Source organism: Thamnophis elegans, chromosome 11 (assembly GCF_009769535.1).
Source record: "Thamnophis elegans isolate rThaEle1 chromosome 11, rThaEle1.pri, whole genome shotgun sequence".
Classification (NCBI taxonomy): Eukaryota; Metazoa; Chordata; class Lepidosauria; order Squamata; family Colubridae; genus Thamnophis; species Thamnophis elegans.
In genome coordinates, this window is record NC_045551.1 from 29069063 (window position 1) to 29213241 (window position 144179).

Here is a 144179-nt window from a genome sequence, read left to right on the forward strand (position 1 = left end):
CCTAGAGGTGGGGCCATCACCAAAAAACAAGATTCTTTTTCACTCTTGCCTTAGGAACACCTTGCTGGAAGTGAGACCAGCAGCTAAAGCTCTAATCACTGTATGGAGGAATGATGAGAGACATAAAGTTATCCAGAAGGTTTTTGGGCGTGTTCACAATCTGGGACAATCTCTTGACCTTTGAAGTAATGTCTTGGTGTTTCTCACTGCTACAAACTATATGTTAGGGAATGCCACACCTGGATTTCCCCCCAGCCACCCAAATCCTGGAGTAATAAATTCTATACCCGGGATGGCAAACCTATGGTACGCATGCCACAGGCAGCACACAGAGCCATTTGTCAGGGTGTGCGAGGTGTTGCCCTGTTGCACTGGCCAGCTGAGTTCAGGCTTTTTTAAAGCCATTTTTCACTCTGCCTAGGCTCCAGGGGCTTTAAAACAACCTCCCCCCCCCAGAGGCCCTGAAGGTCCCTGAAAGCTCTGGAGGACTAAAAACAGCCCTATGCGGAAACCAGAAGTGACTTCCGGTTTGCTCGTTGGGTCATTTTTCCCCTTCAGGGACGCTTCCTGAAGGTCCCTGAAGGCTCCGGAGGACTTAAACCAGCCCTCTATGAGCAAACTGGAAGTCTGTTCCTGAACTTCCTGTTTTCCCGAAGGGCTGGTTTTTTTTTATTATTATTGTAAAAGGTTTTTATTTTCCATTTTTTCATTTTCATACACTCACATATATACTGTGCATAGCCGGAGCCATACAACATTAAACAATAATCACAGCAATTCCTCTTGTCAACAATACCACAAAAAATAGAAACCCAATACCTCTTCCACCCTCCGTACACCTCTTTCTTCCACCCCCTCCAACTTTCTATCTTCCCTCCATCATCCCCCTCTACCCTACTTCCCCTCCTCCTCTACCACTCCTCTCTCCCGATCCATTCCCTCCCTTCCTTCTCACCCTCCCTCCCATCCTCTCTCCCCCCTCTCTACCCCTCTTTCTTCTATCCCACTCTTCCTCCCCTTGGTGTAGTTCCACTATATGTCAATGTACTTAACTTATCCTATTTTTACAGAGAAATTAAAGAAAAACAGTATACATGTGAGGTCACATTACATTGAAATCTAACACATCATATCTAACCTAGTATATATCCCTCCCTCCCCCCCTCCCCCCTGTTAAATATTCCTGATTGGCCGGGACGCAGCAGGAGCTGTTGCCGGCCGAAAGTTACTTTTAATTGGACCGGGACTTGACAGCAGTTGCTGACCAAGTCCCGGGTTCCTATTGGTTGTTATGTTAATATAAATACCTTGGCGCGCACCGCGCCCTTTTGAATCGCTGTCATAGTTGCCTGTGAATAAAGAAGTTAGTTGCTCACCCTGGTTGTCGCGTCCCTCCTTCCAAACTTCAATACTGGCGACGAGGATGGGATCGGCGATTCCGCGACGCTAGGGTGAAAGAGAGAGAGAGGGGTAGTTAGCGGCCGCCGCGCTAGGCCGGCAACGAACCCTGCTTGGAAGAAGAAAAGAATTTTTTTTTCTCTCCCTCCCCTTCATCCATCTCTCTCGCCACCGAGATCTGTGCCAAGATGACTTCTGCGCTCCCTCCGTTCGCCCCCTTTGGTTCTGCCGGAGAATCCTGGGAGGGGTTTATGGAGAGGTTTGAATGCTATTTAATAGCTTCAAAAAACCAGGCACAGACTGAGGAAGAGAAATGCAGCTTCTTCCTCTCCTGCTGCGAACCTACAATGTTCGCCTCGGCAAGAGCCCTGGCCACCCCGAGGCCAGCGTATAAGCTGGGGTGGGACGAACTGATGTCAAGACTAAAAAACCACTACGCTCCCACCCCATCCGTGATAGCCCGCCGTTTTGCATTTCGCCGCCGGGTCCAGAAGAAGAATGAATCTATCAGCCAATTCCTCGAGTCGCTGCGCACGGTGGCCGCTCAATGTGACTTTTCTAATCTAGAGGAAAATCTGGTGGAACAGTTTGTGTGCGGGGTCCGCGACGTCAACCTGCGAAGCCGCATGTTCCGCAACCACCATATCACCTTGATCCAGGCCGTGGAGACTGCCAGAGCTGCTGAGCTCTCTGAGCAGTCCACGGCCGATATCGAGTGGTTACAACTTGCTTCTCCTGACCAGCCACCGGCGGAGCCACCAACGCAAACTCATATGATAGATGACCAGCTGCCCTTTGAAGACCCAGAGGAAGACTTTGTGGGACAAATGAGGGCACAACCTAAGCGCAAGCCCCAGCCGCAGTCAGCAGCGCAAACCGGTGCGAATGTGCCCTGCCGGGGGTGTGGCAGCCGTCACACCCGCACGGCCTGCCCTTTCCGCACTGCCATCTGTCGCAGATGCAAGGGGGAAGGCCACCTGGCTAAAGTCTGCAGGGCCCTCCTGCCGGCACCATCGTTCCTGCAACCTACGGTCCGGTCCCAGGCGCAGCCGCGCCGCCAGCAGCCGCGGCCCGCTCGGCGGGCTGAAGACTGCTACTCCACCTGTCAGCCGAATGCTTCTGACTGTTTAGCTAACCAAGCCGCTGCGGGAGCCCGGAAGGTAGCAGCCTCCGTCCAGCTGGAAGGTCAGCCTTGCCGGATGGAGGTGGACTCCGGCTCTTCCCGGTCTCTCTTGCCCTGGTCCCTTTTCTCCCGCCTCTGTCCAAAAGTTTCCCAGAGCCAATTGCTGCCCTCTGAGGTTTCCCTGCGGGACTACCAAGGGAAATTAATTCCCACTCTGTAATTAATTACAGCCAGATCGACAAGGAGGCTCTGGCTGCAGTGTCCGGGATTAAGAGGTTCCACGATTACCTCTATGGTCGGCCCTTCACTCTTGTCACTGACCATAAGCCGCTCCTTGGGCTTCTGGCGGGTGACAAGCCGACCCCCCCCCATTCTCTCCCCCCGCATGACACGATGGACGGAGTTCCTCGCGGCGTACTCGTATACGCTGCAGTACCGTCCGGGCAAGCAGCTAGGGCACGCTGATGCCCTCAGCCGCTGCCCCTTGCCGGAGACCGATACCGCCCCTGTGCCCAGCCTCTCTATCCTCACCATCGCGTCTTCCGGCCTCCCCATCTCTGCTGCGGATGTCGCAGCCTACACTAAGGCCGATCCAATCCTCTCCCAGGTCGCTTCCTGGGTCTTGAGGGGATGGCCCACAGACAAGGTGGCAGAGGGCTTCCGGCCCTTTAAATCTAGACAAGCGGAGCTCTCCCTCCACAGGGGGTGTCTTGTTTGGGGGGATCGAGTAGTGATCCCTGGAGCACTTTGGCCACAAGTTCTGTCTCTGCTCCATAAGGATCACCCAGGCATAGCGCGGATGAAGGCATTGGCCCGTAGCTATGTCTGGTGGCCCTTGCTGGACACAGAGATAGCGGCCTATGTAGGCCGCTGCACCCCATGTCAACAGTCCAGGCCCAATCCCCCCGCCGGGCCTGCTCGTGAGTGGGAGGCTCCAAGAGGCCCATGGTCGCGCCTCCACATTGATTTCGCTGGTCCCTTCCACGGCCAGAATTTCTTGATCGTGGTGGACGCCTACTCCCGCTGGGTGGAGCTGGTCCTGATGGGCTCCACCACGGCCGAGAGGACGGTCCAGGCCTTGAGAAGGCTATTCGCAACGCATGGGTTGCCGGACCTAGTAGTTTCGGACAATGGGCCCCAATTTATGTCCACCACATTTCAAGAGTTCCTGGCCGAGCAAGGGATCCGGCATGCGCCCATAGCCCCGTACCACCCGGCCAGCAATGGCCGGGCGGAGCGGGCGGTCCGCTCAGCGAAGGAGGCCCTGGGCTGCATGGACCGGGGCGACTGGCAGGCGACAGTGGCGGCTTACCTGCTAAGCCAGCATTCCACTCCCTGCCCTACAACCAACCAAAGCCCCGCGGAGCTCTTGATGGGCCGGCGTCTGTGGACTTCCCTGGATAGGCTTCACCCGCTCTATTCAGGGGATCAGCCGAGCAACCTGGGGGTTCTCCCTCCCCGTTCGTCTAAACTGGGGGACGCAGTCTGGGCCCGTGCCTTCTCAGGGGCTACTCAATGGGTTCCGGCCACCGTAACCGCCCTGACAGGCCCCTGTTCTTTTAGGGTCGGACTGGCTGACGGATCCCAATGGAGGCGCCACCTGGATCAATTAAGGAGGCGCCTCCCGCCACCGGCCGGCAACCCGGACTCTGCTGAAGACAACACCGCCCTTCTGGGGTTGCCGATTGAGGCCTTCGCCGAACCAGGCCTCGCCTCTCAATTGCCAGGAGCTCAAACCGAAGAATTGCATCCTCGGGCCTTCACCACACCAGGCCCCGCCTACCCGAGCGCCCCCTGCAGGGAACACCAACAGAACACTCAAGCCGCCGCAGAAAAGGCCCCACCTATTGCTCCAACCTTCCCCAGTGACTCTCCTCCCATGCCTAACACTGTTGTTATGGACGCGCCACCTCGTCCCAGCTTACCATTGTTGTTGAGCCCGCCTTCTGGGCCTTCTCGAGAGGGCGTGCCTTGGAGCTACACCCCCTTCAGGGAGGAGCTACTACAAGCAGGTCCACCTCCGCCGACGACTCCTGTAGAACTGCGAAGGTCTGGGCGGGTCCGGCGCCGCCCCGCCTACTTACAGGACTACGCATGCTCCACCCGGGGAGCATGCGCGGAGCTGGGGGGAAGGGGTGTTAAATATTCATGAGCCATGTTAATGAGGCTCAGCTAGTCATTGTTCGTTCAGCACCTTCTCGGAGGCCAGCAACAGCCTGCTGCTTCCTGATTGGCCAGGACGCAGCAGGAGCTGTTGCCGGCCGAAAGTTACTTTTAATTGGACCGGGACTTGACAGCAGTTGCTGCCCAAGTCCCGGGTTCCTATTGGTTGTTATGTTAATATAAATACCTTGGCGCGCACCGCGCCCTTTTGAATCGCTGTCATAATTGCCTGTGAATAAAGAAGTTAGTTGCTCACCCTGGTTGTCGCGTCCCTCCTTCCAGACTTCAATACCCCCCAACACCCCACCTCCCTCCCCCCACTCTGCCCCCCAACACCCCATGTCCCTCCCCCCCTGACTTCCCAGAGCCCGTACATGGTATAGATTTTTAGCAAACACAGTCTAAAATATATTGAGAAAAAAGAAATAAAGAAAAAAAAGGGTTAATAACATCTCTACATTGATCTTAGCTTCTTCTTGCTACGCTAACTTTGAACAATTTAAATCATTCCTGATCTTAAGCATAGGCTATCTGGAATTTCTTAGTCCCATATTTATTTTGTATATAGTCAATCCATTTTTTCCAGTCTCGTTTATATCTCTCATTTGAATGGTCTTTAAGATATGCCGATATTTTAGCCATCTCGGCTAAGTTTGTAACTTTCAATGTCCATTCTTGAATTGTAGGCAAGTCTTCCTTCTTCCAGTATTGCGCCACCAACAGTCTTGCTGCCATTATTAGGTGCAGAATCAAGTTAGTCTCTACCACTGTAAAATCAGTACTCATACCTAGTAGAAATAACTGAGGAGTAAACTTTATCCTTCTTTTAAAGATATTTTGCATAATCCACCATATTTTTATCCAAAATGCCTTAACCTTTTGGCAGGTCCACCATATATGAAAATATGTAGCATTGAGAGAACCACATCTCCAACATTTAGGCTGTAAATTCGGATACATAGAAGCCAGCTTTTTAGGATCTCAATGCCATCTATAGAACATCTTATAAAAATTTTCTCTCAGGTTTTGAGCTTGTGTAAATTTCACATTTCTTACCCAGATTCTTTCCCATGTATCCAACATTATTGGTTCTTCAATATTTTGAGCCCACTTTATCATACAATCTTTAACTAATTCTGTTTCTAAATCTATCTGTATTAATACATTATATATCCTCTTTATATGCATTAAGCTTTGATCTCTTATTTGTTTAAACAGATTATCCTCAACTTGGATAAAACCAATTTTTTAATCTATTTTCCACCTGGCCTGTAATTGCCCATACTGGAGCCATGTTTGAACTACCTTCTCCTCTTTTAATACCTCTAAAGAGGTACCCCCCTTTCCAAAGGTACCCCCCTTTCCAAAATGAGAAGCTGTCTGTAGGTAATTCTATCCTGTTTTTCTGCTATATTCATATTTTCAATTGCGTGTCTAGGAATTGTCCACATGGGTATCTTGTCATTTAATTTATATTGGTATTTTTTCCAGACCCGCAGTAAAGCATTTCTTAAAATATGACTTTTAAAATTCTTGTCCAATTTTTTGTTGAATAACAGGTAGGCATGCCAACCATATACCAGATCGTGTCCCTCAATATTCAATATTCTATCATTAGTTAAATGAGTCCAATCACTAATTACAGATAGCGCCACTGCATCATAATATAGTTTTAGGTTAGGTAATTTCAAGCCTCCTCTCTCGCGTACATCTTGCATTATTTTCATTTTTACCCTCGGCTTCTTTCCTGCCCATACAAATTTGTTGATACCCTTCTGCCATTCTAAAAGATTCGCATCTTTTTTAAATATAGGTAACATTTGGAAGAGAAATAAAATTTTTGGTAAAATGTTCATTTTCACTGCCGCTATCCTACCCAGCAAAGATAAGTGCAATTTCTCCCATTTTTTCATCTCTATCTGTATACTATGCCAAAGTGGTTCATAATTATACTTATATAGTTTCCCATTTGAAGTTAAAATATTAACTCCAAGATATTTGACTTTTTTTGACTACCTCACATCCTAGCATCCCTCCTAGTTTTTCCTTTTGTTTAGTATTCATATTTATAGCTAATATTTTTGTTTTTCCTAAATTTATTTTAAAACCAGACACTTGACCATATTGATTAATCGTATTCATTAAAACCATACTGGATTCCTGCGGTTGTTCCAATATTATGACCAAATCATCCGCAAAAGCGCGCACTCTGTATTCTTGCTGCCTAATCTTGATCCCTTTTAGACCATTTAAGCCCCGTATTTTATTCAACAATACTTCCAAAGTTATAATAAACAATAGTGGGGACAAAGGACAGCCCTGTCTTGTACCTTTTCCAATTTGAAAAGAGTCTGTTAAACTTCCATTGACTATGATTTGTGTTGTTTGCTCTTGGTATATTGCTTTAATTGACTGTAAAAAGCTATTTCCTATCTGCATTTTTTGCAATATCTTCAACAGAAATTGCCAGTTAACTCGATCAAAGGCCTTCTCAGCATCCAAAAATATGAACGCAGCAGGAATTTGGTTGTTCTTTCCCAAATATTCTAATGCATTAATGATTAATCTAACATTACTTTTCATCTGTCTCCCCTGTATAAAACCTGTTTGGTCGGTGTGTATCAATTGTTGAATAACCAGCATTAACCTATTTGCTAGTATTTTAGTAAAAATTTTATAATCTACATTAAGTAATGAGCTAGGTCTACAATTTTTTGGTTGGGTAGTATCTTGATCTTCTTTGGGTATCAAAGATATAAACGCTGTCTTCCAAGATGGAGGCACCTTACCTTCCATTTGAATCTTATTAAATAATTCTCTAAGAGATTCTACCATTTCTAACTGTAAATTTTTATAGTAAACCGCTGTCAAACCATCTGTACCTGGTGCTTTCCTAACTTTAATTGCTTAAAGCCCAGCCGCCCTGTTTAGGATAACCCACTCCCTCCTACATAGGAGGGATATGGGGGACCATTGCAGGGTAGGGCTGAGGATTATGTCCAGTTCTCAGCGGACAAAGTTGCTCGGTTTCGGTCAGATTTGGACTCCACCTCTGCAGATCCAGCCCAAGAGGATAAATTGGCAGACCATCCCTGGATGTTTCAGGATGTTGCCCCTGGGGATGTGGACAAGGCCATGAGAGCTGTGAGTGCCTCCACCTGTGTACTGGACCCGTGTCCCTCCTGGTGGGTCGCCAACAGCAGTGAGGTGACATGAGGCTGGATCCAGGCGGTTGTTACCGCCTCCCTTCGGGAGGGGCACTTCCCCTCCGCACTTAAAGCGGAAGTGGTGAGACCCCTCCTGAAGAAACCATCTTTGGATCCAGCTGTTCTCAACAACTATCGTCCAGTCTCCAACCTCCCCTTTGTAGGGAAGGTTGTTGAGAAGGTGGTGGCCTTCCAGCTTCAACAGTCCTTGGAGGAAGCCAGTTACCTAGACCCCTTCCAGTCCGGCTTCAGACCTGGTTACAGCACAGAAACCGCTTTGGTCGCATTGACCGATGATCTCTGGAGAGCCAGGGATGGAGGCCATGCCTCCATCCTGGTTCTCCTTGACCTCTCAGCGGCTTTCGATACCATCGACCATGGTATCCTTCTGCGAAGACTGCGGGAGGTGGGGGTGGGAGGCACTGTTTTGCAGTGGTTCTCCTCTTACCTCTCGGACAGGTCGCAGTCGGTGTTAGTTGGGGGGCAGAGATCGACCCCTAGGCCCCTAACATATGGGGTGCCGCAGGGTTCGGTCTTATCCCCCCTACTATTTAACATCTACATGAAACCGCTGGGCGAGATCATTCGGAGGCACGGGATAAGATACCACCAATACGCGGACAATACCCAGTTGTATCTGTCCGCCCCGTGCCAACTCAATGAAGCGGTGGACGTGATGAACCGGGGTCTTGAAACCGTTAGGGACTGGATGAGGGCTAACAAGCTTGTACTCAACCCGGAGAAGACCGAGTGGCTGTTGTGTTTCCCTCCCAATAATTTGGCTAGTGTTCCATCACTCAGGCTGGGGGGCCAAACTTTATACCCCTCAGACAGGGTTCGCAACTTGGGAGTCCTCCTGGACCCACAGCTGACCTTCGATCACCATCTGACGGCTGTGACCAGGGGAGCATTTGCCCAGGTTCGCCTGGTGCGCCAGTTGCGACCCTACCTGAACCGGGAGGCCCTCACAACAGTCACTCGGGCCCTTGTGGCCTCTAGGCTGGAATACTGCAACGTGCTCTACATGGGGCTGCCCTTGAAGAGCACCCGGCGACTTCAGCTAGTCCAGAATGCGGCCGCGCGAGTGATTGTGGGTGCACCTCGGTTCGCCCACATAACACCTATCCTCTGCGAGCTGCGCTGGCTACCTGTTGATCTCCGGGTACGCTTCAAGGTGCTACTTACCACCCATAAAGCCCTTCATGGTAGTGGATCTGCGTACTTGAGAGACCGCCTCCTGCCAATTACCTCCTTGCGACCTATTAGATCGCACAGATTAGGCCTCCTCCGAGTTCCATCCGCCAGTCAGTGTCAACTGGCAACTACACGGAGGAGAGCCTTTTCAGTAGTAGCTCCGACCCTTTGGAACGATCTCCCCATGGAGATTCGTACCCTCACCACCGTCCAGACCTTCCGCACAGCCCTCAAGACCTGGCTATCCCGTCAGGCCTGGGGATAAAGATCGTAATCCGTCCCCACCCAAATGATGAATGTTGTGTACTATTTTTACTTATGTATTGTTTTATGTCTTACTGTCTTGTACTCCCCTCCCTATATATTGTAAGCCGCCCTGAGTCCCCTCAGGGAAAAGGGCGGCCTATAAATAATAAAACCTAAACCTAAACCTAAACCTAATTACCTGTAAAATTTCCCCCAGGTTATTGGTTGGTTCAATTTTTGCCTGTGCTCTTCTCTAACTGAGGGTATTTTCTCTTTATCTAAATATTTGTCTATATCTAAACCATTAATTTTATCCCCTTTATACAATTCTGTAAAAAATTCCCAAAATGCCTTTTGGATCTCCTCCTGTTGAAACACCTCCTTCCCTCTGTAACTGGGAAATGGTCATCCCTCCATCCTAGTGCTTCTTGACCTCTCAGTGGCCTTCGATACCATCGACCATGGTATCCTTCTGCGACGGTTACAAGAGGCGGGGGTGGGAGGCACCGTCTTTTGGTGGTTCTCCTCCTACCTCTCGGACAGGTCGCAGTCGGTGTTGGTCGGGGGGCAGAGGTCGACCCCTAGGCCCCTGAAATATGGGGTCCCACAGGGTTCGGTCCTATCCCCCCCTCCTGTTTAACATCTACATGAAGCCGCTGGGTGAGATCATTCGATGGCACGGGATAAAATACCATCAATACGCGGACGATACCCAGTTGTATCTGTCCGCCCCGTGCCAACTCAGTGAAGCGGTTGACGTGATGTGCCAGTGCCTGGAGGCTGTCAGGGTCTGGATGGGGGTTAACAAGCTTGCACTCAATCCAGACAAGACCAAGTGGCTGTTGTGTTTCCCTCCCAAAAATTTGGTTAGTATTCCATCACTCAGGCTGGGGGGTGAAATTTTATGCCCCTCAGACAGGGTTCGCAATTTGGGAGTCCTCCTGGACCCACAGCTGACCTTAGAACATCATTTGTCGGCTGTGACCAGGGGGGCATTTGCCCAGGTTCGCCTGGTGCGCCAATTGCATCCCTACCTGAACCGGGAGGCACTCGCAACAGTCACTCATGCCCTCGTGACCTCAAGACTGGACTACTGCAATGCGCTCTACATGGGGCAGCCCTTGAAGAGCATTCGGAGACTTCAGCTCGTCTAGAATGCAGCCATGCGAGCGATTGTGGGTGCACCTCGGTACACCCATGTTACACCTATCCTCCGCGAGCTGCACTGGTTACCGATTGGTCTTCGGATACGCTTCAAGGTGCTAGTCGTCACTTATAAAGCCCTTCATGGTATTGGACCTGGGTACTCGAGAGACCACCTGCTGCCAATTACCTCCCAAAGACCCATTAGATCACACAGGGCTGACCTCCTCCGGGTTCCGTCTACCAGCCAATGCCATCTGGCTACTACCCGGGGGAGGCCTTCTCTGTGGCAGCTCCGGCCCTTTGGAACGAACTCCCTGCAGAGATTCGGACCCTCACCTCTTTCCAGGCCTTCCAAAAAGCCGTTAAAACCTGGCTGTGTCGGCAGGCCTGGGGTTGATGAGTTCCCTTCCCCTCTCGATTTGTGTGTCTGTTGGTTATTTTTAAATGCTTGTATTTGTAGTTTTTGTGTTTCCCTTCCCCTCTTGGGTTTGTGCGCCGCCCTGAGTCCTGCTGGGAATAGGGCGGCATATAAATAAAATGAAACCTAAACCTAAACCTAAGTCAGTTTAGATATATTTCAAGTTTTCCTTTTTTTCCTAATCTGATAAGCTAACCATCTGCCAGATTTGTTTGCGTTACAAAAAGTATTGTGTTTTGCATATAATAAACTAGTGGCTACCTGGTCAGAGATCAGCATGTCAAATTGAGATTTTAATATGGTGATTGCTTCCTTAACCTTGTATCACCTGGATTCATTGTTAACTCCAACTCTTTCCTCTTAATTTCCTCTTCCAATTCTGTTCGTTTTAGCCCTTGTTTATATCTATGTGTTTTATTTATATTCATCAGCACTCCTCTCATATACGCTTTGCTTGCATCCCATATGAATTCCATAGGTGTACCCTTATTCATATTCAAAACAAAGTATTCAGATAACAATTTTTTACAATCATTAATATATTTTTCATATCTAAATAAGTTTTCATTCAATCTCCAAGACCTTCTTGCCTGCACTGCCCTTCCCAATACCATCCAAACTGGGTTATGATCCGAAAGGACCCTAGCCGCAATCTTTGTCTTCTTCACCCTAGAAAGCAAATCATTAGTGATTAGTATAAAATCAATCCTTGAAAGGGATTGATGTCTATCAGAAAAGAAAGTGAAATCATACTCCTCAGCATTTCTTTCTCGCCAAATATCTCTCAGTTCAAAGTCATCCATTAAGTCAAAAAAAGGTTTGGGTAGCTTTGCTCGCATCTTAGTATTTGGGCGAGAAGTCTTCTTATCTCTTTTAGTGTCTATCACACCATTCCAATCACCCAATAGTATGCAAGACCTATAGTCCCACTGTACTAATTTAGCATGAAGATTTCTATAGAATCCGTCTTGCTGTTGATTAGGAGCATAAATCCCCAAAAGTAATGTCTTTTTCCCTTCTAAGATTAGATCTAACGCGATATATCTTCCAAAGGGATCTGCTTCAATTAATTCAGCTTTGATGTCTTTCCTTAAGTATACAACTATACCATTTTTCTTTTCCATAGCAGAAGCTACAAAATGTTGACCAACTTTTGGGTTAATCAAATATTTTTGATCAGTTGATTTGATATGAGTTTCTTGCAAACAAATTATATCATTCTTAAACTGTTTAAGATAGTGAAATATTTTCTTTCTTTTCTGTGGAGAATTCAATCCATTGACATTCCATGTTAGAATATTAGTTGTCATCTTTGGTTACCTGAAGCTTTTTTAGAGCCTCCTGCATGGCCTGCTTAACCTTTGGCCTAGCTCCTCCCACGACTTCTGAGCTTGTTGCTGTAACTCCTTGATCGATGGCCGGTGATTGTTGAGGTTGTTGCCTTTTAGCTTGTTTTTCCATTCGTCTGGTAGTCATACGGCTAAGTCTTTGTTCCATAACACCTTGCCCTTCTAGGGAGGGGAGATGGTACATCTTGTCTGGTAGTTGTGTGGTTTGCTGTCTGTCTTGTCCTTCTTGTGGTCTTTCTCCGGATCCAGATGGTGCAGGGTGTCCCGCCTTCAAAATATTGTGATAAAAATCTCGAGCTTTCCATATGGAGTTTAGACGATATCTTTGCCTGTCAAATGTAAATATAATACCAAATGGTGCATCCCATCTGTACTGTATCTGATGGTTTCTGAGTTCTTCCACTAAAAAAAGCATAGTCTCTCCTGGCTCTTAGCATTTGAGGTGGTATTTCTTTCAGAACAGTCAAATCCTGGCCCCCAATTTGGAGCCTAGTGTTATAGGACTCTTGTAGTATCATATTTCTAAGCTCTCTTGTAGTGAAATATATAACTACGTCTCGGGGAAGTTGCTTCTGTTTTGCCACCCAAGAGTTAACGCGATAAGCTTTATCGATCTGCCAGTGAAAGTTAGACCCCGGTCTTCCAGACAATCAAAAGCTTCTGAAATAATCTGTTTCAAGTTCTCCTGTTTATCCTCACGCAACCCCCTTACTCTTAATGCCAGCTCCATCTGCCTGTACTGTATCATAATAATTTGTTTTTCAGCGTTTTCAACTTTTTGTTGCACCACCTCAGTTCTGGATGTCAAATTGGTATTAGCTTCGTTAAGATCCTCTAGATTCAGTGATGGCGAACCTATGACACGCGTAGTCATTTGGGGTGACACGCACAGGATTTCATGCGATTCATCCTCGGCTCCTGCACGGCCGCCGAGGATGAAAGAATCTGTGCTGGAGGAACGGGGGGGCGGGACGTGTGATCTCCCCCGCCCACACTCACTTACTGTATCGCCGCCGCCCCTTTCTGAGCGCAGGGGCTGCTGGTAAGGTGTGCGTGCCGTGCGCACACACGTCATCAGCGCGGCGAGGGAGGACCCGCAGGAGAGGAGCGCGGGAACAGTGCGCGCCTCTCTCCAGTCAGGCCGGCACAGAGAGTCTACTCCTGGTTAGTTAAAGAATTCGCCCTCCCCCTCACTTATCTCAGTTCACGGCAGGGCTGTGGAGTCTGCTGCTTCCAGCTCCACATCCTCATCAACATGCCGCTCCGGCCCGCCCCCGCTATGAATATTCATATTCTTCGCCCTCGCGTCACTAGGAATATTCATAGCAGGGGTGGGCTGGAGCGGCATGTTGATGAGGACGTGGAGCTGGAAGCAGCCGACTCCACAGCCCTGGTTCACGGCACCCCAAACAAGTTCAATAATATCAAGGGCAACATACGAAATCGACTGATGAACAAAGAAGTTACTAAGCAGGTATGTTAAATAATTTGTTTTTGGTTTATTAAATACAATTATATATTGCAATTATACATTTTTGTAGTTTAAACTATAAATTGCGCAAAATTATGTTTTTGTCGAAGTGACACACAACGCGAGTTATGCTCGATTTTTTGCCAATTTTTGACACACCACGCCAAAAAGGTTGCCCATCACTGCTCTAGATTATCTTCAATTCCAGAAACATGTTCTGTCAGTACAGTTACAAGTCCCAGCATATAATCTTTCATTTTAGCAATCCTAGTATCAATTTTATCATACAAGTCCACCTTAAGTTCTTTTATCTCCTCTTTTATCTCCTCTTTCAAATCTCTAAAAGTTTCCAAAAAAAGTTCTTTCGTTAGCAAGTCTCCAGTAGGGGGCATAGAGGGTGGGGGCTGCGACTTTGTGCCAGGTATTGGGGATGTACTTCTAGGTGGGGGTTTCAAACCAGGAATTAGTTTTGAGGCCATTCCAAGTCTTATCTTCAAGCAATTAATCAAACTCTTCTGGCCCGCTATGCAGCTACGAAAAGAGGTATTAAATCACCCCTTTATTAGCTCCGTAGGACTTTTTAGAAGATTTCAGAAAAAAAGCATTGTAACGAAACAGCTCAGCAAATTCAGCACTATTTTAGACTTCTCTATATTAGAAATATATATTAGCAAAGTTGATTAAAAAAAAGTCTTGTAAAATCTTGTAGAAGTGAAACTAATTAGTAAAAATCTGCTGGCCGGCTATAAGGCAGAGTGATGAATCACTCCCTTCCTTTGAAGTTTTATAGCTGTTCTTTGCAATAAGATTAAGAAGGTGAGCGTTGTTACGAAGAATTCACAGTCGCCATTTTAAAAGCTTTTTTAAATAGTCAAATTAACGAAGGAAGATCCTGTAAAAAAATGAAGCTAGGATTTAAATAAGCAGATGAAGTTCTCAGATACAGGCTCTGCTTGTATTAAAATCAAATAGTTCAAATATTGTTCTAACCGTAGGGCCGTTTTTTGTCCTCCAGAGGCTTCAGGGAAGCTATAAAGTCTCTGGAGCCTGGGGAGGGCAAAAAAAGCATGCAAAAAATGGGGGGAGCGCCTGTCATGCGTACATGTGTGCTGGGTTGCGCATTGCATTATGGATGCAACACACCCGCGCATGACCCCCTGCACTCCTCCCCCTGCTTATGGCACCATGTGTTGCTCTATGGCAATTGCTAGGTAGAAGTAAAAATATGTAATTGTTAAAGTACAATCCCTTGGACATAGGGTGTCAAAGTATGTGCCTGGAATCGTTGGAAGAACTGTGCTTCTGGATTCAGTTCCAAGTGGGGAAAAAGACACTGGAAACATGGAGGTTGCTTGGAAAGATGGTTTAATGGTGGACAGGATCACATGGCTTGAGTCCTGAACAGAAAAGGGGGAAATCACATGCTTCCAGATGTTGAAGAAGAAAAAGAGAAAGAAGGGGCTTGCTGAGAGTTCCTGGGTTTTATATACTCTGTTCGGCCCCCACCTCTCTGTTTCCTGTTCCTGTGTAAGAAATGTATTCTGATTGGTTGTCAGACTCCCAAGGGCAAGCCTTAGCTAACTCTGTAGGTTGTGTGCCTTTTGAGTCCCAAGATTGGTTGAGTTTTCTGATGCCTTGTGATGAGTTTCTGTAGAAGGCTAATCCTACCTTTGTTATGCACAGGCTTTTTTAAATGGCCCATTGATAAAGGTGTGGGCTATTAAGAGAGAGTCTTTTTCCTGCCTAAAAACATGTTTCTCTATTTTTTATCTAAGGAAATATAATATTCTGCCTTTTCAATATTTCCCAGGATATTTTATTTTTTCTAGGAGAAGGGTGGGTGCTAACTTCCTACAGAATATAAAACTTTCTTCCTTGGAAATAAACCAGTTTCAAGATATAGAGAGTTTTGTGGAGAGGTTGGGAGAGATACAAGAAAAGAATAAATTGACAAGGTACCATAGGTAGCACATAAATCAAGAAAATAAAAGAAATGAAAAGAAAAGAGAAAAGAAAGAAAAACAATACATTTAATGATAAATGTTAGAATGCAGGTTTTCAGTGCTGAAAAAGATTGTGTTCTACCACAAAGTCCGCAGAGTAAGATTGTGGCAAGGGATAAATATGATCTGCAAATGCCAAACAATGTAAAAAGAAACAAGATCCAACCAATTAAAGTAAATATAAGAATTCCAGCAGACCACAAGATGGCGCAGATTTGCTACCAAAACGGAAAATGTTTTTTAAGAGATCAGAGTCAAATACCTCTTACAGGACAGAGGAAATAGGAAGAACATTCAGCCTCAGAGTAAATAAGCAAGTAACTACTCACACGTGGTGATTCTCAAATCTTTCTATGTATAGGCACCACTAACTTAAAGCACACACACACACACAAGAGAGAAAACCAAGACTATAGTAGTTTTAATCAAATACCTTTCCGTGAACAGAAAGTATACTGAAAATTATAGAAGTCATCACATACCTACATCTATACAATTTAAGATTACATCGCTAATCTCCCAATCTAGTGTGGTTCTTCAGCCTACTCTGAGTATAGCAGTCTCTACTGCCAACAGACAATCTGAAATTTGTGTCAATCCTTTTAATGCAGATATTACAAAGAAAATAAGGGGACCCTCATTCAGGCAAAATGTATGGCACATGGCTTTTAATTTATGGCATAAATTAATACTATTATAAGAAATCGGATGGTATTTTAGAGAGAGCGAGACCTCAGGGAGAAATCTGATAAATTTGATGGTCTAAAATGTTGACCTTGGAGGAAAAGAATGGATGTGTGAGGGGGGGGGGGGCTGTTCTTTCCCTCCAAAGTCAATCTTAGACTATCAGATTTCTTCCCGAGATTTGCTCTTGCTAAAATGCTACATTTTACTGGATACTGTTATGGGTTGTTTAGTGAAAAGAGCCGTGTCTACACTTTTGCTTAAGAGTGAAGTTTTCTCTCGGTCTCTTAATTAACTCTAAACTTCCTACCTGGAGTTGAAGTCCTCGGCACATTTGCTCAGATTCTGAAGCGAGTGCTGGTTTTCTTCCGGGAAGGAGCAGGCTTTGAACATGGGGATTGCTGAGCCTCTCGTGGGGTCCTTATTTCTGTCTAAAAGGTGGGCTTTAGTCCAAGCTTCCTCGGATCATTACCACTGGTTTTCTTTCTGTGTACACATCTCTTTTTACTCTTTTTTGCCTTTAGCATAATAATGCCTTGCTGCAAAAGTTTACCCAATTGTTTCGTAACATGCTGGATTAGCGAAAGAGAAAAACATACCCTGAATTTCTTTCGTCTTTCTTTCCTTCTTTACCTCTTCTAATCTAGAAAAGCTCTCACTGGAAATTCACTAACGTAAATAGGAGGGGGTGAGGTTAATTAATAAAAAAGTTTTGTAACTCTTAGTTAAAAATGGCTGCTGATTCTACTTGAAAAAACAGATAAAAACAAACATCTGAAACAGATTAAATACAATTATTTTTTCCAGCCCCCTACTTTTATTTGAGCCTGGTATATGTAGTAATAAAGAAGCTGTTTTGAGCATTTACCCCCCCTCCCAAGTTCATCTACACAATTTTTCCTAGTCAGGTTTTGAATAAAAAGACCTAAATGAGAAATAAAATGAGGCTGAGAAAGGAAGGAAGGAAGGAAGGAAGGAAGGAAGGAAGGAAGGAAGGAAGGAAGGAAGGAACAGCAGTTCTCCAAGATTGCTCAAATGACGGCCCAGATTGTTGGGAGCAATATACAGTGACTCTGTAAACCACTTAGAGAGGGCTGTAAAGTGGTATATAACTAAGTGTTATTGCTAAAGGGTTAAAGTAAAGGTAAAGGTTCCCCTTGGACATACCTGCTAGTCATTCCCAACTCTAGGGGGTGGTGCTCACCTCTGTTTCAGAGCCAAAGAGCCAGCACTGTCTGAAGACGTCTCTGTGGTCATATGGACAGCATGACTAAACACCAAAGGCGCACAGAACGCTGTTACCTTCCCACCAAAAGTGGTTCCTATTTTTCTATTTGCATTTTTACATGCTTTCGAACTGCTAGGTTGGCAGAAGCTGGGACATGTAATGGAAGCTCATTCCATTATAAAGTGCTAGGGATTCGAACTGCTGAATTGCCAACCTTCTGATCGACAAACTCAGCCACTGAGCCACCGCGTCCATCTACTATAGTGCTATAGGGTTAGGGTTAGTGATATATAAGTCTATGGACTATTGCTATTGCCATCAGTCCAGTAGTGGGTTCTGGATCGCGTTGTCCACATGGACACATGCAGTGATGCCTCCGCGATGCTCCAGCTGCTCAGTGGAGCATTGCGCAGGTGCTGTACACGCCATGAATCTGTGTGGAAGCGCCAAAGACTTTAAAGACAGGTAAGGAGGGCGGGTGGTACCCGGTGCTCTGGACAGGCTCCAGTATGTCCAGAGCCCATACCACCTGCAATCCACCACTGCATCTAGTCTAACCAAATAAAGAAAGATTAGCAAGATAAAATTAGTTAGATTGAACAAGTACATGCACCTTGCTTGTTTGACAGATTCATGTTACTAAAAGACCATTGTAAAAGTGTTGCAATATTAATTTGATTCTAAATATCTTACTGTATACACAAAATATTTCAAAGAGATACCTGGGATTTTAACAAAATCTTATCTGCAAATGAGAGGATCTATATTTTTCATCTGTTATCTTGAATCTTGAAACTCTAATTGCAGGTATCAACTAATTGTACTAATTATAATAAATTTTGGGTTCCCAAAAACTAAATTCTCATGTAACTTACTTTCTAGGGTGTTTGTGTGTATCTACTTGACATCTTTTTATAAATATTATTTGCTTTCCTTAATTTTGATTTCAGAATCTACTTGGTGACCCTGTTGGCTTTTCTTATATTGCTTCATACCTGTAGAATGGATGCAGTTCTTGATTCTAAGCCAAATATCATTCTGATGCTGGCTGATGATCTTGGAATTGGAGATATAGGCTGTTTTGGTAACACTACTATCAAGTAAAGTTTTCGCAGATTACTTTTTATCACTTTAAAGCTGGTTAAGTAGTTTGACAATGTGCTTTATTGTAAGCTGCCCTGTGAGTATGGTGGCCATATAAATTTGACAAATAAGTAAACACATGCATATACCGTGTTTTCCCGAAAATAAGACGGGGTCTTATTTTATTTTGACCACCCCCCAAATTTTGCTTGGGCCTTATTATCACGGGGGCTTATTGGTTTGGGGTTGCTGGGTGGCTGCTCTCTTGTGAGCGGGCACCCGAAGAGCCCAGCATAGTCTCAGGGGCAAACGGCTGTGTTGCACTGTCGCAGCAGCACAACAAAGCCTCCATGAGGTGACCATGCTCATGAGCAGCTGCCCGGCAACGCCCGTTTCCAGCCGGGCAGAGCATCACTCACCAACCCAGTAATATCCCAAAGATGCTAAGCTGTGTGGCGCTCTGCCCGGCTGGAAAGAGAGGTTGTGTGAGAACTTGTTCTGCCTCCAGCTCGCGTGCCTCCCTGCCTCACCATGGCCAACTCTCCCTGCAGGGCTGGGCCAGGGCAGCGCCACTGCCACCCTGCTGCCGTAACTGCCACCATGCTTCAAGCATAACCAGCTTCCAAACTCTGGAGATCCGCTGCTGAGTCTTCCGGCAGTGGCCGCTCACAGCAGGGCGGCGGCAGTGGGGCGGCAGTGGCGCCCTTGCCCAGCCCTGCAGGGAGAGTTGGGCATGGTGAGGCAGGGAGGCACATGAGCTGGAGGCAGAACAAGTGCTCGCGCAACCTCTCTTTCCAGCCGGGCAGAGTGCCACGTGGCTTAGCGCCTTTGGGATATTGCTGGGTCAGTGAGTGGCACTCTGCCCAGCAGGAAAGGGGTGTTGCTGGGCGGCTGCTCATGAGCGCAGCTGCCCGGCAACCCCCCGCTCCAGCTGGGCACAGTGCCACCCACCAACCTAGCAGTATCCCAAAGGCGTCAAGCAATGTGAGTGCCTTTGCCCCCCTCCCCTGGCTCCTGCGGCTTTGCGTCTTCGGGATATTGCTAGGTTGGTGAGTGGCACTCTGCCTGGCTGGAGGGGAGTTTCCAGGGGGCTTATTATTGGGGAAGGACATATATTTTTGCCCGTAGGAAAAATATGGCATGGTCTTATTATCAGGACTTGTCGTAATTTCAGGGAAACACAGTAGCTTTGGTAAATCTATCCAGGTGTTTCATTTAACTTCATTTGATTTACTTAATTTATTTAATATACTACAGTAAGTCTTATTTGTGTCTATCACTAAGCATAAATACCTACACGTGTGATTATTTAATCTGCTACATATTGCCTTGGTATACCCCAGCTGTCACACTTAGGTTTTGTTATGCATAGAGCCACACACAACCAAAGATCTCCCGAATGAATACTCTTTAGATAGGTTTGATTTCAATTCTCATAATTGCAAATGAGAGCATGTGGAATTATGGAATCCAGAGAGCAGCAGGATAGAAAACATGGCTTCAACCTTCTCAACCTATGCATTTACTTCTATTTTATATTTTGTTTTGCTGTAATTAATCCTCTTTCAGAGCTTAGGATTTTTATAAATAATTTTCAGAAAGTAATGTAAAGTAATTAAATTTAAAGATTTCAATTTAAAGATTTCAAGCCAGTCTGATTCTGAAATACTAAGCCATTATATGTTTATCTATCACATGGAGTCAAAAACAATACTATGATTTAGCAAGATGTGTAACCCAGTCTTTAAAATTTCCCTTGAAATATTGTCTTTAAGAAATGTAAGAAAAACATGAGTTGTTTTTAAGCTATATTTTTTAGGGCAGGAATAAAAAAAAATGCCCTTTTTATGTACTTCCACCAAAAACCTTCCTTGAATGGTTTAAATTGCTTAAAAGCAATTTAAGATAGAGCTCATCAAAGTGGAAAATCATTTTTCCATTCTTTTTTTGCAGTTTTTCTCCTCCATTGTCCTTGATATGCTGATGTAATTTGCCTTAATTTCTCAAAAAAAAAAAAAACCCATCCTATACTCTGGATCTTTCCAACTGCCTTTCCCAGTACATTTCCCTCTTTTTCTGCTTTTAGAGCTGTGGATGATGATACAGCTGGATACTGCCCTATGGAGAATTTTCCAAGGGCAGCGCACTTCTTCCGCCATAGACTTTGTACTCCATAAGAGGCTAAATACATCCTATAGCTTACAGACTCTTCCTTCGCAAGGGATATACATTTGATGCATAAATAGCAGTATAGTATAGATATTCTAAAGTAGCAGTCAGTGAACACAACTACGCGTAGACACAACTTCCAATCTAGCAGACTCTTCAGTTTGATCATCTCTACATGTTGTTGAAAATACAAACATACCAGACAAATCACTTTGGCTATTGCTACATACATTGTTTTACATTTTTCAGTTCTTTTTCTATGACTAGCTGCTTTTTAGCTACCTACTTATATTCACATTTTATATTTTTATTGTAGGACCCCTAACATTGACCAACTAGCTAAGGAAGGAGTGAAACTTACTCAGCATATTGCAGCAGCCTCACTTTGTACCCCAAGTAGAACAGCTTTTCTGACTGGCAGATACCCCATCAGATCAGGTAGAGGGGTTTTTTTATCATAAAGTTGGATGAACTTTATACATAAACCAAATATGATATAAAGGATTTAAGGAATGGGACTACCATAATGTAACAACAACATAACAAAACAGACCTTCCGCGTAGCCCTTAAAACCTGGCTGTCCCGACAGGCCTGGGGCTAAAGACTTCAACCCCACTCGAATAGTATGACTGTTGCGCTTTTTAACGATGTATTGTCTTCATGTGTGTAACTTGTTTGTCCTTCCCTCCCCTTGAATTGTGAGCCGCCCTGAGTCCCCTCAGGGAAAAGGGCGGCATACAAATAAAGTAATCAAATCAAATAAAACAACTGGGAAAGGGGAAATGTATTTGATGCCACAAAAACCTAAGGTAACAGAGCTGTGGTGGCACAGTGGTTAGAATGCAGTACTGCAGACTAATTCTGCTGACTGTCAGGGGTTCAAACCTGACCAGCTCAAGACTGACTCAGCCTTCCATCCTTCCGAGGACTCAAATTGTTGGTGGCAATGTGCTGATTCTGTAAACTACTTAGAGAGGGCTATAAAGCACTGTGAAGTGGTATATGAGTCTTAAGTGCTATTGCTATTGGTATCAATATTGAGAACACCCACAAGGAAGAACACCCTGTAATGTTCATTAATGTCCTTGTAATTTGATAAAGTTTTTGCATGTTTTAGTTCTATGGCATGTATTCCTTTGACCATCTTTTACATGCTCCTTGGGGATGCTGATCTTCAATTCTCAATTATTGTTAAAGTCAAATGTTCATTAGTTCAAGCAAAAGACCACCACCCATTGCAAATCATAAGACAATTCATAGCCATTCATAGTCTAGGCTGCACAGTACCATAGTCTACCACTATGCTACATATTGCATATGTGTATTACATTTTCAATCATTGGCATTGATGTAGACATCTAGCTCGTTAATGGAAAAAAGAAAATGTAAAGAACACTTCTGATTATTCTTTCTTCTTCTCATTTCTTGTAAAGGCATTTAGAAACAGCCTGAGGGAAGTTATGAAAGACTTGAGTTAAGGAAGGACTTGAACAAATGATTACACAGTCCAGAGATCAAAGCCAAACATGAGACAGAAACTCAAAATAATCTGAGCTTTCCCTTGTTTAGTATAAAATAGGATCAGAATTAAACTTGGACAACCTTTCAAGATTCCTATACTGGGGTTTGGATATGTTCCTTTTAACTGTGGTATTAGAATTCAGACTTTTATCTTCTTGAGGTACTTTTATCTAGCTTTACTTCCAAGAACATCTCCGTCAGTGTTCACCAGAAATAAACAGGATAATAATTCCCCAACTTCTAAACTTTCCTGGGCATTAGTGTGGGGCTGGTCATTTTGGTTGAAAACTTTGGGAGTCATTATCCTAATTAAACTGAAAGATACCAGCATGGAGAAGATTGGTCTAGTGATTTTGTAGTCTAAGTTTTGTGTTTGATCTGGATCGATTGTAATAATTTGCAAATTATTACAAAACCAATGCAAATATTGTACTGATGAATACATTTGTCTGATGAATCTGATGCAAATTTACTGTTTTGCTTTAATACCTTCCTGAAGTCAATAAAATGAGTAGAGCATAAGTGTCATGAAAACATTAACCATTTCCCTTTTATTTTGAAGGACAAATCATATCTTACATTGATGAGTAGTATAATATATGCAAAGGTCCTGAGTAAATGGGGAGTTACATGGCTACATTCACTCAATCCATTTGTGGAATTGGATATATTTTAATTAGAAAGTGAGAATACTGTTTGTTACAGATTACAGGTAAAATGAACTTCTCTTTGCAGGCATGGCTTCAAGAAATACCTATCGAGCTTTGCAGTGGAATGCTGGCTCAGGAGGACTTCCAGTCAATGAGACAACTTTTGCCAAGATGCTACAACAGCAAGGCTACGCCACAGGCCTTATAGGTTTGTAGAAAGTTATTATAAAGTCTCTACATGAGTGTTTCTCAATCCATTGACCGCATCAATGCTGGCTAAGGAATTCTGTAAGTTGAAGTCCATACGTATTAAATTTCTGATTTGTAAACTGGTAGAGTGATTAGACAACAATATTTTCCTCATTAGCAAGCCTTTTAATTAAAGTAGAATGAGATGATATCAGCTTCACTAGACAAGACCAGGAAATCACCGCCATAAGAAGGCTAAAATTATTGATATGGGTTATAATAACAAAACCTTTCAAGTCTCATTGTGCTATGCCTCAACCATCTGCTTATACTCTAATGAATTAAGGAGGTTGACTGCATGGGTCATTTCCAAATATTATCTCATTTCTTGAGATTATTTTTTTTGCCTAACTAACAATTCTTGAATATTTATGTCAAGGCCAACATTCTTACTCTCTACAAATAATAGGATGTGCATAGCCATATTTAAATAAGAACATAGAAAAAAACTGCTAGATAAGATTAATGGTCCTTCTGGTTCTCACCAAGGTCAACAAGATGTTGCTGTGGAATCCACAAGGTAGATAAAAACTTAATAGTTTCCCAACCCTCTTAATTATCTATGTTAGGACAAGGCAAAATATACATAGTTTCCTCAGCCTGCACCAGAGTAATACATTAACAACTGGCCATAAACATAGAGGCAAGACAGTGTCATGTTTCACATGTATGGCTATGAGCATTGTGAGGAACATGGATAAATTCTACAATTTACTCAGTCATGTAGGCATGGTCATAATTCCACAAAAATAGAGGAAAATGAGAGACAGGAACAGATCAAGAGGTAGTTTCTTATACGTTTCAAAAAAGTTTTTATTAGATGTTAAAAATGGATGTGTGTGGATGGTATATATACATATACCATCCATGACATATATCATCCAAATAAATTGATTAATGCACAAATCTGCAAGGATAATTATATATTTTCTTCTGGTGGCATAGTAATATGAGATATTTTGTAAGAAACTTCATTGAATGCTAACATAATTCTGGGAAATAAAAAAAAACTGCCTGATAATTGATTTATGTTTGTAACTAAACCTAAAATCATCAGATTTAGCATTATCTAAATAGAATATTTATCATAGAACAACTAGAAGTATAAAATATCTTCTCAAGTCTTAGCTGTTTTGACCATAAATTCTTTATATTATTTCATCTCCATAAAAATGAGTGTATCCTTTAGAAGTGGAGACCTGAAGAATTCACTCTCAGTTGTATCATGAAACAAGATCATCAAGTTTCCCCTTATAATTTCCAATACAAATATACTTTCTTTGCAGGAAGGTAACATAGTAGGTTTAATTTATGATTAAAGAATAGTAGAGAAAGAATGTAATGAGACCATTCTCCAAGAACACAGTTTCTGTCATTTTAAATTTAAATGGAGATGGGGAATATTTTTGGAGTATTGTATTTACTGGGTACTGAGATTATCACAAAGAACAATTCAAATTAAGTAATACTTTCCCTTTTGATTTTCAGGGAAATGGCATCAAGGTGTAAACTGTGATACTATCGATGATTATTGCCACCATCCTTTGAATCATGGCTTTGATTATTTTTATGGCATGCCCTTCACACTTTTGAACAATTGTCAGGATAACAAACCTCCAGAACTGGATAGAGCCTTTCAAGCTAAACTATGGTTCTATACTCAAGTCATTAGTTTTGCAGTACTCACATTGCTTATTGGAAAAATTACTGGGTTGGTGTACATTCCTTGGAAAGTGGTCGTCTTCCTTGCTTTGTTTAATTTTCTATTTTTTGCTTCATGGTACTCCTGCTATGGTTTTGTGAAATACTGGAACTGTATCTTGATGCGCAACTATAATATCACTGAACAGCCTATGAAACTGGAAAGAACAACTTCTATTTTACTAAATGAAGCACTTTCTTTTATACAAAGGTAATAAATAGATCTATCTAAATATCAAATACCAAAAGTACAGGTGGTCCTCTACTTAGAACAGCTCATTTAATGATGGTTCAAAGTTACAACGGCACTGAAAAAAGTGATTTGTGAGTGTTTTTTGCACTTACAACCGTTGCAGCATTTCCATGATCATGTGATCAAAATTCAGATGCTTGGCAGCTAGTTCATATTTATGAGAGAGTTGCAATGTTCTGAGATCATGTGATCCCTTTTGCGGTCTTCTGACAAGCATATTTGATGGGGAGGCCAGATTCACTTAACAGTCATGTTACTAACTTAACAACTGCAGTAATTCACTTAGCAACGGTGGCAGGAAAGGTTGTAAAATGGGGCAAAACTCACCAATATTTTGGTTCATTTGCGGTCGTAAGTCAAGGACTACCTGTATTGAAATTTGCTAAATGGAACCTAAATGATCCTATTATTTGTTTAAGGAAGAAACACAAGCCATTTCTCCTGTTTGTTTCGTTTCTGCATGTCCATACACCTCTGTTTACAACTGAAAAATTTGTGAGAAAGAGCAAACATGGTATATATGGAGACCATGTAGAAGAACTGGACTGGTTGGTAGGTGAGTTGCTTCTCCTGCTAAACTATTCTCAAGAAGGATTAAAATGTGATTAATCTACTATTATATAAGCCTCTACCATTTATTTCCTGTTTTGGACAGCAATATTGTCTAGAATTCCTAATTTATTTCTGACCAGTTAGAAGAAAAAAGAAAGAATAAGAAGTGGTTGGGAATGTCATTTTATATATTTCAATTTTAAGATGTAGTTGTGTGTGTTATGATGTCTGCACTCAATCCTTCAGTGTGTTACTTTCCTAATGAAATAGGGAGTTGTCTTAGGGTTATAGGCAAGATAGAAAGTTTCCTTAATGGTACCACATACAAGACTTAGAATAACTTTATTGTCACTTTGAATGTACACTAATCAGCATACATTAAAATGAAATTTTGTTGCATACAGCTCTCAAAGAGTCACCACCTGCAATATATACTACATGAACATGACAAAATAAATAAATAAATGCAAAGTTTTGCAAATATCCTCATATATGACACAAAGAAACAACACAGTCTAGTTTGGATATACAGGTGAAACTCGAAAAATTAGAATATTGTGCAAAAGTTCATTTGTTTCAGTAATGTAACTTAAAAGGTGGAACTAATATGTGAGATAAGACTTTTGCATGATATTCTAATTTTTCGAGTTTCACCTGTATACATGTATAGGGCAAGAAAAACGACTGAGAATGCTGCTATTGCAATACAGACTGGCTCATCTCTTTTGCTGTGCACATCTAATGAATAACCACCCAACACACCTACTCCGTGCATATTGTATGTAGCCTGAATTTAATCTAAGAGACATCTTCGAAATATATAGCCAAAAGTTCTGCAATGTTTTATTGAGGTTAAATGAGCTGTGATTTTCCTCAAGCTGGAAATCTATTTGCATCTAAGCAGGGGCACAAAGTTGACAGGCTAAATTGCTCCTTAATTAATTGCTCCTGTAACTTTATTAAAATACTGACCCACCCACGTCTGTATCATAACACTATTCAACACAACCTTGAGGGTTTACAATTTTATTAGGCTTTGTCACTCATGACCTTAGAGAAGAGTTGGGTGATTAGGAACAGTTTCACAGACTTCATGCAAACAGAACAATGCATCTCCAACTAGGAACTTAGTAGCTCTACAGTTCATATTCCAATTGGTGAGCCAGGAGGAGAGTCTTCCCGGGATTGTCTCTGGCCTTTGGAATATTCTCCCTCTCACACACATAGCGCTCACTCTCCTAGCCTTCCAGAAAGATTTGAAAACATGGCTTTGCTGTTTTGTTTGCGGCTTACATATTTGCGCATGTGCGAGCTTGGAATGGCTGCTCCGTTTCTTGCTCCGTTTCAAGCTGACGGAGAAAATGCTGGGAAACCTTACAAGCGGGCGGCATAACCCTTTGGATGGGTCCCCGGGGATGACTGAGATCTGGGGGACCCGAAGAGGCCAGTTTGCTGGGGAGGTCTTCACTCTTGCACGATCCCAGGCCTCGCAACCTTCAGCGGCTTCACAGCGATCTCTGCCGCTTGATGGCAGCGACGGTGGCAGCATATGGATGATGGCGGCGTTTTCTACCAGCCCCCGGGGCTTGCGACATCTTCTGACTTCGTATGCCCGGCCTGTTGAGCCCCTGGAGACCCTTTTGCACAGCCATCACCCTGAAGGGGAGGAGAACGACCTGGGCACCCACCGAGGACAGGCGAATTTGGGTGGCTGGCTGCATTTGCCACTGCCATGGCCCTTCCGGACGCCCCTCCCCCCCCCCCGCTGTTTGATTCAGCCTTTACACCAACGCTGCCACCTTTTCCTTTTCCTTCCGTTTTTTGCTTGACTGGACCTCTTCCCTGGGTGAGTTTCTCCTTCAGCCCATCATCGCTGCTGTGGAGCCTTTTTCTATCCCACCTGCTTGCCATGTGGCTCCTTTCCATCTGGGCTTCAGAACATTCAGTCTCCTTTAACTGTAATTCCAGGGCCTCTGAACTTGCTGCTTCAGCCTCAGTCGCTCTGACTATCATTATTCGCGACTGCCTCTGGAATATTGTTTCGGACAGCACTTGTTTAATTCCATTCATTGCAGTGCTTTGGACTCTGGACGAGTGGGGGTGCTCACAGTGTGTAAGAAGGCCCTCTGCTCCCCTCAACTGCCCCGGACTCTTTGGACCTTCCCAGACTTACAGGAGAGGGGGATACGAGATATTCCCTTGTACGCCTCCTTTGGACCATTGCTGGGTTTCAGTCACTTTAACCATCTTGAACGTTAAGAGCCATTTGCACTACTTGAACTTGCACCTTTTTTAACAGCTGCGCAATCTTCCTTTTTTCCCTCTTTTTCTTTCTTTCTCTTTTTTTCTTTCTTTTGTATGGGATATGCATGGGATATGCATGTGATTGAGTGAATGATCCCACTTTTATTAACCTATTATTATTGTATTCTGTGTTTTTTAATTACTACGTGGGGACTGCTTGGGTGAACGAATGAGTGTGTTTGATTTGGAGGACCTGCCAAGGAACGCGGGGGTCATTGGAGTGGCTGGGGGAATTACGGACACGGGAGTGGGCCGGAGCATTACGGTCATAACAGGGAGGGGCAGATATGGCGGGGACTTTAGGGCTGGCCATTACCGGGGAAGGAGGGCTTGCTACGTTACAGAGATCCCTCCTTCCGGCCCTATGAGTCCCACTCCAAGGCCAGATGGCGCGAGTAATCAGGACCCTGGTCTCAGGCTGTTGTCGCTAAATGCCAGGTCTGTAGTTCATAAGGCTCCTCTCGTCCAGGAGGGCAGACCTGGCATGTATTACTGAAACCTGGCTGGGCCCGGAGGGAGGAGTCCCCCTCATAGAGATGTGCCCAGAGGGGTTTCAGGTGCTCCATCAGCCGAGAGCTCAGAGAAGGGGTGGGGGTGTGGCCATTGTTATCCGAGAGTCTCTAGTACCTCGTAGGATCCCTGCTCCGGAGCTTGTCAGGTGTGAGCCCCTGCTGGTGAAGTTGGACCTCAAGGGTCAAGTGGGCTTGCTGTTAACGTACCTGCCTCCCAACAGCGTTGCAGCAGCCCTCCCCTCGCTCCTCGAGTCGGTAGCCGAGCTGGCAACTGAGTTCCCCAGGCTCATGGTTCTGGGGGATTTCAATTTGCCTTCGCTCGGTGAACACTCTGATGGAGCGCAGGAGTTCATGGCTTCCATGACAGCCATGGGCTTGACCCAAGTAATTCGGGGCCCCAACCCACTCAGCGGGTCACATGCTCGACCTCGTATTTCTCTTGGAGCAGTGGACTTGTGATCTTGGTCTGAGGGGTAGTGAGATCGTACCCCTGTCGTGGTCAGACCATTACCTACTGAGGCTTGACTTTTGGAGACCAAACCCCCACTGTAGGGAGGAGGAACCGACCAGGCGGTTCCGCCCCAGGCGACTTATGGACCCGTCGGGTTTTCAGACGGAGCTTGGGGTCATTCCTGATACTCTCGCCCGCAGTCCGGCGGAGACTCTGGTTGCTGCTTGGAATTCAGCAGCGACAGGGGCTCTTGACCGGATTGCGCCTTTACGGCCGCTCCGAGGCAGTGGATCCAGGAGGGCTCCTTGGTTTACTGAGGAACTCCGGGAGATGAAGCGCCGAAAGACACGCCTAGAGCACCGATGGAGATCCAGAAAATCCGAGTCGGACCGAGCACTTTTAACATCTAGCATCAGAGCTTACATCCGGGCAATTAGGACGTCCAAAAGAACATATATTGCCTCTCTGATTGCTTCCGCTGAGTCGCGCCCAGCCGCCTTGTTCAGGATAATCCGTTCCCTCTTAAACAAGAGGGATACGAGTGATCCTTTGCAGGGCAGAGCTGAGGACTACGTCCAATTCCTCGCGGATAAAGTTGCTCGGTTTCGGACGGACCTGGACTCCAATCCCGCAGTACCAGCTGAGGCACCAAGGGATAATCTGGTAGAACATCACTGGATTGATTTTCAAGCTGTTACCCCTGAGGACGTGGACAAGGCCATGAGAGCTGTAAGTGCCTCCACATGTGTACTGGACCCGTGCCCCTCCTGGCTAGTTGTTAACAGCAGGGAGGTGACACGGGGCTGGATCCAGGCGGTTGTTACCACCTCCCTTTGGGAGTGGGTCTTTCCCCCCGCATTAAAGGTGGCGGTGGTGAGACCCCTCCTGAAGAAACCATCTTTGATCCAGCCATCCTAAACAACTATCGTCCAGTCTCCAACCTCCCCTTTGTGGGGAAGGTTGTTGAGAAGGTGGTGGCCTTTCAGCTCCAGCGGTCCTTGGAGGAAACCAGTTATCTAGATCCCTTCCAGTCTGGCTTCAGGCCTGGCTACAGCACGGAAACCGCTTTGGTCGCGTTGACCGATGATCTCTGGAGAGCCAGGGATGGAGGTCATGCCTCCATCCTAGTACTCCTTGACCTCTCTGCGGCTTTCGATACCATTGACCATGGTATCCTTCTGCAAAGACTGCGGGAGGTGGGGGTGGGAGGCACTGTCTTACGGTGGTTCTCCTCTTACCTCTCGGACAGGTCGCAGTCAGTGTTAGTTGGAGGGCAGAGATCGACCCCTAGGCCCCTGAATTATGGGGTGCCGCAGGGTTCGGTCCTGTCCCTCCTCCTCTTTAATATCTACATGAAACCGCTGGGTGAGATCATTCGACGGCACGGGATAAAATACCACCAGTATGCGGACGATACACAGTTGTATCTGTCCGCCCCGTGCCAACTCAATGAAGCGATGGACGTGATGAGCCAGGGCCTGGAGGCTGTTAGGGACTGGATGGGGGTTAACAAGCTTGTTCTCAATCCAGATAAGACCGAGTGGCTGCTGTGCTTCCCTCCCACTAATTGGCCAAGTGTTCCATCTCTCAGGCTGGAGGGTCAAATTGTATGCCCCTCAGATAGGGTCCGCAACTTGGGAGTCCTCCTGGACCCCCAGCTGACTTTTGAACACCATTTGTCAGCTGTGACCAGGGGGGCATTTGCCCAGGTTCGCCTGGTTCACCAGTTGCACCCCTACCTGAACCGGGAGGCTCTCACAACAGTCACTCGTGCCCTTGTGACCTCTAGGCTGGAGTACTGCAACGTGCTCTACATGGGGCTGCCCTTGAAGAGTATTCGGCAACTTCAGCTTGTCCAGAATGCGGCCGCGCGAGCAATCGTGGGTGCGCCTCGTTTCTCCCACGTAACACCTATCCTCCGCGAGCTGCACTGGCTGCCTGTTGATCTCCGGATTCGCTTCAAGGTGCTAGTTGTCACCTACAAAGCCCTTCATGGTATTGGATCTGGATACTTGAGAGACCACCTGCTGCCAATTACCTCCACTAGACCAATAAGATCCCACAGACTAGGCCTCCTCCGAATTCCATCAGCCGCCCAGTGCCGACTGGCGACTACCCGGAGGAGGGCCTTCTCTATGGCTGCTCCGACCCTGTGGAACGAACTCCCCGTGGAGATTCGTACCCTCACTACCCTCCAGGCCTTCCGCACAGCCCTTAAAACCTGGCTGTTCCGACAGGCTTGGGGCTAAAGACTTCCAGCCCCACTCCGAATGGTATGATTGTTGTGTTTTTAGTAGTGTATGGTCTTTTTGTTCTGTAATTTGTTTGTTTTCCCCCTCCCTTGAATTGTGAGACGCCCTGAGTCCCCTCAGGGAAAAGGGCGGCATACAAATAAAGCAAATTCCAAATTCCAAACAAAGTCCCAAGGCACCTAAAGGACACCCGCCCCCTTTAATTAACTTTTAACATATATGCATTTTTAAAATTTTATATATACAGTTTCTATGTTTTAATATTTTGTTCATTGCGAGGGTAAGAGGGAATTTCAAAAATTGATAGAGATAATTGGCTAGACTAGATTAGATTAACTTTAGCTCAAATTAGATTGAAGATAATAGGTCAATAGACAGACAGATAGAAAGATAGCGATGGAGATGGAGATAGAGATACTTTTCAGATCCAGCATTTCATTCCTAGACTTTTTACACCCGTAATTTAGAATCAATAGATTTCTGACTGTTGGATTCCCAAGCTTAAAGATTGATATCTGTTTGCCATCTTGAGGGCTTACTAGCATAGTTGTGATGTCAGAAGGCAGTTTCACACAGGGAGAATTTTCTGACTGCAGAATAATTTCTCTTTGTACTGACTATCTCCTGTGTTGTATCAAAGTGACCCAAGGGTCCTATTGTTGAGGAGCAGCATTTGATAGATCCTGTTAGCTTCAGAAAAAGAATTCACAAATAAGGTTTGGGATCTAAGTTAGGGATGGCAAATTCACAGGATTGTTTTGTGGAAACAATGTCTTTGTAAAGGGAAATATGGTGAGCACCATGAATAGTTAAAATATCACTTTTGTTATTCTTTGAATACTTCTGTATAATTATTTATAATTCTTTCTCTCTCTTGCCATGCAGGTCAGATTCTTAATGCTGTTGACAAGGAAGGCTTGCGAAATAGTACCTTTGTCTACTTTGCTTCAGACCATGGAGGCCACCTGGAAGGTCAAGAAGGAACAATACAGGTTGGGGGTTGGAACGGCATTTATAAAGGTGAATAAGACAGTAAGATTGTCTATCTTCATAACTAGAATTTTGGAGGTCATTCTTCTTCTGCCTATATTCCAGGATCAGTACATAAGCATACCCAGTGATGTTCAAGTGCACATTTCTTTTTTCATTGAAAGCCTCTGCAAATTTGTATCTCAAGAAACTAAGAAATCCTAGGCTGAATGATATACATGAACAATACCTTCTGCCTGGCAGCACAATAGATATTTATAAGCATGAATGTTTAAAAATATAGGAATAAAAAGTGATTCAGATTATAACTAAAACGGATAAAGTATTTTGTTTCTTTTCCAAATTATTTTACTCAAAATGATTAAAATAGAAGATAAAAAGTTAAACAATATTTATTCTTTTGTATTTTCTATTTTAATCTTGTCATCTAAAGTAAAAATTTGAAAGTATACTTATTTGTTTCCATTGATTTTCAGATGCTTCAGCTCAAGGGAGCTGTGAATCTTTCAGTTGCCATGTTAATCATTTACAAAAGTTTCAATTTCATTCTTTCAATCTGTGGTGGATCGTAATCTTTGTAATGTTTGAAGGAATTTGGACATGCTGATTCTTTTCAAGCAATTGTTCCAACACTTGATTTTCAAAATGAGATCAAACATTATTGTCTGTAAATATATACAATATAAGATTACAAGCCAGTTTAGCATACTTGTCTGTTTCTGCTAATAACTGCAATTATCTTGTGTCTCTAACACAGGGGGAAAGGGCATGGGAGGCTGGGAAGGAGGTATCCGTGTTCCGGGCATAGTTCGATGGCCAAGAATGTTGCCGGCAAACATTGCTCTTGATGAGCCAACAAGCCTCATGGATATTTTTCCCACAGTGATTCATTTGGCTGGAAAAGATGTGCCCCAGGACAGGTATATAATTCTTATTGTACCTATATTTAAATTATTAATAAGTTATCCAGCAATGATCCAATAATTTCTCTATTAAAAATATGCAATAGAATCTTGTTTCTTCTGTCCTTCTTTTGAAATCAATGTGTATTAACAGGCAGTTCCCAGATATCATTCCTAAAGTATTCCTTTAAAGAAATTGCTCTTTGCCATTTACTGAAATTGCTTAACATAATCTCCAGTATATCTAATACATTATCTAGGATTATGAGTATTACACGGACTGTGATTGTATATGTGCTGAAAACATTTTCTGCAGTTTCTTTATAATACTGGTGATGCTGTAAAGCTGTTTTCATCATATCTATACCATTTTGTCATCTTTGGAAATGTTTAATTATTTATATATTTTAATTAATCTTTTGTTCCCCTGCTGAAAACTGAAACACAGTTTGTCTACTGCATAATACATTGAAAGCTATATTACTTAACCTTAGGAACTTTAAGATATATTGATTTCAATTCCCAGAAATCCCTAACCAGCAAGCTGTCTGCAGAATTCTGGAAGTTGAAGTCCATATATTTTGAAGTTGCCAAGATTTAGAAACACTAATTTAAAGTAATGTTTAAGTGACATAAAGTATGAAAATTATACTTTTCTCTAAAAGAAAGATTCTATCCAATTTTTTTCTTTAAATATTATTTTTTGAATATTTTCTTTTAAAATATACAGTTTATATACGCTCCACCCAAACAAATATGTAGATTAACAACATGCAGAATATATATATTAACATACATTAACATACATTTCAACGTATCAGTCTGAATATAGGATTTAATTTACATACTTTTGGTTGCCTACTATTTCCTGTATCACTGTAGAATAATTGATGGACGAAATCTTCTACCTTTATTGCAACAAAAAGTTAAACATTCGGAACATGAATTCCTGTTTCATTACTGTGGAAGTTATTTACATGCAGTACGGTGGCATCAAAAAGACAGTGAGTGAAAAGAGTTCTCCTGCATTTGAAAATATTCCTTTAAAATTGCATACACACATATTACTAGTGAATTATTTATTTAGTCACTAATGCAGCAATAACCATAGAAGACCATAAGTATCTAAAATTACTTTAATAAATTTGAGAAGAGGGTGGGGTGAATGTAATCAGAATTGTGGGCAAAATAAGAACACTGAAAAACAGGAGGGAACAAATATATTGATAATTATTTATCCTGTAAAGTAATACCTAAGGCTAATGCGTAAATAACTTAATACTACTTTGTACATGAGAAAATGATCAAAACCAATGCAAAATAATTATTTTGTAGATAGGTTCAGACTTCTTTGACTATGATTTGTTGAAGAAGCCATGGTTTATACATGACAGTGACAGTCTTCGTACAAGAGACAAAGCATGTTGAGGCTTAGTACAAAATATAAATCACATTTGTATCCTAGTTAAAGAGCTTTTTGCACGATATGAACAGGGATGAACACTTTTTGGTGCTGGCAAGAATTTTTTGTTTGATTTGCAAAATGAAAATACATCTCTATATTCTTCATATCCCATCTTCATAAATATTTTGATACTGTTTGTTTAATGTTTTGTTTCCACCAGGTGGTGCTTTATGGAAGGCTCATTACGTGACACCAATATTTTCCACTGAAGGTGCAGGGGGTTGTTATGGAAAAGGAATCTGTCCATGTTCTGGAGAAGGCATCATCCATCACATTCCTCCTTTGCTATTTGACCTCTCAAGAGATCCATCAGAGGCCATGCCTTTATCAAAGATCACTGAACCACTCTTTCAGGAAATTCTTAAGAAAATAGATGAGGCTGTGGAGAAGCATCGCAGAACTCTTACTCCTGTCCCACAACAGCTCTCTTACTACAACATCATTTGGAAACCATGGCTCCAGCCATGCTGTGGGACATTTCCATTCTGTTGGTGCGACAAGGAAGGTGCTAACATCCATTCAAATTAATAGAGACTACCCAAAAATTATATTAAATGAAAATTAAATTCAAAACTGAGAATTTCAATTAACATTATGAACTTCTTCAATTTGATTTTTTTTCAATTAACCTTTCTATCTTTTTGGGGATAACAGTTTTTTTAAAAAATATTGAGACAGTACTGGGGGAATCATCACAAATTCCAATCATGTATATTTTACCAAATGGTCTTAATAAAGCTTTTTGCAAAGCGCTTAGCCAACCAGTTGTTAGACTGGTTGAATCACACCACAGAAGGAAACTTTTTTAAAAATGTAAGATGTTTCACAAGGCAACAATGGAAGTGTGCACCGAATCCAATAGTTGCAACCTATATGTATTTAGTGCCTCTGTGCAACATGAAAGAGGATACAACCAGAACATCTTAGCTCTTAATCTGGTAATCTTTCTCTTCTTTCTGTCCAGACTTTATATTAAGATAGCAAAATTGATGAGCAGACAGTAAGCATATTTTCCTTTTATCTTTTATAAAAGTTAATATTACCTAGCTTGTTATTCAATTACTCTTTTGTAATCTGTGCAAATAAGCAGTATCAGTAAGGCCAAAAAGAAGGTGAAAACATTTGTCTTTAAGGATTTGTTACTAAACTAAAAGCCAAGCTTAAGGAATGTAAATTTGGTATTTAGTATTTATTAATGCTTATAGGCCGCCCTTTTCCCTGAGGGGACTCAGGGCGGCTTACATAAAATAAGGGGGGGGGGCGTATACAGACAATAGACACAACAATACATAGAAGTAAAATAATAAGCAACATTCATTCATCATTCGGGTGGGTAAAGCAAACAAAGGAGTCAGAAATTATTGCCTTGAAGCTGTCTGGTCAAGAGCATGTTATACAGCATAGACAAGTGATTCAAATATTAAACTTCTGAATTTACAAAGGGAAATAATGATGAGGATGCTTTTCTAATAGAAGAAACTATTTGTAACTCAGTATTGGACTATGAAATAAGGAGTGCTTTCTCAGTTGTTTGCAGATGTTTCACTCCCCAATGAGTAACATCCTCTGTGTAAGTTTCTGTTGTAATTTGTCCTATATTTATTCTCTTAAAAAGCAGGAAGAATCATAATACTTTTAAAGTTTTTAAAATAAAGCTTTTCATCCCAAACATGGGGAAGAAGTGGTGTTAGAGGTGAGAACTATTCCATCTGTGCAAACAGAAAATGCACCATATTGTAAATAGGTAGAGCAAAACAACCTGGATGGTGAAATGCAGAAAATAGCAAATCACGATTCTTGCTTGGTTCAAAAGTGGTTCAAAAGGGGATGTGAGAAGCCAGAAGAAGAAGGAAATGGAAAGTTAAAGAGCTTCAATTACCAAGTATTATTTAAATATTCTTCAAACTTTCGTTCTCAAAAAAGTGTTATCACCAACTCTGATAGTTGTGCCATAAACTGGTAAAATGTTTATATTTTTCTTCATCAGCTCTTATCTACAATTTAACTGAATGCATATCACCTAGAATGGGATTCAAATAATATTAATGTAAATTTGCATGGTTATGATTTTAAAGTAACACTAATTATTTTAAAGTAAAGCAATTGCCATTTTGTATCCACCTGTGCAATATTAATAAATAAAAAAATGTGTTATGGTTTTTGAATAATACCAAGTACATTAAATAAAGTTTAAAAAAACTTTTTCTTAATACTTGTATTAGTTACAGAACTATATAGAAAAATTTAGTACTGTTTCTAGTAAATTTACATTGGAAACAAGGACAGCTTCATTTGAAGTGTTGCTTGCTTGAGAATATACACATTCACAGTTAGTAGCAAAGTTATGACAGAAATGCATAAGAAAGGAAAGCTAGACTCAGGCAGAAATGAATCACGAATGACCATTTCTATATATTTCTATCAACCTCTGCAAAAATTCACTTCCATTGTTTTTGGGTTCTCACCTTTTATAGAAAATCATTTGAGAAAAAAGACTAGCAATGGTTAAGCCTTTGGTTTTAGAAGCTGAACTGAACTTGAATTCAGATGAGCAGAAGTGAAAGAGTTGAACTGGGTAGCTCTGCTTGAACCTGTACAAGCCAGAAAACATTTTTACACAAAATATGGAAAGGCAGGTACAGGTTTCCTTTCTATTGGAATGGGAGAGAGAGAGGACAATATGTGCCTGAACTGGTTGTCAGTGTTCTATAGTCATGCTGAGATAAGCTAGTCATGCAGATCAACCTAACATGATCCAGCAATCAATGTTTCAACACTTTGCAATAAGGGTCACAAAAAATGAGGATGGAACTGCTGCTTTGCATGCAGCCAGGGCTTCGATCAGAGTGTTGTAACTACCAATTTGACTTTTCCTGTTCTCCACCAAAATTAGAACATAATTTGGAGATGGGGGGGGGGGTTGATTTGTTGTTTTACATGTTGATTTTATATCTTTGAAGTTGTTTGGAAAATGCAAAAATATGCTTTCTTTTTAAACTCCTTTAAACTTAATAGAATAGACTCCATCTATTAGTCTAAAAAGTTTAAACTTTTTAAACTTCTTTTTAAACTCCTTTAAACTAATAGAAGGAGTCTGTTAACCTAACCTGTTTAGAGTTCTAAATAACTGTATATCAGTTGCTTTACAAATGAGTACCATATTTCCCACAAAAAAAGTCATAATGCATCTTTTGGAGCCAAAAAAAATTATAAGACCATGTCTTATTTTCGGGAAAACAAAGTAGATGGGAACCAATTTCCAAAGCTACAGTCACAAGTGAAACTGCAACAAAACAAAACCTTCACTGTACTTTTTAAAAAACAATTATTAAAGTTTCAACAAGAGATAAAAGAGGTTATAAGAAAAATTCAAGCCTTCCCACCATGGACTTTGAACACTGCTATTCAAGGCCTAAGGTCAATTTTTAACAAAGTGAAACCCTGCCATGTGCTGTTATTAGTATATGTTCTTTGCTCTCTAGTGAAGAATGCCTAGCCAACTGAGCCACAGGATTGTCAGGTAAGAAACATGATTTTAACATGATTCTAGGGTAGTTTGTGTGATTGTGTGAGCAACATCCATAAGTAGGGACAAGTGGGGGGGGGTTTAGACTGGCAAATGTGCTGCAGTGTTGTGAGCTAGGTTGGCACTTTTTCTAGATATGTCATGGCCTGCTAAAGGGGGCATGAACCTTCAACCCTGCTTTCTCAACATGAGAACAGTGCTTATGCTGTGTGGTTTTTAAAATATAAATATTTAAATTGATTAGAAATTCTGTCTTGAAAGGAGTGGTTAAGGAGAGTAGACTCAGAAGAGATATCTCTTAAACTCATTCTTTGATATTTCAGTGATAAAACCAATAACTCTACATCATTATTTCAGCTTTGTTCTGTTGCCTTTCTTGTTCATAAAATTTATATATTTGGGCTTATGACAGACCGTCAGGAGTGGGTTCCTGCCAGTTCTAACCTCTTCTATAGAAGAGGTTCCACAAATCTACAGTGCCATTTAGAACCAGTTCCAGCTCCCTCCCCCCGCCCCTCCACACATCATCAAGATGAAGAGTGAGAGGAGGAATTCTGGGAGTTGAAGTCCACAAGTCATAAAGCTGTCAGGTTTGAACACCCCTGGGGTTTTTTTCCCTAAAAGGTTAGGGGTGCAAGGGTCTTGTAACTTGTCAGCTTTAAATCTTACACACTTCAATGCCAGAGTTCCTGAGCCAATATGACTGGAGGAGGAATTCTGGGGGTTGAAGTCCACAAGTCATAAAGCTGTCAAGTTTGAACATCCCTGGGTTTTTTTTCCCTAAAGGGTTAGGGGTGCAAGGGTCTTATAACTTGACAGCTTTAAATCTTGCACACTTCAATGCCAGAGTTCCTGAGCCAATATGACTGGAGGAGGAATTCTGGGGGTTGAAGTCCACAAGTCTTAAAGCTGTCAAGTTTGAACATCCCTGGGGTTTTTTTTTCTAAAGGGTTAGGGGTACAAGGGTCTTGTAACTTGACAGCTTTAAGACTTGCGTGCTTCAAATGCCAGTTTCTGAGCCAACAATGTGGTTGCTAAGTAAGAGCGTTGTTAAATGAGTTTCACCACATTTTACAAGTTGGCCATGCCTACCCAGTCACATGGCTGCCAAACCACTCCCACTCAGTCACATGGCTGACAAGCCACTCCCACCTGGTCACATGGCTGGCAAGCCACTCCCAGAAAGCAGGCCACACCTATAGAAGAAGTTCTAAAAAAAATTGAAACCCACCACTAGAGTGGCTTGCCAAGTGGGAGTAGCTTGACAGTCATGTGACTGGGTGAGCATGGCCAATTTGTAAAATGTGGTGTAACTCACTTAACAACGGTCTTCCTTAGCAACCAAAATGTTGGCTCAGAAACTGGCATTTGAAACACGCAAGTCTTAAAGCTGTCAAGTTACAAGATCCTTGTATCCCCAACCCTTTCGGGGAAAAAACCCAGGGGTGCTCAAACTTGATTGCTTTAGGACTTGTGGACTTCAACTCCCAGAATTCCTTTTCTCGCTCTTCATCTTGATGATGTGCAGAGGGGCAGGGGGAGGGAGCTGGAACTGTTTCTAAACGGCACTGTAGATTTGTGGAACCTCTTCTATAGAGGAGGTTAGAACTGGCAGGAGCCACTCCCACCTGGTCACATGGCTGGCAAGCCACTCCCACAAAGCAAGCCATACCTACAGAAGAGGTTCTAAAAAAAATTGAAACCCACCACTGAAAAGAGTTCACTAGAAGCTGCAGTGTAACAAGTCAGATTGTCAGTCAATCTTAATTTAGGGTAGTCTACAGTGTGGCTGGTCTCCAGACTTCACACAGAACTCTTTTCTGCACCTGTCTTGAGATCCTAGAGCGGTTTTGAACACAAAGTTTATGGCATATCACTAAGTCTTTTTCGTAATATTTTCTAACACAAATATCCCAACCATATAAATTTCTAATTCAAGTGGGTTTTGTTTCTTCAGTCTAGTTGCTTGGATAGTTTCCTCTTTACTTACCCAAACATACGGAATAAATGAATCAAGACCCAATATTTTGTTGATAATGGCAGATGATCTTGGATATGGAGATTTAGGATGCTTTGGTAATAATACCATCAGGTAAGTGTAAAGTTTAAAATGTGCCAGAGATATTCTGTGACTCTAAGAACCTTGAAAGCACAGTTCAGGGAAAATATGCAATCTTTCTAATGAGAGGAGAGGAGACCAGAGGGAATAAAATAAAATTAAAAAAATGAATGTGTCTTTAAAACTATTATACATGAATAAGCTAAATCCTTTTCTATTATTTTTTAAATTATCCAGATCAAATAAGCAATGTTTTGCCTGCCACAAGTGGCTCAAAGGTATCACAATGGTTTTTTTTTACTTACTAGAGTTTTTAAATTGTGTTTTTGGATAGGTACAGGTAAAACTCGAAAAATTAGAATATCGTGCAAAAGTTCATTTATTTCAGTAATGCAACTTAAAAGATGAAACTAATATATGAGATAGACTCATTACATGCAAAGCAAGATAGTTCAAGCTGTGATTGGTCATAATTGTGATGATTATGGCTTACAGCTCATGAAAACCCCAAATCCACCATCTCAGAAAATTAGAATATTACATGCAATCAATAAAACAAGGATTGTAAATAAAACAATATCGGACCTCTGAAAAGTATAAGCATGCATATGTACTCAGTACTTGGTTTGGGCCCCTTTTGCAGCAATTACTGCCTCAACGCGGCGTGGCATGAAAGCTATCAGCCTGTGGCAATGCTGTGGTGTTATGGAAGACCAGGATGTTTCAATAGCGGCCTTCAGCTCTTCTGCATTGTTTGGTCTCATGTCTCTCATCTTTCTCTTGGGGATGCCCCATAGATTCTCTATGGAGTTCAAGTCAGGCGAATTTGCTGGCCAATCAAGCACAGTAATCCCACAGTCATTGAACCAGGTTTTGGTGCTTTTGGCAGTGTGGGCAGGTGCCAAGTCCTGCTGGAAAATGAAGTCAGCATCCCCATAAAGCTCATCTGAGGAAGAAAGCATGAAGTGCTCCAAAATCTCCAGGATCCATCTGTGTGTGGTGGCTCTTGATACACTGACTCCAGTCTCAGTCCACTCCTTGTAAAAGCCCCCAACACTTTTGAATGGCCTTTTCCTGACAATACTCTCCAGGCTGCGGTCATTCCTGCTGCTTATGCACCTTTTTCTTCCACACTTTTTCCTTCCACATAACTTTCTATTAATGTGCTTTGATACAGCACTTTGGGAACATCCAACTTCTTTTGCAAATTACCTTTTGAGGCTTTCCATCCTTAAGGAGGGTGTCAATGATTGTTTTCTGCACAACTGTCAGGTCAGCAATTTTTCCCATGATTGTGATTTCTACTGAACCAGACTGCTAGACCATTTAAAGGCTCAGGAACCCTTTGCAGGTGTTATGGCTTAATTAGCTGATTAGAGCGGGGCACTTTGAGCCTAGAATATTGCATCTTTTCACAATATTCTAATTTTCTTAGATTGTGGATTTTGGGGTTTTCTTGAGCTGTAAGATTTAATCATCACAATTATGACAAATCACGGTTTGAACTATCTTGCTTTGTATGTAATGAGTCTATCTCATATATTAGTTTCACCTTTTAAGTTGCATTACTGAAATAAATGAACTTTTGCACGCATTCTAATTTTTTGAGTTTCACCTGTATATGGGAAAGAAGAGAGAATTGCTGCAATGCAGACAATGGCCAACCCAACCCAGAAAGGAAGAGTTTAAAAAGTTAAGATGTTATTCACAAATGTGTGATTGAAGCCCCACTTCCTTTACATGTAGGATGTATACAATCCACATTAAAAACATGTTTGCTTCAAGGGTTCAGTTGCAGCTCCCATCGTGACAAGTAAGAATTTCACTGAACCACTGCCTGGCTATATTCCCCCTGTCCTGGAAGATCTAGTAATTTGACAGAAGGATTTGCAAGGCTGTATTCTAGGCCAGTCCTCAAGGAGACCATTTTCCCCCCTGTGGACAATTTTATACCATAAGGGGCAAGCTTGCCATAAACCAGTGTTTTTCAAACTTGACCACTTCAAGATATTGGACTTCAACTTTGGCAACTTTAAGATCTGTCGACTTCAATTCCCAGAATGTCTCCAAAAATCTCATGTGTCTGTAGAAAGGGGACAAGATTACAATGAAGACTATTGATGTTGGGTTGTTTTTGCATTTTTGCTTTTCCTTTATTTTCCTTTACTGAAGTTTAAAATTCCCCTACTGTTAGGTTACTTCCAGTTGGAAGGTTGCACAATAAATCTGCCTTTACTTTTTTTTAAACTGTTTTCTATGGAAGGAAAATAATGGGGGAAAAGCTGGAAACATATAGGTAGGTTTCAAGTGCAATTCTAAAAAAAATATGAACCTGATGGTGACCTGTGATACCAGATAAAAATATTGTCTGAAAACAAATTGTTTATTACTACAATACTTCTTTCACTGGGTTAGTTGGAAGAGAGGAAAGGAGGGAGGGAGGGAGGGAGAGAGGGAGGAAGGAAGGAGGTCAACAATATTCTATTATTCATTTCATATGACTAAATTGGACATCATGTTATCTTTATAACATAATTAGAATCAAAATCTATTAATGAACAATAAAAATCATGGTTTAGTTGGTGACTACCAATCAACTTTTAACTTTTCAGGAAAATGGCACCAAGGTGTGAACTGTGAATCCCGTAATGATCACTGCCACCATCCTTTAAAACATGGCTTTGATTATTTCTATGGTATACCATTGACCCTACTAAATGAATGCCAGGCTAACAAGGATCCGGAGGTGGATGTACAGCTGCAAGCTACCTATTGGTTTTGCACACAGATGGTTGCCCTCTTAGTGTTTACTCTTCTTCTGATAAAGATGGCTACTTTGTTCCCTGTGAAATTGAAAACAATTGCTTTCATAACTTTTTGTGGCATATTATTTTTTATTTCCTGGTTTGCCAATTATGGATTTGTAAGATACTGGAACTGTTTGTTGATGAGAGATCACACAGTTATTGAACAACCAATAAACCTAGAAAACGCTGCCTCCAGGATAGTGAAAGAATCTGTTGCGTTTATTGAACGGTAACTAATGAAATTATCAAAATGACTTCAAAGTAACTCTTGTTTCAGATTGGATAGAAAAGATTTTGAATCTTTTCGAGGAAACAGTGTATCTAATATGCCACCACTGACCATCATTTGAGGATATGTAGTGGACAATACCCAAGACAATCCTCCAGTCAGCAGAGACAAATGTCTCTCTTAGATTGGACAGCTCTAGTAGAGACATACTGGGACTGCTAAACTGGAAACCTTTTTGATGCATGCTGGAGGGTCATCCAGGCTGGGTGGCCATGATCTGGATGTTGGTGGGAGGGCTTTTAAATGCCTTTAAAGATGTCCAAAGCAAAGTAACACAGTCACTTTCCTTCATTGTTAGAAATAAATGGACTTTGCAAAATAGCTTGCAAAGCTTTGTCAAAGCTTGGCTGGGTCCTATTAAACATTATTATTTTTACATTGTGAATTCAGCAATAAATAGAGATAAAGTAGCTTGATTGTAATGATCAAGGGAACTGATGAGAGAGCTGTTGATTTATTGTTCACTCTTTTAGTGATTATTTAACAATAGAGAAGCAGAAAAGTTTGAGTATCTGCTAAGATATTTAGGTGTTTTCAACTATGAGTCTTATTGGTTCATTGGCTATTTCTGTTATTTTGGGTAGAATGAAGTTTCTTATATTTATTTCTCAGAAACAAAAAAAGACCATTCCTGCTCTTTGTTTCCTTCCTCCATGTCCACACGCCCTGCTTCACCACAAAGATATTTCATGGGAAAAGCCAGCATGGTTTATATGGAGACAATGTAGAAGAGATGGACTGGATGGTAGGTAAGTAACATTGTTTAATGTTTAAAGGCCCTCCAATATCTACCCCATGGCCATTCTGTGTGGATGACTCTCTGGCATTCCCCAAGTTACCTGAGGAATTCTGGGAATTGAAGTCCATACATCTTAAAGTTGTCAAGCTTGAAAAACACTAATCTATTGTCTATGGGTCAAAAAGCTGGGAATTATTTTCCCTCATAGTTTTCTAGAAAATACAGTATACAGTAACTTCTTCACCATCCAGCATCTTTCAGTTGAAGGAAATACTTCATTTGGCAGCTGATTCCAAATCTTTGGAAATAAAAGCTTGCCATATTCTACAACAATAGTTCCCATTGCCAGAGCTTAAACATGGTCCTTTTTCATCTACATCCAAATTTTCAATTGACAACTACAGTACAAGAATGTCTCTGGTCTAACCTTGAGATAATTTGATGGTAGGAAAAAGGTAGAGAGGTGGTCTTGTGAAACTACAGTATATTTGTGTACCCTCCATGTGAGTACTTTTGTGTGTATCATATTATAGGTACATTTAAATGTTTTACCATTTTTATATATTGTATATGTATATTTTATATGCATATTTTCCCACATACGTCTGTAATATTCTAAACTGACAGACAGTACCTTTCAATATCTGGCAACATAATATATAATTGTATATAAAGACAGTGTTTTATTTCATTGTAAATGAAAATTATTCTAATTATTTAGGAAGAATTCTTGCTGCTGTTGACAGAGCGGGATTAAGGAATAACACTTTTACTTATTTTACTTCTGATCATGGAGGATATTTGGAATTTAGAGATGGGAATATCCAGGTTGGTGGTTGGAATGGTAGACTTAAAGGTATGAAAGTTTTGTTTCTGTTATCCATGCACTTAAGTCACTGTCATGTCTTATATATGGGCTCTCTTTGGGAAGTATGGAAACTTGAGTTTCCAAACATATGGACAGTGGTTGTAATAACCAATTATTATGGCAATGTTATATTGTTTTTACTGGCATCCTGACCATTTTTAGCATGCTGATTTCACCTTTTAAGGGTTTTCATATGTTGAGACTGGGCTATCTGAAAAATTACGAACATTATTAGTTTGAAGAAGCATTAGAAAAGTTCTTCCTGAAGTTCCGCTACCCCCAGTGCAGTTGGTAGTGCTATTCCTTCTCTATCTAATGTCCCTTGGTGTCTCCTCCCCCCCCCCCCCCCCCCGGCAACCTGAAAGTGATCTGAACATGGTTGGCTCAGGAATTCAGGGAGCTGAAGTCCACAGGTTGTAAAGTTGTCATAGTTGCCCACCCCTCTCCTGTGGCATATGTTATAAGCAAAAACTCTGCTTTAGCCCTTCTACTATTTCTACTGAAGCACTTGCCAGGTGTGAGGGTGGCAGTTAACTGAATCCACAAATGCAGATGTTGCCGCTTTCTTTGCAGCTTTGTTTGAGTTCACTGATTTATTGCTGACACCAGTATTTTAGAGTTGATTCTGTGACTTGTGGACCATAACTGTTACACTTGAATTTCCCTCATTTATACCTCTCTGAATCCTGGATGAAAAAGCCTTTTCAATAGTAATATTCATATTGATGAAACAAGAGGAACAACCATAGTTTGATCACTTTTGGACACAAAGCAAATATTGTTTTATTTCCAGCGTTTAAGATCTTTAAAATCTCATTTTCCCAAGTCTTTAAAATATTTAGGTTCATTCGGAAGGGGTTGCTTATTATTTTTAGTAGTGGTTTGATGTACTGTGATGTACACAGGTGATATTTTCTTATTAAACTTATAACCTGCCACATTCATAGTTGCCTTTCAGCAACTGACAGAGAAAAAAACATGTAGCAATGAAATGAAGAAAGAGTGATCCATAAAAGTGGTGAGTTGTTAATCAAAAAGGGTCATAGCTTTCTCACTAGTACATTAATATGGTTTTTTTTCTCTTTGTCTAAAGGAAACAGGCGAACTGTAGGATAAAATCAATCACTTGTAATTTTGACTTCATAAAACTATCATCTTTTTCCTACTGCTATTTCTGATGCAGGTGGAAAGGGCATGGGAGGTTGGGAAGGAGGAATCCGTGTGCCTGGAATAGTTAGATGGCCAGGAAAGGTTGCTCCTAATACTGTTCTTGATGAACCCACAAGCCTGATGGATATTTACCCCACTGTGGCTCATTTGGCTGGGGCATCAGTGCCACAAGACAGGTATGCACTTTTGTTCTAAAAGTGATTGAGAGGTGTTTAGTTTTAACTAAGGCAAAAATGCAAAATATATTAAATATTAGGCTGTGAAGGAGTTTGATTGGGAAGACAAATATGGGACACCTAAAAGCTCAAATCCTGCACAGTGAAGCAACTGGCTTTTTTCTTTTTTGGCAGGATTATATGTATAAGTGGAAGATGTGTCTTTCGAGTACACTACCCATCACAGCCACCGGCAGCAATTAGGTTTCCAGCATAATGTTTTCTATTGTCCTGTGTCCCAATCTGAGGACAAGTAACAATAGAAAAACAAATCCACCAGGTGTGTTAGATTCTGCCTGCTTCCTAATAAGCGAACATAATTTTATAGACACTCATATAAACCCTAGGTGAACTGCCTGGTGAGTTTTGCAGGCAGCCTTGGTTCATACATTTCTTTATTAGCATGTCTTGACATCTCTATAAATTAGGTTTATCTAAAACAAAAGAGAATTTCACCATTGTAACAACTTGTGTATTCTAGATATGAATATGCATTCCCCCAACACTTTTAATCTATTTATTGCCCTTTATCACATTCATTATAAGTTTTATAATTTACATCAAGTTCTTGCACAACTTCCTAGTCCTCCCCGTGGAACTCATGGGAGGGGGGGGGAATCAAAACTTATTAGGGAAAAAAGAACCTGATTCAAATAAATACATGCCAACACTGGGATTCATTGTTTTTGCATTCCCTTTCTCTGCTCCTTATAGCCCTTGTAATTTTCAACAAACTCTTCTCTTAGACTTTGCCTTGAACCTTTTGACAGCTATATCAGTCAGGGGCAACCCTTTCACAGACGTATTGTTGCTTTTTTATTTAGGATAATCGATGGGAAGAACCTAATACCTTTACTGTGGAAAGATCAACACTCAGAGCATGAATTCATGTTTCACTACTGTGGGTCACATTTACATGCGGTGCGTTGGTATCAGAAAGAGAGTAAGTATAAATTGTCTCTCTTGAGTATATGCCGTACATTTCCAGGTGTGTGTGTGTGACAAAGTAGACTCCACTACTTTCTTTTTCCTCGATTTAATCATATGCCACGCCATGTAGTTTGTGCCACAATTTGACTTAGAGTGCCAATTTGATATTATTTTGCGTACCCCTATGCACCCCTATAGACCCAAATATACATCTTCATTTTAAGAAAGTGCCATTCAGTACAGCATGATTTTTCATTTAATATGCATAGATTCATGCTTGCACACCATAAACATGGCTTACTGTTTCTCTTCTAAGTGTTGCCATTCTTATCTTGGGAGTTGTTCATTCTACTGTACAGTTACTTTACGGTTCTGCAAAATTGAAAAATCAGTAAGGCTTGATTTAGTTACTTTTTTAAAAAGCTATAGTTTTTGTTGGAAGATGTGCTCTGAAAACAAACCACCATTGCAAAATGGATGCCACGGATGTATTTTTTTAAATTATATATATTTTTTATTTTTAAACAAACAAGCACAGACAGACATAAAACATAAAACCATCTTCCAGTTTCATAGAGTGTGTCGATTGGTTACAAAACTTTTGTACATCCTCACCATAATCTTCACTTACAATTTATATAGAATCTCGTATTATCAATCTGATATATATGTATACAATTATTATCATTGTTAAACATTTGTTTTATTATAACTATTATTACTTCATTTTATGTGAGCTATTCTAAATTTTGAATAAATTTATATTATGGCATTTCATTACATCATCCTAAATCCATCCAGTAATAATACATCTTTATAAAATTCTCTAGCATATTTCACTTCCATATTTTTTTGTCTAACCATTGATAAGTTCCATATTTTATAAAATTGTTTATCTTTGGTTACAAAATTTTTGTGCATCCCCTCCATAGTCCTCACTTACAAATTATATAAAATCTCATATTATCAATCTAATATATATGTATACAATATTATCATTGTTAATCATTTATTTGACTATAACTATTACTTCATTTTATGCAAAAAATTCTAAATTTAAATAAATTCAAATTAATTTTTATTATAACATTTCATTATATCATCCTATATCCATCCAATAGTAGTAAAATCTTTTATCTCTTGCCATTTGTGATATTTGTAATCTAATTGCTTTTTTAGTAAATCTTATATGGACATCTCTTGGCAACTTGTATTTCACTGCATATCTTGTAAAGGCTCAAAATCCCTCATCTGTTCCTTCCATCATCTTCCCTTTGGTTATCACCAATGCTTCTGCCAGAATTTCTATCATTACTTCTGCCAAATTTTCTCCCTTTTCTTCTTCTCTATTCTGGAATTCTAGTCTGTCAATCTCCCATTCCAATATCTTGTCTTTTTCAACCACGCTCAATCTGCTGTCAATATCTCCAGTTTTCTTATCTCTTTGTTCATCTTTTTCTTCAATTTTTTGAAATCTGTCCTCATATTTCATCATCATTTGGTGGATATTCTCAATTTTGTATCTGTTTTTTCTGTTCTTTGTTCAATATTCTCTGTTCTCTTTTCATTGTTCTCTGTTCTTACTTGTATTTTTTGAATTTCTTGCATAATCTTCTGCAATGTCACTTCTTTTTCTTTTTTCTGCTACAACATCATCTGTATTGATCTTTTCCTTCAGATAGTAAACACTGCCACTATACAGAATCCAAGGCTCTTTTCCAAACAAAGTTAACAGTTCTCTTTCCTTTTTTTAGCAGATTTTTTTTTATTTTTTCCCTTCTACAACACCTTACAGTCATTATATCAACATTGTTATGTCATCATACCTGTACATGTATATAATATTTCGCTTCTATATTTACACACCTTTATACATAGTTTTATATATATATATATATATTTATATATATTGGTTTTTGGCTTAATTTTATTCTTGTTTTGCAGCCATTTGTACCGATTGTTCCAAATTTCATAATATTCCAACTCTTCTTTATCTTTTAATTTCAGTGTTAATTTGTCCATCTCTGCACAATCCAAAGTTTTATCACTAATTCGTCTGAGGGGGTATTATTTTGTTTCCAGCAGTGGGCAAATGCTATTCTAGCTGTAGTTAGCAGATGTGTTAATATGTACTTAATTTTCTTTGTATATTTCCCTTTGATTATTTCCAACAGAAAGATTTCGGGATTGTATTTTATCTGTTCTCCTGTAATTTCTTGCACCCATTTCCAAATTTTTGTCCAATATTTTTGTTTTTCCGGGCAGGTCCACCATATGTGATAAAAAGTCCCTTGTACTTTTTTACACTTCCAGCAGGTCGGCTTCATGTTTGGGTACATTTTAGCTAATCTTGTTGGTGGTAAATAAATGCCAACGATAAAACACTTTGTACATATTTTCTTTAACTACTGCTGATCATGTTAGTTTATAATTTGTGTTCCAAATTCTTTCCCAATCTACTAGATCTATGTTGTAACCAAAGTTTTTGGCCCACACTATCATGCAACCTTTAACTTTTTCTTCTTCTAATGTTACTTCTAATAAATATTTGTAAATTTTCGTTATGAATTTATTTTCCGGGCCACTTAAAATTGTATCTATTTGTTGTAATTCTGTATATATTCCATATTCTTTTACATCTTTTTTGTATCTCAATTGTAGTTGGATATATGGCCACCAATCTATATTTATATTTTGCTCCTTTAATTCTGGATTTTTAACAGTTCTCTTTCCAAGTTCACTGCAATCTTCTTTCTTTCAACTCCAAGCTTTTCACTCCAGTCCAACTACTGATAGTACCCAGAGGACCACCTGTATAAACATCTATGCTCACCCCACTATCATTTTCAATAAACAAGGTCAGAGCCCTTGAAATGTAACACCATCTCTTACTTTGCACAAGATTATCAAATGCTCAAAGAAAAGAAAAACAATATTTCCAAGCCTCCAAGCCTCTAAGTTGCAGTGTTACTTCTTTTCATCTACTTTCACTTCCCTCTTTATATTCCAGGAAAGAAAAACATTTTTAAAAAGAAAATATTATAGGGCATTGAAAAAAGAAAAAGAGAGTCTTAAAAAAAGAAAAATAAAATCAGTCCAGTTTTAAAAATAAGAAGCGTTTGTAAAAATTCCAGCAATAAAAGGATTAAAGAAAATAACACACTAAGTTTGACTCAGGCTTAATCTCGCTGCTTGACCTCTTCTGTCTTCAATTTTAACTTTACTTTTAATCTTGTGGGGTGTTCTCTCATCTAATAATAAAAATTATCTCACCAATTCGACACACTTTCTCTCCTGCTTGTCTTCCATTTCTGGAGCTGTCCCAACTTTCAGCAGCTTCAATGGCTGCTTCTCTGTTGCCGGAAAAAAGAACTTCTCCTAGATCTACCAGGGACTTTGCAATGTCCCTGGGATCAGCAGGATGTGCCCTTCTCTATCACCATCTCTACAGGATGATTTAGGTCCAAAAGGACCATCCGGTGACAGAGATATTGACGGTGATCTTGGAGCTTCAAGGTCACATGTGGTACTATCGCAATATCAGACCCGCTTCCCCACAACGGATGTATTTTTATGCCTCATATATGAATAGTCCATTTGTCTCTAAGATAGAAATCAGTTTTGTATGATACATCCCAAAAGCAGGGCAAAAGTATTTTAATTTGCTATGAGCAGCTCTGAAATTTTTCTCCCCTTTTGCAGTTATACATTTTATTCTTCTTCTTCAAGGCAACAGAAATGTTAAATATATACAGTATATTTGTCAGCACTCCTCCATTGAATAATTAGGAAAGAAAACCACGAGACTCCATTGATAGAAATCAAGTGTACTTTTACTAATTATAAATGATCAGAAGCGTATCAAAGCGAAGACTGATTATTTAGGCGCGAAAGCAAATGATATATAGAATAACCCATTCCCCACCCCTTGGCATCCCAGTTACAGTCCAATCATAATTCTCCCAAGTGTCAGGTGTGAGATAACTTCGAAAGGCATCACCAAGATGGAATGTCAGTGCCGTTGGCCTTGGCGGGAAACCTCCTCCGCATGCGCAGTAAGACAGGCAGCAGAACTCCAGCATCTTCCTCCAGCACAATTAGTAATCCCCTCCCAAATACCATGCCCCCCCTCCCCGTTTCAATGGCAGCCGAAGCAGCAGCAAAGCAGAGGCTGACATCATTGCTTGAATTTGAAAATGATCTATCATCCTAGCTAATTATAAGAGGTTTAACTCCACAGCCAAATTTATGTAATTTTAATATATTTTGCAATGCTGTTGGAGTTCAAGACTATCCTTACCATAAGACAGTAGCTGAATTTGCATGAAACGTTATCTTATTCTTGAATACAGTTTACTGAATCAACCCAACTTCCTGAGGTCAAATATAATATCACAGCCAAGTTGGTTGAAAAATACACGGGACCCTCTGGATAATAGGTGAAATAAAAATAAGTCTAGCGTCTTGAGTTAAACTAAACAGAAATAGGAAGCCACTCTAAGAGAAAAAGGAGGTAGGAAGTGATAGATAATGGAACTGATAGATAATGGAACGGTGTCTATCATCTACTGTCTGCCCTAAACCTTGAGCTTTTGGTTCAATGAATGAATGAATGAATGAATGAATGAATGAATGAATGAATGAATGAATGAATGAATGAAGGAAGGAAGGAAGGAAGGAAGGAAGGAAGGAAGGATGGATTGATGGATGAAAATTCAACAGCTTGAAAAAGAACTAATCATATGCTTTTTTCCTGCCAAATTATCAAGCCTAAACTAAGGTGGGAAAATGTCACAGAAGTAACTTAGTGAAATTAGTTCAAATCTCTTTTCAATGTTGTGGATAGACTTGGAAAATTCAACAGAATTATATGATAGGTACTGAATATCTATTCATTCTCTTAAAGGTGGTGCACTTTGGAAAGTCCATTATGTAACCCCAAACTTTGAACCTCAGGGGGCCGGAGCCTGTTATGGAATTAAAATGTGCCAATGTTTCGGTGATGAAGTAACCCATCATAACCCTCCTTTGCTTTTTGATCTTTCACGTGATCTTTCAGAGACCAACCCCTTGTCCCCAGCTTCTGAACCACTGTTTAATACGGTCATAAGTCAAATGGCAACAGTAGTGGCCAAACATCGTAATACTCTCACACCTGTTCCCCAACAACTTGATGTGTACAATATTGTTTGGAAGCCTTGGTTGCAGCCATGTTGTGGGACATTCCCTTTTTGTTGGTGTAACGAGGAAAGCAATAATGACACCACAATTAAATAGATTTTAAGTGAATTATTGAAATAAAGTTGTCTTAAATGTTTTATTCATATAGTTAGTGAGAAATAGGATATTTGTATTCCTTAAATGAGTGAATTAGGATGTGAGTTACAAGCTTATTTTGTCTGCAAATGTCATGATCAAACAATGCAATAGTTAATTATATCAAATTAGTTGCCTATCCCTTTTTAAATGAGACAACTGCTTCTTTCTTTGAGTCATATCAAACTATAACAATGTTTCATTTTTTCTTAAATGGATCACCTCTTTAGCAATGTACTTTTTACTTTCTAGACACATGCTTATAGACAGCCAAATATTTCCAAGCAGTTTAAATTTTGAATTACTGCAAGAAGCAGTAGCAGCAGCAGATGGAAACATGTGTTCTATGACAAGTGTTTGCTTTCTTTAAAATATTCTTTTCAGATCACTTTAAGAATATAATCCACAGGGGTACATAATCTGACCTTTATGTATTATTACTAGACACCTCTTTAGTGTCACTTTTCCTTCCTGCTCCATCTATTTCTTCACATTCTTTTAATTAAGAGAAATAAATATACAGTTGGCATCCTGCAAAACCAGGTGCCACCCTCCAGCATAATCTCTATTTGCAAGAAACTAAATTGATTCTGTGTTGTAGCAGAAGGAGGGAAAGGCCTTAAAATTAAAATAGTGCCACTGTGAAAGGTAATTGTTCCCCACTGGGACCCTAGGCCAGCTGACAGAGCCAGGTCTTCAGGACCTTAGGGAAGGTCAGGATGGTGGGAGCTGATTTCACCCCGGGTGGCGGGGTGGGGAAGGTTAGATGTTCTAAAGAGCAGGAGTCACAACAGAGAAGGTTCTTCTCCTGGACCACACCAGCTGAAATACTTTGACTGGTGGGGCCCACAGCCTGTCCCCTCTGCCAGTGCGTTATTATTATTCCTAGTATGATACTCACTGCTTTCTAATTATTCATGAGTATACTTCAGTGACGTGCAGTCAGGTGAGGCAAGAGCCTCACCACTGTCATCATGAAAAGAAAAAAATGTAAAAGGAAAAAGGCGAGAGCTGAGGTGAGGCTGACCTAGTTGCTGCCTCACTGTGGATGACTCTGCTTAACTGTTTAAAAAAGCCTCTTAAAAAGCACCCTCTACTATGAGGCAGGAGAACTGCGTGCCTCTTCTAGCCTGACTTTTTAGGCGTTTTATGGTCGCTCGAGCAGTTAAGCAGAGGCTTAAAAGCCTAAAAAGTCCAGAGGTAGGAGAGGCACGCAGTTCTCCTGCCTCATAGTAGAGGGCGCTCATTTGGGCGGGGCTTCTTCAGAGGACCCGAGGCAAGAGCAGAGTTGAAGTCCTCTCTGAAGCAGCTGGAAAAGGTATGTGTGGGTCGGAGGGAAGGGAGGAATTCAAACTTCATCCTCCTGATGCTGTGCTGGGCTTTGGGCAAAGGCTGGAGGGAAGGACCCTGGCTCGTTTGTGCTCTCCCTCCCCAAGTGTAGTTTGATTGCAGGCAGAGCCACGTTGCCTTTTCAAACCTATAATCAGTGAAGTTGGGCTGGATCCTTCCGGGGCTGGGGGAAAGTGTGTGTGCTCCACTATGGCTCTTTGACTGGCTTCCTGCGTCCTCCTGTGGTCTCCTCGCTGGTGCTCTCCCTCCAATCCAACTCTGTGTGTGTGTGTGTGTGTTTGAGAGAGAGTGAGTGAGAGAAGGGGGTAGGAGAGAAAGTCCAATCCAACTTCTCTCTGTGTGTGCGTGTGTGTGTTTGAGAGAGGAGGGAGGAAGGGAGGGAGGAAGGAGGGGAAGAGAGAAGAAAAAGAAGGAAGGAAACTTCTTTTGCAAAGGAGAAAAACAAATGTTGTTGCTTTAAATCAGAACTGAGCATGCCTGGCTGTGGAATTCTGGGATTTGAAGTCCACAAGTCTAAAAAAATTTGAAACCCACCACTGTGTCAGTGCCTCACCAGCCATAAACCTCACTGCACATCACTGGTATACTTTTATAAGATTCTTAAATCAGTTAATATGATGACCATGGAGATTTCAAGAATATAAAATGTTTATTTGATTTAAAAATGTATTACAAAAATGAAGAAAAAAAATCTGGACATTATAAGGCAGAATTTATATCTTTACTAGATATTTTACAAAATCAGAAAGTATCAAATCAAAATTGAAAAGAAATAAATGTTGGTGGAAAAACATAAATTATGTAACAATGACACCTCCTTGCATGCAAAACTAAACTTCTTCAAGAAACTATTAAACGAATCTCTGCTTTAGGGCAGCAACCTAAAACAGGGACAGAAAATCACAAAAAAGCTTAAAGAGGGTGCAACAAATATATTTCAAATGTTCTAACAGATAAAAGGTTCACTTTAGTTTTGGTAATCATCTCAATTGATACATAAGGGTTTTAGTGATTCAATTATACATAATGCTTTGAAACAAGTTATCCTAAGATTCAATGTTAAAATTTAAGAATTTTAAATATTCTTGGGTAAAAAGGCTATAAAGTTATAATTTTACCAAGAATTAACCATTTGACAGTAAATAAAAATACACATTACCAATAAAAGAAACCAGTGTACAATGAGAAAAAAGTGGCCCATTGAATTCAATGTGACTAAGTTCCTATTACAAACACTGTTTAATGCCCTAACATTGTACCAATGGTGAGCTAGCTGTCAATTAACCAGATGAAATATCCTTTTGCCTTCCTGCATCTGATGAAATGGGCTCCAGTTCATAAAGACTTATAGGACAATGACACATCACTTGTTACAAACTGCTCTAAGGTTGGATGTAATAGATTAATATGTATAGACCTCTTCAAAAAATATTGATAGTACAATGCTTAAGAGTTCCTAGCTATCTGAATGTCAGTTAAGTTACAGCATGGGTTATAAAAAGGAGGGCTGGTTGAAAATACACACACACACACAGAGTATATTTTGGTGGGCATAGCTTGGTGGGCATGGCAGGGGATGAATACTGTAAAATCTCCATTCCCTCCCCACTCCAGGGGACGGTTACTGCAAAATCCCCATTCCCTCCTGATCAGCTGGGACTTGGGAGACAGAGAATAGATTGGGGTGGGACCAGTCAGACGTGGTATTTCAAACTATTCAAAATTTCCGCTACCGGTTCTCCAGAACTGGTCCAAACCTGCTGAACACTACCTCTGCTACAAATACATTGCACTCCATGAACACAGTTTAGTAAAGAAAGGAAGGAAGGAAAGATTTTATCGAACCTATAAAATCCTCCATACCCAGAAGACTATATTTGGATCATGACCTTACGTGTGCTTATTAGCCCTGTTGTAAGCGTTTGAGTGTTTTACTTTCAAGTTTTTTATACCCTCTTCCATGCCAAATCTAGTATGGAAAACATATTTGATCTACAAGTATAAAGCCATTTATCATAGTTTCAGATTAATTTTCTAGCTAGCAAGTTTACAGGATGCAAGGCTGTAGAGGCTATTCCTAAGCTAAGGAAGGTTCTGGAGAACTTGAACCAAAGCTTGACTCAGCAAAAGGAAAGCTTAAAAGCTCCATGCATTTCATTCTCTAAAATTAAACACTGGCAAATACATATTTATCTAGGCTTGCAAGTTTAGTCATGTCAGAAAATCTATTTTTGCTGAAATTTCCCTTTCACCAAAGCAAAAGATATAATCCTGAAGGCTTTGCGTGTTCTGAAAATGTAAACAGATCAATTGCAATAAGGATAAGAAAAAACACCTACAATAAAAAAGCATCTAACTTCTTCTTGATGTTTTCGAAAGCGTCTTTTCCTAGATAATCAATATGGCCATCCTCCCACTTCCTTCGTTCATCTTCTGCACTTGATTCCTTTGCCTCCGGCTGAATAGTCCCCTCTGCAACAGGGCTGACAAATTCATTCTAGAAGAACAAAGAATGAAAGGCATTTCAGACATTCGGTGTTCCTGTTTTAATAATATTAACAGCTACAGCCAGAAAACTAGATTCAAGATGTATTCATCTTGTATACATTCAAGCCATTTGTCTGGAATGGTATAGGATTTCCTGCCTAGGCAGGGGGTTGGACTAGAAGGCCTCCAAGGTCCCTTCCAACTCTGCTATTGTATTGTATTGTATTGTATGTACATAATGTAAGCAGTTGAATTTGCAGGCCAGAAAGGATGCAGGACTACAGAATCTAAGCTGACTTAAGCAATATCTATAATACTGGAATAGAAACAGGTGCCAATTCTTCATCACATGATAAACGTAAGCAAGACATTCTTATCACTCATATCGGTCAAATATTGTTTTAAGTCTATAGGAAAAAAGCCAAGTAAACAAATATTTGCTGTAAAAGCATATCATAATATATTGATTTATTTCATTTATAACATTCATTTATATGGTTGTCCATCTTGTGAATGTGGCTCTGCAGCTAATAACACAGTAAAATATATATTAAAAAGTATCAACAAATGGTTAAAAAAACTATAGTGATCAGCAAGGGTAAACCTGGAGCAAATAGCTGAGAAAGAATGCTCAATGGTCCATACAGCATATATATTTATTGTTACCATAGTCTGGAGAGGAACAGGCTGAACAGACAACTCCATGAAGGACTTGCTTGGCTCAACATTATCACTTTCAAGACTGCATTCATCTTTCTTTATAGCCTGAATAAAATTAAAATACAGGCTTTAATTGCACTCTAACCAAGGAAAAAAACTACTTTTATTACAACCCATATGGAACCCACCTGTTCCATATTCCCCAATACTATTATGGTTTGCATATTTTACTTTAATATTGCAGTGGCAGAGTCCAGGTAATCATAAAAGATCAAAGAAATACTGACAATTAGCCTTCTTTGTTGAAGAAAATAAAATATTTTTGTATGCCATTGAAAAATGTACAAAAATGTTCATCATGCTGGTATGACATGTTCCAGAAATGAATTTAAAATCCCTTGTTAAAAACACTTTGTATGGTTGCGATCTCAGACATGTTTAACTAAAAATACTTCTTTTCAAAAAGGGCTCTGCAAACCACAAGCATCTTGTTAATATGGAACTCAAAAGCACAGGTACTGAGACTGTAGAAATTGTTTTACCAGATAGTCATATCTTGTTCAAGGACACATGGAAAATATTTCCAAGTAAGACCTCCCATTGTTATTAAGTAAACAAAGACTGATTTTGTAATAGAAAGCCACAATTTCAATACAGGTCATTTCCAACTGCAAACCTAATTCAGAGGAGATGGTTTGAAAAGGAAACATCTGTTGTTTTTAAAGCAAAGCTGTGTGCATTAAATTATATTCATATCAGATAAAGATATACTGATTATTTTAAATCTGTGAAAATGACATCTTTACAAATGTGGATGCATCTTCCAAATATCTACAATTATTTAAAATAATAGTAATAAAAACATACTCACAATATTATTTTTGGCAGATAACTCACAGGATGTATTTACAACAGATTCTGAAATGTATCCTGAATTTGTTGAGGCTGTCAAAGAATTGTTGAAAAGAGGATTTTTGCTTTCAGATGTCAGTTCATCATTGTTCCTTTCAGGCTACAACACAAAAATATTGTTTGCACTATATGTGTTTAAATGTATTATGTCTAACTGTTATTCCTGATTTTAACTTTATTTATTTTCTACAATTTATCCAAACAATACTCTAAGCAGATTGTAAAATAATATACAATACAAATAAAATTGAAACATGACAACATTACTATCCATAATTACATGAATAGTGCTGTTAATACAGGTAGTCCTCAACTTCTGACCAGTCACATACAGTAACAACAAAATATTATGTTATTTGCTTAATGACATTTAACAACTGCTGCAAAAATGTTGAAAAATTGTGTCTGGTCATTATGATGCCTCAAATTATGACCACAATGACTTATGACCATAACCCTGGACTCAATTAGAACATTCCATTTTCATATCCTATTTACAGAATATTGTTCCAAGAGTCTACTAGATCATGCAGAAGGTCTATAGCAATGAACATTTTGAAGCAATCTATGATTTTTCCTTGGAATTCTTCCATACACAACAGTCTTGTTCGCAGTTTTTATTACGGTGAACTCATGACATTAAACAATACAAAAGTATCCTCCTTACTTTTATTGGTATTCTAAGAGTTTTTTGACTCTTGTCCACAAATATTGTACAGTTGTGATATTTTTGTGAATTTTTTTTGTTGGGGAACTACTCTTAGAAAGGTCAACAATGGGATTACCTTTTCTCCATTTGAACACCATCTGACCTGGCAATAATTTTGTATCCCTTTCAGACTCATGAACATATATAATAATATAAATATGTCGTTTAAAATCCACAGACATATCTTTTGATAGGGTCATGGTTCACTTCCATTATCCATTATTCTAATGGTGGTGGCCAACATGTATTTTTTTTAATATGAGGGGCCACTCAACTCATACCTGTCATTTTATTGATTAGAACATATAACTTAAGTTACTCCTTTAAGAATGTTAATTAACCTAGAATTTCACAAACTCTGAAGCATAACAAAGGCAGTAAAAATTGGCTTCATGCGTTCAATAAAAATGTGATGCAGTATACAGGACCACGCTAGAATGTTACCAAAGTTGTGTTTTAAAAGGTATTTATACATGAATGTGCCTCAATATCTCACTCTCTTTTTTACTGTGATCACTATTCTACAATGTAAAACATTAGTACCCAATTTCAAAAGTGATATGCTACCAGAGTGGTATGCTCCTCTTTGAGGAGTTTGCCTAAATCTGCTTGGGAAACTTAACCATTACCCTGGGGGGGGGGTGTGTGAAGATGATAATACAAATAATTTGAAAATTGGGAGGAAGACCAAGGAGACATATGGAAAAGAAAGGACAGCCATAGCCGTTGCAAACATGCAGCACCAACATGTTTCTGGATACGTTTCTGAGGTAAATATTTATTCTGGCCTAAAATTATTATACTATTTTTTTTGTACCTCCAAGTTAATTTTGAGCCTGGCAGCTGCCTGGTCAAGTCCCTGAAGTTTTGTTTTTTTTAGCAAGAATTCAGAAGTGGTTTGCCATTGCCCACTAGGGCGTGAAAAAGAGTTGATTAGCTTGCTGCCTTAACCACTATACCAAATTGGCTATACTTAGTTACTTACTGTTATGTTTGGGTGAAAATAAATCCACTGTTAAAATAAACATTCACTTCTGTAAACAAATGTTTCATGACATTATTTCCAATTCTTAATTATAATAAAGCACAAACACTTCTGAAAGGATAAATGTGGGCTAAAGCAATATACTAAGGATTAAATTTACAATTGTTGCAATGTAACATCATTCTGAATGCAGAGTTACAATCTAAGTTACAAAACGATCATATGGAGTGGAAGAGATCTATCATGTCATAAAAGTCTGTCAACCCTTCCTTCCATAACTATTTACCTCCTTTTGCTGGATTGGAGGCTCCTGAAATTTTTCCAGTAATGGTAATATACTGGACCTGTATGTTATCCACCAAAGCTCTAGGAATGGCAGCTGATTTTCAGATACAGAAGTTGAATCATTTGATGTGACTGTTCTTGTCTGGGGATTGTAGTTGTAGTTCCAGGGCTTTGCTGGTCCCAAAAAATGAATCACCTTTGTATCTTTACCAAAACTGTGGGGAGGGGAAGTAAAACAATATTTCTTCAGTTCAATAGTTGACATGACTACCACCTCAATATACCACCCCATAGTGCTTTACAGCATTTTCGGAGTGGCTTGCAGTGTCAGCATATTGTTCCCAACAATCTGGGTCCTCATTTTATCGACTTTGGAAGGATGGTAGGCTGAGTCAACCACAAGCCCCATCAGGATCGAACTACAAGTTGTGGGAAGAGTTAACTGGCAATACTGCATTTTAACCACTGCATGATCATAGGCTCCTAGAATAGTGTAGAGCAGAGGTCCCCAACTCCTGGTCCACAGACTGGTACTGGGCTGTGGCATGCCAGAAATCAGGCTGTGCAAAGAAGCAAAGCTTCTTTGGAGATGCAGGCAGCACACAAAACCATGCCCCTCCCCGGTCCACCCCAGCTCATAACACCATGAGGGGGAGGGGCAGTGTGATACAGTGTGAGTGCAGGTGAAGGAGGAGTGGTATAGCATTGTTGAACATGGCCAGGCAGAGAAAAGGGTGGTGTAGCACCACATGGGTGCAACCTGGTAGGGGAGTTAAGAGTCATGAGAATGTGGGTGGGGAGCAGCTGCTGAGGTATTGTCTGAATGCAGCTGGGGAGAAATGGGAGTGATGCAGTGCCACTCCAGAACAGACAGACAGTTGTACACAATGGGCTGCAGGTTGGGAGGGCTGCAAGTGGCTGCTATAGAATACAAGATCCCTGATATCTCATACGCTCCTACATTGGGAAAAGAAGTGGCAGGAGCAATTTACAAGAGCAACTTGTGACCTTCCGTGCTGGTTTGCTTGTAGGAAGCTGGCAGGGAAAGTCACAAATGATAATGACATGATTGTAGGAAGCTACAACTCTCATAAGTGCAAATTGATTCCCAAGTGCCTGAATTGTAATCGCATGGGGACAATGCAACAGTTGGAACTTTGAGGACCAGTCATAAATGCATTCATTCAGCACCATCGCAACTTTGAAAGTTACTGAACAAGTAGTTATTAATCCAAGGACTAATTGAACAAGATTTTCAACTCTACAATTATCTGACAGCAAAATACAGTTTCATTAATAACATTTCTGCCAACTTTTACTGATAAAAAAGTGTTCCAAAGTGTTACAATTAAAATTCAATACACGCTGTGATACATAAATGAAAATATGCCAAGTTTTGTCTTTGGATTAAAAAACTAAAACCAAAATCAAGATACACAAAATAAAGAAATAAAGGACAGTGGGATAAAATCGCTTAGCCAATGTCAGTTTGAAATGACAAAATACTGAAGATACTGTATATTTATAATGGACATTGGTCACCCTTTGCCAGAGTTCTTCCCTGAGATAAATGTAATTTTCAAGCATCCATGGAAGATTGCAAGATATAATAACTAGCCTTCCATTAACTTTTGCAGTGTGTGGGCAACATTTTCTTGGTATGAGAAAAGCAAGCTCCTTGTAACTCCATGGTATTGCTCCTTAGAGGCTTCCACCAATTAATAAATACAGAAGCTCCGTCCCTGCTAAAAGGGAGATGTTAATTTCTTGTAATTGTTCATTAGAAATTGGAGACTGAACCAGCTTATGCTGGGAAGGTAAGAACTGTGAGTAGGTGGGCATGATAAGACAGTTTTAAGCTAGTGCACATTGTTCAATATGATTAATTCATAAGGATAGGAAAAACTACTCAAGCCATTTTATCACCTAAAGAAATTGCTACTGTACACATTTTCCAACATTTCACTAACCACATGATAGGCTCTAGAGACTCCAGAAATTCTAACATACAGGTGAAACTCAAAAAATTAGAATATCATGCAAAAATTCATTTATTTCAGTAATGCAACTTAAAAGGTGAATCTAATATATGAGATAGACTCATTACATGCAAAGCAAGATAGTTCAAGCAGTGATTTGTCATAATTGTGATGATTATGGCTTACAGCTCATGAAATCCCCAAATCCACAATCTCAGAAAATTAGAATATTGTGAAAAGGTGCAATATTCTAGGCTCAGTGTCCCACTCTAATCAGCTAACTAAGCCATAACACCTGCAAAGGGTTCCTGAGCTTTTAAATCAATGGTTCTTAACCTCTGGGTTGGGACCCCTTTAGGGTCGAACAACCCTTTCACAGAGGTCGCCTAAGACCATTGGAAAACAGATATTTTTTTTAAAAAATACAGAAAACGTAAAATAATTTTATGGTTGGGGATCACCACAACAGGATACAACCCTTTAACTGTATTAAAGGGTCACGGCATTAGGAAGGTTGAGACCCACTGCTTTAAATGGTCTTTCAGTCTGGTTCAGTAGGAATCACAATCATGGGAAAGACTGCTGACCTGACAGTTGTGCAGAAAACCATCATTGACACCCTCCATAAGGAGGGAAACCCTCAAAAGATAATTGCAAAAGAAGTTGGATGTTCCCAAAGTGCTGTATCAAAGCACATTAATAGAAAGTTATGTGGAAGGGAAAAGTGTGGAAGAAAAAGGTGCACAAGCAGCAGGGATGACCGCAGCCAAGAGGATTGTCAGGAAAAGGCCATTCAAAAGTAGTGAGGACTTTCACAAGGAGTGGACTGAGGCTGGAGTCAGTGCATCAAGAGCCACCACACAGATGGATCCTGGACATGGGCTTCAAATGTTGTATTCCTCTTATCAAGCCACTCTTGAACAACAAACAACATCAGAAGCATCTTACCTGGACTAAAGAAAAACAGACCTGGCCTGTTGCTCAGTGGTCCAAAGTCCTCTTTTCTGATGAGAAAAACCTTTGCATCTCATTTGGAAACCAAGGACCAAGAGTATGGAGGAAGAATGGAGGCAAACACTGCAAGATACTTGAAGTCCAGTGTGAAGTTTCCATAGTCTGTGTTGATTTGGGGATCCATGTCATCTGCTGGTGTTGGTCCACTTTGCTTCATTAAGTCCAGGGTCAATGCAGCCGTCTACCAAGAGATTTTGGAGCACTTCATGCTTCCTTCCGCAGACGAGCTTTATGGGGATGCTGACTTCATTTTCCAGCAGGACTTGGCACCTGCCAACACTGCCAAAAGCAGGCATTGCCAAGAGAAAGATGAGAGACATGAGACCGAACAATGCAGAAGAGCTGAAGGCCGCTATTGAAGCATCTTGGTCTTCCATAATACCTCAGCATTGCCATAGGCTGATAGCTTTCATGCCACGCTTCATTGAGGCAATAATTGTTGCAAAAGGGGCCCAAACCAAGTACTGAGTACATATGCATGCTTATACTTTTCAGAGGTCCGATATTGTTTTATTTACAATCATTGTTTTATTGATTGCATGTAATATTCTAATTTTCTGAGATGGTGGATTTGGGGTTTTCATGAGCTGTAAGCCATAATCACCACAATTATGACAAATCACGGCTTGAACTATCTTGCTTTGCATGTAATGAGTCTATCTCATATATTAGTTTCATCTTTTATGTTGCATTACTGAAATAAATGAACTTTTGTACAATATTCTAATTTTTTGAGTTTCACCTGTAAAGCAAGTTAAAAGTACTGGAACATGGTGAAGAGTTTGGATTGCTTTAGGTGAGCAAAACATGGATTGCCTTAGTTGCTATTATCTGTGTACACTATTGTCTGATTATATAATTAGATCTTTAAAATTTTGCATTTGTGGTAGAAATATTACTGATTCTGGATTATAAAAGCATAATTATTGATATTGATGCCTCTGAGCTTTGGAGTTTCTCTAACTGAATCTTATAGTCAAATTAATGTTTACCAAAGATTAAGAATGATATTATTTGCTAATTATTAAGGCCAAGAAGGATAGAAACAAATAACATTGCACTTTATTCTATTTTGGGCTTCCCATAGTCATCTGGTTGATCATGGTGAGAGTTTGAAGTTGTTCTACACAGCTCTTTCATCAAATTCTTCTGTTCTTCTACATGTACTTATACTACCAATGGATTACTATCATCTAAATGTATGCATTAATAGTAATAAAGAAGAAATGTTTTCAATGGAACTAATTATATTCTAACAGGGGTATATAGCTGAAAGTGCATGTAACTGATATAAAACAGAAGATCTGCACTTATCAATTACCATTTCATATGTATATTAGGGCTCCATTTCTAGCTACAAGGAAAAGAAATCTGTGAAAAAGTGAACTGCGTATTACTGAATTATCAATAAAAACATTTTAGTACTTACTGCTGGAAAGCAGGGGCATATGTATAGACAGTGCTGGTGCTTAGATTATAGATAAATGGCAAGTGTTTATTTATATCTTTGGTTGCCCAGCTGCTGAAAAAACTGTTTAACAATCCCTGATCACCTCCTACAGAATAAAAAGAGCACACAAAGGTTCAAACTCTTATTAATGCAAGCAACAGCCTTTCCCAACCTAACATTGTACACAGGTGTTACATTACAACATCCATAATGTTCCAGAGTTGCACTTTAACACATATGATGGAAATTGGTTTGGAAAAAAATGAAGTATAGTATCAAAGCTTGTCTTTAAGCCCAGGTGAACTAGGCTGTTGTACAACAATTATTCTAAACATCTTTCCATCAATTAGCAGTCAAAACAGGAATTTGTTTAAAAGGCTCCATGTGATGATACCTGAATATAAGAAACATGCCATTATATATAAAAATGGAAAGCTGTATATACAATGATTAAGTTTAGGAATAGCTATTATTTTGCCTTTAGTTGTTATCGTAAGCTGGTGTGAAGACCTGCCCCAACTAGTCCCTCAGGAAAGCAAAATTCTTTACTCCATTGAGTTGAATCAAAATAACTTTTACTGAAAGTGGTTGCAGTAAAGTCAGATGGAATATGAAAGTCCTGCGCAAAGTATAAAGTAATTCTTCTATTTTCCCAAATCCAATCCTCCTGACCAGCAGCCAATGTGATTCTGCAAGTATGTTTTGAGAACACTAAGGTGCTAGGCAGATAACAGGTCACTCTCAAGGCACGACGGCCTTGGAAACAGGCTACAACCAGCTGGGAAAGAGTCTGCTCCATCTCTGAAGACACTCCCCTCCCTAATTCCCAAGCAGTTACAGCAAAAGCATGGGGGAAATGCCAGCAAGCCTTCCACCCACCCATCCCCAACAGAATGGCAGACACAATGGTGGGCCTGGTAGCTGAATCTAGATATTCATGTCAGAATTTTTGATGAACGTTCATCAAAAGTTCAGATCTTTAAAAGAACTTTGTCAATAGTCTCACTGCAGAAGCAAGGCAAAACCAAGTCCAGAGACTTACCATCAAAACTACCGTGTTCACTGGCAAACTGAAGAAGATGTTTGAAGGTTTTCAAAGAAGGTTGGAAAACAAAGACACCACTGTTAAAACAGTCTGGCCAACTAGAATCTGGAGCTGCTGATAATTCTTGTCGCTCAAAGAGTTCGTCAACATTACAAAGCACCTGGAAAGTACATGAAAATTTGAATCACAGTCAATTCTCCTGCTACTGATATGAGATTTTTTTTTTATTGAACTCACTCATTATTCTATTCTTTGCTATTAGCAAATTTACTTTGGCTCTGCAGCATTAATGAAGACACATTAAGATGTGGGAATGTCTTCATAACTAAACATCTTTTAACCTAGTAAGTACATTTTATCAAGGTTGAAAAATCAAACATTTTGTAGCCTTGCATGTTTTTATATTTGCACTGTAATTCTAATGAGTTACAATGACACTCACGTTAGGTGTTCTGGCCAAGGCACAAAGGATACAAACAGGGACACAATGAGTTCCCGATCCGATTTAGACTGGCTTAGGCCAGTCCCTCACTTCCAACCCCACAAAGCAAGCAATGACAAACCACTTCTGAAATTTTATGAAGAAAACTATAAGGACTAGTTACCAGGAGTCAACATTGACTCAATGGCCAAAAACAAAAAAAGGAACTCTACCATCTGTATAGGATGTCACTTATCTTTGGCAAAAGAGGTATTTTTTTCCTCAAGTACACAGGTATTGTTCATACATCTACATACCCCTATTTACACACTTATAAAAATATATTTTTTCTGAGTCTAAATCTCTTGAGTGAAGATTCCATAACAAACAAGAAAAAGATTCCTGCAAGTGAGAATTCTCTTTTTTTACTTTAACTGATTCTTATGGCAAATATTTCCACCTTATCACTTCTGGCACTGCTGCCCTTACCAATGTGTCTGCATCCATGAAGACACATTTGCTATACTGAGTAAGAGTCCAGCAATGCAGTTTGGTAAAGGTTACACCCAGTTCCAGCCTCTTCAGGAGAGTCAAGTGCACCAAGTCATTGCTATCAATTTCTTTAACATCAACCACGGAATCAAAGATGGTCCTCAGGGCAGCCCTGTCAAAGCAATAAAATAATGAATCTTACAATCTCTCTTTTTACAATATATGCACAGCAGTAGACAATTAAAAGAACTGAATTGTAACAATAGCTTAAACATTAATTATGAAGCAATAACTACACAAGGTAAGCAAACATGTTAATCTGTGTGCATCAGAGGTGGGTTCCTACCAGTTCAGACCGGTTCGAATGAGTAGGTAGCAACTCGTCCTGCCACACCCCCGAACCGGTTCTATCGGCAGCGCCATAAGAGCAGCCATCTTGTGTTTTGCTTCTTCATGCTTTTCCATGTGCAAAAGCATTTTTTACATTGATGATGATACTTGATGCATTGCGCACATCAAGCGCATGCACGGCCGAAGCGTGCACGTGGCAGAAGCACATCCCTGAGCAAATCAATAGTAGCAGAAGTCGGAACCCACCCCTATTGTGCATATGTATGAACAATAGACATATAATGGGATATGATGGAAATAAGAAGCAAAAGTATCTGCAAACACAAACACACACACACACACACACATGCACACACTTCCTAAGAGCCATTTGATAGGATTGCTGATAACAAAAGGCCAAGAACCACGTGTTGAGAAAAAGTAAAATCGGACTGGAGGACACATTTAAATTTTAAACACATAAATGAAATATACTGCAGTTAGAGTTAAGATATGATCAATATTAGCTTTAAGTTAAGCAGACTAGTGAAATGATTTCAAGATAAAAGATATTTGCATAGTGATTATTCTATGAAGGGAGCTTTATTTTTTTTAACGAGATCTAATTAGTACCATAAACCTATTGCTTCTGACCAATATTACCTATTCAGTTTCTAAAAGCAGAGAATCAAACAGAGACATGCCTCAAAGAATCTTGCTTTGCTATTTATCAGTATTTGTTACCCTGTTCAAGTATCCATTGGAATATATGGAGAACAAAAACTTGGCAGAGAAATAAGAGTGTGCAAACAGCCCTGCCTCTGTCTCTCCCCTACCCCAGTGACTGGTCACTGGACTTTTAAAGTTACTGACCTTTGGCTGCCAGGTCAGTCTATAATTAAGCTTCCTTTATGATACCTATCTTATCTATCATTTATTTATCTACCTATCCACACACAAACACACACATAGTCATGCTAACAGCTCCAGAAGACCGGGTTTGTATGGTGTGTGTAGGTATGATCATCTGGGACACTCTAGTGCAAGCTGTCAAACTCGCATCATCACGGCAGCATCATGTGACATATTGGGACTTTCCCCCCCCCCTTCACTAAACTGGCAGGGGTGTGGGCAGCACGTGATGAATTCGGCCCATGGGCTGCGAGATGGACAGCCCTGCTCGAGTGGCTTTCAGATAGCTGTACATGAGACCCTATTTGCAAAGTTGGGCTGTAGGAATCAGTTGGGACTGTAACCCTTGTACCAGCCTCTGGTCGCTGGTGGTGTGATCTGTAGATTATTTTTAATTCCCTTGTCATGGATGAATCATTCTGGTGACCTTGCAATGTCCCAATGGTTTGATCTATTTTATAAGTCCAATATAGATGCCTTACGGACAGGTTTCATGGGAAACTTGTGTTGCATATTCAATATGCAAATACCAGCTGCGACCTGATTGGTTGGTCGTTTTGACAGTTGGTCTGAGTGCTAGTATAAATACCCTGACAGTTGCAGGGAACGTTTGAGTCGCTTGTCATCTGTGTTATAATAAAGATCTGTCTTGCACATGGCTCCTGCGTGTCAATTCCCTCACAACAACAACCCACACGTTACAATACTGGCGACGAGGATGGGATTGATATGCGATTCCCGCAGACCCTAACAACATCAGCCAACGTGAACGCAGGAAAAAAATTTTCTTTCCCACATTGAGGGCCTGTCAGGGCCGCCGCTATGGCCAGCAAGCGACATCAACAGCAGTACCCACTGCCGTGGGCCTCCGGTTGTAGCCAACCTCAGTAAGCTCCCAGGCGCGGCCTCCATCCATCCGAGGGACGGGCTTCCTACGCTTAACCTCGACTGGAGCCGCCGCCGCTACTCAGGGACGAGCTATGGACCGTGATGGCTAAACTGCGCCAGCTGTGCCTGCCTGCCTGCCTGCCACCAGCTGTTCCTACGGCATGCCTGCCACCAGCTGTTCCTACGGCATGCCTGCCACCAGCTGTTCCTACGGCACTCCAACCGCCTCGTTCCAACCGTTGCGTTCAACAACAGCCTCGTTCTCCAAGCTGCCACCTAGCACCACCAGCTACGCTCTCTCAGCCTGTCTAAAGCCTCTCCAACACTAGCACACTCACAACATACACCAGACTGTCCTCTACACCATGAGCACGTCCGCCATGAGCCTCCTTCCGCTGCAAAGGCCACCGCTTGCTTCTCGAACCAACGAGAGCTACAACACAACGAGAGCCTCCCTGCTGCAAAGATTCCAAAGGACCTGTGTTTTTTTTCCTGGTTCTAAAATTTAGCTACGAAGGACTCACCACCATCTTGAAACAGCAGAACTGGGGGGAAGGAGAGAGATTGAATATGCAAATACCAGCTGCGACGTGATTGGCTGGTCATTTGGTCTTTAGAACTGGGGGGAAGGAGTGTTGCATATTCAATATGCAAATACCAGCTGCGACCTGATTGGTTGGTCGTTTTGACAGTTGGTCTGAGTGCTAGTATAAATACCCTGACAGTTGCAGGGAACGTTTGAGTCGCTTGTCACCTGTGTTATAATAAAGATCTGTCTTGCACATGGCTCCTGCGTGTCAATTCCCTCACAACAACAACCCACACGTTACAATAACTTGAGGTTTTTTTCTAAAGATCTGGTGTTCATTTCAACTGAAGCCTTAATTGCCACTTGGAATGAGAGGGAAGCAGCAGCTTTATGGCCAATCTTTCTGCATTGAGCTCAGAATCCCACCCGGTTTATAGAGGAATTGCATATACAATAGAAGCAACACCTAGAACAGTAATACCTGGAATAACACTGAATGAGGAGCATCTAACCTAACATGGGCACAAGCCTCTGTTAAAGATTTCCTTGTGATAATAATAACACAAAACATTATTTTCCCATCCTTACTGAATTCTTCCAGCAGTCCTGCAAAAGAATCAAGGAAGAAATGTACTTGCAGGGCTACTGTGAGGTGCATCAATTGCATAAAATTGCTCAGATGAACCCCAAGCTGAACTCCATCTTTTTGACAGGATTCATAGAATTGACTGAAGTGTGATCTGGCGGTGTTATCTGGGATGAGTTATGCCTGTTTGTATTGAGAAAGCAGATGTGGTTAGCTATGGCTTCACAGGGGAAATGTGGCTAGGTCCAGAAAGCAAATTCATTCTACAAAAAGAGGGTACCCATGCTTAAAGAGGCAGTGATCTACCCTCTCCTTATGAAACCTTCTCTGGATCCTACCATACTGGACAATTTTCATCCAGTGTGATGCTTGTGCTACAGCTTCAGAGAATCCTGGAAGAAATGGATTATATGGACCTGTCAGTCACGTTCATAGCTGGGTATCTAGATGGCATTGATTGTACTTGTGGATGACCTGGATATGGGATGGAAGGGTTCATGTTCACCCTGGTTCTCCTTGATCTCAGTGGCATTTGACACCAAAAATCACAGTATCGTTTCAGATCAACTCAGATGGTTGGGAATATAATGCAGGGTGATACAGTGGTTAAGAAAATGAAATTGGGAGGTGTGGCCTTACCTCATTTCCCTGGAGACTTGAGGTGTAATTAGTATTGCCAGTCTTCTAGATGTTTTATGATTCCTCAAGGATTGTCCAAGAACCAGAGCTCCATGGCAATAAAAATCATTAGTAACAAGAGTAACAAAAGCCTGGTCTGTTACTGGAGGAAAAAAGCATTTTCATATAATTCAGAGTTGGTTCTACTCTTGGCCCACTTCTTATTTTATCCCACTATGCAGGATAGTTGCAAATTTAGCAAAAGCCCACAGTAGCTTTCTTCTACTGCTGTTAGCATTGTATATTGTGCCACACTTGTCTTTCCATAAAGAAAAATATGGAGAGGGGCAATATATACTTTATTTAGATATTACCCAGGTATAAACATCCTATAAAAATGTTAATGTAAGTCTTTAGCTTATGTCTCTCCACTAAATGCTATGTATAACACATGATGCAACCTGTGTTTTGGTTGCTATTAGTCAGAGACTAAGAGAACTCACCGTTCGAATCCCTAGCACCATATAATGGAGTGAGCTCCCAATACTTGTCCCAGCTTCTGCCAACCTAGCACTTCGAAAGCACATACAAAATGCAAGTAGAAAAATAGGGACCACTTTTGGTGAGAAAGTAACAGTGTTCAGTACACCTTTGGCATTTAGTTATGCCGGCCACATGGCCACCGAGACAGTGCTGGTTCTTCAGCTTTGAAACGGAGATGAGCAATGCCCCCCCGAGTCGGGAACAACTAGCACATTATGTACAAGGAGAACCTTTACCTTTAACAGACCTCACAGATCCCATATTTCAAAATGATCCAACCAGGAGAAATAAATTGATTTTTTTTCTGACGAATGAAAGAATTTGGCATTGCATATCTTATTCTGAGTCACCACCCAGAAGTCTGGGAAAAAAATATTGAAATCTTGAAATTTTACTCATCCTTCTATATCAGGAATGTCAAACTCAAGGGCCATGGGCAAGATCCAGCCCACAGGGTGCTTAGATCTGGCCCACAGGGCTGCCCTGGAAACAGTGAAGGAATGTCCCACAGTGCCTTTGCCAGTGAAAATGGAGCTCAGGAGGGCTGCATGGTTTCAGGAGGCTATTGCAGCCAAAAATGGAGCTTGGGAGCCTGTTTTAGCTGGCAGAACGCTCAGGCCACCATAGGCCCAACACAAGTGACATTGAGCTGACCACGCCTACCCTGGCTATGCCCATCTAGCACCCCCCAGGTCAAACACAACCCTGATGTGGCCCTCAACAAAATCGAGTTTGACACCCCTGTTCTATATCATACAATATTGGACCATCACCATGATTCTAAATAAAATGAAATGAGAAGAGCGTAAAACTGATAATCTGGGCTGAATTATGTACAAAATATTCTCTCTCTCTCGTTCTTGACTTATGACCACAATTGAGCCCAAAATTTCTGTTGCTAGGTGAGACATTTGCCCCATTTTATGACCCTTCTTGCCAGAATTGTTAAATGAATCATTGCAGTCATTAAGTTAGTAACACAGTTGTTAAGTGAATCTGGCTTCTCATTGACTTGCTTATTGCAAAAGAGGATAACATGATCCCAGGATGCTGTGAACGTCATAAGTATACAAGTCAAGTGCCAAGTGTCTGAATTTTGATCATGTGATCAAATACTGCAAGAGTATACTGCAAGAGTCGTAGGTGTGAAAAATATCATAATGGTCACTAAATGAATTGATTCTGATATTCCGGCACATTCTGAGAGATTCTGCTGCATCGTAGGTCATTTGTTTCATTTTTCATTTTTGTTAACAAATGCATTTTAAGCTTCTTAAAAGAAGCACAAAAGAAATAATCACAAAAATAAACAATCATATTAATTTGTCTATATTTAGATGCCTTATTGCTGCACATTTTAACAGCATGCACATATCATTTGCACTATAAAGTTGGTTTCAGAATCTTATTTTCATATTTTGGGATTTAACCCCTTTTTATATTTCTGTAACATTAATCACTTTGAAATTCTGCGAATGGAAAGGCAGGATGTATACTGAGTAAACAATATACTAATATACTAATTTTATAACAGAGATTCTCTATGTTGGCATAAGAGGTGGCTGTTTCCTTATTAAAGTAAAAATTGGCCTATTTTTTAAAATGCAAATAAAACCATTATTATTTCATTCTTCAAGCTTCTCCTTTGAAATGAATGTTTAATTATTGAATATTAAGCATCAAAGCAAAGCATATAATTTTCCTGCAGCATTTGCAAAAAAAAATTCAACTACGTTTACTTTTGAAAACAGATGTGTTGCTCATCAAACAACACTTAGTATGTACATAAGACAAATTACTTCATTACAATTTTTGATTTTGCTCATTCCAGACTATAGTTATCTAGTAATGACTAGTATAAAATAAGACAGAATATAACATTTACTTCAAAATGGATAAATTATAAATCTAACGAGGTTTGCCATTTCTGTTGGGGCACGCTAATGTAAGCAAATTATGTCTTTCTTTTTTTTACATAAAATAAGTTTGGAGTGTTTTGTTGACACAAAAATAAAATTAATATTTCTACTAAACTCTAAGTAAACTCTTAATTAAATGTGCTCTCCCTTCCCAGGAGCTATTCTAATGCACATAAAAAAAAAACAATTACCGTATATACTAGAGTATAGGCCGACCCGAATATAAGCCGAGGCACCTAATTTTACCACAAAAAAACTGGAAAAGTTATTGACTCGAGTATAAGCCTAGGGTGGGAAATGCAGCAGCTACCGGTAATGATGTCCCGTGCAGCCGCGGGAGGGATGTCCCGCCTCCTATGACACACGGCACAGTGATTCCTATCATTGGATCACTGTACCAGAGGAGGTGGGACATCGCTATGTGGCTGCTTGCCATAACAAGGAGGAGGTGGGACATCGTTGCAGAGCGGCAGGAGGGGGAGGAAGGGGAATCGTAAGACAGCCCTGCATTACATTAGAACGTAAGGAGGGGGGATGGTGCGAGGTGCGATGCGCGCTGCGTGGCAAACTGACACAGAGAGAGGGGAAACTCACAGGGGCGCCGGGCCATTCACGAGCGTCACCCAGCGGCATGGCCCCGCCCCTTTTTCTCCTCCATTTCGGGCAAATTTTTCACTGACTCGAGTATAAGCCGAGGTGGCTTTTTTCAGCCCAAAAAGTGGGCTGAAAAACTTGGCTTATACTTGAGTATATACGGTACTCTTTGAAAGATTAAAGTATTATTCAAATAACTACCTTTCACATATTTGAGATCAATCCCATAACAGCAACATCTCTAATTTTATTTGTGCTGTGGGTATTCAGTAACAAAATACATACATAAAATGTTTTCTTTACTTTTTTATCATAAGTAAAATATTGCAGAAATGCTGAAGGTGCACCTCTAATGTATTAAAAAACTCAGGGAGAGAAATATCAGAGAACAAAGAACAAGAGGAGAGAGAGTGAGGGCAGGAATCCACTTACCAGGCATTTTCCCCTCCCAACTGCTAGCAGAAAAATGTTCAACTTAACAGGCATTCCTTAATGCCACAACTACTTCTGTATTTTCAGCAGGTCCTCCTTGGACCAAAAATGCCAGTTGGGATTATCTTTTTTTATTTCCTGTTGAAGACAAGTGAATTAACATTCGTATATTCTGCAGAAGAGGACTTTAACCACATAAACTGCCCCTAAAAAAAATATGTTTTTTTTCCAAATTACCTTGTGTTTTAGGTTTAAATCTCTCCCCCCTTTCTTTGAGGGGAAATTCTTAAGCAAAGCTTAAGACCACTCTAATGTATACACATGCTTCCATTCCCTTTTGCTAGCAAAAGGAGGGTCTAACAAGTAGCTTCATGTTCCCTTTTTCAAAATCCCTAGCAAAATATTAACTATTTAATCACCATCAGCATTCACTATTTATTTACACTACTAGGTGGGAGGTACTTCGTGAAAAGCAAAGGACACTATTAATAAAGTTAAAATAAACATAGAATAGCAGGACAAGACATTTATTTGCACATCTGGTGACACAGGCATTAGTTCTTCAAAGATGATACTATAATAAAAGCATAATTCTAAACATATTACATTTCAGCTACTGTATAAGGCATAGGGCACATAGAATTGTCGAACACAGAACTCAACGGACTTGTTTCTTAGTAAACACAGGCAAGAAAGAAATATTCAATAAAAAGAATCCATATTTGGGCGGCAGATTTAGTCTTTTTCAAAGACCAGCTTCTTAATTCGATAGTGGCTCTGAATACATTTTTTCCCAGTGGAACAATAGATAAGGCGTGTGGTTTACTAACTGCTATGACCCATTCTTTGAAAAGTGGACTTAATCTTAGTTCTGCACATGTTAATCACTTTTAGATTAAACTACTCTACAGGGGACTATCCAGATTGAAACCATTACACATATTGACATAACTAGAACCTAAAAATATTTTGGACAAGGTTATTTGAAAGGAAGTCATAACTTTTATAAAGTTTGTGGTCAATTTGGGGCTTTTTTCCATCCCCCCCCCAAAAAATCTATAGTTTTTTGCTCCAAAATTTTTCTCCCAAGTATTAGAGTGGTTGGCTCCATATTTTAAGAGGATATTTAGCTTAATGGTTCATAATTGTGAATTTCCTCTCCTGCAATCATATAACCTGCTTTCGTCTAAATTTTGGTGTTGGTGGATTTCCCGCTTTACTTTACCCTTGTTTAAAACGGATACATTTTTGCATAGAGTTTCAAACTGAGTATTTTTTTAGAAAGCTTTAGCACAGCGGCATAGAGATACTCAAAATCGTTTGTCCTCTATAGCTAGCCATTAAGCATTTAAAAAAAAATCTGCAAGAGACTGACCCAAGTAGCTCTCCCTCCGGAATTGATTAGCAGAGGTTAACTTGAAGCTGGAAAAAAAGAGGGAGGGAGCAGAGGAAAAGTACCGTTAGCAAAGCGTGGCTCGCTCTTAGGAGTCGAACGCGTTGTCTTCCTTGCAGAGAGAGCCTCCTCTGCCAACCTGAGCCAAGCTTTCCTCCTCCTCCCATGCCCCTTCCCCACTTGTCCTGCCGCAGCATAATTCTTCCAAGCTAGACGTTTAAGGCCCTTTCATCTCCCCCTCGGTTCCAGTCAAGGGGCAATACCAACTGCGCACACCTTTTACGAGGGAAGCCGAGCTTCGAAGGCGACGCGGGGCTCCTGCGCCCCCTTCAGATCCTCTAGCCGCCCTTGGGACTCCACACACGGTTCAGGCAACGAGCTCGGCTGCTATTCGGTCGCCGGTGCGGCCAGCCGAAGGACGAGGGGGGCAATCTTCCCTGCGCCAGCCCTGGAGCGAGCGAGGCTGCCCCCTCATTGGCCCGGTCGGCGGCTCCTCCTCCGGCTGCGCGGCACCGATGCCCTCCTGTGTCAATCAAAACAAAAAACAAAAACAGAATTGATGCGCCGCGCCGGAATCTTTCAGTAAGGCGGGTTGTGGGGGGTGTTCTCTCGGTAGAATTACAAAGAAACAGGGGATCTCAAAAGTGCCTTTTTCAAAAGGCACCTGAACAGCTTTCTCCTTGAGGAAGAACAAAAACATAGGAGATGTCCTTCCTTGCCCTCAGGGTGCAATTGGTTGTGGAATCTTCTTAGCAGACTGGAGATAGGTGGTGTCTTATCCCCCCCCCCCTCTGTTGAGAGAGGACTGTTCGGCGTTAATACAAATGGCCTCTTTTACACTTCTTTCAAACCAATGACTCTCTCTAGCCAAAATGTAGACTTTGCTGCCTTCAAAAGAATGAGCTTTGTCTTTCAAATGCAGCTGAATCTTGTCCTGGTGGGTTTGATCACCTATGTTGTGTGCCCCCCACCCATCACAACTGCCGAAGTTTCTTGGAGAAACGAAACTTTTGATCTTCCTCAAGGATAAAACAGTCTGGTTGTCTTTTGGAAAAAAAAAACACTTTGAAGACAACTATAGCAATAGTAAAAACACTTAGACTTATATACAACTTCACAGTGCTTTACAGCCCTCTCTAAAAGTCACCATATTGCACCCAACAATTTGGGTTCTCATTTTACCGACCTCAGAAGGATGGAAGACTGAGTCAACCATGAGCCTGATGAGATTTGAACTGCCTAATTGCAGGCAGCAGAAGTAGCTTGCAGTACTGCATTCTAACCACTGTGCTACCATGGTATCCAACTATGACCTGGATACCTGATAACCTTCACAAACAAAGCGACTTGAATTTTTCTCTAGCCATCCAGGGTCAAAAGCCTCAGGGATCAATTCCTGATTAGTTACAGTTTTGTCCCCGTTTTTGACCTGTTTCACCCTATCACACTTTTTTGAAGAATTTCACCTTCCCCAGCCTCAGGGTTCTCCGGGGTGTGTTAGTTTTTCATCATTTCAAAAATTAGGATGAGAGAGTCAACAGACTGAGATGCAAGACTTGAAATGTGCCTTTGTTTTCCAATACTGTATGGTGTTAAAATGAAATGTGCATCATATATAGCCTTCCCAACTTTGTAACTAATTTGCAATGCACCAGCAGCCTATTTTCTACTGCGTCCTTATGTTCCTGATTTGATCATTAGCCCACATTACAAGTGGCCTTAAGTTATCCTTAATTCTGTACTAGAATTTTTTTTTAAAAAAAATTACTCTTAAAAGGTAATGGGTTTTCCATTCAATCTGATGCACTTAGCCATTCTGAGGTGACTTGAGCCATTTTGGTATTTTCAGGCTAATGTGGTTGCCTTGCGTTCAGTTCCTGGGCATTGACTTTTCAAGGCTAGTTTGCTTTGGGCAGCAGAAGAGTCCAGTTCTTTTAAATGCTGTTCTCTTCTGATTCTGAACTCTGCATCACTTGACCAGCATCTAAACAGCAGTGTTTCTTAACACCTGCGGGGTGAAGCAAAAACGATGGTCTTTCTTCTGCTTCATGGCACAGCCCTCCCTACATCCATTAGCTGCCCATAGTCTTCTTTTGGTCAAAGGTCAGCTCTCTTCAGGATAGCAGTAAATTGGGGGTGTACAAACTTGGCACCTTTAAGACTTGTGAGTTTCAATTCCAGAATTCTAGGAATTGAAATCCACAGATCTTAATATTGCCAAGGTTGGACACCCCTGCATTAAATGCATGTTGGCCTCTGCTGAAAGAAAAATCAAGTCCAATTCCATAAAATGAATAAAATGGAGGATGCTTAAGAAAGAAAGTGTATTGATGAGCAGAACCAACAGCAGCATGCAGTTCTGGAACAGCTGACAGATTAGCTTGATGAGTGCAAGATTTTTATTCTATATTTTGTAATTTTGAGGTTTGCTTTGCGTGCTTTTATTATTTGATTGGTTTTACTTGTTTTGCTAAGTTATGGGTCTTAACTATCAACTTCCTTGGTCATTGTTAGGAATATAATCTAACGGTTGGGTTGGCAATATATAAATCATGTAACAATGCTGTACCTGTTTCTTTAAATCATACTGTAAAATGTGAGTGGTTGCTGTTTTCCTCAATCGGCCATAAGAGGGAGCCAGAATTACTGTTAGCTCTCTGTTTCATTAGATGCTGGGCTGATCTGATCTGAGTGTTTTGGAAGCTGGCTGTTAGAAAGTGTCGTGAGCTATTGTAAGTTTTGCAACTGCTAGCAAACTTTGAGTACTGAACTGATTATATGATACTGGACTATGTTATTTGGATTATCCCTTAACTGACAGACATTTATGACTGACTGTCTTATCCGTGTATGACTTGGACTGTTTGATGGACTCTGATACCTCTATTTCCACAAAAGTAAAAGCCTATTTAAATTGCAGTGTCTCTGTATGCTGGTTTGTGGGTTCTCCAACACAACTCTCACAACGCTTCTCTGAACGCACTCGCTCTCCATGAGGAGCTTACCTAACACTGGGCCCAGAGCGTACCAGAAGTAGCTAAAGGAGAGTTGGTGTTGATACGCAATACCGCATACAGACAGCTGTTTATTTAGTGATTGTACTATCCTGGAGAAGATGGCAAGTGACCCATCAACAAGCCTATCGACGATAACCCGGTTGGATGGAACAAACTATGTTAGCTAAGTTCATAGAATACGTGGGGTGGAATAAATTAGAAACAAATGATAATGTAATCATCGACACCCAAATAGTCCCTAGTGATGGATTTCATTGTTGCTTTTGTTCACTGATGACATAGCATTAATCACTGAAACTGAGCAAGAAGCTATGAGGATTATAACACTGTTAAGGACGAAGTTCAGTATAAAACATCTTGGTGAGATTAGGCAATATCTTGGTTTAAAAATAGATAAGACTAGGGGAGGATACAAAATCTCACTAACTGAAAAGATTAACCTGCTACTTAGGACGTTTAGGATGAAACTGTGTAAACCAGCTACTCACAACTCTCACAATGCTTCTCTGAACACATTCGTTCTCCCAACAGGGAGCTTACCTAACACTCGTAATCCTGTCAGGCATGTGTAATTGATTTTATCTATTGCCTCTAGCCTGCCTTTCTTAATGGATCGGTATTGTTTCCACTTTTCTCAATGAATGTGGTTACTTAAATTCATGATTGCAACATTGTTTCTCTATTAGGAGAATAGAAGAAGAGGGGGGGAAAGGTGAGATGGTGTTCTTTCACTTTTAGCAGCGTTTGCGTTTCTTTTCTTGCCTTCTCTGTTCCTTAAGGTTTTGGGGGTATACAGAAGGAGGCTTGGGGGGCTACATTTTCTTCCTAAAAATCACCACTTTGTGCCAAAAAAGAGTGTGGGTGACACATTCTATTATTGGCACAAGATTAAGGGTTGATTTGATACTTTTTGTCCATTTGGCATATTATTAGGGAGACCTGATAAGTGGTTTTATGGGAGTTCCGGGATGAGGGGGGACAAGTTCTTAGATTGTTAATACAAAGGGGAAGGCATTGATAGAGGCAGCAAAAAAGCTCTCTCCAAAGGAGAACTAGCAACCCGTGAAGGTCTAGCAGTCACGGCGAAACTTCTGTTAAGTAGAAAATGAATTTGTAGTATCCAATATTCTGTGCCAATTCTTTTAGATCTTGGGTGTCACTTTCTTTGAGCTTTCAGTCAGATTGAAACAAGCACATGTCTCAAAATTCTTCAGAGCCATGAATTAATGACTGCCCATTTCCAAGGGTTACTTCCTGAAATTGCCTTAGCTTTTAGTTTAGTGCATCCAGGGTTTGTGAAGTCAAATTGAGGTTAGCCAGTGTGCAAGACTAGGCTATTAATATTTCTGAAATTGCACACTGCAAACCCTAATGAGTCCCACTAATGAGACCACCAGTGCAAAATATTCTGCTTTACTAGGCAGCCTCATTTGTGAATCAGGGTTACGGACAGGCAGGGAGGTATGTCTGTATAGGTCTTAGTGCCACAGAGCAAGAACCAGCTTAGGGGAGCTTTACATGGAGGTAAGTGAAGGGGATAGTATGGTTTGAATGGTTGGGGGGGGGGGTGCAGCTACTCCTACAAGACAGATAGGTATAAACATCCTGGATAATTTTCCCTCCCACCAGACAGAAGTCTGAGGACTTGCTGTGCCAACCACTTTGAAATGCCATCGCTCCATGAATTCACTTTAACTGTATAATTACAATGTAAATGAAGCAAAGAAAAAAAACCTTACAAAGAGTTTCTGCCCTCTCCCCTCCCATAGTCTTTCCAGTTTAATCAGATACTTAGCACGCTACACCAGGATAACAAATAAATTGTATTAGCCAATACTGGTAGTCTTCAATTTTCAACTGGTTTAGGCTAGGGTTAAGAAGTTGGTAAAACATTATGAAAACAGGTAAAGGCAAACTGCTTTACCTGAAAACAGGTAAAGGCAAACTGCTTCCCAGGCATGGATAGGTCCATATAAGTCACTTGAAGCCAATTTTTATATATGTATACATTTTATTAAACATTTAAAGAGAATATAAAAGCTAACATGAACTAATATAGAAGAAAAGACAAAATAAGAGGAAAAAAATAGAAAAAATAAGCTTCCAATTTCCTTTGCAGCAAATGCAAGTATATTTACGAAGTTATTTTATACTCTATGACACAGGTGTCAAACTCGATCTCGTCACATGCTGGATCAGGACATATTGAGACTTTTTTGCCTTTGTGGAACTGGGGTAAGCATGGCCTGCTCATGACATATCTGGCCCCACAAGCTGCCAGTTTGAGAGTGATGATGATGGATACAAAGCTCATTTTTGTCTATTATCTATTTTTTTTTCTATCATCAAAACTAAAAGTCATAAGTACATTTCTCAGTTTCAGGCAAAAAGTCAATAGGGTTTTTTGAATTAGTAGATGTTGTATTTTCTATAGTCAAAGAAGTTAATTTAGCTATCCATCATCTTCCCCAAGCATTCCTTCATTGTAGGTGATTAAAGGGCCTCCTTCATGTTCTCATTTCAGACAAAGATTCAAAATATCTTTATACATTTTGGACAATTTCTTAGGTGACAGATACCAATTATATATCATTGGTCACTTAAAGTCATTTACATGAGATGGGCAGTGTATAAAAATAAAAATAAATAAATAAATACAATTTATCTTCAAGATTACAATGATAATGTAAATTTCAATCCTTCTAACCACATATCGTCCCACTGAACCAATTGTTTATTGGAACCAAAAAGTTTAGCCATTTTATCATACATTATTTCACTTGTATTTCTGGCTCATATTTCAACAAAGGTTTATACATTTTAGTAATAACATGTTCCTCATTAGGACATAGTTCTGTTTCAAATGTAAATCTGGAGTCAAATTTAACTTTTAATTTAAATTTTACTTTTACAGTGATTTTACAGGAATATATCAGTGGAAAACAATATACATGATAATGTATTATATATTAGAAGTGAAGAAAGAAGGGGAAAATATCCCCTTAATTAAAAAGGAAAAAAGATACACATATTCCATTGTATTCCTGACCTCCCTTTCCTGACCATCTCCTGTTAATATAATAACCCTTGTTCAGAACTTCATGAAGATGATCGCAATCTATGTTTATTTCTCAGCACCTGGTATTGTCTCACCAAATTAACATTTCAGCTAGTCACACTCCAAAGTAGGTGAACTATCCCTTGGCGTTTGAACAATATAGCATATAGCATCCATTTCTACATAAGGTTAAATGCTAAAAGGAATCTGGGTGCATAATTCTGACTGTTGGTGGTTTCAAGTAGCTAATGTAGGAAGATAACCAATCATGTTTGTTTCAATGAAATTTAATTTATAAAGTTAGAAAAGTACAGTATTTCCCTGAACACTGATGCAATATAGCTAAACTAGAGAGAAGATATGGTGTGCATCTGTCCACATTTCAGTGCATCTAAACCCCGCCCCCCCATAGATTTTTAAGTAGTCCTGAAGATCTGAAAAAGGTACATAAAGAGTCTTAACTATAAACCAATGGCTCTACTGTATACCAAGAGTGAGATTGAGATTCTGATCATTTGGATCCAATGATCTTAAACAAATGGAACATAACATGTTATTTACCTGTATGAACTGGGGGGAAAACCCACACAAAGTGAATTTTTTCTATTCATACAATGTAGGTGCAGTTTATATCATCAACCAATCTCTTGTTTTGAAATTTTTGTTCTTTGATTTTTATACACACAAACAAAATGCCTAATTATATAAAACCTTAGCAACAGTATCATAGGTATTACAGTTTGCAGTTCATTCATTTGTTGTTGATCTTGTGGAACTCAATATTTCTTAGATCATTTCTGAGTAGTTTAGGCAACTGTTCCACCTACAATATAAGTGTGTGTGTTAATGTTAAAAGAAAAGGTACTATGTCACAAATAATAATGCAACATATTACCAATAATATGCAACATATACCCCTGGATGCTTCAAGTGTGCTAGTTCAATCAAAAATATAATTTTTTGGTAAGAAAACAAATGGAAGAAATAATGGAATGAAATGGAAAGTACCAGTAATTAAGTCTGGCATATTTTTGGTGAATGAGAAAGACTAAGTGTATTGTAAGAAGCTTTTCTAGAAAACACCTTCACTCTCGAATAAAAATGCACTGTAATATAAACATACAAGAGAATAAGTAGCATTGATACAGTGAATCTGACTTCAAAGTAAATGCACAGGATTGTTTCAAAAGCCTTTAGGGATTAGACCTGTGCAAGATGGAGAAGTGTAAGATACGTTTGCCTTAGATTTCAGTCTAACAGAGCACCTGAGAGAGAACATGGTAATTTAAGGACTGTGATCCAATACATGCTCAAGAAGCTTAGCCATACATTCAATCAAATGTCCTTACTGATGGTTCATATGATATCCGAAGCATATTTCTGATGCTAGTCAATTCTTAAAGGAGGCATATAAAACACTACTCAAACAGACAGACAAAAATTATAACTGGACAAAAGTATTCAAAATATAATTTACACAAAGAATAAAACAACATTCTTTACAGATGAATCTTTAAAATGAAGCTTTTATTTTTCTTAATAAGGCATTGTAATGTTACTGAATGAAATTTTATTATCTGTTTCAGTAGCAGAAGAAGACTAAAAAAATAGTATTAGCATAGAATCTTGGTATTTTATCTTTTAGAAAACATTCATAGAAAAAGGCTAGCTTTTTATTCTTTTATTCTTTTATCTGTTCCGTCATAAAAGTAAGTGAAATGATTGATTGATCCCATTGGAAATACTGTAAGTCTTCCCTAATTGTTGTGAGAAGAGACCTGTCTCTAATACAGTATGTATGTCCCATATATAATGAAGACATTCTCAAGTCTTATCTAAGCTGTGGCATCCAGTATTGATTTACAGACTTTATAACACTTAAAGCTTACCTCTTGGTTTAAAACAGTATCTTTTCTGCTTATAAGCAGAATAGCCAGCTATGGCGCCAACAGTCAGTATCACAGCTACAGCAACAACAGGAGATGTAATCTGAGCTGTCGTAGCAGAATCAACTAAAGATGGGGAAAAAACAGTTATAATACCACTAGAGGTAGTCCTTGATGTAAGACTACAATTGAGTCCAAGATTTCTGTTGCTAAGTATTTCAGTTGTTTAAAATACGTTTTGCCCCATTGTGTGACCATTCTTGCCACAGCTATTAAGTGAATCACCGCAGTTATTAAGTTAGTAACATGCTTGCTAAATGGATCTCGATTTCCCATTGACTTTGCTTATCAAAAGGCCACTAAAAGTGATCACATGATCTCGGGACACTGCAACCATCATAAATATGCACCGGTTGCCAAGCATCCAAATTTTGATCATCTGACGATATGACCATGTACAATGGTCATAAATATAAAAAATGGTCATAAATCATTTTTAAGTGCTGTTGTAACTTTGAACTGTCATTAAATGAATGGTTGTAAGTTGAGGACTACATGTATTATAATGAAATTTCTTCATCATTGCCCAAATCATGTAACTATCAATGAATTAGAATGATGCTGTCATTTGGGATGGACAGAATGAAAAATATAAGAATGTTCCAACCCAAATGTTTGACTAGGTTTGATGGCAAGAAATTACTTTGTCTATCTTCAACTCAAACCCATTTTTCCCTGTTGATTTCTTTTCTTTTGGAATCAGTACATGAGAAACCAGAGGAAAATTACTGCAGCAACAGTTGGATTTCAACTGAAGACTGAAATAAAATGAAATAAATATGCTTCTACTTATCTGCCTAGTGAAAGGACTGAACTAAATTTTGTAAGCCTAGTAATTTTTGAAAAAAAATAAGGAAGTACATTGGGATAAGGCTGGGGGAGTAGAAACAACAATATGGATTGGCTCCAAATCTGATCATTTCAAGTATTTTCCATCAAAAATTAATTTTTTTCCAACTATTCCAACTAAGTGGTCCTCAGCTACTTCCAGACTAGAAATCCCCAGTTACCTTTTCTTTTAAAGTCACTTAATAAAGTATACTTAAAAATACAGTATTTACTATTTACATATTTTGACTCTTAATGACCACACAGACAAAAAAATTAATAACACAAAAGCAAACTCTTACCCATATTTCCATCTTGACCAGAAGTTTGCTCTTTCTCACCTAAGATAGAGTAAATAACATGGTTATTTCAAGAACAAAAGCATTTTTTAAAAAACCCACACTACCAGTACTACAAGTACCAACAACAATGTATTATAGAAAACATATTCTCAAAATAGAGAATAGATGGAATGAAAAATAATGTATGGAGGCCTGCTAACCTGTTTCACAGATTGGGACCTAAGGACATAAGTGCAGCATTCATGTGACAATATAAGAAAGCATGTGTGTAATTTCAATGACACTGGGCATCACTTCTGAGCATTCCATTTCATCAGTATGATACCTTATTGATAATATGTTATGATCTGTTTATATATTAAAAAGCAGGCTAAAAAATAATAATGAGAAATCTTCCAATTAAATTACTTTGCCAGAGAAAGTAGATCAACATGAGTCACCTGGAAAAAAAATCTATACATTACCTGCTGGATGTGGAGCTAAAGGTTTTCCATCATTGAGATCTAGGTCATTAAAACCACCTAAAAAATAAAATTAATTGTTTTAGTACTCTTTTCTCTTTCTTTCAGACTGTCCTTTTATCCTTCTTGAAGATTTCAGAATCACATCAGTGGGTGTACCAAAATTTATCTTGAAGTGCCTTGCAAATTGCTTGATGGTATTTGGTGAGGAAACTATTGATATCCAAAAAATATAAATGATCAAAAGCAGAGTCTTAAGCAATCATGCAGAATAGCAAAGCAGATTCCTATGCATGAACTAAAATGAAAGTCAGGTAAGGTAACTTTGCAAGGAAGCAGCACCAAAGGAAATTGTTGTGGCCTTGTTTCACAACTCGGGTCTTTCCAGGTCATGGAAATTCCTGCAGCCAACTGCCACTCAGATTTTCTTGCATAGACATTCACATTTCACATGGGTGCTATTCAATCTCAGGAGCAGTTTAGCTCAACTTTACATCCTATTCCCTTTATGCGATGACATATATCTACTTTATAACCTAATTAATATAGATAATATGAACAATACTTTCTTTAAAATACTAAAAATTAAATTAGAAGTGCTGATCAATATGTTCCAATAATATTGACGTATGGATTTAAATGAAAAGGATAGAAAGGTAGTAAATACCATGTTTCCCTGAAAATAAGACAGGGTCATTTTCTTTTGACCCCAAAATAAGAACTTGGCCTTATTTCGGAGAGGTCTTATTATTTTTGAGGTGCAGGAGGCAGCAAGCATGGTCACCTCATGGCTGCTGCTATGTTGCAATATTTTCAGGGGAGGGTCTATTTTAGCACATGCGCTCAAAAGCCCAATTGGGCTTATTATCTGGGGAAGTCTTATTTTGGGGGAAACAGATATTTCAAAACTTAAGAGCCAAGGTGGCGCAGTGGTTAAATGCAGCACTGCAGGCTACTGCTAGATCAGCAGTTCAGCAGTTCAAATCTCACCGGCTCAGGGTTGACTCAGCCTTCCATCCTTCCGAGGTGGGTAAAATGAGGACCCAGATTGTTGGGGGCAATATGCTGACTCTCTGTAAACCGCTTAGAGAGGGCTGAAAGCCCTATGAAGCGGTATATAAGTCTACTGCTATTGCTATATTGCTATTGCTATTAACAACAAAATGAAATCTTACCAGTTCCAATGCTGCCACCACCGCCACCATTAAAGGAATTTCCTAAATCAACATATTACAAATCAATAAACACAGTCAAACCAGTGAAAAGAAAAATATTATGAATGGATATAAATAACACAAATTCCATTCTTACCACCATTTCCATGATTACCTGAATACGGTCTAAGGTCAGGATATAAGTTAGGTCGAGGTTTGTTACCTAGGATAAATATTTCCAGATATAAAGTAAATCTCTTTTCATAGATTTTATTTCTTTAGGAACAATAAACATGTCTTTAATCTATTCTTCCCCCAAAGAACACCTTGGATTAAATGCCAAGTATTATTCTTGTTAGCAATACTAGATTATTTTTTATCTTTGCTTACCTTATAATAACAATTAGGAATGGGCAATTGATGGAAAGGGGCAGGAAGAAATGACATTCATTTTTAAGAATTAAGCAGGAGTTGCACTCTGGAGAAGCCAGCAAACCACTCCAGAAAGGGTTACAATGTCTAAACCAGCAGCAATTACCACCTCTGGCTGGCCCCAGAGTGGGGTGGGAATGGAGATTTTGCAGTATCCTTCCCCTGCCATGCCCACCAAGCCTCGCCCAAAGAACCGATAGTAAAAAAAAATGAATTTTACCACTGGGAAAGTTCAGTTGTAGTTTGACACAGAGAAAGCTTTAACATTGCGGTATTTATTTGATCAGCTGCAATTTAATGCTTACCCCCTGGTGGCTTTTTTGTTGGTTCAGAAGGCTTATCATCTAAGCAAAGTAAATGAACATTACTGTATTATTAAGATTATCAAAAAGGAGGCTTACATAAAAAAACTAGTTGTCAATTCTAAAACTCATTGTGATGTTGACAACACAATCCTATCTTCTCTTTACTGGAAATAAACCTTTAGAATTAGCCCAAGCTGGGCAACTGAACTCCTCTTCACTTTTAAGGCCCACTAAGTTACCAAGAACACATGTCTACTAGTAGCTATTAATACATAGAATTCATATTTGTTATTTTCAGAGACACAAAAATAAAAGGTATTTTAAGTTTCCAATATTCTTTACAAACTTAACAATGGTATTCTTAAAAATTGCTGAAAATCAAGCCAGAAAACACACTCTTGTCCTCTTTGGCTCTCTTAAGTAACTTTTTTTTTAATGCAAAGAAAAGGTTGCTTATTCCCAAACTTACTCTGTGGGGTTGAGATGATTTTTATATGATTGCCTGTGCAAAAAGTTTCTTTCAAAGAGATGCAGTTTTTAGAACTTTTAATTTTTAAAAAATGACAAGAAACAAATACTGACTATCTCCATGTTCAATCAAAGGGAATTTAGCTTCAAGATATATTCAATTTCACAAATATTTTGTCTCTAAGATTCCCTGGAAGTATATTTTCTGTATTTAATAACTGTTTCTAAATTAATGTACTCTATGTAGCATTGCTTTGTAAAGAATGTTATTAAATATATATTAAATATCACTCTCAAATAAGATACATATGAATATGAGTAAATATTTTTATAAAGAGGTATGTATTTATATTCTTTGGAAGCAAATGTGTATAGCTTACATTGGCTGATCTTGAAAAGTTAAAAAGGATGAGACATAGTTTATACCTGGCTATATTTGGGTGGTAACCTACTAAGAAAAAGCAGAACTTTAGCAGAGGTTTAGGCTAGATCACAATTTTTTAAACTTGGCAATTTTAAGATATATGGATTTCAACTCTCAGAATTCCACAGCTGGCTTCTAGGAGTTGAAGTCCACATATCTTAAAGTTGTCAAATTTGAAACACATTGGGCTAGATCAGGGGTGTCAAACTCGCATCGTCACGGAGTTGTCATGTAATGTATTGAGACTTCTTCCCCTTCACTAAACCAGCCATGGATGTGGCCAGCACGTGATACATCTGGCCCGTGGGCCATAAGTTTGACACCCTGACTAGATCACAGGTGTCCAACCTTTTGGCTTGCATAGACTACACTGAGTGAAGAATTGTCTTGGGCCACACATAAAATATATAGTAGAGATTATGTATATAAATATTGCTAAAGTAACATAATACTGTTATTAAACAATCTTGTAGGGCTGCATTACTAGATGTCCAGGACTACATGTTTAAAATTTTGTGACATATCAATGATATATAGCTTTTGCCATATCTAATTTTGCGGGAATACATTGTTTAAACAAAGACTCTAGTTGTAGTCATCCATCATTTTAATTTCCTAAGAATCGTTATAGGATCCCATGTGATGAAGCAGTACTGAAAATAATTAAGATGTTAAACACCGAGGCTTAAATTTGCAACATGTCACATCCTATTCATTTTTTAAAAATAAAAAAAAAATCATTTAAAAATCAATTCGGGAGGTCTAGTGGGCTTAAAAAGAAGTGTCTACTGGTGGCCATGAGAATAATATTGTCTACCTTCAACATAAACTGAAAGAGAATTCAGTTTAGTAAAAACATTTGCTTTGTTCAGTAACATGTTTTTATTTCTTAATATACTTACTTGGGTCAAGAGCATCTTTTAAGTCAAAATCGCCATCATCTTTCAAAAGAAACACAAACATTAAAGAGTTTAAAAACATCTGATTCCCTTTTTTCTTGGCCTAATCAACTTGTTTATATTCCATATTCCATATGTTAGCATAAAACTCTTGATATGTTCCATACGGTCATTACATCTACATATTCTAATAGTATATATTGCTACAGTTGTTTGAAGATACTTTATGCTACCAGCAGCGATTACTGAAATGTTCATTAATGAGCGGAGTCCATGTTTCCATAGGGTGGCCTATAAAAATATTGCCATAATGTATATGGTAATATCTCATAGTTAGATTGATCGTGACATCCTTGATGTTAGGAATAATGCAAATGTTTTGTTGTTTACTCAGTTCCTGAATATAGTTTCTAATGGACGCTTTTTCCTTTTTTGCCCATCACCAGTCTTAAAATCTCATGTCCAAAAGATTTTGATCAATGGCAGATAAATTCACAACAACAAGTTCTATGAGCTTTCAATACCCAACAACTCAGTTATATGAATATTGCACAGATACATCATGTAGAATACATTGGAGACATCTGAAATAAGCAGCTGAAATTCACTGCAAATTCAATTTTTACTGAGCAAAAAAATAAACTTTCTAATTATGGATTCTGGTGAGAAAATATCCACTATATTTTTTTCCAAAAAGAATTACACCTTATTTTTTTGTGACAAGTCATGTGCATGATTGATGGACCCAGTGTGGCATTCTGTAATGACAGTGTGATTGAGGTTAGGAGTTTGTAGAGCTGTGAGGGAGAAAAGATATCTGATTTGTGTAAGAAAGAAACTCCAAAGAAATATTTCTCAATCGGCTTGAATACAATATAAATTGAAGTCAGGAGAGGTTTTTGCAGGCCTTCAAGATTCTGTAAGAATCCCTTAATCCCATTAAAATTCTAGATAATGTCTTTTTCCAAGGGCTAACTATCTGTCAGCACAATGATTTCAGTTGTATTATGAACATGTAGCAAGACTGTATCAGAGACTGGCCTATTCCTATGTAGCCACCATGTCAAGTGTGACCCCAATGTTCTACTGTATGAACATGTTTGGCAGTTGATTAAACTTTGGCTCGGCTGCTGCATTAAAGAAAAGTGCAAACTTCTGACATTGTGAGATGAATGGTGTCTTATTGGTTCAATGTTTACTCTTCTTCTCAGAACCCTCTACCAAGTTCCTCTGCCCCAAATTAAAGTCAGGACATCATTGTGTTTTCCACTATATCCTCTTTTCCAGTTAGTCTGAAGAACCTCTTTGTCATTTGCCCAACACTATCACTCTGCCTTTCCCCACCTCCACTGTCCTTATTTTATAAATTGTTTTCTTATTGCAAAAGCAAATGCAAGAAAAGGATCAGAACGGATCAAGGAAATACTGTTTGGAGATTTATTTATTTATTTATTTATTTATTTATTTATTTATTTATTTATTTATTTGTTTGTTTGCTAGTTGAATGATATATTGGTCTATTTAGACTTCTTACTCAACACCAAGGGGACAGCACTCACAAGTTGGCATGAATAAGGCTCATAAGATATGGGATGGGCAAAAATGATTATTGTACCCAACTCAGAGACAAAGAGCATTGGTTACTGGGCTGAGAGAAGATTGGGCAGTACAATAATCTGGAATTGAATCCTTGAAAAAAGTGTTAAATGAACAACGAATGTCACTGACTCTTCATAATTAACTGTGGAGAAAGTTGCTGCATAGGACACCACCAATAACAGTGCAGTTCTTCCCTATTAGAAAGCAATAATGGGCTAGAATTGTAGCATGAAGAGATAAAAATACAAAAATAATGGATAATGGGCTCTGGAAAAAATGAGGAAGAAGAAAAAGTTGATGGTAAGTATGAAAAAAAAGTTGTTATAAAACACTGACACTGTGAAAAACTGGTCTAGTTAAAAGAAACTGCAGGTTTAAAATGGGTTAAAGTGACAATCAAGCAGTCAAGTACCAAAACTGAAATGGATTATGGAAATGTGGAAGGAATATATGGTCACTGTGGTGTAAATTGGGAGGGAAACAGGTGGTATTCACCTGATTCTCTCTGGTTCTGGTGATCTGGTAACGGCAACTGTGGGAGGCTCTGTCCCTCCCCCTGCCCCCCATCCCAACATAATGCATGAACACTGTGCATTATGCATGTGCAGACGAGGCCCATGTGCTCACATTTGCGAACAGGTAGGGAAGGTAAGCAAATCCCACCTCTGGAGAGAAAGCGAATAAAATTTCTATGTAGATTTAGAAATTATTAGAGCAATCTTCGGCACAAATGAAATATGACCATCTATACTTATACAATATTTATTAATAACACTGACTTTATACTGTCTGAGTCATGCCTTTTTCTGATCTGTATCCAACAAATGAGACAGGGAGGGGGCATAGACATATCAATGTGGCATAGAAGCTTTAGAAATGAATTAATGTGAGTTTGTGACAATATAATTGACATTTTAAAAGTCAGGTTAATGTATTATTGTAAGAACTAATAATAAGAATGCTTTTAGCATTATTTTTATTAATCAAGATTGAATCAAGGACTGAGGGTGATAAATAGAAGCAATATAGCAAATATGAATAGTATTTTTGAAATATGGCTCATATGCAGAAAAGGAAGGAAATGGAAGTTCCCTACCAAACATACACCATTTATTATGTTTTATATTAATAATTATCACAAAGAATGCATCTGATAAAGCACACTGTTTGTATATAGAGCTGTCTCTGCATGTGAATTCATAATTGTAGTTACATAAAGAGGCAACTCCCAATGCAATTACTTTGGAACAAGAAAGTTCACATATCTGACTTAATAAGTGTTATGCTTAAAGGCTGAAACATTTAGAAATAAGAATCTAGATTCACTTGGCTGCACAGTGCAGATTGCTTTTTACCAAATTCACATTAACTTCTTTAACATTCACTTCTTTAACATTCCCATTCCTCATTCTTATCCAATGCAAAGAGAACCAGCTGCAATACTTTTCCAGTAATATTTTTTCCTTCAGCTTAGAAAAAAAAGGGCTTTCACTTTAGTAATTTAAACTTAGTGATTAAATATATTTCAGATTGTGTAGTTAAAGACATTTGATCAAAAACACCTGATGGATATTGCCAATCAAAGCCGTATGCTGAAATCAAATTTATACAATCAATCAATATTTATTATGGTCACAACCAGCAAATTTATACAAAGGTTAATACTTTTTAAATTTAGAAGTCACAGAGAAACATTGATTCAGAGATTTTTCCTAATATCTGGAGATTTTAATAATTTACTAAATTTGTCATATCTTCTATTAACAAAATTGTAGATGAGCAGGCTGACATGTCATCAGTTTGGCATCTTTGTGCTCCCGTTAGAGGCCTGTGGGAGCCCCTTGTGAATTCTGCCAATTTAATGCTAATTTATCTTGAACATTAATGGATGAGATTCTTACATATAGGTAGCATATAATAAATTTTTACTGTTTGAATTCAACTCTTGTTCCTGGTTATTTGTGTCTGACAAAATAACTACAAATTGTAATCAAGAGAAGACAGCCTTGGATTATTTCTTTTTCTATCATTGTAAATGGAAAAGCTATACCTTTGCTGAATGGAGAAGATACTACATATTACAGTTCTTAGTTATTATTTGAATAAAACTCTTATGATCATCTACTTGAGGTAAGTTTGTGGGAACTTAAAGTTCTATAATATCTGGAAAGGTACACTTGTTTTGGCACTTTTGTTTATGTCTATTAATTTGGACTATATTCCAAAGTTCTAATAAAAACTAAGCTCATTTTGTAAATTATATATGAATGTATTGTTATAATTCAGGAATCAACTTGATAATTTTAAGTAATGAATTTATCATGATGGGATTGTTTGTATTGTAAAATACAGTATCATCTTCAATATTTCAGTAGATAGTCTTACAATGAAATAAAACTAAATGAATATTGTCTGTACTAAATGTTTCCAACGATGATTTCTTAATTCATTTCAAACATATTCATAATTTCATAATTTAACTGATGTTCTGACATGCCATGTTAAAACATCATGAACTCTTATACTGAATATAAGTATACTTGTACAAGAAGGAAATAAAATGATCCCAACTAGTTAGAGATTTTATTTCTACAGAGGAAAATATCAGAGCAAGTTCTATTCGTAGCTTTAAAAAAGGTGATAGTGGGCATCAAAAGTATTGAAAGTTTTTAGTCTTAGAACAGCACTATCTATGCAACCAAGATGATTTTTATCCTAAAAATATAAAATATAGCTGAAAGCTGTTTTAAAAATCAGTAGCATCCAATCATGCTTGCAGTTGTCTAGCTCCTATTTTTCTAAATACCTTGCTTCAAACTAGAAGATTAGAAATTGTTCTGTAATAGTGTGAACACAGGAACAAACGGCAGACCACTTTTTAAAAAAATTCCCAATTTATTTTAGTGATTTTCATTCAAAGCTTCACCTACATATAATTGTACATCTGAAGTCAGATCTGGAAGGCATATGATCTCTGATAATAGTCTCGCTCAAGTATTGGTCAGTGGTCAACACATGCCATTGGTCATATTGATGCTATTGAGTTAAATTAATTAACATACAACTTGGTGTAAGTCAGTTTCTTACCAAACTTGAAATACATAAGTTGGTGTTATTATTTGAGTCTAAAATACTTTGCTTTAGAAAAACACTGAAATTATACCAATATTACAGATAGTATCCATCACTAAAACAAAAAAATCCAATAACTTACCTGCAAGAGTTAACAGAACATATCCAATGCACAAAAAAACAACTGGCAGCTTCACCATGATCTTCTGTCTTGGCATTTATTTTTATAATTTGAAGTAAAGGTATTAGAACAAAAAAAAAATCTTAGTCAAGTATGTATCTGTTCAACCACAAATGCCGTCAAATCTTGTAGATGCCTTAGATGTCCAATTAAAAGGGAAGGTGGGAACAAAACACAATCCAGTCACAAACTATCTTAACATTTGGCAGCTGTTTAGTGCAACACCCACACATAGATGTTGCAAGAATCATCCCTTAATTAATACGTAGTAAGAGGCATTTACATTGAGAAAGTGGGAGGAATCAAACTGCTGGCAGCTGGAAGAGGCTGGATCAAAAATTTTCCTTACTCATCTCTTTTCAAAGGAAATTCCCAACCTTTGTCAAATTGTTTTCTAAGACTCAATAAAGACAAACTTGGTATGGTATAAAAACATACACATACCTTGCACTCATCCTGAAGAGAATAATGTTGAGAATAATAAGACTATTTCTATCAAATTCCTTGAAATTAGGAACTGTTGTTTTTATCGGAGATGTTACATACGTAGAAAAATACTTCCTTTATTCATTAAATCAAGTATTAAATCTATTTTATTATACTTTATAAATCAAGTATTAAATCTATTTTATTAAATCTATTTTCTGTCCTTAAATATTGTAAAATACTTGGACGTCACTAGGTGAAGTTGTTTGATCAGTGCCAAAAGAGGCAAAGGAAACATGCTGAATTTCAAGAAGCCAGATCTTTCCCATACTGTATGTCTCACATTTCCAGTCAGCTGCAGACTCAAAAATCTGTAGAGCAGACCACAGAAAGTTGATCTAGAACAGGGGTTCTCAACCTGTGTTGGGATCCCTTTGGGGGTCGAACCTTTCACAGGGGTCCCCTAAGTCGCTACAGCGTATAAAGAAAACCTTTATAAGCTGTTCCATAGATGGCATCTCCCTCCAGCATGGCTCTCCAAAATGTTTAAAAATCTGGATCCAAATTGTTGGAAGTGTAAAAAAACACCAGGCACTTTTTATTATATGTGATGGACGTGCAATGAGGCAAAAAATTATTGGAAAACGATTCAATCATGGTTAGAACAAATGGTGGGAGACCAAATCTTGTTTAAACCAGAAATTTTTCTCCTAGGTATAATACCAGAGGGGTATAAGAAAGATACACTTTATTTAATTATTCATGTACTAACTGTGGCGTGATAACTTATGCACAATATTGGAAAAAAGAAAATACACCATCAGAGCTAGATATAATCAGAAAAGTGTTGGCCTGTGCGGAAGCAGATAGGCTCACTCTTGAACTTAAAAATAAAGGGGAATCAGAATATTTTGAAGTCTGGAATAGATTTTATGACTGGTATAAGACAAGGTGACAAGACTGGAACAAACTGTATATACTGTGATTGGACAGAAGGAATGATAATGTATTTAGCAGGCTAATTGTTAATAGTTGTGACTAGCTGTATATAATGTGAATGTATAGTCACTCTGATTTTGTGGTACTGCATTGTTTTAAATGTAAAAATAATAAAAAATATATTGAAAAAAAAAGAAAGTTGATCTAGAACAGGGGTTCTCAACCTGTGGGTCGGCACCCCTTTGGGGGTCAAATCTTTCACAGGAGTCCCCTAAGTCCATCGGAAAACACGTATTTGCGATGGTCTTAGGAACCGAGACACCAATTTTATGGTTGGGGGTCACCACAACATGAGGAACTGTATTAAAGGGTCGCGGCATTGGGAAGGTTGAGAACCACTGATGTAGAAGTTTAGAGCTGCTGAATTATGTAGCTGCTGAATAATGTAGCAGTTGTAAGGCTCCAGGCCTAGTTAGTGCTTCATATAGGCATGTAGCCCAGAGTTAAATAGACAATGTAATCTGCACAATGGCCAGTATTTTACTGATTTATACTTATACGGCATACAAGTAATCTTTGATTTACAGCCATTTTTTCTAATATGATTTGATTTGCTTATTTGCACCCTATGACTATTATTAAGTGCTGTATCTTATGATTCTTGACAAATGTATCTTTTCTTTTATGTACACTGAGAGCATATGCACCAAGAAATATTCCTTGCGTGTCCAATCACACTTGGCCAATAAAAAATTATATTCTATTTGTTTAATGACCATTCAAAATTATGGCCACCGAAGAGTCTTGCGACCATTTTCACATTTATGGCCATTACAATATTCCCATGGTCACATAATAAAAATTTGGATGCTTGCAAGTATAGCATGTATTTATGATCTTTGCAGTGTCCCAGGGTTAAGTGATATCTTTTGTGGCCTTCTGAAAGCAAAGTCAATGGGGAAGAGTCATTTAAAAACTGTTCACTTAAAAACTGTGGCAAAATCATAAAATGGGGCAATGCTCACTTAACAACCATCTTGCTAAGCAACAGATATTTTGGGTTCAATTGTAGCCATATGTCAAGGACTACTTGTATTTAGAGCACAAACATGAACCAAGTTTCCATGATTTAGAAACTGCAGAATTGTCGGGTTACTACACCTGAATTGCAGAAACTCAAGACAACTAAATAGCAGCAGAGATACAGGAAGGTCCAATCCTTTGCTGCCATCTATCTAATGATTGCCTATATTTTTGTATACCTTCTCTGGGAGCCCAAAATTTGAAGCATCATCATATAATTAGATTTTTTTCATACATCATTACATTTTGCTGCAAACATTACTTTCTCGAATGGCATTGATTTATCTTCCATAAGAGAATATCCTTGAACTGATGATCGAATGAAAAACAACTATCTTGCTTTGTCTTGGATCACTTAGCTTTCACAATCCTCTAAATGTAAATGCATCTGAGAAGTAGCACCATTTTCTAATTTCTCAATGGAATTGCTACTGTAAACAAAGTATCAAAAAGTTGTTCACTATGGCATTCCCAGAAGAAACATATTGTGCTAATGTAGCTGTACAAATATATTTGACTTGAATTAGCCTGTGTTTCTCTTGGAATATGTTTATGCTGGATATTCTATTATGTGCCATTGATCTTTTCATCAAAATGAATCCAGGTACCTATCTGGTCAACAAATGGATGTTCCTATTTCATAAACACTTCTACTTGATTTAGACCGTTCTAGACCTCTTCTAAAAATAGAAAATTCTATCCCACAAGGTAATTCTCTCAAAATAACCAGACAAATAATTTTAGATTTCTTTATTAAAAACAAATGACAAGTTTTAATTACCAAATATTTAGAGATTCTCATAATCTAAAGAGCCATAAATCTACTTAAAAATTAAACATACTGAACCATAGATATATTTTACGTCATGCATGAATCGTATCGTCAACCCATGGCAATGATTTGCTTTAGATATGAATGGTCTAATCATATGCAATCTTTCCAAATAACAATACCATCTAGTTCAATGGTATTTACATCCAATACATGCAGAAGTGTAGCCCCGTCTGCACATTCTTATACACATTTACATGGAATATTATACAGTACTATGTGACACTTTATTCCAATTTTTTAAAATTAAAATGTATAGGATACACTATTAAGTGCTTATTCCAAACATATTCTCATTATTTTTATAGCAAAGTCTGAACATACTGGAATAACATGACAACTCATTGCTAATGTATCTATTGCTATTGCATCTGCTGGTTCTTCTCTTCCTCAGTAGTAGACAGGTGTCTGGATTTGATTATTTAAACTCTGCAGTGTGCTTTCAATTCCAACTAGCCAAACAATTGTCCCCAGGGTTTTGTTTATGATAAATCATGGGGATACTCTCTCATTAGCTGCAGATAAGGACAAGGGAAACAAATGATAAACTGAAAACAAACCATTAGTTGTCTCCTTTACCTAGACTGCTGGTGGATGAGGAAGAACAAATAGATGAAGACAGCTTATTCAATAAATGATGCTGAGTTTGCCACAAGGATTTCATTTATGGTTTGAACTAAAGTCTTTCTGTTCAGTAATAACATGGAAATATCTTTATTAATAGCAATCATTTTTTGCATCAGTCCTGGTTCACAAAATAAGGATTATAGCAAAATATTGCCACTTATCAAAAGCTAATTGCAATCAAATTCATGCACACATTTTTCTTCAAAATGCAGGTTCTTGCTGAATTTATTAAGATTTGGTGCTGAACGTATGCTACATTCACATGACCCAAAACTGATATTTCGTTTATTAAAATGCAAAGGGCAACTTAAACATCCATGCATTGCTTATACAGCTAACTTGTATCTAATTTAAATTGAAAGTTGGCCCAATATTCATGTCTAGAAGTCTATGTATGTACATATCACATTATGCAAAGATTTATATAATTTACTTAGGCATGATACTTAACTTGAAATTACATGAGTTCCCCTTAAATAATATGGCACCCACATTTCTTGACAGTTTCATTTTTTTAATCACAAATTTAATAATAGGATATTATTGTGACCATTTCCAAATCTCCTTTTAATGAAACAATATAAAATACTCAGCTCATATTTCTACTCAATTAATATGTTGGCACTTCAAGGTATTGTACATAAGGCATCTGCAATTGAAGTTTATTGTGCGTTCTTTGAAAAATATTGCACAAATAAGTCTTTATGAAATGTAAAGCACAGAACTAGTAGGGCACTTATGAACTGCAAGGTAAATTTGTAATCAGAGGCACATGCAGTTTTAAGTAATTTTAAGCGGCAAATCCATTACTGAAAAGTTACTTTATTATGGAATAAAGAGCAAAAGAAGAGCCAATTTTGGACTAATTCACATGCTTATTTAAGTTTATAGTTTAGCAAGGAATGTGCCTGCTCCAGACCTCACCTTTTATTCCCCTCCCTGAAAGTAGTAATAAACAGCTCTGATAAGTTACTTTAAAATGGCGAGTAGCATTCAGCTACGGATGATTCCCCAAAATAACTTCCTCAAAATAATATCACCAAAATTTTGTGGTAGCTCTAAATTATTAGCATGCAATTTTATCACTTTTAAAAAAATCACAGAATTGGAACCAATGTTTTTCAAGTTTGGCATCTTTAAGATGTTTAGAGTTCAATTTCCCGAATTTCCTAGACAGAATGCTAACCCTAAGCAAGCTTGACTAAGCAAGGTTAGACCTTGAGTTCTTCCTACTACCACTCCAAAACCTTAACGAAAATGTTAATATAAAGAGGCTCCCTTGTTGATTTGACAGTGAGGGAAGGGATGTGGCTGTGTCCCAATATGATTGTTTCACGTAACCTGTGATTGAAATCCAGGATCCATATCCCTATCATATTTGGTCATAATTGGCCTAAGAACCCAAGCCACTATATATCTTAGCTATGTTCCCACATTTAATTAAGGCCTACCAATGGCAGATGTTGGCAGTAGGAATTAGGAGGCATAGCAAACATTTCCCACACTAACCCTAAGCAAACTTGATGTAAAGATGAAAGATTTATCTTATGGTTATAAAGTGTTTTGGATTTCATTTCAATAAAGTATTGTAAAGCCTGAAGGACCACGGTGCATGTTCTTTAAAATTCCATTTGTTTCCAGCATCATGCAGTTGAGAAATACAGCCTCACTACACACAAGTAATAAACCTTAAGATGCAAACATGTTCAAGATAAGGATTATTTTAAAATTATTTCTGAGCCAAAACATTAAGGCAACTTAGATTTTTAATGCCTTCAATTCCTATGTATTTGTATATAATGATAAAATTTCAAAAGGTTTGCTAGTCAGATAAGGCATTTGCTCCATGTCAAATTTTCTAAATGTGATCAAGAACATGCAGAAGGAAAAATGTTAATGTTTATGAATGGAAATTCAGGGACAAGGGGACTTAGCCCTATATCGATTCTTACATATTTATAACATGTAATTTCAACTGTGCTTCACCCCCAATATCTAAATAGCTGGCCTTATCCATATGGTGTGCTATGCATTAGTATGTAAAGCCAAACTGTACGTCTCGGAGATATTTACTATCAACATAGCTTTCCTTAGTGAACAATCTGCCTGAAGGTATTTTACAACTATACACATCTCCCTTTTCAAGGTTCTTGCTACAAAAAAAAAAGAAGAGAAAAAAACTTTAATCCAATCAACAACAAACACCATAAAAATACATTTGAAAAACAATAATCACCCTGTGTACAATTGAACTTCAAAGGGTAAATGGTGGATGAAAATATTTTTCATTGGTTAGAAACATCACACTTCCTTTCTAAAGATGTTTCAACAGGCCTATTTTAAAGATCTACTTCGCAATTCCATTGTGTTGCTCCTTCAGGGAATTATGCAGGCTATAAATCCAGTTTCTGGTCTTCTCTTCATATCAAATTCTGCTATTGTTTCTGCAAAAGTGTACGCTGAACTAAAAGGGGAAAATAACGAAAAAGGTTATATTCTCTACTACTATGTACTACCTAAACAGACAGAAAATGAAAAACATATAGGCCACAACTGAAAGTTATAGCTAAATATAATACTTTAAATCTTCCAAGCAGGCTAACATCTTTTCCATCCTTACAGGTAAAGATTCCCCCTTTTTATTTATAAAAACACTTAAATAACAAACATCTAAGCTATTAGTATGGGCTTAAATAACAAATAAACAAGCTATTAATTGGGGTTGAAATGCTTAAAAATTACAGATGGAGAATTATGAAATCATATTTTACTACTTGTAGTCCAATACAATTTTTCAACTGTTACATTTTATCCCACTTAAGGAAGTCACAAAGATATATATAGAGCTTTTTTTATTTTCATATTTGCCTTTTGAAATAGGTGAACTTAAGATACACTATAACTTGGCCAATTAACATAGCAAATTCTCTGGTGGTTCAGTCATTACTCTTGACCCACTAAGAGAAAGCTGCTGTCAAACTTCTGACTCATTTCAGTCTTAGCCAACTTATAATTATATGTATAATTACAAGTATTAATTTTTCCAGTTAATGTTGTAATCCTGAACACACTTGGAAGTAAACATCACTAAATGAATTTGATTCTTACCAGATTTAAACAAATTATCCTAAGAAAGTATTTAATATTTTAAGTATTTAAAGAAAGAGCATACTGCTTGTCTAAGGTTGTCTACTTTCTTCATTTTTTTTCTTCAATCAGGTGGGTTGTAAAATATTGCCAAAGTCTGTCACTCAGTTTCCTTTAAATACTCTTTGTGAGTTTGAGGCGTAATTGTAAATGAAGAGGATAGTGACTGGTGCTTTCCTTATTTTAAAGTTAAAAATAAACAAAAAGTCAAGACAGATAGGGCAGCTTTGCCTCTATTTTCTTTAGATTAAATGTAACCAGTTGGGCTATTTTATCAACCCAGTTCCATTATTTCTTTATGGCAATTATTCTTTTTACTTTTGAAATTTTCTTCATTTAAAAAAAAAATCCTAAAATGACTTATATTTCCCAATTTCTGACGTATATCAGGATTCTTAGATTTCAAGATTCTGATTAAACATTGAAAAAAACATTAGGAAAAGTTTTTAATGTGTTAGAGAAAAGCTGTAAGTAAAGATAAAATGATAAAGGGCAAGTCAAGTATGCATATATATAAACCTGGATTCTCTATGACTTGAAGATTGTTTGAAACTTTGCAGGGTGACAAACAAATGAAGAAAAGATTCCCACAGTCTTCTGTGGAAGGAGCAAAATGGAACCTAATTCTAATAGCATGAGCTTTGTTTTATATGCAGTAATTATGTCTGGTTAAATCTAGTCTGAGCAATGCTTAGTATTTACCATCAAATTCAAATGAGCTTAAAATAGTTCCATGCAAATCCCACCTATTTCCAAGGGCCTATTTCAATGATCCAGTTGGTTCTCTTAACTGAACTAACTGTATCTAATCTACAATACAAAAATTAGCAATAAAAGAAAATGAAGGCACTAGGCTGAAGAAAACCATGTTTTTTTCTTAAATGGGGCACTATAGGTGTGGCTTGATAAAATTACCTACGTGGGAAGCTGCACAAAATCACACTTTTGCAGGTGAAGAAAGATGTATATGTAATTTTTAAAAGCTCTTTATTTATCTTACCAGCTGGTGCTGCATGTGCTCCTTGCTGGCTTTCCACAGGAATGTTTTCTTGATCTGTAGAAACAAGCTCAATTAAAATACCTTACATTTTTGTATCGTCAGCTTAGCCTTGAACAGAGTAACATTCTACATCCACAGTTTATTTCAAATTTTTATTTATTTTTATTTATTATTTATAAAACTTGTGAGCTTTCTGTTACTTTGGGAAACATTCAATGTCAATGTACTTAAAGCAATTATTTTAGGAGATCTTACAATCCCAACTTTTTGGGGTTTCAAGTCAAGTTGTCTGTAACTTACCGCTTTGTTTGAAGCAAAGCTTCTTCTTCTGATATGCTATGAAACTTGAAAGAGCTCCAGCTATTGCCACTACAACAGAACTAATAATGGCAGCTAGCGTGCCTGGAGAATCTGTGAAAAGAATTTTCCCCAATTAGAAATTATTATTATTATTATTATTTAGCAAATGATGAGAACATGACAGAACAGAAATAAACATATACACACAATCCACATAATTATAAATAAAACTTCTATGGGGGTATGGCAGAAGCCTCATAACTGGATGTCCAATTCAGCTATCCAATTGCCTCTGGGGTTGCTTCGTGCAGATTTTCTAGGGAACCAGGGAATGCACGCTATGGGAAATCTTGCATAATATGTTTAATAGTTTGTGTAGCAGCACCACAAAAGGGGGATCGTTGCATCCCTTCTGATCCAGGGCAGAAGCATTTCTTCCAGTATCACACCAAATTTCATTCAGTTTTGACCAGATAAAGCAAGGCAGGTAAAAAATCAGGTGGTTTGGTAGAGGGCTCACTAGTGGTCAGACAGTACCTAAGGCATTCTCAGGGTTAAACTGGGCAGATGTTAAGTGCATAGCTTAACATCAGGATTTCAATCTTGTGAAGGGCTGTGCATTGTCCTGGTAATATAAGGAGGGCCTTGTTGTTCAGCATCCTTGACTACAGCCGAATTGTCTTCTAATGTGGGTAGGATGCAATGTGTCAGAGCTTATCTATTGTCTGGTGCAGTTGGGCAGCAACTATTTGGATGTGGGTGCTGTTAAGCCACATGCTGGCACAATATTCAGCTGTGGAATAAACCAAAGCCAAAGCTGTTGTTCGTAGTATCAGCACCCCAGGAGGTTCCAGCCAGTCTGTACAGTAAATTGTTAGAGCTTTTCAATTTCCTAGCTGTTTTTTCTGGGTGTTGCCAGAAGGTTAGTAATCTCTTCAGTGTTCACCCAGGAACTTCAGATAATTATTACAATGTAAAATACAGCTCTGGAATTTCACTGAAGGCTTGTAATTTGTCATTGGAGACAGCATTTTTTGAAGTAGTCATCCAGCTTCTGGACATCTTGAGAAAGGATGTCCTTTCCATCACTGAAGTTGGTTCTTTGGACTGATATCATCGGCAAAAATAAATTTCCAACAAAAGGCTTCAGGCAGTTCATGGATGTACAAGTTAAAAAGAGCAGGGGATAGCACTGATCCTTGTGGTTGGTTGTTATTCAACATGATATCTGTGTCTTTTTAATTCTGTGAAAAACTTGAAAGAACCTGTTATTCAACAAGTTGTCAATCAAGGCTACGGTGTTGCAACAAGGTAAAACCTTGAATAATTTGAGGAGATGTCCTTCTCTCCAGTCAGTATTGTAGGCCACTGAGACGTCAAGATTTTTCATTTTCTTTTGGAATCCATTCTCCAGGTAGGAAATTAATACAATGACTTAATTGCTACAATCATGTTTGGGTGAAATCCAGCTTGTTCTACTTGGATTACATATTCCACAGCGACAGCTGTTCTGTTTAATACAAGTCTTTCTAAAAGTCTGTAGGTAACCGTTGTAGCCTGTTGGCCGCCAGCCCCTCCAGCAGCCAAATCAGATGAGGAGGCAGCATGGGACTCAAGCCAGCATCAAGGCAACCTGAGAGCTCCGAGTGGGAAGAGGGAATGGAGCTGTCAGAGATAGAGACAGAGGGGGAGCCTGGGCTGTTCATCAGCCTTCAGATAGAGAGTCAACAGCCTCCAGGTCTTGAGGTGTCTGATGAGGAAAAGGAGGAACAGCTGGGTTGAGTGCTTGACACGCGGATGTGCAAAAGGCAGAGAAGAGAAGAGCAGTGGAAATCTATGAGGCAATCCTTGGGACGGAAGAGCCACCGCTGCTAGCGAAGCCCCACCCTAGCTCTGGGAATACAGGTGTCATACCACCTCACATTAGAAGACTGGGCAAGGGGGCTGAGATGAATAGGTATTTACACAACTATTCATCTTCCTGCTGGACAGACTTATTAGCTTGCTGTGTGAGAGAGAGACTTTTTGCTGGTGCTCCTAATAAAAGAATCATTGATTTAACTACAGAGGATTTGTCACGCTTGGGAGCCGGGTCAGAACAGTAACACAGAGAAGAGCAATTGGCTGTACCTTTAGAGAAGGTTAGACCCTTCCCTGGTTTCAAAATTGCAATAATTTTGGTCTTCTTCAATATAGGAGGAAGCCACCCTGAGTATAGTATGGAACTAAAAAATAAGCAAGCCTACGTTTAGTTGCTGATCGACTGTTTGTTAGTACTTCTGGGAATACACCATCAAATCCTGCAGCTTTTGTAAAGAATTGAGCCTCCTCTACACTTTTTCTGGTGTAAATGGGCCGTGGCACGACAAAACCACGAAGCCCTTATCCGCGGAGACATAAGCGCGTCGCTAAAGCCGCGATGTCATCACCACACTTAATCACCGCCGCGACAACAGCGCGGCAACAGAAGGGCACTTTAAAACGGCGCCGCAACAGAAAGCCGATTTCAATTAAGGTAAGGGTTAGGATTAGGTTTAGGGGTTTGTTTTAGGGTTAGGTTTAGGGGTTTGTTTTAGGGTTAGGTTTAGGGTTAGGTTTAGGGGTTTGTTTTAGGGTTAGGTTTAGGGGTTTGTTTTAGGGTTAGGTTTAGGGTTAGGGTTAGGGTTAGGGTACTGAGTGCTTGGGAATGCGCGGATTTGCCCTCCGCAATTATGTCATCGCGGTAGGGTCGCGTTTTTCCTTAGCGCTTCGAACAGCGCGAATTAGTCTTCGCGCTTATGTCTCCGCGGATAAGGACTTCACGGATTTGTGGTGGAACCTAAATGGGCATGTAGAGCTTGTGGTGGATGATCATGCTTCAGTAGTCTAAGTTCAGATCTAATTTATCTGGCAAATTTCTTATAACTTCTTATCCTTGAAGTAGAGACAAGATGGTTAGCTATGGATTCCACATGTTGGTAGAATTTTTTCTCGACAATACAGATGAGGAGTCCAATTTTCAGATAAGGGACCAAGCTTAAAAGAATTTGCCCCAATTAAAAATCTAACTTTATCTGCCAAGGAACATTCAAAATGTGTAGAAAGTTAGAACAAGGGATTAAAAGAAAAGCTTACCTGTTTTAGCTCCAGCGGAGCCAGAATCATCCCTACCTTTAACCAAAGAATAGTTGGTTAAAGAAAGTTTATTACATATTATAAAGCCATGCTGTACAAGACAGAAAATGGACTACTTTTGTTACAAAGTAAAGTAGAAACAAGGTTTTTTTTTTAATGAAATAACCTTGATGCATATTTGAAATCAGGAGATCTTCCAATCATTTCAGTTCAGAGGGGATGTCTCATATTTGAAACAGTTTAAATCAGTATGTTCTAAATCCCCATGCTTAAAACCAAGCCTTTAGCTTTCCTGTATACTGCTTGTACAGACTATAGCTGTGATGGTGAACCTATGGCACGTGTGCCACAGGTGGCACGCGGAACCATTTGTCAGGGCACGCGAGGCGTTGCCCTATCAGGGGGTCTTTTGGCATTATTTTGAGGCTATTTTGCGCCCTCCGGATGCTTCAGGAAGCCTCTGGAGCACGAAAAACTGGCCCTATGGGCAAACCGGAAGTTCAGGAATAGACTTCCAGTTTGCTCGTAGGGCCGGTTTTAGCCCTCCGGAGCCTTCAGGAGGCTTCCCTGAAGGCTTCGGAGCGCAAAATATGACCCTACGAGCAAACCGGAAGTCTCTTCCGGTTTGCTCGTAGGGCTGGTTTCAGCCCTCCCGAGCCTTCAGGGGCCTTCAAGAGGCTTCCCTGAAGGATCCAGAGGGCAAAAAACAACCCTACGTGCAAACTGGAAGTCACTTCTGGTTTGTCTGTAGGGTCGTTTTTTGCCCTCCGGAGCCTTCAGGGAAGCCTCCTGGCAAAATAAGGCACTAAATTAACTATTATGTTTGCTCAGAAGGCAGACTACTGTTTCAATTATATAGGAAGAAGCAATATAACCGTCTAGTTTCACTTTTCAGTTATATTCTTATAACTACTTTTATTTATGATGAAAATATTTTGCCAGGATTGTTATAATCAAAACTTATTTAATAAGTCATAATAGTCATAAGTGACATACATTCTGTGCTGTGGCTCTGTCAATTCTATTTTTCTCCAAATTTCCTTTTATACCTGATATAGCATGTTTGTGAGTAACAGTGAAATAAGGTATATGTGTCTTCTTACTGTGGTTGCTTGACAACTAATGTCCTGTGAAACATATAGTATATTATGATTTTTGTTTTAATAAACATTATTACATAGCTTGCAAAATGAATAATGAATAAGTTGCAGCTTTTATGAACTAAAATATTCCTGTCCTGTAACTGCCTTTAAAATATTAAGGATTGCCCTTACATTATTAAAAAACATGATGGCCTTTTGTAAATAAATTTTAATTGGCCTTTATTTTAAATGAAAAAGTTCACAATTTTAGGAGAAAGATTTAACTAAATCATTAATCCATGCGTGCCTCAAAACAAATACAGTAAGAAAACAAATGCAATAAGAAGTATCTGATGCACCAGTTTTGAAGAACAGTTTAGTGAAAAGAAACATATGTTCATAACATACCTGAGGAAGGGTTCGAAGGATGGCCTAGATTAAAAAAGGGATATAATAATAGTATGAGAAGCAACAGTCACATTATGCTCGAAACACTCAAATTATGCTATTAAGAGATAACTGAGAATCAAATAAGTTTCTATTAGCTGTACATGCAAACCTACACATGAAACCAGGAGTTGGTCCTACAGCAGAGGTGGGTTTCTATCATTTCGCCCTGGATTAGGTGAACCGGTAGTGGCGGCAGCGGGAGGCCCCCACCTGCCCAGACGCTTCTGTGCATGCGCAGAAGCGTCACGCGAGTGCACACCAGCGAACCGGTAATAAAATAAATTGAAACCCACCACTGTCCTACAGAGTAGCAATGCAATTAGACTTTGTTTAATGGTCTACCTGTATTGCTTGTACAGAAACTGTTTATAGTAATACCAGGAGCAGTGGTGGTACAGTGGTTAGAGTGGTTGACTCAGTATTCCATCCTTCCGAGGTTGGTAAAATGAAGACTCAGATTGTTTGGGGGCCATATGCTGATTCTGTAAACTGTTTAGAGAGGGGGCTGTAAAGCCCTGTGAAGCAGTAAGTCTATTGCTATTACAATGATAAGGAAAGAGTAACTTTGTGACCAGCCCTTGCATTTGCAGTTTATAAAGCTAAGGATAGCTGAGCTAAGCACACAGGTAATATCCAGGTTATGAGGGTTCCCTTAGCGAACATTCGAAGTTACGCAATAAGCGCCCTCTAGCCAAGGGTGAAATCAATTTACCTTTGCTACCAGTTCGGTAGCAATGTGAGTGCTATATTATTTTAAATATATTGAATATTTGAAACATACCTGATTTTGGATTATCAGGTGGCAGGTCACCATCGAATAAATCTGAATCTTCAAATCCTTTAATAATAACAAAAGGAGTAAAAACACACTTTAAAATGTATATAATATATCCCTCAATTTGCATAGTGGAGTTTTACATAATTTCCAGCTTCAGTCATTAAGCTTAACTATATGTCAGATTCATGTTTTGTTGCTATCTAAACACCAAAAATGTTTCTCAATTAAAAATGTTTCTCAATTAAGAATGTTTCATAATTATGAATACACAGGTACCAAGAAAACAAAATAGTACTTTGCAAGTTGGCTATGCAAATCCTTTGAAATGGTATTTCCGAACATATGAGAAGACCTATTAACCATCTTTTTTCAAAATCAAAGCACATTTATTCACTTTTATTTACGGACACTGACATAATCCATAAACTATGGCTAATTGCCCTCCTGATATTAGTAGCAGATGACATAATTATATCCAGAATTTCTTCATAGTAATCATAACTGATTTTTTTAAAGATTTCTATGGATTTATCAATTAAAAAAAATGTATTCACTTAGATTGTACAACTGAAGTGATTTAAAAACAGCATTATTTATCAAGTACAAAATACAAAGAATATTATTTACAAAAATTGTATTAATTCAGACACTACATACAGCAGAACAGATCAAGATGATTCAATGACACTCCACATACAGGGACAAATTAAGTCCCAGAAGGGAAGAGTCATAAGAATAAAAATGCCGAAGAGCAAAGGGGCCGTGCTCTTATAATGCATATAGGAGTTGAAGACAAGTACATATGTATCACAATCTAATCTGATTAGGGTGAGATGGCAGACAGAAAGATGAGAAAGCTCTCCAAGGGATATGGCACAAGCAAGAAGTATTTGACTGCTACTGTGAAGATGTTTCCATCCAACAGAAGCTGACAAAAGCCTTTCTCAACCAGAATACAGACTCATAAGAGTTGGAAGGGACCCTGGAGGTTTTCTGGTTTGTAATTTATTTTAACCACAAACACAATCAGATCAAATCCTAATTAATACTAGAATAGTATAAGTATGTAACATTCCACCAACACTGACAGGGAGGAAGAAATGAAAGACAAAAGCAAGAGTGGCTTGTGTTACGCCTACAACTTTAAATATCAGCAGCATTACTAGAAGCCAGCGTGAGTTAAAAACAGATCATGCCAGACAAATCTTATTGTCTTTTTTGATAAAGTAACCAAATTTCAGCAAAATGATGTGGACTTGGACTTCAGCAAGAATAGCACAATCAGAGATAGACAGTACCACCACCAGATAGATTCTCAGTTGGCTCAGCAACTGCACTCAGTGGGTAGTCCTCACTGGAACTACATCTATATGAAGGGAAGCATGTAGGATACCTCAAGATTGGGTCTTGGATCGAGTACTCCCCAACATCTTCATAAATGAGATGTGCGTTAAAAGGGGAACTCATTAAATTTGCAGATGACACCAAGCTTGGGGGAATTGATAATACTTTGAAAGTTATACTCAAGATTCAGAATAATCTTGACAGATTTGAGCATTGGGCCTAAGATGCAGTTTAGTGATGAGAAAATTAAGATCCTGTACTTAACAAGGAAAAATTAAATGCATAGGTTTAAAATAGGTCAACATCAATAGAAGGATAGCATCAAGACAACAAGAAGTGATAGTACTGCCTTACACTGTACTAGTGAGACCACACTTGGAATAATGCTTCCAGTTCAGGTCACCACAATAAAAAACAGATGTTGACACTCTGGAAAAGGTGCAAAGAAGAGCAACAAAGATGATAAAGGGTCTGAAGGCTAAATCGAATGACAAACAGTCGACGGATCTAGTTATGTCTATTGTATGGAAAAGAAGAATCTGTGGTGCTTCTTCCAGGACTTGAAGACCTGTCACAAAGAAGAGAGGATTGACTTATTCTCTAGAGGCAGTCCTGTACCAGAGAGCAAGGGTGGAAGCTTATCAAAGAAGTTACAACACATAAATTTTCTGACAGTGAGAACAATTAATCAATGGAATAACTTGCTTCCTGTGGTTGTGGGTGCTCCATTACTAGGATTTCAAAATAGACTGGGCAACCATTCGACTGAGATGCTATAAGTCTCCTGCCTTGAGTAGGGGGTTTGACTTCCAAAGTCCCTTTCAACCCTATGATTCTATGAGTAGGCACGAAAGATATACTTTTTTGGGGGAAAAACTTACCTCCACTGTGGCCATGACTCCCAGGTTTGGGCTGAGGAGGTGGTGCTGTTGGTTTTGGGGAATCATCGTCACCTATTGATAAAGAAAAAAAGTACAACTTTCAAACTAGAAAATATATTTATTTAGAAAATTTATGTGGCTGCCAAATTTACTCTTGGTGATCCTGTGGCTCAATAATCTGATCAGCCACTTGATGGACTCCCTATCACTATGGGGTCTCTTATGCTTATTGGCAGAACCATGCCTTCAGAGGCTTGTGAAAGAGTGTCAAAGTGAGGACCATTCTGCAGGGATGATGCTCCATAGGGAGAGAACTACTACAGAGAAGGACCTTATTCTTGGTCCTACTAAATGGTCCTCCTTAGGAGACAGGAACCCATAGCATTCCCTACCATGGTTGGTTGGGTAGATATGATTGGGAAAAGACAGTCCTTTCAAAATCAAAAATAATTTAATACTATTATAGAATTAGAAAATTGCTACCTGTTTATCTGAATTAATTAAACAAAATAAATATCTTGGTAAGTTTAGCTACAATGAAAAAAAATTATGTACACAGAGTTACATATGTTCTGTTCAAATGCCATCATGTATTTAAAATCTGATATGTTGCTGGATGTATTTGATTCCCTCATGTAACCCCTCTGTTTTGGCTTTTAGTGGGCTTTTAAAGTCAAATTTAAGATGCTACTTATCATCTATAAAGTTCTTTATACATATCGTGGCTATGATATGATTTGTATGTGAATTACATGCAGTTACACTTCTCAATTTTACCATAAATCAGAAAGAGGAAATAAAGTGTGTAAGGCCACATGTGAGAAGAATACAGGAAAATAATATGAAAAGGAGTCCTGATAAAATGGAGTCTTCTGAGCTGATACTGATTTGGATGGAAATAAATGTCTCTTCTTGAAGGAGGACATATTCCCTAACCTTTTAGCTCAGTAATACGTGTTCTGATTAGATCATGCTAGATTACTGCAATAAATTACAAGTGGAAAATCTTTAAAGAAAGCACAAAACCTTTAACTCATACCAAATTCAAAAACAAAAAGCTCAGCCATCTAAGTATATTTACTTTCTTCACAGGCTTTTAATTTTTTATCACTGTCCTTCTTATTGCCAAATATTTTAAAATGAGAACAGTGACATGACTGTACCATGAATATAATTCTGAATCTATTCAACCTGACTTCCAATGATGTATCTTGTAAATCTAGCAAAAACAACTTATCCCCACAATCTTAAAGTTAAAGGATAAATTCAGCCCGTTCGCTCATTTATTCATTCATTAGATTTGTCTCTTTAATGTGATGAAGTACTTAATGTGACTAATAAAAATAGAATTCCAAACTTTACAGGATATATTAATGTTAAAATTAAACACCGAATAAAAATTGTGAGTTTCCAAATTAGATAAAAGCAAATAGATTTTCTAAATGTGAAGATGGTTTAGGGGTAAATTCAATTCAAGACTGTCCATTTTGTAGCCTGTATTATTTTCTCATTTTTCACCAATCTAATTGTAATTAGTTATTAAGACATAAAAGGGAAGTGTATCAGCTTTTAAAAACAAACCAATGGATTTTCTTTGGCCTGCTATCCAGAAAAAATGCTTAAATGATCAACTCTATATGAATGGCTCCAAATAAATAGAAAGATAATAAAAGCTCTCTCTGTTCACACATGCAGATTTTATTACCTTAATATACAGCACACTCATTTATACAGAGGCTGGAAAGTTGATGCTTTTCGGGGGTTTTAAGACTGGATTTTTTTTAAGACACTGAGCAAGGTCAATAACTAGAAAAAATGTTGCAGTTACTGCAGCTTTTGGAGAAGGAGAGAGTCTCCCACCTTAGTGCTAATACATAAAAGGTGGGGACAGTAACCAATAAAATAGATAATTCACATGAACCAGGAATACACTGTGTATCTCAGTAATATAAGCTCCCTTACAGAGTCAGATTTAGAATGTGTATACAATCAAGTTGCAGACAAATCCCTTCTATGGATATCTGGAAGCCTGTGAGAAGGCCAATTTTCTACCACCCTCAAGATTTTCTAGCAAACACAATCTGCTCCCCACTTCCCATGTTTGTAGTTGGGAAAAACTAGTTTGATGGGGGCTTTTGTTCAGTTACTTTTCTCAGAAGCATCAGCTGGCTGTGGAGAATCCAAAGAAAAAAAATTAAGTCCATTGAATCTTGTGACATAAAAGTTTCTCAACCATAAGAAGGAATGTAATCTAAACCAAAGTTGTATATTCAAAGAGAAGTTAGCCAAATTATGGATCAGGAAACTGATTTATTTATTTATTTATTTATTTATTATTTATTTAATCGATTTATAGGCCGCCCAATCCCAGAGGACTCCGGGCGGCTTACAACGAAAAAAAAAGAAATAATAAAAAATGAAAATAAAAACAGGTTAAAATCAACACGCATACATTCGTTACAATCGGGGCTGGACCTCAACAATGAGGTCAACAGCCCCAGGCCTGCTGGAATAGCCAGGTTTTAATAGCTTTTCTAAAGGCCATGAGAGTGGGTAAGGTCCGGATTTTATTTTCCAAGTGCACAAGGCAAAAAGTGCGTATTTTTCAAAGCATTTTTCCTTGAGCTTATTTTTCTTTTTGGATGGCTCTTTGTTTCCACTTACTCTCTGAATCCAAACTGTTAGATCGGCGGCAGGAAAGACGAAGAGGCGTCTGAGGTAACCTTCAAACAGTTTATTACAGGCAAGAACAGAAACTGTGAGTAGACCGGCACTTCTCCTCCGTCTGACAGCCTTTTATACTGAGCTGTCAGACGGACGAGCCAATAGCCTTGCGTATGACAGCCCGGCAACCGGCAGGCGCGTCTGATTGGCTAAGATGCGCCTGGCTGCTGTCGAGCTGTCATTCGTAAGTCCGAGGACTTACGAGGCTACAACACTGCTTCCCCCCCCAGCGATGCGCATGCGTCAGAAATGGCGCAGGCGTAGTCGCGTAAGTATGCAGGGGGACAGCGGACACGCCCTGAACGCCTCAGTTGGACTGCAGGCGTCGACTGGAGAGGATGTCCCTGTAAGAGCTCCTCCCTTCGGGGAGTGGAGCTCCAGGTGACGTCAGAAGAGCAACCCGATTGCGAAGGAGGGAGCCAAGAAGGAGGTAGGCTGGGCGAAGGGGGCGCGGCCGAGGATGGCGGTGGATTTTGAATAGGCCAGTAAGCGGCCTGGGGCTGGGGAGGACTGGGCCTAAGGAGGCCTAACAAGTTGGGATTGTGGATTGCGGGCTCGGATGGAGAGGGGGAAGAAAAGCCAACGAAGGGTTGATGCGACCCGGAGGCCATGGTAGGCTGGCCTGAATATGTGAAGGCCTTAGGATTGGCTATTTGCGTCCCTTGTTGCGGAACTGGGGCCGGTTGCGAGGCGTTGGTGGCCGGCCTCTGCAGGACGGTTTGAGCTGGATCTTCGTTGTTGTGGCAGCTCCTCAATTGATCCAGGTGCTGCCGCCATACGGCGCCATCGGATATTCTGGCCCTGTAGGAGACAGGTCCTGTTACTTTGATGATGGTGGCAGGCACCCATTGAGGATCCCCAGAATAGTTGCGAGCCCAAACATTGTCCCCAGGAAGGAAGGAACGGGAGGGAGACCCCAGGTTGCCAGGCTGAATTCCTGAATAGACGGGATGTAGTCTATCCAGGGTGGTCCGCAGGCGCCGGCCCATCAGCAGTTCCGCGGGGCTTTGTGGGTTAGGGGGCAAGGTGTGGAGTGCTGTGCCATTAAGTACGCATCCACCCTTGCCTGCCAGTCGCCTCGGTTCATGCGGCCCAAAGCCTCCTTGGCCGATCGGACCGCCCTTTCCGCCCGGCCATTGCTGGCCGGATGGTAAGGGGCGACTGGCACATGGCGGATCCCTTGGGCGGCCAGGAATGTTTGGAAGGCCGTAGATGTGAATTGCGGGCCGTTGTCAGACACAACTGTGTCCGGCAACCCATGGGTAGCAAACAACCATCGCAGGGCCCGCACCGTGCTCTCGGCTGTGGTGGAGTGCATTAAGATCAGCTCCACCCAGCGAGAGTATGCATCTACAGCCACCAAGAATACCTGGCCGTGGAAGGGGCCCGCAAAGTCTATGTGGATGCGGGACCAGGGCCCGCGTGGCATCTCCCACTCCCGGGAGGGGGAGGAGGGGGGAGATGGGCGAGATTCCTGGCAGGTAATGCAGCGGGTGACCCAGGCCTCGATCTCGGAGTCTAAGCTGGGCCACCAGACGTAACTGCGGGCCAGCGCCTTCATGCGCGCGACCCCGGGGTGATCGGCATGGAGCTGCTGCAGGACTTGTTTGCGTAGGACCGATGGGATGACCACGCGGTCACCCCAGAGGAGGCAGCCTGAGTGGAGGGAGAGTTCCAGCTGAAGGCCCGGCAGTCTGGGTGTAGAGCCTCTGTAGGCCACCCTCTCAGGACCCATGCCATGACTTTGGACAAGACAGGGTCAGCTCGAGAGTGGGAGGCCACATCAGTGCAGGTTAGGGGCAAGTCCAGCTCGGCAATGGAGAGGACTGAGGGGCATGGAACCGACTGGGGGTCCTCGCAAGGGAGGGGGCAGCGATTAAGGGCATCCGTATGCCCTAAGTGCTTGCCCGGATGGTAGCATAGGGCATAGGAGTACGCAGCCAGGAACTCCGTCCAGCAGGTCATCCTAGGGGATAGGATGGGGGGGTCGGCCTATCACCAGCCAGAAGCCCAAGGAGAGGCTTGTGGTTGGTGTAGAGTGTAAAGTGCCAACCATAGAGATAGTCGTGGAACTTTTTAACCCCGGACACCGCAGCCAGAGCCTCCTTGTCAATCTGGCTGTAGTTCCTCTCGGCGGAGGAAAGTGTCCGGGAGTAAAAAGCTATGGGGGCTTCTGAGCCGTTGGGAAGGACGTGGCTCAGAACTGCCCCCAAACCCACGGGGGAGGCGTCACAGGCCAAAGTCAGGGGCAGCAAAGTCAGTATTGTACTAAGACTGCCTCTGACGTCAGCAGGGATTTGACAGCCGCAAACGCATGCGTTTTGCGGCTGCCCCAGCACCAGGCTGCAGATCGGTCGAGCAACCGATGCAGCAGCTCAGCTAGTGACGCCTTGTGAGGAATGAATGGCGCGTAAAAATTTAAAAGGCCGAGGAACGCTTGAAGCTGCGCCTTTGAGGTTGGGGGGGGGTGCGTTCCTTATGGCGGCAATCTTAGAAGGGGTGGGGTGGATTCCCTTGGCGTCTATCAAGAAGCCCAGGAATTCCACTTGGGGCACAGCAAAGGAACATTTGCTGCGCTTCAATTTTAAGCCCACGCCCCTAAAACGGTCGAGGAAATTCCTTAAGACTTTGATGAGGTCTGAGCGGCTGCTTGCAGCGATCAGGACGTCATCAAAGTAGGGAACAACGCCAGGGAGCCCATGGAGCAACCGTTCCATGAGGCTCTGGAAGATCCCTGGGGCAACGGATACGCCGAATTGGAGGCGGCGACAGCGGAAAGCCCCCCGGTGGGTGACGATGGTCTGGGCAGCCGCCGCATCGTCATCCACAGGGAGCTGCTGGTAGGCCTGCGCCATATCCAGTTTGGAGAAAATGCAGCCCTGCCTTCTGCGTACCCTCTGAGGCCAGGTTGACAGACACCGCAGGGGTGGCAGGCACACCCTCGGTCAGAGTATAGCAATCTTCACGGCTCGGCTGCGGGCGTCTGGACGGTTGACTCTTGGGAGGAGGAGGTGGACCGTAGACTGGAGGTTGTTCGGCTGGTGAGAGAGGAGGCAGGGCGGCCCGGCAGACCTGTGCTAAATGACCCTTCTTGCCGCATCGCGGCAAACTGCGGTCTTGAATGGGCAGGTAGACCGGGTATGCGAGCCTCCGCAGCCCAGGCAAGCTGTAGAGACGGCAGGAGCGTGGATCAGCGCCGGCGGTTGTTGTTGTTGAGGTTGGCGAGGGGTGGCCCGTAGGCGATCCACCTGGTTAGAATAGACTTGTTCCAGCAACGGTGCCAGTTCATCAATCAAATTAGTGATGTAGGTAGAAGGTTGTGGTGGAGAGGGGTCAGGACCTGGTAGGGCTGGCAATGCAGGCATAATGGAAGAAGCGGCTGCGTGAGGCAGATAACGGTCGATCTCTACTGAAGATAGGTCGGCTAGTTGGGCGGCCCTGGCTTCGTCTATAGCGTATACTAGGGTTACTTTAGGCTTCCCTAGGAGTCGGCGCCTCAGGAATATATCCTTGAGGCCACACACAAATTGTTCTGCTAAGTTGTCTTCCAAATCAGGGAAGTCACATTGCGCCACGGCGACTCGCAGAGCCTGCAAGAATTGATTGACCGATTCGGAAGGCTTCTGCACTCGCCTGCGGTAGGCGAATCGGTGGGTGATCTGAGATGGGGTAGGGGCATAGTAGGCTGGGAGCCCTTTGGTTAATTCTTCCCAAGACAGATCATAAACAGCCCTAGGGGCAGCGAATGAATGGGCCGTTGCGAACATCTCAGGGCCGCAGGCGGTTAGGAAAAATCTGCACTTTCTGGCCTGAGAGTAGCCTTGCCGGTTGTTGGCGATGAGAAAGCATTCAAATCTTTCTAAGAATGCTGCCCAGGACTCTCCGGCAGCTCCGAACGGAGCAAAGGCTGGCATGCCGGCCATAACGGTTTGCGGCTGAGGCGATTTGGCGAGGCGGCTGAGGCGCGGTTTTTTTGTCCGGTCTACGCGCCTAACACGATCGTTGCTTGCCCTCTAGGTCGTGCTCAGAGCCAGAGATCTCACCTTCGTCGCCAGTGTTAGATCGGCGGCAGGAAAGACAAAGAGGCGTCTGAGGTAACCTTCAAACAGTTTATTACAGGCAAGAACAGAAACTGTGAGTAGACCGGCACCTCTCCTCCATCTGACAGCCTTTTATACTGAGCTGTCAGACAGACGAGCCAATAGCCTTGCGTATGACAGCCCGGCAACCGGCAGGCGCGTCTGATTGGCTAAGACGCACCTGGCTGCTGCCGAGCTGTCATTCGTAAGTCCGAGGACTTACGAGTCTACAACACAAACTACCCCCCCATCCCGGCCATCATATTCACCTGAGTTTTCTAATGAATTCTGAATATTATAAACCAACATTGTTGATGGCCATTTGGGTCTTGGTGGGATGAAATCTGATAACATGCCTCCAAAGACATAAAGTTCTGATTATCAATATACTGGATCTTAAGTTCTCCTGATGTTTTTTAAACAATCGAAGTGAAAAGGGCAATGCTCCTATAATGTAAGTAATAGATGAAGATAAGTACAAATGTATTACACAGTCTAATCTGGAGGTGGCAGGCAGAGAGGCAGAAGAAAACCTTCTAAAGGGCATGGCATAAACAAGAAGTATTCATGGGTTACTGTGGAAGACATTTCCCCCCAAGATACAGAGGTTGGCAAGAGCCATTCTCAACCAGTTTTCTTAAATATGGTTGTCTCAGTTATACTTATACTATACAAAACTATTACTTAGGAAAGTAGGGTAAATTCTAACAAGTGCTATTTTGAGCAACTTCTTCTAATGCTTACCAAATACAGCATCTTCTAAGTTGAAGCCATCATCTAGACAGAAAAAACTATTAGATATCAATGTCCCATGTAGAATAACCAAACAAAAGGCTAGTAGTCATGCATGAAAGGAAATGTACATAAATATAATAGAATTTAGACAATGAAAAACAAACAAATCTATTTGCAGAAGTAAATGGGACAAATGTTAGAGAAATATATTAATTTGATGAAAACTCAAAAGTTTCCTAGAACTCCACTGATATTTCTCACAATCATTTTAAGAGTTTTCTTATATTAATAGGAAAAGAACATCCAAAATGATTCAAGACAAATATCTATTAAGAGCATTAATAAGTCAACTTATAAATTGTGGCAGAGTGGTTAGAATCCAGCCCAACTCTGATGGGGCTCAAGGTTGATTCAGATTTCCATTCTTCTGAGGTCAGTAATATGAGGACCCAGATTGTTGGGGGCAATATGCACACGTGTAAATTGCCCGGAGAGTGCTATAAAGCACAATGGGGCGATATGTAGGTCTAAGTACTATGTGTTTCTACTGCTAAATAAAGCAACATAAAAATATTTGATTTTCTTCAAAAAAAACTTCCGCATTTTAAATCCATCGTTTAAAAAAAAACTCATATGGTAGCTAGGACTAATAAGAACATATGAGAATACTCACACATTGACTAGGAAACAGCAAACTATAAATATTTAATTTTACTTCTATTGGTCTTCAACTTTCCTCAAAATTAAAGGAGTATATTTTTGGACCATAGCCATTTATTTTCAAATACAATCACATTCACAAAATAAAACTGTTCCCAAAAAAATGCTTACTGCAAAAATCTATACTTACCTGTTTTTTTGGTAACTGCACTAGGCCTTTTAGTAGGAGCTAAAATATAAAAGTAGAATATAATTGGTTACAAAGATCTATTAAAGCAGAACAGAATAAACATTTATTCCTTAAATCCTTGTTTGTAGTCCTTCAGAAATGAAAATTGGTGGCATGATTTTATATAACTCTGAAGTGAAAAAGCACTAAAAGACACTATATAATCTTTCAAAAGTACTCTCATTTAATGAATAGAAAGCAAAAAAACCAACTACCCCACCCATTATTTTGTTTATTGTAAGCACCGATGCTCCAAAAATATGCCCCATCATCATAAAATGGCTCATCCCTGCAACAGAGTGATGCTAAACTGATTTTGTAATAACTAAATCTACAAGTAAACACAGATTCAATGTTTAAAAAATCTTCCCAATCTCAACAGAAAGTTGAAAAAAATATGTGATGGTGCTGGAGATTCTAATTTCTATCAGCAGGATGATTGTCTAAAAATATGGTCAAAAGAGGACCAATTTGGTTAGTAGAGGATGCCACCAAAGGAAAGTTAAGGTTTCACAGTGAGCTGCATCCAAACTGGGGCTTTAGGGGAGAAAAAGCACTGCTGAAAATAAAATCTCCAAAATTTACATGAAAGACAGTTAGGTAGCTCTGAGTGTTGTTTATTGTTCCATTCTAAGACACTCTCCTTTATGTCTCCTAGAAATTTGTGTTGAAATATATTAAGTTATCCCATGGTTCCCTGTGCACAAATAGCACAAGAGGAAAATACAAACAGAGACATATTATTTTATGTGCCATACATAATGAAATACGGTTCTTTGCTATGGTTATTGCTAATAAACAGGTTGAAAAGCATTTCAAATGCCATGTTTACCATACTTTATCTATATTTGTTATTCAAGTAAGTCTAATGGAACAGCATAAAGTACATAAGTTTGGGACTGTTTGTCCATCAGTGGAATGGATAAAAATGGAGTATTCAGTGAATATTTAGTGAGCAGAAAAAACCCAAAGGAAAAGAAGATCAAGTTTGATATGAGGTCCTATCCAGCTTGGTTGGGAGGGGTGGGGGGGGTGGAGGGAATTCTCAATGCATCTCTACATAAACAGCCAGGGCAGCTGCTTGAAATGTTTTCCTCTCTTCCTATCTAATCTACCCTATGTTTTCTTTCCTGCCTGACCACATGTCCTAGAATGATGATCCTGATGATATAATATATAACTGGCTTTCTTTAAAAAAAACTAGGTATGGTAACAAGCATATATTTAATACCCTACAAAATTAGCATGCTATACCATTTAGAAAAGCTTAATTTGTAATTTGATGTCTTGCCAGCAAGTTAAAGTTTACTAGCAGAATAAAATGCACTGCTCAAACCAGGAAGATCTTAGGCATCTAGACTGAGCAAGCTATAAAATGATGTAATATTATACAATTCAAGCAAAATCTACAGTAGTTATAATTTGAGTAACATCACATTATAATGTAATAATACTATTACTATAATATGTATAGAAAGTCATTTTCAGGTCTTGTAAGATTATAATTACTTACCTTCAGTTCCAAGTGCATCCTTTAAATCAAATAAATCATCTCCTATTCCACAAAAACAAAAATATTACTGTTTTGCATATTCTACTCAACATTTATTTATGCATAAATAATCATTTATAGCCCATTGCAATTTGTACTGCTTTGAGTAGTTTACAGACACAAACACAAATACATAATATCTAAATTACAAAAGAAAGTTCAGAGAAAAAGCAACAAACTGAACATCTGGGAGGGGCATATTATTCATTCTAACTAAGAGTCTAGTAAAAGAGCTGTTTTAAGGGTTTCTTTAAAAAGGACAGGTAAATGCCATATTAATCTTGGGTGAAAAGATATTTCAGAGGGCAAGCACGAAGACAGAAAAGGCCCACTTTTAGGGTCCCATCAGGAACGTTGTTTAATTGATGGGACTATGCTCAGGCTAACTCTGTCAGTCTATGTGAGTTAGGCAAAAACAGCAGTCCCTCAAATAACCTGGTCCCATGCTATGAAAGGCTGATAACCAGTGATAATAACACCTTGCACTGCACCTGGAAACCTACTGGGATCGAGTACAATTCATGAAGCAGAGGCATATCATGGCTTGCCAATAATTGTCCATGCCATAGCATGCTGTACCAGCCATAGCTTCCAGATCTAATTATGGTTAAAAGCTTGTGAATAAAGACTTTCTTCTGTTCGCTCGATATCCCATTCTTTCTTGTAAGTCTTAAATACATTTCAAAACAGTTCTTCTAGCTCTATTCATACAATGTATTAAAAGGGACAGTTTATCAAATTAATGTAATTATTTGGCTCACATAACACATACCAGCTAAAATCAACTCACTTAAAACAATTGAGAGGGAGAGAGAGAGAGAGAGGGAGGGAGGGAGGGAGGGAGGGAGGGAGGGAGGGAGGGAGAGAGAGAGAGAGAGAGAGAGAGAGAGAGGGTGAGTTAGGTAGTTTAAAGCAGCATTTCCAAAAGTAGTTTACACTTTCTTGGATTCATAACTGCACTGAAACCAGAGTTAAGAGAGAAGCTGAAATGCCCATCTGTTCCTCACATGCTACATTTTGAACAATTCCATTTTTTAAAATTTCCCCAATTATGAGAATACTCTTATAGATAAATGATGACAGGACATTCGAATATTGGGTACAAGTAGCAAACTACAACAATGCCAACATTATGGCCCTAACATGAAATACATACTCAGATGATCAGTGTACATCTATACATGTTAGACATTTGGTGAATTTATTCACAAAGTTGACTGCTAATTCTGTGGAAAATATTTTAAGAAAAAGCACTTTCATATGTCCCAACCATTTTATTTCTTAAGTTCTTCTTTCAAAGGATTTATCCATTGCTTATCACATAAATTGAAATAAAAGAACTGGTGGTGCCCAAATGAGGTCTAATATACTCAACTAAAAGAAAACCAAAGAAAAGAAAAAGAACTATGTGAGTAGAACTGGAAGAAAGAAATATTAATACATGATCATTTGAATAAGTATAAAGTTAACATAGAGAAATATTTTGATTAACAGCATAGACAGTCAGTTTTACATTCTGACTTTACATTAATTCTTATATTTAAACATCTTCCTTTAATAATGCTACTGGAAAAAATGTCCCCCCCCCCCCCCCCGTTACAAGGCTGTGGTATCATAAAAGCCGCAAACTGTTCCAAATCATTCTAAGAAACACCCCTACTGTTTGTTCCCAGTCTCTTTCGTGTACATGGCACCCTTTAAGGCACTTTTGAATTGAAAGGATTAACCAACGATATCACTGTTGCCCAGGGGACGCCCATGGGAGCTCCTTTCATGTCCCCATCAAGCAGCTGGAATGAATGACAGCAGCTTACCCCACTATGCAGCAGCATGCGAGTCTCAAATGCAGGCTTGCTAATCTCCAATCCAGCATCCTAACCATATGAGCCACCATGATCCTACCATTGGTGAAAATAACTTTTACTACCACCATAGACCAGTGTATTCACCGAATTACAGGATATCAATAATTATGTGGACTAGATTATGTACACTATGGCAGGTGTGCCACAGAGATTCCCTGATAGCTGCCTAACTGCCTTTGTTTTATTATTTTAGATTCTTTTAATTAAAAACAATGAAGAGGATACTAGTGAAGCAAATCACCAACCTCATGCATAACTTGTATTTCAGTAATGCTGCTAGGTGCCACATAGAGTCAATCTTAGAAAATAAAATGTTGCGTGATCACACATTTATCGATAAATTACTATTTTGTTAATGGTCAAACTAACTCTTGCCACCACTATGTGAGAGTACCGTAATATTTTCTCAAAATTCCAAAGATGCTTACAGGTAGGAAAAAGATTGGGAATTTATGTTCCACAGCTGCTGGTTGAAGAGAATTTTGAACAGAGGGGAAGGAAATCTCCATGAATAGAATTATCTTCAGCAACAAAAATTAGCAACCTGTTCACACATCTTATTAAGTAATTTTAGACCTTCAATCCTTTGATATATATGAGTGTTGAGACCATTTGGACAGTGGGTTCACCACACATAAAGTCAAATGGAACAATATATTTTAGTGTTTAATTTTTGCCAGATGCTCAGCAACTGATTTTCACTCATCAATCAAGCTAAAAAGTAGATGTGCATAAATTCCAACATAAAATATGTTCTACAGGACCAAAACTGTTCAGTCAAAATACTTCACCAACTTTGGTTTACAAACCAATCAGGGAAGAGGGAAACAGAAATTTAAAGTAGATGCCTTCTTCAACTAGTCTATCAAAACCTTTTTTATATGTTTGGGAGGGGCGCGATGACTCAGCAGTTAAAGACACTTGTCAGCTGGAAAGCCTAGCAGTTTGAAAGCATGCAAATGAAAGTAGATAAATGGGTACCACTTTGGATGGAAGGTAACACCATGCCTTCCATGCACCTTGGTGTCTAATCATGCTAGCCACATGACCACAAAAATGTCTTCAGACAACTTTGGGTCTCTCAGCTAAGAAATGGACATAAGCATCTAGAGTCTAACACGACTGGACATGACTGGACTTTTACTTTATATCTTTATTATTTGATTATGGAAATCAGCCCACACCACAGAAAAATCAACCACCTGAGAGTGAATCTAGCATAATGCAGTTGGCACTTTCCCATTCTTAACTGTATTGGGAAGGTAGCACCTTGTATCTTACCAGTAAGGATGGGCAAAATGATCATGCATGAATTGTTCTGCACTCAGAATAGCTATTTTGGGATGGCTTGTGCCCAAACTGATAATGAACATTTAGATTGGATATGCAATGAAACAAATAATGCAGTTGTTTTAGGCAGAAATGTTTGGGATCGACAGCAGGAAAAATTAAGGCTGATGCTGACACTAGCAACAACAACCTAGGACAGTGATGGCTAACCTTTTTCTCGTTTGCCAAAATCGCACACACGTATGCGATGGCATGCGTGCACATGCCCACACCCATAATGCAATGCTCCCTAAAGCCTCCTGGGACCAAAAATGGGCCACACAGACCCCCACACCCTATTTTGGGCCTAGCACGCCTTCCTGAAGCCTCCTGAAACAAAAAATGGGGTGCGCTCCCGCACATGTGACTCTTCCCCCATGCATGCACATGCAATCCCCTATGCATGCATGCACATCTCTTGCGTGCATGGCAGAGACCCGAAAATCAGCTGGCCAGCAGGAGATACATACACATGCGCGGTGGAGCTGAGCTGGGTGATAGCTCATGTGTCCGCAGAGACGGCTCCATGTGCCATCTGTAGCACGTGTGCCATAGGTTCGCCATCATGGACCTAGGAGAAGCAGGGGAGAAAAGAAGGTACCAAGAAGCTTGGGGCACAGGAAAGCACCATGTCCCTTGACTTTGAAGAAGAGTAGCTGATAATTTGCATTAGCCTTGCCCTACTCAGTCCATAAAATTACTTTGAGTCCCTACAGGTTTCTGTATCTTATAAAAAAAATGTTTTTTTAGTGATTCATGGCTGATTCAGAAAGGTTCAACAGAACTTACAGCATGTAATGTTTGTTGCAGAATAACAAGTTGTAACATCGTCAGTCATTTCATACTAAGCAGAAATGTATAGGCATCATTCATCCCAATGAGGCAAAGAAATCCTGGCAAGATGTTTAACATAGCCTGCCAAGCAGCATTTTTAATTAGGTCTGCAGTAAGTGAAGTTAGGATGACTCAACTCTTCACTGCAGTGTTGCTAGAGTGCATCAAACAGGAGGATCAACCAAAGAGAAAAAAGAAAGGCGCAGATATGAACAGTTTATCCTGAAAAAAACCTTCTTTAAGTCAATCTTGAAAACCATTGATCAAATCTTTGTTTTCTATAAATGATAAAAACAAATATATCTAAGACTTCCAAGGAGAGAGACCAGTATTTTCATGGACTGAAGGGCACTAAAAGCGGAAAATAAAGGAGAGGTCAGACAATGAACAGATTTCTATTGCAAATTTGTATGGAGGCTGACACTTTGCAGTTTGGTCATAATTTTTTTAAGAACAGAAAGAAAAGAATGACGCCACCAAGTTTCTCTGAAATATATCTAAATTATATTATGAATTATATTATGAATTATATCTAAATTGCTGATTTGTGATGTTTCACAAGTTTTTACCATTTCTCTTATGCATTATGCTAGATAAGTTAAGAGAAGCTGAAATTAAATCTAGAGAGAATAAATGTTGTGGTTAAATAGAAAATTGGATTTGGAACTTGATGCAAAACCTATTTTGGATGGAACTTTATTCTTTCAGAAAGATCTGTTTTTTGTTTCACAGTGTTATCATTAAATTTGCACTGGAGTCTGAGCTACATAGTGTTATATATTACTTCTAGCTAATACAACTTCTGTTACAATACCCTAATTGCATTAAAATACTTTCCACAATACCTAGAACCTTCTCTTTCCAAACCTTGCCTACCTCTTGAAGAAAGTTAGCACCCACTCCTCTCCTAGAAGAATGAAATATTTTGAGAAATATTAAAAAGGCAACCTCCAACCTCCATTTTGTCTCCAGTGGAACTGAACCAGATAGATATTTCTTCCAACATTCTGAAAACTGGCAACTGTCTTGTTTTTCATTTAACAAGCTAATTTGAGTGATTAACTCAGCAGAAAGCTGGCCCTAAATTTAATACTTAAAAATTTAAAATATTAAACAATACTTGAGGATAAAAATAAAATTTTATAATACAATCTAAATGAGGAAAAATGGCTATAAAATGGAAATTGTCATATATCTTTTAGACTGTGAATAATATCACATCTCAAAAATATATTGGATCTTTACAAAAATTTCAGAAAAAAAATAATAAAAATGACCAAAGAACTGGAATTACATGTCTATAATTAAAGATTCCACCAATGGAAGCAGACTTTTTTTTTAAAGTAGAACTTTTTAAATTTAATTATCATGAAATAGATATGGCCTTAATCCACATGAGGTTCATTCTTAGTGCTTTTTTAAAAAGTTTCCGTTTAAGCACTAATGGATATTTTGTTATTATTAATTACAATTTCAGTTATTAACTCCAGTTTCTCAAAGTTAATGTTTTCTGTATATGTTGAAATTTAGCTTTATTAATTCCAGCAAGGCCCACGAACTATGTGGGATGATTTATTTTTTAATCCTGCAATCCATTTTGTAACACAGATTTGGAGGAAGGGGATAAAACCCATTGGATTATTCAAGACATACAGAAACACTGATTATGAAAATATTATCCACCAAGGTACTATCCTTTCACGTATGCACTAAAGCAAATTAATTCTCTTGTAATCAAAGATAAAATAATTCCTTTCATTTACTTGAAACAAGGCGTAACATTCTTTAAGCCTCAAACTGTCAGCACCTCTCCATTAAATAATTAGGAAAGAAAGACCACGAGACTCCATGTGTGGAAATCAAGTGTACTTTTACTAATTAAAAATGATTAAAGGCATAGCGAAGCAAAATCTGAATATTTAAGCGCGAAAGCAATTGATATATAGAATAGCCCATTCCCCTCCCCTTGGCATCACAGTTACAGTCCAATCATAATTCTCCCAAGTGTCAGGTGTGAGATAACTTCAAAAGGCATCACGAAGATGGAATGTCGGTGCCGTTAGTCCTGGCGGGAAACTCCCACGCATCCGTAGTCCGAACAGCCGGTGAACTCCAGAACCTTCCTCCAGCACAATGAGTAACCCCTCCCAAATACCATGCCCTCCCTCCCCGTTTCATGGCAGCCGAAGCAACAGCAAAACAGGCTGACACAAACATAGCATTAAGAAAAAATCTTTTAAAAGTTTTTTTAATTTATCTCTTTTGGTTATTGTAAGTATTTTGCAAAACTAAGATTATTATTTCCTGCCTTTGGAATTCATGTTCTTTTTTATTCAAAACTGCAAGTAACAACTAAAACATATAAATGCAAATATAACACTGACATAGATGAGAAATATAGAACTTGTGTGTAAAATACAATTCCCACAATCTCTTTGTAGTGCTATCAAAAAATCATGCACACCCTCTCCTTGATTAGCAACCAAGCTCCTTGATTAAGGCACAAGGCTATAAACCAGTCATGGCAAAACTTTTAGTGCCCAAACCGGACAGCGCACACATGCGCCAGAGTGCTGGAAACCTGATGACCAGCTGGCTGGCACACATGCGCGCCTCAGAACCCACACGACCAGCTGGCTGAATTGGGGCGATGGCACGCGTGCCCACAGAGAGGGATTTGTATGCCACCTCTGGTACATGTGCCATAGGTTCACTATCACAACTATAGACTGCGACACAATGAGTTCTAATCCTTTCTTAGTCCTGAAAGTCAGTTGGGTGACCATTCTGTCTCAGCCAACTCACCTCACAGGGTTGTTACTGCTGTGGGGAAAATAGGAGGAGGAAGCAATATTACATAAGTTTACCATCTTGAGTTATTTGTTAAAATAATAAAGACAGGATATAAATAATAAAAAAACAAACACCAATGATTAAAACAGGGAGAGCAAGAGGTAAAGACACTGAAAGATTACTGGTTGCTGAAGTTTTATTCAGATAAAGCTCTCTTGTCATCTGCCTGATCTGTTTTTTCGGTTCCACCACAAATGCGCGCACAACAAAAGCGCGCCTGACTAAACCGCGGTGACTAAAGTGCGGTGACAAAACCGCGCGACAAATGAACGACTAATTAGCCCTAAAGCGCGCCGACAGAAGCGCGCTGTAACGGAACCCTAAACCTAACCCTAACCCTAACCCTAACCTTAAATTAAATCGCGCTTCTGTCGACGCGCTGTTGTCGGCACGCTGTTGTCAGCGCGCTTTTGACATCACGGTTTTAGCGCCGCGGTATTGTCGGCGCGCTTATGACGTTTGCGCTTTTGTCGGGTCACGGTTTTTTCCCCTTCTCACAAAGTGGAAAGATTGCATAAACAAGCTATCTTTTAGCTGCCTTTTTTCCACTAAGTAGCACTCTCCTAAAAACTACTAACTGCAAGCTGACAAGCTCAACTCTGTGACCTTAATGAGTTGTTTTGAGTGCTAATTGAATAGACCTTGATCAGTTTCACACTGAAGGATTTTGTTGTCAGATGTAAATGTGAGTGTGAGTTGGAAAATGAATTTTATAGCACTGTTACCACCATAGGTAGTTGCCAAACAAAGAATGGCTGTATCAAAATAAGAACTGATTTTCAAGGCAATCTGTTCATCAACTTAATCTATTTTAAAAGTGTTGGACTATTATCTTCCACTTTTCAAAAGTTCAAACTAGTGCATAATCCTCCAGAGCAGCCTGTTATAGAAAACAACAAAACAACAACAACAAAACAAAGACTGCCCCCCCCCCCCCCCCCCCCCCCCGAAACTGACTGAAAAATGGGAGACTCATCACTAAGGTAACATCAGCTCAAGGATGTCATGGAATAAAAATGGACAAACTCTTAGCCATTTTTTGGCTCAATTAATTTTCTTTTGAAAATGAATCTTCAGATAACTGCTATTCATAAAACTGACAGGCAGTTTTACAGATTGTTTTGAAACACACACACACCCCATGAATAATCAAGTGTGAAATGGCAATGTAATACTATATTCACTTCTGCTTTATAACCCACTTTCTTAGGTAATGGCAATAAACTTTACAGGTAGTCCTTGTTTAGCAACCAAATTATAACTGGCATCTCTGTCATTAAGTGAAGGGAGAAAGAAGAAGTGATTTCTTTAGGCCAATTTCTCTTACTTCATCCCCCCTCCTCACAGAGTGGAAAAATTGGTGAGGAAAGGATAGGAAGAGAGTAAGCAAGAACACAATAGAAATACATTGGCTGTTTGCAAACTGCAATCAGTTTTGCTGATGCCACAGCATTTCTTTGATGTTTATTCTCCACTGCTTACTCTCTTGTAATCCCTTCCTCGCCAAAATCTCTGCTATGCAAGTGGGAGGGGGAGAGAAAACCAATAGGTCAAGGCACAGAACAATACAACACATACTGAATGTAATGATTATTATGTGATTGAAGGATGCTGCAAAGGTCGTAAATGCAGGCACTGATCATAACATTTTTTCAGCATGGTTGTAACTTTCAGCAATGGTCCCTGAAACTGAGAACTGCCTAAATAAATACACAATCTTGATAGAGGTATAAGTGATTGTCTGAAGTGATCATCAATCTTTTTCAATTTTTTCTTCTCCAAGATCCTTAGAATGTAACAATTGAAATTGTAGTCCTCTGAATAGAAAAACTCTTAACAAGAAATGTGCAGGAGGATCTGTAGTAAATATGTCTTTTTGGATTTGGAAGTTGCTTTTGATATTATCTACTATGCTATTTTGACCATGGAAAACACAATGAAGCTCTAGATGAAGAAACCAGATTATTATGGAAAAATAAAAATAATATTCCAGCCATCTCGGGTATCCTCATGAATTTCAAACCAGAGGGGTTAGGCTCACTGGACCCTAGGAGCACTCAGTTATGGGTACATCCTTATTAGAAAGGATGATACTACTCCAGTTCATTTTATTTATTATATTTGATCACAAGGCTGCCAGTTATTATTATATCTATTTTCCCATATTCCAATCCAATAACGAACCATATTTAAATACTATTAAGTTTAGTAATGTTGGTGAATAATCTGAAGACCACTAAGTGCTCTGTAAGAACAACACTGCAAATCAACACTGCAAATGAATAGTCTTCATCTTGTGTCCCAATTGGGACTGGTCTTTTCATCAGAAGTTGGTGTGGTCACAAAGCAAGTCATTATGTGACTCAACACAGTTTTATTACCATTTTTACCATGGTTACATGAATCACTATGGTGATTAAGTGAATGTTAAGTGAGTCTGGGTTCCAGAATTGACTCTCCTTATTGGGAGCTATCTGGGAAGGTCAGAAGTTGTGATCACATGACTGCAAGATACTGCAAACATCACAAATGTAATCCAGATTATCAAGCACCAAATTGTGATCTATGACTGCAAGTGTGGTTTGACCATCATAACTTCAAGGCAGATCATAAGGCATTTTTTCTGAGGCTGTTATAACTTCACACTATTGTTAAATGGTCATAAATCAAAAACTATCTCTACAAGCCACTATACTATTTAAGCTACTATTAAAAAGGACTCTGATGCTCTCTTCTCTGCTTTTGCATTAACAATATTGAAATGGATTTCATTTATATCTTGCCTTTTATTTCAAGAAACTTGAGGCACTTTTATTTACTAATTTCCATATTTGTGAAGATTATTATAAAAGTATGGTTATATAACTTCCAAACGCAAGGGAATGCCTTTCCATATCAGTTACTGAGAAATAAAAACAGGAAGCTGCTATTCTGCTTTTATTCTACTTTTAGCTTCTTATACAGATGGTGACTATCAAGGAATGGGTACAAAAATACATCAGCATTTTTGCCTCAGACAGAGCAATTCTGACTATAGTCACACTCAAATCAAGTTTTTCAACTTCATGAAAATTGCCCTAAATTTACCTTTATATCTCTGTCATCAAAATTGGGATTCATGTATGGTCATGATGACCAAACATTCAACATAGAAGTTTATAGAGAAAGAAAAATGTGTTTTTTGTTCACATTGTTCACAAAGCATACAAAAATTTGCCTTAGGCAACATTGGGAACAAGCTACTTTTGCTTTTGAATCCAAGACTTCTTTTTTGCCTGCTGAAAAGGGAAACAAATTTATTACAGGAATCAATTTAAGGGGGGGGAAAGCAGAAAGGCAAGGAAGATAAAGTGCATGAAGAATTGCTTAAGCTATTTATAATGAATTACCGTGAAGTATATAATACACTGCCCCATTGTAGGTAGCAGCGCCCTGAAGTTTGTTTTCAGCTTAAACTTTATTCCAAGCAACAGTGCATTGTTGTTGCCTCGCTGCTTAAAATATAATAATAGTCTTCTCAAATTGCTTCTCTCTTCCTCCACCCAAAAGCACATCATCCTGCATTAAGCAGGGGGTGGAAATATATTTCTTTGAAACCAGGTAGATTATTTGCAGTCTTAATAACTACATAAAGCAAACATAAACCGGACAAACTGTTTAAGAGCTTATCTTCTGACAGAAGCTGGTCTTTTGAATCAGTTTTCTTGTCCTATAATTAGATTCTTAAAAGCAAACATAGAATATTTGCCTGTTGAGCTTACAACTATTAAATGTTATATTGCCCTTTCACTATGGGATAATAACTTTTAAGGCTTTTTTCTTGGAATATATGCTGAATTTAATATATATATGAATATATATATATATATATATATATATATTCAAATTCTTATTTTTATCTTATTTTATAAAATGTATAATTTACATCTTAATAATCCCAAAGTTATATAACTAAAGATTTAAAAAATTAATTAAATTACTTAATTGTAAAGCAGATACAACCAAACTCTCAAAATATTGAAAAAAAACAAAGCTTACTTTATAGAGTCAGGTCAACAATATCAGCCAGACAGAACTATGCAGAACTAATTGGGAAATGGCTTCAATGAAGAGATGAACTAGTCCACACCCTTTTAAGGCAACATGTGACTAAAGAGGGAAGGAATTTTTATAATCAACATGAATATTTTAGGAGCTTTTCAAATGACAAGTCTATTTTAAGTAGAAAAATATTATTTACAAATAATTCTTTTTGTCATTTGCTAACCTATAACATAATTTACTTTTCTATTAGAAAGGTTTACTGCAGAAATTTAAAAGTATGATGTGGGGTTTAAAACTGACCAACCAATTGTTCTAAGGTCAGGCTTCATATAAATTACTACCCCGAAACCTTCCCTAATGACTTGTTTTCCTATTTAAATTGTATAGCGGATAATTTGGAAATGATCAGTAACTGCAAACAGTTTGTATTAATCAATTTTTACTACGATCACAGACCAGCATTAACTGCAAACAGTTTGAAGGAAAAAGCACAATGAACGTTATAAATATCTCAATATCAAAATATCAAACTCTATGGAGTCAATGTTGCATATGCTAGCACAAAAGTATTCAAAAGACAAATCATACCCCCATTCTCTTAAAATGCTACGGAGGGATAACATTACTGAGTTTCTTAGGCTGTTTTAAAATATAATATGAAAAATCTATGTGGTTTGTACTGTAATCACTGTTCTGTGCTCTGAAGGTAAAACTAATTGGTTTTTTTTTACATTTTAATATAATTTCCTCCAAATTATTAGTCCCCCCCAAATTATTACTCATTAATACCTATTAAATACTTATTTTTTAACTTTTTAAAAATACTTTCCAATTAGTGTAAACTGAAAATATTTTGACATCTAAAAATACTTCATTTTTATTAAAGGCAAAATAAAACAGCTGCATTCAATGGCATTAATGCATTTTTCCCAAAAAGCAAAGGCAATTCTGGGTTAGAAAAACTTTCTGTTTAGAGCAGCTGACGGGATAATTCCAAATCATGTAGAAGCTGCATTTTATTTCTTCTTCCTGCATTATGACTCCCAGTCATAAATTTCCAAATCATAGTCATGATTTCCATGACGATGGAAAGTTAAGTTGTCATGAGACCAACTTAAGGTTTATGGCTACCCTCGTAATCAGTCCATATTAATAGTTACAATGTCATTCAACCATACTACCCTCAATTCCTGTCTATCACTTTTCAATACAAGTATTGAGTATAGCAGTTATAGAAATCCTGAGCATATAGAGACAAGTCTGATACCAAAAATGCCAATATCTAAAGCTCAATAAGACAATACTTTAGCTTTCTAAGACATTCTTTTAATGAAGTAGAGCAAAATAACTTCAAAATACTAGAACAATAATAACACAATGAAATTATTATCAAGTCATTTGTGTTATCTATGTTAACACAATACTATAATTCTGTGTTACATTCTGTGATTACTTCCTCCCAAGCCTATTACTATCACACTCTGAATCACATACACATGCACACTCAGAATACTACTTTAGGGACACTGAGAAGTTCATTAAAATATATGCCACATCAGTGATCCGTCTTTACATTTCTGTAAAAATTCATGTCATTTTGCAGCAACAGGCAGACTAAAATCTCAACACTAGAAAAGTACTTTTTAATCCACAGAATTCAGCAGAGACTTTCTTGAAATGCAATAGTACAAACATTTAATACAAGACTGCACAATATAACATTTTTCTCTGCAGATTTTCCAAGATTTCCTTTGGCTTTACTCTTTTTTCTGATCCCTCTAAAAATCTACAAGCACAAATGTCATAGACAGCAGTTGGACCTAGCAACATTCATGCTTTTGCTTTCACAAGTACTATTTGATTCAGAGGCTACTTTGACCCAAAAGCTGAAAGGCTAATCTATGAATGGGGTTCACACAATACGAACTATGGCTACTATGTAATACCAAATACCAAATTGAAAGAGGAGTGGATTTTGCTGGGCAACGACTTCAAGTTCCTAAACCAAGTATTTATACAGAGTATAAATGTGACCTTGTATGAACTGCTAATAATATGCTATTTAAACAAACATTGCAAACCCATTGGTTTATCTGGAGGCCAGGTCTTAAATCTGTTACAGTCCTATGAATTACAAAATCCTCAAGGAATATGCGCAATTTCAGGCCAAGGAGCCATAAATGTCTCTCAGTCATCGGGGACTAATTTTTCAAAATCTGTCCCTAACTTTGCCGGGGTGGAAAAGTGGCAGCCCTATTTTATTTTTTTTAAAGGGCGAAAGCTAATTTTTTAAAAGCTTTTATAAATGGCCTTCCCTTCCCTTATGGTCCGCGGCATTGCAGCATAAAGCTTCCAGCGGGGCTGCTGGAACCAAAGCGGGATCCATCAAGCGACCCGCCGGACTGAAGAAAATAACCGAGCGACCACACCCAGCTGCACGGATGGGGACCGAAGGTGTGGGAGGAAAATCGGCCCGGGCAACTTTTTCCGGATCGGCCTTACCTCTGCAAAGGGCCGCCAGCAGCAGAAGCGCTAAGGGGAGGCTAAGGGCGAGTCTCCCCATGGTGGGTCCGAGGGCTTTTGAGCAGCTGCTTCTCTCCAAGTCTTGATGTAAACTTTCAGAGGCGCCCAGAGCGCCAGGAAAGCGCCTTCCTCTCTTTTCGTTCTCCGCTTCCCCCCCCCCCCCCCACCCTGCCCTCGCAGAAGGAGCGTCGATTCTTACGTAAGAACTGCAACACAACAACCCCAAAGTTAGGGACTGGGCGAAAACAAGAGTAAACTGCGCTAGCCCTAAACTGTGGGGGCTGCCCTCCGGGAACAGACCAACCAATCCTGGGAAATAGCTAAATATCGGCCGCCAATCAAAGGGGCGGAGGGAATGTCTGTTAACCTCCCCCTCCCCGCGATGTCTAGCGGGGAAGACACAGGCGTTGAGTCATGTCCCCGTAATAGGAAACCCGCAGGCGAGAGCTCCACGGGGTGTGGCGCGTTTGGGATTTTTTTTTAAGCTGGAGGGAAGGGGTGCTCCTAGAGTTTATTGTCGAGAGATGGTTGTAAATGCTTCTAAGTAGACTTTGCTCCCGAGGCAAGAATTTGGACATTTACTTCGATGTCAAGAAACGGGGGAAAAATCCATCTTCAAAAATATTGTACTCTTTTCTGGTTCGTCTTTTGATAAGCGTGCCTATATTGGAAATGAAGCTCATGTTCTTCTGTATTGTACCCTCCATCGGGACTCGAGGACCCTCCTTATAATTCCTTAACGTGGTAAAACACCCAGGAAATTCTTATTTTTAATGTGTTTCTATTTTCAGTTGTGATTAGCGTCCAAATAAATGACTGATGACTTTTAAAGGACGTACTTCAAATCTCAACTTTTGCCAGCTGCTTATTCTCGATCCAAACTAATTTAAGAAGATTGTTGTGAGTTGATCTGGAAGAGACACAATATGCTTCAAAAATTCATATGTGTGTATAAAACATTTATATATACATATGTCTCTTCCAGAACAACTCACAACAGAGGTGGAGAGGGAGAGAAAGAGAAAGAGAGAGAGAGAGGTGTGAGTTGATCTGGATATAGCAATAGCAGTTAGACTTATATACCGCTTCATAGGGCTTTCAGCCCTCCCTAAGAGGTTTACAGAGTCAGCATATTGCCCCCAACAATAATCCGGGTCCTCATTTTACCCACCTCGGAAGGATGGAAGGCTGAGTCAACCCTGAGCCGGTGAGATTTGAACAGCCGAACTGCAGAACTGCAGTCAGCTGAAGTAGCCTGCAGTGCTGCATTTAACCACTGCGCCACCTCTTTCAATATGCATTGAATGGTCAGAACTTTTGAATTGTTTTGAATAGGTATGACAGCTTTTCATACTTTTCAACTGCTTCAACCAGCAGTTCATGCATTGGTTGTTGCAGAATTGAATTAGGAATTTCTGCAAAGAAACAATTCTCTATTAAATCTCATTCCAATTCTGCAATATATTATTCTGTGTGTGGCAGTTCTATAGAGTAGTGTAACAGGTTCCCCCCCCCCAAAAAAAAAGATACTCAAAGTGAAGAAAAAGCTGTTCCATTAGCAATGGTGGAACAAAATTCAGTATTCCTGCAATGCAGCTGTGAGAAATTTGAGGATTTGACAGGAGATGAAGATTGAGGTTATACAACATGCTTATCCTCAGTTAATTGAACTGGGGACTATTCAGTCCCAATTTCTCTATGTTCTAATACAGATAACCCTCAAATTACAACCATTAGTTTAGTAATTATTTGAAGTTAGGATAATGCTGGAAAAAGTTATGCATTTGCAACCATCACAATATCTCTGTAATCACATGATCAAAATTCAAGTGTTTGATTTCTGATAGTTGCAGCATCCCAGGCAGTGGTGAAATTTAAATTTTTTTACTACCCGTTTTGTGAGCGTGGCTTGCTGGGCATGGCAGGGGAAGGATACTGCAAAATTCCCATTCCCTCCCCACTCCTGTGGGAAGGATATTGCAAAATCTCCATTCCCACCCCACTCTGGGGTCAGCCAGAGGTGGTATTTGCAGGTTCGCCGAACTACTCAAAATGTCCACTACAGGTTCTCCAGAACCTGTCAGGGCCTGCTGAATTTAACCCCTGATCCCAGGGTCATGTAATCATCATTCCCAGTCAGCTTCCAACAAGCAAAGTCAATGGGGAAAGCTGGATTTCCTTAATGACCGCAGCAAAACTGGTTGTAAAATTGGACTGAACTTACTTAACAACTTCATTGTTTAGCAATGTAAGTTCCCATTCCAATTGTAGTTTTAAGTTGAGGACTACCCACAACACATTAAGCCATATATTAAGCTCATAGGCTGCATTCCTATAATGTGACAAGCTTTTAAAAAAAATGCCTTTTAATTTTGTCGTGCAAAACAGATAAACAATATCAATAAATATTGTTAGATTCCACATGAACTTTAGATTAGATTAGATTTAGATTAGATTAGATTTAGATGCTTAGAGTAATTAATAGCCAATGATAAAATAAGAACTTGATATTGTCTATTTAATGTAGATGATCTGTAATGTATAAGAAGAAATGCTTTTCCTCTTCAGGGCAATATCTATTGCAGCCTTTTCCACTTTGTTCTCTACAGATACGTTAGACTTCAATTCCCAGCTACTTATCAATCAAGTAAGTATAACTGCTGTGTGCCTACATGAACACGTGGCTATGTGAACAAACAATAAAACACCATGCAGAAGCAGGCTCATCACAAATGTAATAACAAACTTTATTTACCACCCCAAAAACACTAGCACAAGGCCTTGTCTGGAAATGGAAAGGATGGATATATTTCTTGTGTAAGCTTCCATATAAACATATTGGACTATACAAAGACTTTTTATGCTTGAAGCAAAGAACCTCCCTGTTGAGGATTCATAAAATCCTCCACTTACGACCGGGAGGCCAGCAACAGTCTAGGCTGCGCCCTGATTGGCTGAGGCGCAGCATAGCCTGTTGCTAGCCAGCCGAGCCAACCTGATTGGCCAGGGTACTGCGCCAGCAGTTGCTAGACGCTACCTGGCCTCCCATTGGTTCCCCAGTTAAACAAAGCTTGTATAAATACCTTGGAATTGATACTTTTGAATCGCTGTCAGCTTCTGTTCTTCCACAATAAACTTCTTCTTGTTGGAAGTCCTGGCTCTCGCGTCGTTCCTGCCTCGATCCTTTAAACTGGCAACGAACGTAGGATCCAGCGATTCCCGAAGCAGAGCCTAGGACGGAGCAAGAAGAGATTCAGCTATAGCCGCTTAAGCCGCGTCAGACTGCCGGTGTGACGAACCGCTGAATTTTTTTTCTCTATGCTCCCCGTCTACACTCTTTTGAGTCTATTTGACCTGAATTGTCACCTGTGGTGAACATGGCATCCGCCTTACCACCCTTCGCTCCTTTCAGAGCCGCTGGTGAAACCTGGGAAGGTTTCATGGAGCAATTTGAATGCTATTTAATAGCATCCAAGAACCACAATCAACCGGAGGAAGAGAAATGGAGTTTCTTTTTAAGTTGTTGCAGGCCCGCAATGTTTGCGTCCGCCAGGGCTTTAGCCGCCCCGCAGCCGGTGTACCAGCTCAGCTGGGACACACTAATGTCCCGGCTGAAGAACCACTATGCCCCAGCACCTTCCCGCATCGCTCGCTGCTTCGCGTTCCGCCGGTGCATTCAGAAGCCGGCGGAAAGCATCAGCCAATTTCTGGAGTCGCTCCACGTAACGGCGGCCCAGTGTGACTTCCAGAATTTGGATGAAAATCTGGTCGAGCAATTTGTGTGCGGGGTGAAGGACATTAACTTGCGAAGCCGTCTCCTGCGACACCCCGACATCACAATGCAGCAGGCCATGGAATCTGCCAGAGCAGCTGAGCTCTCTGAGCAGTCCACGGCCGATATGCAATGCCTGAAGCTCTCCCTGCCACCTCCTCCAACGCTACCTGGGTGCCCTCCACCTGCCGCGCAAGCCTGCCTTGTGGATGAACTAGTGCCACCCGAAGACCCCTGCTCTGAAGTTGTGGGCCAGTTCCGGGCGCAGCCTAGGCGCCCTCCACCGCCTCCTCCCGCTGCCCCTGCCACGACCGGGTGTGTGGGCTGCGGTGGCCGCCATGCCCACACGGCTTGCCCCTTCAAAGGCACAGTCTGTCGCCGTTGCAACAAGAAGGGCCACATTGCCCAGGTTTGCCGTGCCTCTCTTCCCGCACCATCTTTCCTGCAACAGCCTGCCGCTTCCCAACCGCAGCCACGCCGCCAGCCGCCGCGGCCCGCTCAGCGGGCTGAAGACTGCCACACCGTCTACCAGCCGGAGATTGTCGGTGAAATGGTCAGCCAGGCGTCCGCCAGAGCCCGGAAGGTTTCTGCCGCACTCCAGCTGGAAGGTCAGTCCTGCCGAATGGAGGTGGACTCCGGCTCCTCCCGTTCCCTGCTCTCCTGGGCCGCCTTCGCCCGCCTGTGTCCCCACGTCTCCTGTGCCCAGCTACAACCTGTGGACACTTCCCTTAGGGACTACCAAGGGACTATCATTCCCACCCTGGGCTCCTTCCCTATTTGGGTTGACTATGGGGATTTTCACGGCCGTTTGCCTATTCTTATTGTAAAAGACTCCCTGCCTGCTTTATTGGGGCTCGACTGGTTTCCTGCCTTGGGGCTATCTATCGGGGGGTGCATAGGGTGGTTCCCTCCTCCGTGGAGGACGTCCTCTTAGAGTTCTCTGATGTTTTTGACGGCCAGCTGGGTTCTTACAAGGGCACCCCTATTTCCCTCAACCTCGACTCCCAGGTTGCTCCAATTCGGCTTAAGGCTCGCAGGGTGCCCTTTGCCTTAAGGGCTAAGGTTGATGCTGAGCTTGATAAGCTTCTGGCGCAGGGCGTACTCGAACCCGTCGACCACTCGCGATGGGAGACCCCAATTGTGGTCCCTGTCAAGCCAGACCGGTCGGTACGGATCTGCGCCAATTACAAGTCAACTATCAACTTTGCCCTCCAGGCAAACCCCTATCCAGTCCCTGTGGTGCAGCACCTGCTCCATTCCCAGGGGCGGGGCTGCACATTTGCAAAACTGGATATGGCGCAGGCCTATCAACAGTTCCTGGTGGATGACGATGCGGCGGCTGCCCAGACCATCGTCACCCATCGTGGGGCTTTTCGTTGCCGCCGCCTCCAATTTGGCGTTTCCGTGGCCCCGGGGATCTTCCAGAGCCTCATGGAACGGCTGCTCCATGGGCTCCCTAGCGTGGTTCCGTATTTTGATGACATTCTGATCACTGCTTCCAGCCGCTCAGAACTCATCGAAATCCTTAGGAAGGTCCTCCTGCGTTTTAGGGGCACGGGTTTAAAACTCAAACGCAGCAAATGCTTGTTGCTGTCCCGAGGATGGAGTTCTTGGGTTTCTTGATTGACACCCAAGGAATCCACCCTACACCTGCTAAGGTGGCAGCCGTCAGGAACGCCCCCAATCCCTCCTCCAAGGCGGAGCTGCAGGCGTTCCTGGGGCTTTTGAATTTCTATGCGCCATTCGTGCCGCATAAGGCGTCACTAGTCGAGCCGCTGCATCGGTTGCTCGACCGATCCGCGGCCTGGCCCTGGGGCAGCCGCGAAGTGCATGCGTTTGCGGCTGTCAAAGACATGCTTACGTTAGCGGCTGTCTTAATACAGTATAGCGACAAGCTGCCGCTGACGTTAGCCTGTGACACCTCCCCTTACGGTCTGGGGGCGGTCCTGAGCCATGTCCTCCCAATGGCTCAGAGGCCCCCGTGGCTTTTTACTCCCGGACACTCTCCTCAGTGGAGCGCAACTACAGCCAGATAGACAAGGAGGCTCTGGCTGCAGTGTCCGGGGTTAAAAAGTTTCACGACTATTTGTATGGTCGACATTTTACTCTTTTCACTGACCATAAGCCGCTCCTTGGGCTTTTGGCTGGCGACAAGCTGACCCCTCCCATCCTCTCCCCCAGGATGACGCACTGGACGGAGGTCCTTGCAGTGTATTCCTATACGCTGCTCTACTGTCCAGGCAAGCAGCTAGGGCATGCTGATGCCCTTAGCCGCTGCCCCCTGCCGAATGCTGACCCAAGCCCGGTACCCTCCCTGTCCGTCCTTTTGATTGCTTCCTCCGGCCTGCCCCTCTCGGCCGCGGACGTCGCGGCCCACACCAAGGCCGACCCAAGTCTGCTCGTGGGTCTTAAGGGGATGGCCATTGGGGAAGGTAGACGACTGCTTCCGGCCATTTAAAGCCCGGCAAGCTGAGCTGTCCCTCCACGGCGGCTGCCTCATTTGAGGGGATCGGGTAGTGATCCCTGCTGCGTTGTGGACCCAGGTCCTGCCTCTGCTCCACAAAGACCACCCCGGCATAGCACGGATGAAGGCGTTAGCCTGCAGCTATGTCTGGTGGCCTTTGCTGAACTCAGAAATTGCGGCCTACATAGGCCACTGCACCACCTGCCAGCTCTCCCGTCCTAACCCCCCAGCCGGGCCTGCTCGAGAGTGGGAGGCTCCGAGAGGCCCGTGGTCCCGCCTCCACATAGATTTTGCCGGCCCCTTCCATGGCCAGACATTCCTGATTGTGGTAGATGCCTACTCTCGCTGGGTGAAACTGGTCCTCATGACCTCCACCTCAGCTGAGAGTACGGTCAGGGCCCTTCGCCACTTGTTCGCAACCCACGGGTTACCGGACATAATTGTACAATGGGCCCCAATTTACTTCTACCGCATTTCAGGAATTCCTGGCCTGTCAGGGAATCCGGCACGCACCCACAGCCCCGTACCACCCGGCCTGCAATGGCTGGGCAGAACGGGCGGTCCGCTCAGCCAAGGAGGCACTGGGCCGCATGGACCGGGGTGACTGGCAGACGAGGGTGGCGGCTTACCTGCTAAGCCAACACTCCACCTGCCCAACGACCAACAAAAGCCCCGTGGAGCTCTTGATGGGCCGGCGCCTGCAGACCCCCCCTGGATAGGCTTCACCCACTCTATTCAGGGGATCAGCCATGCAACCTGTGGATTACCCCTCCCCGATCCTTCCATGTGGGGGACTTGGTTTGGGCCTGGTCATTTGCGGGGGACCCTAGGTGGGTGGCTGCTGTTGTAGTGTCCATAACCGGCCCCGGTTCCTACAGGGTCGGACTGGCCGATGGATCCGAGTGGAAGTGCCACATGGATCAACTAAGGAGGTGCCTCCCTGCAGAGACCGGCGGCCCGAGAGATCCAGGGCCCAACGACACAGCTGCCTGCCATCCGGTTCCAACGTTCCAGGCCTTTCTCCAGGCAGGCCTATCCTACCCTCTGTCTCCAGAGTTGCATGCTCCAGTTGAGCCTCCTCAATCCGACCAGGCACAGGATGAAAGGGCCTTCCCCAGTTGAGGCCCTACCTACCCAGGTGCCCCCTTTTGGCCAGCGCCACAGCAACCTCAATCCGAAACGGTTTTCCCGCCAAGTTATACTCTTTCGCCAGTCGCCGCCTCCTGGCAACGCAAAATTCCCCCTGCGGCCACGCCCCCTCGGCCCGGCCTACCTGGTTCGTTGAGCCCGCCTTCTGGGCCGTCCAAAGATGGCGTCGCTCGGAGCTCCACTCCCTTTGGGGAAGAGCTACCATGAGCAGGTCCTACCCCTCCGACGACTGCAGGCAAACTGCGAAGATCTGGGTGGGTCCGGAGCCGCCCCGCCTACCTAGATGACTACGCATGCTCCAATCAGGGGCATGCACTCTAAGCCGGGGGGAAGGGGTGTTGAGGATTCATAAAATCCTCCACTTACGACCGGGAGGCCAGCAACAGTCTAGGCTGCGCCCTGATTGGCTGAGGCGCAGCATAGCCTGTTGCTAGCCAGCCGAGCCAACCTGATTGGCCAGGGTACTGTGTCAGCAGTTGCTAGACGCTATCCGGCCTCCCATTGGTTCCCCAGTTAAACAAAGCTTGTATAAATACCTTGGCGCGGAATTGATACTTTTGAATCGCTGTCAGCTTCTGTTCTTCCACAATAAACTTCTTCTTGTTGGAAGTCCTGGCTCTCGCGTCGTTCCTGCCTCGATCCTTTAAACTCCCTGCTTAGGCTGCTGTTTGAATGGCCTTCGTAAGGATAGCAGTCTTTATTATACTTGCAAACACTTATGCTAGTAGCCCATTTAATAGATAAAAGTAGGGAAGCTCAGGAGGTGAAGCTAATGGTTGCCATACAAATATGATATTTTAGTCAAGAACCACATTTTCTCGAATGGTAAGTCAATCCTGCATATGCAAAGCAAACATTATGTTTCATTGCTGTGCTATTAAAATACTTTATAATGTTAAAAGCCATATTTCCCAGCATGTTTTGAATTTCAAAAACAGTTACTTGTAATGATTGTAAGAAATATTACAGCAATTTTGATCTTACAAATCTCACTTAATAATTTTGTGTTTTTCAGAGATTGTTACCAGTTAAGTGGACTGAACTATAGCAATCCTGCTATCATCTTCTATCAGGAAAGTATTTTTTTTTCATAATTTGTGCCTAATTTATGTGAGTAGATATTTTATGAAGCAGGCTGAAAATATTGTTCTGTTTCTCAGATGTGTATGCTTTCAGATATCATGTACTTAGCCATCTACTTTCTTTTTTTGCTAAATATTGCTGCCTGAAAAAAGTAACTATTTATATCAATAAACATCGGTGAACTATACATCAGTCCTATGTAGTTAAGGGAGAAGAAAAGATCTGACAGAAAGTCCTTATAGTATCCAAAGTCCTGTATATATCAGTGGCTACAGTGCTCTGGCTCCATTGTGCTGAATGCAGAAGCAAGGAATTGTGCTTTAAGTTGCCAAAGTGAAGTTTCGCTACAAAAACTGAATTAAAAAGGGATTTGAATTAAAAAGAAGTTTGGACAATGGAATGCTGGTGCCCCAATTCTAACAAGCCTATCTGAGGCATCCAGGTTGAGCATGCCACCCTATCAGTAGTGCTCCATTGTGTTAGCAAAGGGGCACACCCAATAAGATTAGGACTGCTCTGCTCTAGTGGAAGAAATAAAAGGAAGTATTCATCAGAGATGACAAATGCTATATCCATCCAGTGTTTAAACTGGTTACAAAACCTCAGAACAATAGAATTCAAAGCAAGCTCAGCACTGTTCCTGAGCTATGATGAATCACTTAGTCTGCCTCAACTACATTGTTGTCATGTAATTTTTCATACCCATCAACATTTTAATCTTATATGAAAAAGTTCCACATTGTTGGTAACTACTACAGACACACACACACACACACACTTATTAATTAAATTTATATAATCATATCATCAAAAGCAACCCTGGTTGATGCACAGCAAATGGATGAAACCACTTGTAACAACTGTAAATGTAAAATAAATATTCAAAAATCACATTAATAGTAGATAGTATAAAAATAGAGATGCAAACCCTAGGCCAAGAGAGAATAAAAATAGCCAGCTTAGCATTGGAGTCATTTAATCATGCATCCTGTTCCCTGCGAGTCCCAGGCTTGATAATATCAAATGGATGGAGCTAATTTAATTTCAGGAGAAAGAATGTTCCAAAAGACAAGTGCCATGGCAGAGAAGGCACATTTTCTGAAAGCCACCAAATGTAAGTCCCACATCATGCTTTCTCTAGAAGATCTCATGGAACAGGCTGATATAAATGGGGAGAGGTGATGCCTCAGATAGGATGGTCAAAATGAGCACTTTGAATTGAAGTGGAGGCAAAGTGGCAACTCATGTCGCTTTTGTATATGTGTTTCTGTATTTATATTTATTTAATTACAGTATTAAATTTCTATGTTGCTTACCTCCCTGATACAGTGATACTGGTCAGATTACAATATAATAAAAAAGTTAAAATGAGCTAAAATGTTCAAAATTAAAAAAAAAACAATAGAAAAGTTAAAAGTTAAAAACCAAGGTGATAGGTGAGGGGTAAGAATGTAACAGGCCCTATTGTAGCCCCAGGCTAAGTGGGAGAGCCAGGTTTTTAGGCTGTTTTGGAAGGAAAATATTTGAGAGGCAGTGGCCACAGTCAAAAAGTCTCTTCTGAACCCCGCCAGCTGAAATTCTTTGACTGACAGGATTTGAAGTAGTCCATTTCTGCTGGAATGAGTAGGGTGACTGAGTCCCACCAGGCCGAGATGGTTCCTCATATACCCTGAACCCATGCCATGAATAATTTTAATAGTAATGTCTAACACCTTGAACTGGACCCAGAAGCAAACTGGCAACCAGTGCAGCTCTCATAACAGGAGTGACATGTTCCAGCCTCAAAAGGTGTCTGCATCGTTGCATACTGCACCAGTTGTAGTTCCCAAATATTCTTTAAGGGTAGCCCCATGTAGTGTGCACTGCAATAATTCAACCAAGAGGTTCTCAGGACATGAATGACTGTATAGGACCTCAAGATCTAGGAAAGGGCAATTGGCGCACAACATGAAGTTATCAGGTGTAAAAAACCAAGTCCACACATGAATGTTCAAAATACAGTAACTAATTTATTGCTAAAAGTCAGTGCACAGAATCCTCTCAACTAATGGTCAATACCTGATTAGAATTAGGTAAGGGTCATTGGCCTTCAAGGGTGTGGGGGGTGGACTTTGTTCTTTTGTGGCTATGTAGGGACTGCAAACTGATGTCTCATTTAACTTTTTCCCCTGGCTCTTCTAATATCTTTCCTACAGAAGTTTTGCAAAGGGTTGTCTAGCCACAACTGCCACCTGCTCTCTGAGCAGGAGTTGAAGTCTAGGAGAACCACCAGATTGTGGTCTGTCAGGGATAGGAAAACCCCATCCAGAAATAAGATGATTAAGTTCCAGATATCCAGGCCCCTTTAACGCATAGATATTCTGCCAGGTTTCATCCAAAGTCTGTTGTCCACTCTCCAAATCCCTACAGTCCCTAGGCACTGTGAGAGGGCAGCTACTTCATCACTTGGATCACCAGGGATGGAGATATATATTGATTATACCTTATCCCATGGTGTAGGATGATGCCGCTCAGCAGTTTTATGAAGATGTTAAAAAGGAGCGAAGAGAGTATTGAATCCTGCCACAAAAGAGGAACTGTGGATTGGATCTTTTGCTCCTTATCAACACTGATTGGGACTGGTCTTGAATAAAGGAGCTGAACCAACGCAAGACTGTACCACCCAGTCCCAATAGAATACCATGGTTGATGGTACTGAAAGCAGCCGAGAGGTCAAGAAGAGCAAGGACAGGTACACCACTCCCATCAGAGATCATCTACAATGCTGTCTGAAGGGGTCCAAATAAGTCTGTGTGTGTATCTTTGTATTACCAACTACAATAGCTCCCAAGGAGTCAATTGGCTATCTCTCACTATGAGCCGGCTCCCTCCTGTTACGCCAGGCGCCAACACTTCCGTCACTGTATCCAGCGGGAGGGCCAGTCCATAAGCGAGTATGTGGCGGCGCTTCGCACTGCCGCCATCGACTGCGAGTTCTCGGACTTGGATGATGCGCTCCT

The 144179-nt window shown here is 40.1% G+C and overlaps 6 protein-coding genes across 11 annotated transcripts; 2 read left to right on the forward strand and 4 right to left on the reverse strand.

Moving 5' to 3' along the window:
* The first annotated feature begins 16597 nt into the window (after positions 1–16597).
* On the forward strand, positions 16598–35576 carry LOC116515097 (arylsulfatase D-like). 2 transcript variants are annotated; one of them, XM_032226999.1, is made up of 10 exons: positions 16598–16839; positions 18580–18729; positions 21198–21319; positions 23139–23261; positions 24791–25214; positions 25676–25812; positions 32213–32347; positions 33075–33237; positions 34102–34223; positions 34845–35576. In XM_032226999.1, the coding sequence occupies exons 1-10, from the start codon at positions 16793–16795 to the stop codon at positions 35210–35212; spliced, it is 1791 nt and encodes a 596-aa protein (XP_032082890.1). In that variant the 5' UTR covers positions 16598–16792; the 3' UTR covers positions 35213–35576. The 2 variants fall into 2 exon arrangements, with proteins under 2 accessions (XP_032082890.1, XP_032082891.1); XM_032227000.1 differs by lacking the exons at positions 16598–16839; positions 21198–21319 and having other exon boundaries at positions 18643–18729.
* A 2522-nt stretch (positions 35577–38098) lies between these two features.
* Positions 38099–52576, forward strand: LOC116515098 (arylsulfatase D-like). 3 transcript variants are annotated; one of them, XM_032227003.1, is made up of 7 exons: positions 38099–38204; positions 40168–40302; positions 43978–44114; positions 44826–44960; positions 46156–46318; positions 47182–47300; positions 52194–52576. In XM_032227003.1, the coding sequence occupies exons 1-7, from the start codon at positions 38173–38175 to the stop codon at positions 52562–52564; spliced, it is 1092 nt and encodes a 363-aa protein (XP_032082894.1). In that variant the 5' UTR covers positions 38099–38172; the 3' UTR covers positions 52565–52576. The 3 variants fall into 3 exon arrangements, with proteins under 3 accessions (XP_032082894.1, XP_032082893.1, XP_032082895.1); XM_032227002.1 differs by lacking the exons at positions 38099–38204; positions 40168–40302 and adding an exon at positions 42328–43305; XM_032227004.1 differs by lacking the exons at positions 38099–38204; positions 40168–40302 and having other exon boundaries at positions 43215–44110.
* A 3282-nt stretch (positions 52577–55858) lies between these two features.
* GYG2 (glycogenin 2) lies at positions 55859–75593 on the reverse strand. Of its 3 annotated transcripts, XM_032226305.1 has the most exons (11): positions 75413–75593; positions 75119–75165; positions 73744–73881; positions 70277–70418; positions 66390–66564; positions 65477–65639; positions 64414–64540; positions 59993–60206; positions 57972–58112; positions 57107–57205; positions 55859–56450 (listed from the first exon to the last, which is right to left on the reverse strand). In XM_032226305.1, exons 3-11 carry the CDS (start codon positions 73748–73750, stop codon positions 56289–56291), a joined length of 1230 nt encoding a protein of 409 aa, XP_032082196.1. In that variant the 5' UTR covers positions 73751–73881; positions 75119–75165; positions 75413–75593; the 3' UTR covers positions 55859–56288. The 3 variants fall into 3 exon arrangements, with proteins under 3 accessions (XP_032082196.1, XP_032082197.1, XP_032082198.1); XM_032226306.1 differs by lacking the exon at positions 75119–75165; XM_032226307.1 differs by lacking the exons at positions 75119–75165; positions 75413–75593 and adding an exon at positions 75202–75398.
* A 6949-nt stretch (positions 75594–82542) lies between these two features.
* XG (Xg glycoprotein (Xg blood group)) lies at positions 82543–93301 on the reverse strand. The gene is made up of 9 exons (XM_032226879.1): positions 93244–93301; positions 88434–88472; positions 86640–86678; positions 86060–86125; positions 85924–85965; positions 84752–84808; positions 84288–84326; positions 83101–83223; positions 82543–82607 (listed from the first exon to the last, which is right to left on the reverse strand). Exons 1-9 carry the CDS (start codon positions 93299–93301, stop codon positions 82543–82545), a joined length of 528 nt encoding a protein of 175 aa, XP_032082770.1.
* A 3164-nt stretch (positions 93302–96465) lies between these two features.
* Positions 96466–132985, reverse strand: LOC116514680 (CD99 antigen-like). Its single transcript, XM_032226326.1, has 11 exons — positions 132692–132985; positions 119226–119267; positions 117674–117712; positions 116833–116865; positions 109286–109357; positions 107064–107120; positions 106241–106264; positions 104751–104786; positions 101637–101747; positions 101337–101390; positions 96466–99653 (listed from the first exon to the last, which is right to left on the reverse strand). Exons 1-11 carry the CDS (start codon positions 132750–132752, stop codon positions 99625–99627), a joined length of 558 nt encoding a protein of 185 aa, XP_032082217.1. The 5' UTR covers positions 132753–132985; the 3' UTR covers positions 96466–99624.
* LOC116514679 (uncharacterized protein K02A2.6-like) lies at positions 112928–114693 on the reverse strand. Its single transcript, XM_032226325.1, has one exon. It carries the CDS (start codon positions 113742–113744, stop codon positions 112998–113000), a length of 747 nt encoding a protein of 248 aa, XP_032082216.1. The 5' UTR covers positions 113745–114693; the 3' UTR covers positions 112928–112997.
* Positions 132986–144179: the final 11194 nt, after the last annotated feature.

Excerpts from the sequence above, each read along its gene's own strand:
- LOC116515097 (XM_032226999.1), top strand. The coding sequence starts at position 16,793 with ATGGGGATTGCTGAGCCTCTCGTGGGGTCCTTATTTCTGTCTAAAAG. Across the intron at positions 23,262-24,790 it reads CTACGCCACAGGCCTTATAG|GGAAATGGCATCAAGGTGTA; the intron begins GTTTGTAGAAAG and ends TTTGATTTTCAG. Across the intron at positions 32,348-33,074 it reads TTGGAACGGCATTTATAAAG|GGGGAAAGGGCATGGGAGGC; the intron begins GTGAATAAGACA and ends TCTCTAACACAG.
- LOC116515098 (XM_032227002.1), top strand. The coding sequence starts at position 42,824 with ATGAACAATAAAAATCATGGTTTAGTTGGTGACTACCAATCAACTTTT. Across the intron at positions 43,306-43,977 it reads TCTGTTGCGTTTATTGAACG|AAACAAAAAAAGACCATTCC; the intron begins GTAACTAATGAA and ends TTTATTTCTCAG. Across the intron at positions 46,319-47,181 it reads GCATCAGTGCCACAAGACAG|GATAATCGATGGGAAGAACC; the intron begins GTATGCACTTTT and ends TTTTTTATTTAG.
- GYG2 (XM_032226306.1), bottom strand. Across the intron at positions 57,206-57,971 it reads TATCTGCCAAAAATAATATT|GCTATAAAGAAAGATGAATG; the intron begins GTGAGTATGTTT and ends AATTTTATTCAG. Across the intron at positions 56,451-57,106 it reads CTGTTCCTCTCCAGACTATG|AATGAATTTGTCAGCCCTGT; the intron begins GTAACAATAAAT and ends TTGTTCTTCTAG.
- XG (XM_032226879.1), bottom strand. The coding sequence starts at position 93,301 with ATGGTGAAGCTGCCAGTTGTTTTTTTGTGCATTGGATATGTTCTGTTA. Across the intron at positions 88,473-93,243 it reads TGTTCTGTTAACTCTTGCAG|ATGATGGCGATTTTGACTTA; the intron begins GTAAGTTATTGG and ends TTCTTTTGAAAG. Across the intron at positions 85,966-86,059 it reads AGGTAATCATGGAAATGGTG|GAAATTCCTTTAATGGTGGC; the intron begins GTAAGAATGGAA and ends ATGTTGATTTAG.
- LOC116514679 (XM_032226325.1), bottom strand. The coding sequence starts at position 113,744 with ATGGGTCCTGAGAGGGTGGCCTACAGAGGCTCTACACCCAGACTGCCG.
- LOC116514680 (XM_032226326.1), bottom strand. The coding sequence starts at position 132,752 with ATGGGGAGACTCGCCCTTAGCCTCCCCTTAGCGCTTCTGCTGCTGGCG. Across the intron at positions 109,358-116,832 it reads CTTAGAAGATGCTGTATTTG|GTGACGATGATTCCCCAAAA; the intron begins GTAAGCATTAGA and ends CTTTATCAATAG. Across the intron at positions 101,391-101,636 it reads GCTTTGCTTCAAACAAAGCG|ATCAAGAAAACATTCCTGTG; the intron begins GTAAGTTACAGA and ends TTGTTTCTACAG.